General features: G+C 38.4%; 6 protein-coding genes across 11 annotated transcripts in view; 4 read left to right on the forward strand and 2 right to left on the reverse strand.

The window, feature by feature from the left end:
- Positions 1-441: 441 nt before the first annotated feature.
- Positions 442-10,871, reverse strand: LOC124262665 (nuclear envelope integral membrane protein 1-like). Its single transcript, XM_046697173.1, has 9 exons — positions 10,721-10,871; positions 9,082-9,212; positions 8,526-8,733; positions 7,590-7,662; positions 7,168-7,261; positions 3,707-4,053; positions 2,446-2,534; positions 2,085-2,247; positions 442-1,222 (listed from the first exon to the last, which is right to left on the reverse strand). Exons 1-9 carry the CDS (start codon positions 10,869-10,871, stop codon positions 1,081-1,083), a joined length of 1,398 nt encoding a protein of 465 aa, XP_046553129.1. The 3' UTR covers positions 442-1,080.
- A 213-nt stretch (positions 10,872-11,084) lies between these two features.
- Positions 11,085-34,383, forward strand: LOC124262658 (GTP-binding protein Rheb-like). Its single transcript, XM_046697159.1, has 8 exons — positions 11,085-11,236; positions 16,803-16,874; positions 21,979-22,046; positions 22,322-22,404; positions 22,937-22,993; positions 24,981-25,028; positions 27,390-27,471; positions 28,174-34,383. The coding sequence occupies exons 1-8, from the start codon at positions 11,188-11,190 to the stop codon at positions 28,261-28,263; spliced, it is 549 nt and encodes a 182-aa protein (XP_046553115.1). The 5' UTR covers positions 11,085-11,187; the 3' UTR covers positions 28,264-34,383.
- A 4,585-nt stretch (positions 34,384-38,968) lies between these two features.
- Positions 38,969-51,486, forward strand: LOC124262725. Of its 3 annotated transcripts, none has more exons than XM_046697267.1 (7): positions 38,969-39,405; positions 41,863-41,999; positions 43,436-43,508; positions 43,676-43,868; positions 46,114-46,380; positions 47,926-48,052; positions 50,679-51,486. In XM_046697267.1, exons 1-7 carry the CDS (start codon positions 39,400-39,402, stop codon positions 50,860-50,862), a joined length of 987 nt encoding a protein of 328 aa, XP_046553223.1. In that variant the 5' UTR covers positions 38,969-39,399; the 3' UTR covers positions 50,863-51,486. The 3 variants fall into 3 exon arrangements, with proteins under 3 accessions (XP_046553223.1, XP_046553222.1, XP_046553224.1); XM_046697266.1 differs by having other exon boundaries at positions 39,146-39,370; XM_046697268.1 differs by having other exon boundaries at positions 39,153-39,405; positions 41,868-41,999.
- Positions 51,487-51,793: 307 nt separating this feature from the next.
- On the reverse strand, positions 51,794-82,008 carry LOC124262719 (V-type proton ATPase 116 kDa subunit a1-like). Of its 4 annotated transcripts, none has more exons than XM_046697255.1 (22): positions 81,899-82,008; positions 75,270-75,413; positions 73,650-73,728; positions 72,562-72,659; positions 72,291-72,419; positions 68,493-68,578; positions 67,656-67,782; positions 66,927-67,009; positions 66,184-66,490; positions 65,571-65,721; positions 65,192-65,331; positions 64,639-64,775; positions 63,797-63,887; positions 62,813-62,931; positions 61,621-61,766; positions 60,839-60,900; positions 60,216-60,317; positions 57,957-58,061; positions 55,665-55,775; positions 54,256-54,376; positions 53,811-53,982; positions 51,794-53,083 (listed from the first exon to the last, which is right to left on the reverse strand). In XM_046697255.1, the coding sequence occupies exons 2-22, from the start codon at positions 75,384-75,386 to the stop codon at positions 52,990-52,992; spliced, it is 2,577 nt and encodes an 858-aa protein (XP_046553211.1). In that variant the 5' UTR covers positions 75,387-75,413; positions 81,899-82,008; the 3' UTR covers positions 51,794-52,989. The 4 variants fall into 4 exon arrangements, with proteins under 4 accessions (XP_046553211.1, XP_046553212.1, XP_046553210.1 ...); XM_046697256.1 differs by having other exon boundaries at positions 58,014-58,061; positions 68,493-68,599; XM_046697254.1 differs by having other exon boundaries at positions 68,493-68,599.
- Positions 82,009-83,648: 1,640 nt separating this feature from the next.
- LOC124262720 (probable ATP-dependent RNA helicase DDX23) lies at positions 83,649-86,407 on the forward strand. Its single transcript, XM_046697259.1, has one exon. It carries the CDS (start codon positions 83,781-83,783, stop codon positions 86,163-86,165), a length of 2,385 nt encoding a protein of 794 aa, XP_046553215.1. The 5' UTR covers positions 83,649-83,780; the 3' UTR covers positions 86,166-86,407.
- A 9,799-nt stretch (positions 86,408-96,206) lies between these two features.
- Positions 96,207-144,179, forward strand: part of LOC124262666 (G patch domain-containing protein 8-like) — a 52,703-nt gene continuing 4,730 nt past the window's right edge. Inside the window, 8 exon segments of the mRNA XM_046697174.1 lie at positions 96,207-96,313; positions 117,654-117,814; positions 121,792-122,046; positions 133,344-133,435; positions 134,416-134,604; positions 142,143-142,204; positions 142,522-143,672; positions 143,674-144,179. The exon segment at positions 143,674-144,179 is cut by the window's right edge and continues 969 nt beyond it. Coding sequence (XP_046553130.1) covers positions 121,803-122,046; positions 133,344-133,435; positions 134,416-134,604; positions 142,143-142,204; positions 142,522-143,672; positions 143,674-144,179 — 2,244 coding nt within the window. The 5' untranslated portion in view covers positions 96,207-96,313; positions 117,654-117,814; positions 121,792-121,802.

Consider the following 144,179-nt stretch of genomic DNA (forward strand, 5'->3'; position numbering starts at 1 on the left):
AAAAATATGGCCGCAACTGTCAGCCCAATGTAGCTATTAGTGAGCTATCCATTTCAAACATAAAGACGAATTAAACAGTGGTCACAACTATATCAACTGGGAGGTGATTGACACAAACAGTCATTTCACTGGCAGGATCATTCATCTGGGGGCATGTCTGATTCACCTAGTCTGTGGTGGATCATAGGTGAGGTGAGGTGAAATTGGGTTTAACATCGTTTAATAGTTAGCCCACCGCAGTGAAGCATGAATACCCCACTCAGACACATTATACTGACTCCGACGACCAGTCCTTGTTGTACCCATTAATGCCGGGCGCCAGGCAGGGACCAACAAGTACAGCATTTTTACGTCTTTTGGTATGACGCGGTCGGGGATCGAACCCGCGACCTTCCGCTCTCTGGGCAGACACTCTAACCACTACACCACGGAGGCGGTCTGGTGGATCATAAGCACCATACATATGTCCTCAAGGTAGCGTGTCTCTCACATACAGCTGAGATGAAAATGTGGTGATGATGATGATTTTGCTCGTGGAAGTAAAAGAAAACAAATTAATCTATCAAAACATTCGCATTTGTTTTTTAAAGCAAAAATAATCAATCCGTCAGAAACATTCAGAAGAAAGTAAGCAGCCAAGGAATCATTTAAGATCTGTGAAGAGAAGCTGTAGCAGAGTCAGTGGGAATTCATAGGCCACTATTTCTTTCATTCTCATTGCATCAAGTTAAATGTAAAATGAAGTGACTTATTTTTATCTCTTTTGTGTTAAAATAAAAAAAGTCATATTTAAAAAACTAAAACATTAGTTAGTGATCAGATTTGGTACTCATTGGGAAATGTATCTTGATGTTCACAGAAGACCTTGGGTCAAGCATCAGCCTCTGAGAACAACCAGATTAATCCCATTCCTTGGCAAGCATGACTACATAAGGTGCACTTGTCATGATATTTCAAAGAACAGAAATCATATGTAACATAGTAGTATGACCTCAGCCTGACTAAATGTGCTGACACTCAAAATGATAGATCACGTTGTTTGATACAGAAAATATTCCACACTCCTAACGATGGCAGTTGTTAAGGAGTGCTGAGACGGAAGTCTGTCTCTGATTCATTGTCAGAGATATCATCTGAGGGAGGTGAGAAGTAATCCACTGAATCATGGTCCAACAGTTCCGAGTCGGATATGTGAGAATCCCCTTCCACAAACTTGGCAAATCTGGAAACAGAATCAACAAGTATTCATTTAATGTATTCTTGGCATACACGTTTTGTTTTACCACAACAGCTGTCTCCTTTGTACAGAATCTTCAACACAATTAACAGTTGGCCATATTGATATGAGTTGGCCATATGCATTTCCCTTCATACATTTCACTCAAGACAATACCAGTGAGTTAAAACAATGGCTAAACCCTTAATCATGCTCACCAGTGTTACACAACAAAGCCTGAACTTTCAGCTAGATGTCAGATGCAATTACGTATAACAGTGATCCTTAGATGCTGTCATATGGTTCCATGTGACCTTCTCACATTTTCACCTATGACTGAACAACCAGTGACTACAAACCGGTTGTAAGGTGGTCAGCTTGGGGGAATATCAGTGTCATAGGTTATGAATGGAAATTACCTATGAGTGAGTGATTGAGTTTACTTTTACACCATTTATAGCAATATTCCAGTAATATCACGGCAAGGGACACCAGAAATAGTCTTCACACATTGTACCCGTGTGGGGAATCAGACTCGGCTGTTCAGCGTGACGAGCGGGCATTTAACCACCAGGCAACCCAAGCACCTCGAATTACCTATGAACTGCTCATGCATATTACCAATACCTATTTCCTATACTTTATAACACCAGTGAGGCTTCTCTTTATCTTGGAGTGTTACCAGATCTGAGTTGCTAGTAAAATATGTTTGTAAAATGGTGTCTATCAAGACCTTCACACATCTGAATCACTCAGACTTCATCTGCCAGTATTGAGGAGCTGATTCCACCTGAATCATAATCTACAAGGAACAAGCATCCTGGACTAACAAACTTTACTCGTCAGTCAGCACTGACACCATGGTTACCTGGATGGGTGTTTCAAGCGACTGATGACTCTCCAGGAATCACACTCAGGGCTCTGACAGAAGGACCGCAGTTCCTCCATGGCCTTCTCTGTTTCTACATGTCCCTGCATAATAAACTCTTCCTCTGTAAGCAGGCGAATCTTTGGCCCGGAAAATCCTGTACCTATAAAACAAACATGACATGTCAAGGAGTTTGACCACATAAGACTCTATTGAAACAACACAAAGATGCCCAACTAACTTAATCAAGAGAAACCAATCTTTCCACACAAATGTACAAGACCCCCATCCTGTGATTATTAATTGACCAAATACAATGACACTATTTATGACCACAACAAATGAATTATTTGATTCTCACCAGCCTGCCAAACTAGAAAACCCATATGGAATTGACAGTCTAGTGGTATGGAGTTGGTCTTAATAATCTCAGAAATTGTAAATCCAAGGCTGTAGTAAGAGCAAGGTCGATAGGTTCTAATCACAAAGGATGTGAAGTCTTGTAGTCAACCATATCACAAAACATTGGGAACATGCATGAACACAGTTTGATGTATGGATTAAGGCATGGTTTATACTTGATTAACTGATATCATTAGTCTGATTTGTAATGATATCCGAGGAATTATGGATGACATGTACTACACCAGGGGTGGAAATACCTTTAAAATTGCTAGTGTACTCCGGTACAGTGGCACATGTAAAATCACTTGCCCTGATAATTTGTCCACTATACCAACTGTTTTCTTGTTGATTTGTTCAATAAACAACATACTTAAAATTGGAAAGTCAACTGGACACCGGTTGAGTGTGCTATAAAAATTTGCTTGCCTGACAGAAAAAAACACTGGACTCGGACGTCAGGCAATGGGTTATTTCCACCCCTGTACACAATCTTCAGGATGTAACAGTTACAGAAGTGTTCACTGTACACAGCTCTCTTATAACAGAACAACCAAACATCGAACACATCCCTCATTGTTTCGAAAGGTTTCAAACATGCACATGATAAACCATAAACAAAACCAAAGCAGCCACGAAAACAAGTTTCCTTGTCATAAATATAGAAACTTACATCTGTTCATTGGTCATTGTGTGTTTGTTGTTTAACAATGCACTCAGCAATATTCCCGCTAAATGACAGCAGTCTGTAAATAATCAGGTCTGGACTAAGCAATCAATAGATTGACACTACAGCATTAATTCATGCAACTGGAAAGGATTAACTGAATCAACTATGTCAGTGAGTCTGACCAGCCAATACCGTCAATCATCTCTTACGACAAACATGGTTTCCTCATAAGACACATGCAGGGGTGGAAATAACTTTAAACTTGCTAGTGTACTCTGGTACAGTGGCACATGTAAAATCACTTGCCCTGATAATTTGTCCACTATACCAACTGTTTTCTTGTTGAATTTTTAAAATAAACAACATAATTAACATTGGAAAGTCAACTGGACGCCGGTACAGTGTGATATATGAATTTGCCTGCCCGACAGAAAAAAACACTGGAATCGGACGTCGGGCAATGGGTTATTTCCACCCCTGACATGAGTCACTAAAAACAACTCAGATGTTCATAGGTAAGGTGATTGTATGAAGCTGCTGGAACACCTACCTGAAGGATGTGAATTTTGTGACAACTTTCCTTGGGAAATTATACACCGAGAGCACAATAATGATGATTGCAATAGAAGCTTCTGGAATCTGTGTCCCAATGTAAATAAACAACAGTCCAACAAGTTGCAGTGTCCATCTCACTAAGTTAAGAGTTCGTTGATCTTTGACAGGGCCATATCTGTACACAACTGCAAAGCTTACAAGCCCTGTGACTAAGATGTAACCCAGCGCAAGATGCCAGTGATTCTGAAGAATGTCATTGAACTTGTGGGACACTGTTTGAAGGATGAACATGGATGCTGATCCACTCACTAGCATAAATGCATACCCAATGGTCTTCAGTCTCTGAAACAGGTACAAAAGCATTTCCACTGAATCCTTCAACATGTTCAAGCAGTTCTAAAGACATTAAAACATATTTTTGCAAAATCACAAATTGACTGGAAATGGAGATGCCATGAAGAAAACTGAAATTATATGAGCTCATCACTTATTAATAATTTCTTCTTTCTGGTCCTTTTGGTTTGCGAAAAAAACACATGAGCAAAAATAAATGTCAAAGATGTAAATCTAGATACATAATATGAAAAAAGAAATTCATTATGCTTTCAAGCTTTAATGAGTGGCAAGGCCAGTTTATAGCAGAATAGGGTCAATACCTAGTGCTATTTTGACAGGCAAGCTTGTACTATGCAGACTACAATCCTACATGAACAGTACTATGTGGACTACCATCCTGTATGGACAGTGCTATGTAGACAAAGCCTGCCTTGGCAGTACAATGTAGACTACCAACCTGTATGGACAGTATGTAGACTACCAGTCCTATCTGGAGAGTACTATGTGGACTACAATTCTTTCTGGACAGTACTATATAGACTACAATCCTGTCTGGACAGTACTATGTAGACTACAATCCTGTCTAGACAGTACTATGTAGACTGCAATCCTGTTGGGCCAGTACTATATAGACTACAATCCTGTCGGAACAGTTCTATGTAGACTACAATCCTGTCGGAACAGTTCTATGTAGACTACAATCCTGTATGGACAGTACTCAGTAGACTACAATCCTGTCTAGACAGAACTAAGTAGACTGCAATCCTGTTGGGCCAGTACTATATAGACTACAATCCTGTCGGAACAGTTCTATGTAGACTACAATCCTGTTGGGCCAGTACTATATAGACTACAATCCTGTCGGAACAGTTCTATGTAGACTACAATCCTGTCGGAACAGTTCTATGTAGACTACAATCCTGTATGGACAGTACTCAGTAGACTACAATCCTGTCTAGACAGAACTAAGTAGACTGCAATCCTGTCAGGACAGTACTATGTAGACTACAATCCTGTCGGGACAGTACTATGTAGACTACAATCCTGTCGGGACAGGACTATGTAGACTGCAATCCTGTCGGGACAGTACTATGTAGACTGCAATCCTGGCTTGACAGTACTATGTAGACTACAATCCTGTATGGACAGTACCATATAGGCTACAATCCTGTCGGGACAGTACTATGTAGACTGCAATCCTGTCGGGCCAGTACTATATAGACTACAATCCTGTCAGAACAGTACTATGTAGACTACAATCCTGTATGGACAGTGTAGACTACAATCCTGTCTAGACAGAACTAAGTAGACTACAATCCTGTCTAGACAGTACTATGTAGACTGCAATCCTGTCGGGACAGTACTATATAGACTACAATCCTGTCGGAACAGTACTATGTAGACTACAATCCTTTCTAGACAGTACTATGTAGACTACAATCCTGTCAGGACAGTACTATGTAGACTACAATCCTGTCTAGAAGTACTATATAGACTTCAGTCGTGTTTGGACAGTACTATGTAGACTGCAATCCTGTTTGGACAGTACTATGTAGACTACAATCCTGTCTTGACAGTACTATGTAGACTACAATCCTGTCAGGACAGTACTTTATAGACTACAATCCTGTCTTGACAGTACTATGTAGACTACAATCCTGTATGGACAGTACTATATAGACTGCAATCCTGTCTTGACAGTACTATGTAGGCTACAATCCTGGCTAGACAGTACTATATAGACTACAATCCTGTCTGGACAGTACTATGTAGACTACAATCCTGTCTTGACAGTACTATGTAGACTACAATCCTGTATGGACAGTACTATATAGACTGCAATCCTGTCTTGACAGTACTATGTAGGCTACAATCCTGGCTAGACAGTACTATATAGACTACAATCCTGTCTGGACAGTACTATATAGACTACAATCCTGTCTTGACAGTACTATGTAGACTACAATCCTGTATGGACAGTGCTATATAGACTGCAATCCTGTCTTGACAGTACTATGTAGGCTACAATCCTGGCTAGACAGTACTATGTAGGCTACAATCCTGGCTAGACAGTACTATATAGACTACAATCCTGTCTTGACAGTACTATGTAGACTACAATCCTGTATGGACAGTACTATATAGACTGCAATCCTGTCTTGACAGTACTATGTAGGCTACAATCCTGGCTAGACAGTACTATATAGACTACAATCCTGTCTTGACAGTACTATGTAGACTACAATCCTGTCTTGACAGTACTATGTAGACTACAATCCTGTATGGACAGTACTATATAGACTACAATCCTGTCTTGACAGTACAGTACAATCCTGTATGGACAGTACTATATAGACTGCAATCCTGTCTTGACAGTACTATGTAGGCTACAATCCTGGCTAGACAGTACTATATAGACTACAATCCTGTCTGGACAGTACTATGTAGACTACAATCCTGTCTTGACAGTACTATGTAGACTACAATCATGTCTTGACAGTACTATGTAGACTGCAATCCTGTCTTGACAGTACTATGTAGGCTACAATCCTGGCTAGACAGTACTATGTAGGCTACAAACCTGGCTATACAGTACTATGTAGACTACAATCCTGTCGGGACAGTACTATGTAGACTGCAATCCTGTCAGGACAGTACTATATAGACTACAATCCTGTCGGGACAGTACTATGTAGACTGCAATCCTGTCGGGACAGGACTATGTAGACTGCAATCCTGTCGGGACTTTACTATGTAGACTACAATCCTGTCTAGACAGTACTATGTAGACTGCAAAATGCAATCCTGTCTGGCCAGTACTATGTAGACTACAATCCTGTACAAACAGTACAATAAAGACTACCAATCCTGTATGGACAGTACTAAGTAGACTGCAATCCTGTCTGGACAGTACTATGTACACTACCAACCTGTATGGACAGTACTAATATAGACTACAATCCTGTCTGGAGAGTACTATGTACACTACCAACCTGTATGGACAAAACTAATATAGACTACAATCCTGTCTGGACAATACTATGTAGACAAACTCTATCTCGGCAGTACTATGCTGACTTAAAGGATGTCTGTACAGTACTGACTCTCTGGCAAACTTACCTGTGGCATAAGCTTGTTCAGGATGAAGACAACTATGAGAAGAGAAGCAAACACTCCCACCGATATACCTGTACCATAGTGAAGGGCAACATTTCTGGAAATTACAAAAAAGGATATCTCTAAATCTCTAAAATATTAAAAGAAGATATTCTAAAATAAGTTGGACAATGCAACAGTTTACAGTACTTACACAATACCTTTACAATAAATATATACTGATATATTTTTAACAAAACCAGTAGCATAATTAGGTATGACATGGCATTAGACCATACTACTATTTTCTTACAAATTGTTATTGTGTTAGAGGTATAATAGATAATCAAACTTTTGAATGGAACACATCCTACTATTGTCCTGTTGTAAAAGAGTTTTATTGCGTTAATAAAATGAAAAACAAATTTGGAAAAATTTCACAATACCTGCTCCAAGATTTAGCATAGAAGAAGATGACAATGCCCAGGACAACAAAGAAGACATACCATAATTCAGGATCTGGAGAGAATGAAAAGACAACTGAACTTAAAAACTTCTTTACCGGTAACTGACAAGTGAGTGACAGAATAGGTATCAACACGCTTTGAACAGTATTTCAGTTAGAATTCATCACTTCACGAGTTGAAGATGTCAGTTTGAAAACCGTAACCACAGGTATGGAGCTGACAAGAAATACAACCCACACCCAGTAGAGCCTGGCCTTGAGTACAATGAAGGGAGGCAACTCTGCATTGACTCCTTAAAGGACATTTTCAGTCATCTCTGGCTCCACAGTGAAACATACTAAATAAATCATAAATATAACTGTTTCAAAAATACTAAACTCAGAAAGCTTGTTAGATATAAGATAGTAAGAGAATCATATGAACAGTACCTAGACAAATGCACACAAAAACATGCAAGAGGAAAACCAAATATTAGTTCCATGATGACAACATAGCTAGAGAATACACAATGCCATTTAAAAACTGGTCAAATCTAATATGTTATATTTGGGACTACACTTTGTCAGTAAATAACAGAATCAAGTACTCTTGTTGGGTTAAGTCCCATCCAGTAATCGAACCAACACTCTCAATAGTCAGGCACCTAATCGCCAGCATACAAAGTCAGCCATCTTACCTACTCAATAACTCAGTAACTCAGCTACCGCAACTCCCACAAACATGAAAGTCAGACAACTGGTAGTTTAGATCACAGACTTGGTGTACAGCTGAGTCAAGTGTAAATCTGTGTGTGTTCCTGGGATGGGACTCAATCCAACAAAAGTACAATAATTTGTACTTTACTGAGGAAGTGTAATCCTAAATATAACATGTGTAACACAGCCGGTGATTATAAATGTATTAAAACATACTAACTCTTTATTTTGAACTCAACCGTGTAATTCTTGCTTGAGGCAATACCAAGACAGCTGGTATTGAAAGGTAAGAAAGAAAACTCTTCTTTCATTCTCCACCAGTTCCACAAGCTGATGTAGCTGGACTTATAGTGCTCCTTCACGTCAGTCAGGTTTTCACCATACACATAGTTAAAGTCCTGGTGCAGCTCAGATTCCAATACCCGGATCTGGAATCACAACCACAGTTATGAACAGACCTATTTTTTCAAAAGATCTTCATCCCCAACATGACTTTAAGATTCTTGTTTCAAGTCTATGCAAATATATAAATGAGTGCATTGAAATACACCTACTGAAATGATAAAAAGTCAACTTGACTATGTTGGTAGGTTGGCAATATATTATCCTTATTTTGCTCCCAATTCTTCATGGTTGAATGAAAGTCTATTAGCTGGGAAGTATGTTTCACTACATGTCTTCAACAGTCTACGGCAAAAATATGGATCTCATTTACCATCATACTACGATGTGATAACGCAATGTTTAATGTTAGTGTGGTCAATGATTCTGCTTACCTTAGGATTCAGCCATAATCTGTACCACTCCTTCTCATATCCTTGATGACAAAAGACAAACAGGCGATCTTCCAAAACATTCTTACTCTTCTCAACTTTGAATTTAGCATCTTGTTGTCCCAGTACGTAACCTGGAAAGATTGTACATCTTATGAGCATGAGAATCCTACATACACAATTTCATCAACTTCATTGCTATTTACATGATTTAACAAGTAACTTTTTAAACCTTTCAATTTTGAGGTGGCAAGAAATCGTTAACATAATATTTCTCTACAATTTGTGAATGTCCTGTTTGAATTACTGTGCTACGTTAATCAAGTACACATGGTAAAAGACCATATGAATCAGAAATGAGATTAGGTCAAGTGTTTTGAAAAAAGTCCTTCAGTTTCTAAAAATATTTTGGGTGGAACTTAAGATACAACCCCTGAAAGAAGATTTACAATTACACTCTACCATAACCAGTCTACATGAATAATAATAAACTGTCTCATAACCACTAGCACAGGAACAGATGGATTTTTTTAGAGTTTCTCAACCACATACTGAATAAAGGGATTGAACATATTTTCAGCTAAAATTTTGCTTTTTTTTGCACAGCTGGAGCCTTGCAACACATTTGTAGTCCTGTCACTGACCATATAAACTTCCCTTATCAACTTCCAAGCATACTTAGTCTAAATACTATAACATTAACAACAATATATGCCACCTTGGCCAGTTGAGCCTATACATGCTATATGGTAACTCAATCCTTTTTAATCCAAAATGGAAACAAGTGCATCATATTTACAAACAATGATACATGCATATATCATCACAACAGCAAACACGAAAAAAATAATACATATAAAATATATACTATTACGAACAAATCTGTAATTATTCAACATATTTTTAGGACACTCTCATATCAAGAAACATTGTTCAGATTCAGCGTGGTCACATGACTAGTCACAAGAATGAGGATGTAAACTTAGCAGATGAATCATTAATGGTATCTTTGGAGTAAAGATTTAGGATTTTTATGCATTTGAATATGAGGTAGATACTTCATTAATGATCCCTGTGATAAAATTCATCTCTTGTGTTATTTTTTTACTGTTTCATATGCATGGAAATTTGATTCATAGCATATTGATGTCCAACTAACAATCAGGCTGCTGCTCATGGACTTTCTCACATTCACCATGTTCACGCGCGATAAATAGGAATCGTAATGGCAGATTGAAAACATATACCAATTGGAAATGTAGGACGAAAAACTAATGAAGTGCTGACAATAAATTGTTATGTAATATGACACTGCTAAATAAAATTATTATTTTAATAATGACAAACTTTGGCTGTTTGTACAAAAAAGTAAATCAAATAAAGCGAAATTAATATTACAAATCGTCATAATTTTACCTTGCCACTTGAACATTAAAATCAACTCTTTCCAACTAGACATAGCATACGGTCATATGCTCAAGTCCAAAACACCAAGGACAAAAATGATAGCGTTTATGCGGTTTTATATAGCTACAACGGTTTCAAGCGATTTTATATGGTTTGGGTGTAGACTGGATTCTCTGAGCCTGATTTGTAAACACTGCAAGTTCACGTCCGTTATGCAAATCACGGTCATTCTTACATTCCTTTTGTCCATTGTACATCGCCCTTTGACACTCCTCAGAAACCTTTGACCATTCCTGACTTTGCACACCAACTGTAAAGGTAGTTAGCATGCAAAATAGAAATACAAGAAGGCCTTTCACGGCCTCTACACTCGAGTTGAGCGCCATTATTGATAATCTCGAAATCCAAACTTATGGGATTTTCAATCAAAAAGCCGCAAATGGAAGAATGCAGCATTGGCATGCGTTCCCTTGAAACATTAAATTGTATTTCTGTTTTATGACATCATAAATGGTTTTGACAAGCATGCACTATAAACAAAGAACACATTTTGACATTAATTTAGAGGCTAACAATAACTTGTCTTCCTCCAACGAAAGAGTTCGACTTCCGGCATCAAAAATCCAGTCACAGACAGTATTGGGTTATTTTCACTGCTTCCTTGACTTTGAACGGATGGTTTAGTACAAAAAGCCTGTCAAAATGCCCCCCAAGCAGAGACGAATAGCCATTATGGGCTACAGATCTGTTGGTAATTGTCATTTCTTAAAGCATTATTAATGTTGGCCACTTTGTTTACAAGTGCTATAAGATCATGCTGTTTTTCTGACCTGGATTCTGTAGTAGTAAATCTACTCATCACACTTTACATATCTGTTCAGGAAATGATTGGAATGAACCTGAGGAAAGAACGTAACATGCATTTATCGATAAGACATTTTGTTAAATCGGCACTGACAATTATTAGAACCATGGTACATGGTCATGGTCATGGTATTTGGGGTGAGATGTGCGACATGTGGGGGGAACGAGGTGGCAATGTTGGCATTCATCCAACATCATGGTTTACATGCCTGAAATATGAACAAGCAGTTTAATTTAGTTAGTCTTACAACATAAAGAATATTATTTATCACAATTACTGATAAACTAGCCAAGGTCATTTTCAAAAGTGTGTTTTTGAGAAAACAGACAACTTTATCTTTATGTTTATGGGGTGGATAACCAGCTGATAACAACCTTAGGTTTATTATATGTAGTGATGTTTTAATGTAGATTCTTTTGTCATTATCAAGCTGGAGTGTTTCATCAACTTCAAGAATGCCAGTCAACAATTATGTATCTTTGTTTTTGATGATAAGGTCTATCTTTAGAATAGACAAAGCTTTACCAGGGCTACAGATAAGGAGCGTACAGGCGTAATGTATGCCTCAAAATCAATTAAGTACGACAAGATTTCAAGCGTATCGTGTACGCACATAAATACCTTTGTACGTCTAACATTTAATTTCGTCGTACGTATCGTGCAATTGAAATCTATTTCGGATAAATACTTGTCAAGTTTCTTTTGCGAAACACGATTTGACACATGAGGAAACCCCGACAGTAGGAATCACTTGCATTGCCATGCAACGATATGCGTCACTATTTTTCGATTGGCTAAAAACTACACTGTTCCTATTTATATCCAGTCGGACCTGACATTTCGCACATCACACGGTCGCTCAGTTATTTCTCAAGCGTCTTCAAATACATGGTTGGAAAAAGTGATCGATGAATCCTCCAGACAAACCACATCACCAACTCGCTCACACAAAAACATGTCAGTACTCCTTCAAAATTCTCAGTACACCTCCACTTGCAATATGATGTGTAAGTACACTCACACCCCCAAAGGTTATCTGGAGCCCTGTTTACAAAGAAACATCACCATATCCCGTGATATATTTGGTGAAGGTTTGTTGTTTGGCAAAACAGTACCAGATGTCAACATATAGCAACAGGGTTGATGTGGTGTTCATCTCCACATGGAATGTCATTGAGATTTTGTAATATGTACTTATTTACTAAATATAATGTGTGGTTGTGCAAAGGTTTATGAAGAACTTTTTATTTTTAAAATGAAATTTCAGTTTCAAATTTATACATGGAGCTAAGGGGGTTATAATTATAAAGTATATGCATTATTCTTTTATTCCACATTGTTTTTCAGGAAAGGTTGTCTTTGGTACATATAATATATATGCATATTTTGCTGCTGAAAATGTCCTGTGACAGTAATAGCAGTTTAATAAAAATATTGTACAAATAAAAATAACTCATTTCTATCCATTATATGTACCCCTTGCCACCTGGGATTACCTTCTCTACCACACATGTGCGGGTAGCCAGGGGTAATGTGATACATATTGCAATGTACAGATGTTTCCACATCATAAATTTTATGTGTGCTTATTGTATATTGCATTTAGATTTGTTATTTCAACTTTGTTATACTGGTAATAGTTGGCTGTTTGCGTAATGCTTTTAAGGCATGCGCTGTCTGGAGGGGTGGGACCCAACCCTGAAGTATGTGAACTGTGGATCGATTTTGGCCCCAAGGTGCACAATCCGCATGCAGGCCCTGTTATGTTCTTTTGGGAATTCTGGGGTGCGGGAAGGTTCCCCCTTCTTAATCGAAAAAAAGTTTAATCGAAATCTAAGGGTGTTGAGGTTCCAAGTCCTAGTGCCATGGTTACCAGTGCATCTTCATTTGATATGTCAAAAATACACAATCTCTTCCAGCAACATATGGCATCAGTAACTCTTCATGATTTGATTGAAGGCCTATGTAAGGGGTTTCTTGCAAAGTAGGGAGAAGGGGAGTCGAGGTAGTATGTTTGGTACCCTGCTTTGGCTGGGTCCCTGAGCCTGAGTGCCGTCGTTGATCTGGCGATCTTGGCTCCGAACTCCCAGTCATCTCGATGTCTAAGCCCAAGTGCCACTGTTATCCATAGCTTGAGTCAGGCAACCTTGAGGTCGGGGAGCCCGCTGTTCTGTCAATTCAGGTTCCGATGTTCTGTTGCTGCTCGGTTTCAAGAGGTTAGCATCTCCCGGAGCCTTTCCTGCTCATGACGGCCTCAACTCAGTCTGTTACTAGGTCTGAAACATGGCTTGACACAGGCTCCAGCTGTGAGCATGAGTCAAATGGAGGTTGGGGAGATGGAGGGTGGAGGAGTTTTTTCAGCAGATTGCTTCGTGTTACTTTACATTCTACCTTGCTGGGGAGGCTTTCATCCCATGGCACTTCTCCCAGTCTCAGTGGTACATGACAAGGTCCAACCCCTGCTTTTAAGCAGCAGGAGCCACTTTGACTTGTCAAGCGGCCAGTGGGGTCGGGGATGGGTGCAGCTTCCTCTTTCGCAGTTCCAGCAGCTAAACAGGGCTGACAGATTCCATTGAGATCTGCTGCGTCTCAGGTTGTGTGTGCTGTCATGGGCATGCACCGACTGTGGCTTTTGACATCCTACGACTCGATGTTACACCATAGACCCTTCCTTTTTTGGTGGGGCATGACTTTCCTATGACTACCTCCTTCAAGGACTATAAGGCCTTGTTGGAACAGCAACTGCTCCAATGGCTTGCCTGCACCCTCACTTCCATGGCCAATTCTTCAGGGATGCAGTCTACATTCAGGCTGGTTACAACCTATGGTTAAGAGTAGGAGGAAAAGCCATGGGTAACCAAAACAAAGGGTAAGAGCAAAGGGCTGATGGGACCCAGCAGCCTTTAGGCAGCAGCGGTGGCATCGACTTTACTCGGGGTTTGTTACAGGGATACCAACTCGCTTTTGCCTGACATTCCCCATGGGTGGTCTGTTTATAGTGGAGTGGGAAAAGGCAACAACCAATATGTTGGGTGCCCTCCACCCTCACGGAAGGTCATTTACCACAGTGGAAGCGAGGCCCGCCTGTATTCTTGGGGATCAGGTGAACTCCAGTGCCACCCTGCCTGGACATGGCAAGGTGTTTTCAAGTCTCCTATAGAGCCTGTGCATGTACTTCATTATGCCCAAGAAAGATGGTGGCTTCCATGTCATACTCAACCTCAAGTTGTTGAATCACATGATAAAGTTTCCATCTGTAGGTACACCTACAGAATACCAGATACCTACCAGCCATATTGTTTAGTGTCACGTCACCCTAACCCTGAACTTGACCCTAACCCTAACCGTAAACCTTACCCTAACCCAAAGATGGCTGAAGGTATCCGGTATTCTGTAGTCTTACCTTCAAGATAGAGACACTAACGCTCAGTGATCTCATCGGTTCAGCCCAGCTATTGTCTCACATCAATCGACCTTAAGGATGCATATCTTCATATGCCAATACACCTCTGATTCCCTATTCTAACCCAGTCTTTCACAGCTCCTTCCAGTGCTCATCAGTTGGCATTCTCTTCCCACAGAGGTTACTTGTCATATCTTCCTACGAACCTCTGTTCTAATGCGGCCATATTTCCCGGTTCTCGTAAAATCCCCTAGTGGCAAAAAATCGCAACACTAATTATCTCCTTTCTTTCTATCCAATAGAACATATGTTACATCGACTTAGATCCAACTTGACTAACACAAGCAAATGTGGGGCCACAAATATCCCTCCTCTGCCAGGGACTTGTGTTGATGTGACACACAAAACATATAAAGGCTAGCACGTCTGTTGTCAACGAGGGCGATGGAGACGCCATTCATCCACCGTAACATGACTGAGTTCTGTCTAGAAGAAACGTTTGCGCATCGTGCAGGGGAAGAGGTTCCAGTTTTCCCGAAGCATACAGGAAATTACTGAGGCCTTGCGAATGATCAGTTTTGAAACAACGTCGCTGATTGCACAACTAAAAATGTTTGCAACCAATCACGAATCCTGAACACTCACACCATGAAAGGGCCGTATTAAAACAGAGGTTCGTAGGAAGATATGACAAGTAATCTCTGTGGGAAGAGAATGACCCGTTGGATGTCAATATAAAATGAATGAAAGGGATCCATAATGGTACCCAGTTATTTTGCTGTTATGGTGCCAAGAAGGTTGGGGAAACTGCTAGCGAGCAGACTATTTTTCAAAGGCTTGTTTCAGTAATTTATTTAACTTTCAATTTTAAAGGTAAGCCTCCCACTGAGGGGTTTAGGGCTCAATCAGTCAGGGCAGTTGCCACTTCTAAGGTGTACTAAGTGGCACTGCCCATTGAAGAGATCTTTTATTTCACTATTTATCCCCCTCAACGCGTTTTGCGGGGGTATTAAAATGGACTCCGTCCGTGCGTGTGTCCGTCCGTGCACATTCTTTTTTTCCGGAGCAGAACTTTAAAACCGTTCACTAGTTCTTCACCAAACTTAGCACATACATAGATCTGGTGGTGTACTGGTGCCTTTAGGTAGTTTTGGATTTCTGAAAAAAATATTTTTTGCATTTCCATGGCAACAAGTTTGACTTCTACTGAAATTTGTGGTAGTGTTCTTTTCCGGAGCAGAACTTATAAACCGTTCACTATTTCTGCACCAAACTTGGCACATACATAGGTCTAGTGGTGAACTGGTGCCTTTTGGTAGTTTTGGATTTCTGAATAAAACATTTTATTGCATTTCCATGGCAGCAAGTTTGACTTTGACTGAATTTGGTAGTAGGGCTCCTTCCTGAAGCAGAACTTAAAATCCTTTCAATACTCTCCTTCCACTTTGCTATATACATGCCAAAACATTTGACATAGTCATAACTAGTAGATATATTCATGAAGAGTATTTTGCCATTGCGGGGGTATTGATGACTTTGTCTTCTTGTTGGAACTGGCCAAGCCCCTTCATTCATTATTACCAACACATTCTAAGGATTGTTTTCTCTCCAGTGGGCAAGGGTTTTTATTTGTACTACTTTTTTTAAAACGATACAATATTTATATTAAACATTGTTACAACTCTCACAGGACATTTTCATGAACAGAATATGCATATATGTACCCAAAGGAAGACTCTCGTGTACAGCCCCAACAGGTTTGGCTAAATGTTCATTGTCATGCACAGGAATGCAGTTTATAGGTATTATTTATTTACTGACTCTGCGCACATCCAAAGGAGCCACTCCTGTAATGAATATTCATCTAACTTGAATATCTTTTGAAATAAATCAATTGTCATTGTAATAACTAAGAGACTTGATGCACCAGCATGTGATTGCATTATAGTCACCTATCAATGATCCAGGTAGGGTTAGTGTCTTTAACAATTCAGAGCAACTTCAAAATATCAAGTGAAATGTATATTTATCATTGATGGTTTGTTTCAGGTAAATCGTCTTTAACAATTCAGTTTGTGGAGAACCATTTTGTCGACTCTTATGACCCAACTATTGAAAACAGTAAGTAGAATTAGAAACTCATATTTGGATTACTTTTTGTATTACTCTATTAGCAATTCAGATTGTTTGTTATGCATGATTTCATACATACATTACATGTATAAGGAATATCGTGCTTGATAAGCATAGGGTCCTTCTTCATTAGTTGTGAAGACAGGCCAGAGTTACCGCCCTTTGATTATGACGTAATTGGTGCCACTTGATTTTAGACTGGTCTCCTGTCTAGTCCCAAATCAAAAGACGATAATACTGAAATTAATCACATGAGAAAATTTTGGGAAAATACGAAAGAAGCATAAGAACTGAAAATGTAAGCAGCAGGACAGATTGATCGTGTGTATTTTCATTCATAACCTCACATCAATGAAAATACCAAATATGTGTAACAATGTTGACGTCCGTATGACATCACTATCGGGAAGCTACATTCTCAAAATGGCGTGTTCACTGACACGAGTACGCCGGATTTTTCGACAGGAAATTTCATTGTTTCAATCAATGTATATACATAAATGTGACATGTAAGTAGTCCAAAACATTCTGACAATCTGCTGGTTCTTATTTTCTTTTTGTTTTCATTGTGACCAAGGGAAATAGTCTGAAATGAGGAGAACTTCCGTCGTCGGTGTGCGTGAATTTTTCATCAGTCATGGCGTCACGCTTTCAGAAACTATAATATGTTGTGATGAATCTCGGAAAACACTGGAATACACCTATTATATTTACCTATCGCTTGCTACAATACCTTTCCCATGCATGGTCTAAAACTAATGAGCAAGTGAACGCAACAAAAGTAGGCGAACAGATACACAGAGTGAAATCTGAATTCGACTTTGTTTACATTTCAAACAAGTGGTCCTTTCCCAGCGCGGCATCCGATATATTTCGTTAGATTTCACTGAAACACTTGGTATTGGTGACAAAGACTATTTGTCATTTTATTTTGACCTGTATGAGGAATTCAGGGATTCGTGTAATAGTACGTGTGACGTGAATTTATAAACACTCTGCAATATGGCTGAAAATTCACTTTGACGTTAACTGTGTGTATTTCGTAATGTGTCAAAACTGGCCAGATTTATGATGCATGTAATTTTCAGTATATTTGCCTTACAATGAGCGGATGATGTCATAGAAAACCAAATTTCAAACAGAATTGAAAACTGCCAATTGCGGTTTTCTTCGTGGTGTATTTGGATATGGTATCGATAGGTGGGAAAATTGGAAGAGGTGGGGCATATATTGTACGATTTATGTTGGAATTAAGTAACAAACGTGGAATGCTGACACATTCACCGATGGCTAGCTAGATGTAGTGCATATACATTTTAGTTTTTGTGAAACACGATACTTTTGATAGACCGACTCAGGTTGAATGTTGTACAATTTGGTTACGTGGTAACACTGTTTGTACAATGTGTTTTTCAAACTGCAACGTCATCACAGTGTGGAACTGACCACACAGCCAGCAGGCAACAGCTGGATTAAAACAGTAGCCTGCGCATCGAGACACAAGAACTAGTGGTGATTAATTGAAATAATTGAAGATTGGTCGTAGTGACTAAACTACCAAGCACTCGATCATAATTTCTCATAATCGAACACAAACAATTCTGGAACACTTGTTTTCATTAACCATGTTAACAATATTTTTCACATGGTTGGTTTTGTCTGTTACATTTTGTAAGAGCTGCAATCTTGTTTCAAGTCATGATTGAATTTATCTTAAAGATTCCAAGAAATTTCTGTTCCCAACATACTAGTCATCCTTTAAAGATGTGAAATTTTGCCAAAAAACCCCTAAAAGAACTACATGTTTTTTTCCTTATTTTTATGTGCATTAACAAATTTCATAAATGACGCTAACCAATTATTTTCGATGATTGATCGGTAGTAATGAACCAGTAATCAATTATGAGATTTGAACCAATTCCCAACACTAACGAGAACCACACCTATACCTGCACCATGTGAAATTGGTCTAACAACGTCATTCGTTTATCGGTCTGGCACCAATGACGTCATTTCCAAGGGACATAAGCCATGGTGTGTTTATTGTGGACATAACTCTCGGTTAATGTGGAAAATTTGAATCGATATAACGCAAAAAATAAATTAGTTACTTCTGATATCTGTACAGTTTTGGCTATAAAACAACTTGACAAACACTTTTTATGATGAGAAAGTGCAAGACAAAAAGGTTAATTTTTGTGTAAACTTGGCCCTTTAAAGTTGGAACACCGAAAGTTAGCTAATATTCTGCGTAGTTGAAGGGGAAGGTCAAGTGTCAGATATGCTTCAACGTTTAGCATGGATTTGAAATGTCTGTAGGTTGAACACTTATTGATTGAATATAAGGAGGAGAGCCAGTCTTGAGTTAAAAGTATCGTTTAATCGTTGTTTAAAAAAAGATATGAAGATGTCAGTATTTCTTATTTCCTGCTGAATCAAGACTATTCTGAAACCAAGTTTGTATAGAATTGATTTTGTGTCTGCAGCCCAAGTTTTTCTCCCCGCATCTGAGGCTCATTTAAGAGCAAGATGAGCTTGGTGTGGTAGCCTGGATGGATGTAGGTGAATGACACGGCACCAGTAACCGATGGCTCTAGGTCATATACACACTATGGAGATGGTTTCCCCACACTCTCCGAGAACCATATTTGTGGGAGTTGCCTTGGATAGACCAAGAAAACACTTACAGAATGATGTGTGAACGGTTTCTGTGATTTTACTGAATGCCGTTCCCCACACCTCGGCACCATAACACAATATTGGAACCACCATACTCTCATACAGCTTAAACATATCACTGTAGGCAAAATCACCAAACTGCCTTTGATATTGGTATATAGCCAACATAGCCTTTTGTGCTTGTGCAGCTAGGCTAGTTTGAGCCTTACTCCAAGACAGCTTCTGTGAAAACACAATTCCAAGATATCTGTACTGGTTCACCGTTTCAATTAGTTTGCCTTTAAAATGCCATTGCAGCTCCATAAACTGCACTGGAAACTTCCCTGTCATGAGCAGTGTGGCTGTGGGTTGGCATTGATGCCAATATAAGAATACAGTCTCGATGTGAATATGGCCCTCTTTATTATCCCCCGCAAAGCGTTTTGCAGGGGGTATTAAAATGGACTCCGTCCGTGTGTGCGTCCGTCCGTCCGTGCACATTTGTCTTTTCCGGAGCATAACTCTAGAACCCTTCAATGTTTCTTCACCAAACTTGGCACATAGTTTGGTAGTTTGGGATTTCTGAATAAAATATTTTTGGCGTTTCCATGGCAACAAGTTTGACTTAGACTGAGATTGGTGGTTGCGCTCTTTTCCGGAGCATAACTCTAGAACCGTTCAATGTTTCTTCACCAAACTTGGCACATAGATAGATCTGGTGGTGAACTGGTGCCTTTTGGTAGTTTGGGATTTCTGAATAAAATAATTTTGGCGTTTCCATGGCAACAAGTTTGACTTAGACTGAAATTGGTGGTTGAGCTCTTTTCCGGAGCATAACTCTAGAACCGTTCAATGTTTCTTCACCAAACTTGGCACATAGATTGATCTGGTGGTGAATTGCTGCCTTTTGGTAGTTTTGGATTTGTAAATAAAATACTTTTTGCATTTCCATGGCAACAAGGTTGACTTTGACTGAAATTGGTCAGTATTTACATATGTCCATTTGTCTATTAAAAGCACAATATCTCTCATTATCCCCCGCAACGCGTTTCGCGGGGGTATTAAAATGGACTCCGTCCGTCCGTGCACATTTGTCTTTTCCGGAGCAGAACTCTAAAACCGTTCAATATGTCTTCACCAAACTTGGCACATAGATAGATCTGGTGGTGTACTGGTGCCTTTTTGTAGTTTTGGAATTCTGAATAAAATATTTTTGGCGTTTCCATGGCAACAAGTTTGACTTAGCCTGAAATTGGTGATAGTGCTGCTTTCCGGAGCAGAACCTTAAAAACCTTTCAATACTCTCCTTCCACTTTTCTATATACACACCTAAATATTTGACATAATCATAACTCGTACACATAATCATGAAGAGTATTTTGCCATTGCGGGGGATATTGATGACTTTGTCTTCTTGTTGGTATTGTCTAAGGAAATGTACGCTCCAACTTCAATGTAAAAAGTATTTAAAATGTTTACAGAAAGAGTAAGCAACTATTCTCAATACAATGTGGAAGCTAGAAGACATATTCATAGCAAATGTCTGATGGAGAAAGCCCATATGTCTACGAGAGGCATGATATGGGAAACGTGAGCTGGGGATGCAGGTTCTAAAGATGATGGTGATGCATTTTCGGCTACAGTTTCTTTCCTCTGCCTTGAGTGTATCCAGTATTTTGACCTGTGATGATCTGGGTTAGAATTGGTCTTCGTAACCTCTGCTTGTTGTAAGAACTAGAACTCTGTTTAAATAGTGCGCCAATCTAAACATAGCAGACCACTTCCCCTTACTGAATCCATATGTACAATGTATAACAGCAGAGGTACAGATAAGCTGCGTATCTGCGTAAATTACGCAAACATTTATGTGAAAACCCAATTCCTATTAAGTCTATTGCGTACAAGTACGCTTGAAGTTTTGTAAATACTCAATAAATGTGATCTTACATGCGTACACACAAAAATGTCCAATCGTAGCTTGCGTACCGGTGGATAGATAAAATAACTGAGGTATATTGAGAGGCTCTATTTCAGGACATGAACTTGACAACTTGCAGTCTTTCTTATCATTTCTCATATTACAGATCAAAAGTCAATCACAAACACTAACATTTAAACTATATTATATTGTTTAAGTTAATGGAACATGGCAAAATACCCAAATGAGTTTGATTGAGGTGAGTACAATTTATTTCGTTACTCAAAGTAAATTAGGATACCCAATTGAGACGAAGACAAGGGAGTACATAACTCAGTGACCCAAAAAGTTATCTGTAGCTCTGTAACAGTTAAAACATTGTTGCACTACATATAACACTGCCTCATAATAATATACTCTTAGTTATGAGAAAGAAGAAAGGTGAAATCCAGTACCTTAAACATCTTTCAGTGGTACAAATCTTTGCTGAAATTTATGGCACACATTTTGTTTCAGCTTTTCAGAAAATGATAACTATTCGAGGCCAGGAGTTTGCCCTTCAGCTTGTGGACACTGCTGGCCAGGTACGTCATTGTGCTGGTGACAAATGGCATTACATTATGATTGGGATGTGACATGCATTATATCATTAACAGATTTGAATTCATGTCTGGATGGTTTGGATGACAATCTGTCTGTTTCCTAGAAATGAAATAACGTGTTGAAAAGTAATGAATGAAAAAGCATGTTCAGGCTGAAAGGATAAGTGCTGATAGCAATTCGTTTGAAACACCCACATTGTAAAAGCCTGAACTCAAGAGTTTTCGTGTTATTGGTATTTTTTGTCTTCTGTTTACAGGATGAATACTCTCTACCTCCACAGTCTTACTATGTCAACATTGATGGCTATGTTCTGGTTTACTCAACAAACTCACAGAAAAGGTCAGTGCTCCAAATGCCTGTGTTATAATACTTACACTGCCTGTATATCATATACAGGAATCAAGATCATTGGTGAAGAAGGGTCCTTGCTTTATCCACATCAACTTGTCTAAAGTCTTCTTAGCGTTTTACGGGGGGCAGTGGGGTAGCCTAGTGGTTAAAGCATCCACTCGTCACGCTGAAGACCCGGGTTCAATTCCCCATATGGGTACAATGTGTGAAGCCCTGGTGTCCCTTGCCATGATATTGCTGGAATATTGCTAAAAGCGGCATAAAACAAGATGCATTATTTAAACTTCTGTAAATAACTCACGGTTACATTTTGAATCCCAAGTCCTGCAAGGACTGCTATGAATGAGGTAGGGTGTTATGAATGTGAGGTCAGAGAACACTTTCTGTAGCTCACTTATCTCTAATTTCAAATCCAGAACCTTTAAGTATTTTGCCTGAATATGTTCAGGACTATATGCTGTGGCTGTGTTACTGTTGTAATTGTCCAGTTGTGTTTGACAGTATTGTTAATCATTTTCAGCTTTGAAGTGGTGAAGTTTGTGTACGACAGAATCCTGGACATGAAGGGAACAAACATGTATGTATACAATTGTGTGTGTGTGTGGTGTGTGCGTGTGTGGTGTCTGTGTGTGTGGTGTGTGTGTGTGTAACCTCTCCACATGCCCTATTTTAGTCCCCTTATCTTGGGGCGGTGGGGTAGCCTAGTGGTTAAAGCGTTGGCTCGTCATGCCGAAGACCTGGGTTCGATTCCCCACATGGGTACATACAATGTGTGAAGCCCATTTCTGGTGTCCCCTGCCGTGATATTTCTGGAATATTGCTAAAAGCGGCATAAAACCAAACTCAGTCAGTCAGTCAGTCATCCCCTTATCTGGTTGGTCCGCTGTTTCAACTGGGATTTTGTAGTACCCTGTATATAAAACATTGTAGAACAAAATATGTAAAACATTGTCGTACCCTCTATGTAAAACATTGTACTACTCTCTATGTAAAACTGCTTGCCATAAAAAGGCGACTATCTTGTCGTAAGAGGCGACTAACGGGATCGGGTGGTCAGTTTCGCTGACTTGGTTGACACATGTCATCGGTTCCCAATTGCGCAGATCGATGCTCATGCTGTTGATCACTGGATTGTCTGGTCCAGACTCGATTATTTACAGACCGCCGCCATATAGCTGGAATATTGCTGAGTGCGGCGTAAAACTAAACTCACTCACTCACTCTATGTAAAACACTGTGGTACCCTCTATGTAAAACATTGTAGTACCCTCTGTAAACCATTGTAGTACCCTCTATGTAAAACATTGTACTACCCTCTATGTAAAACATTGTTACCATCTATGTTACACATTGTAGTACCCTCTGTGTAAAACATTGTCATACCCTCTGTGTAAAACATTGTAGTACCCTCTATGTAAAACATTGAAGTACCCTCTATGTAAACATTGTAGTACCCTCTGTGTAAAACATTGTACTACCTCTATGTAAAACATTGTAGTACCCTCTATGTACAAAACATTGTACTACCCTGTATGTAAAACATTGTACTACCCTCTATGTAAAACATTGTACTACCCTCTGTGTAAAACATTGTATTACCCTCTATGTAAAACATTGTACTACCTTCTATGTAAAACATTGTAGTAGCCTCTGTGTAAAACATTGTACTACCCTCTATGTAAAACATTGTAGTACACTCTATGTGTACTGTAACAGCAGGAACATGTTTGTCAGGTAGCGTTGGCAACTAGTTAAAACTGAAGCTATCAATGATTGATTTATATGATTTGAAGAAAAAATATCATTCCTTTTTCTATGTTTTAAAATACATAACAGTATGAAAGCAAAACTCTTATTAATAATTGTTATTTTCTCTGAAGCAAAAAATTAGGTTGGTGAAGAAATCAACCTGCTAGTAAAATTAATTTTCTTGGGAGCTCTTGACAGTATCTTGCTCTTTGAGGAAAACACAGAATTCATTTTGTTCAAATACTACCAAAGATATATGGAGGATGAGCTAATCTCCATGTACAGTGAGACTATGGATACCCAGGCACATTCGTTTTGTGTAAATCGTCTGTATAACTTGAATGTTCGGATATCAGGATTTCTGTCATGCAGACTTTGGCGTTGAAACTGTAGCTAGCATACACTCCTGGTTTAAAATCACTTCCAAAACTGCGTGGTTGTTCTGATTTACCGTTTACAATTGACTCAGTGTCAGGTAGGCCTACTAATCACCACCAATACCCTGCTGATCGATCATTAATTCGTATTAGCAGACCTTGTCTCGTGTCCAGACGCATAGAAGATCAAGGCTTCTTGTGGATTTAGACAGTTGGTGTGTAAAATTTACCATCTGGTAATGGAAACCGCATATCTTTTATAACATAAGAAATTGTTTGTTTATGAAACTCACCAGAAGGTGAGGTTTCCGGATATCTGGGGTCCGGGTATCCGGGGTCTCACTGTATGTAGAATGGAGAAAAATCATCAAGAAGTAAATTACAAATTGATCTGGAGATTTTTATTGTTGATTTTCTATTGTGTTGTTGATGTTTCAGAGTACCAGTGGTTTTGGTTGGAAACAAAAGTGACCTTAGAATGGAAAGGTAGGTATTTAACAGAGCATTCCAGGACATCAGTCCAAACAATTGGAATCGCGTACAACTAGTGATTTCACTCTAATTAACATTCACCAACTATAATAGTCCTTAACAAATAGATGCACATTTGTTGCATATTCATTGCTATCATCTACGTGAGTGAGATGTGTTAATTTGTGCCACAGTCTGTACCAACACAGCTTCACCAAAACAGCAGGATCTCTGTACATATCCCAGTACTATGGTAGCAAAACAACAGCAGTGTTTCTGTACATATATACAACACAGATCTTCACGGTCTTCAGTAATCCATGTGTGATGTAAGAGGCGACTAATGGGATTGGATGGTCAGGCTTGATGACTTGGTTGACACATGTCATTGTATCCCGATTGCGTAGATTGATGCTCATGCTATAAAGAACAAACCTTTTGGAACTTCTTTTTATTCGTGAGTGCGACGTTTCGATACAGATTCTTGTACCGTTGTCAAGCATAATGATTGTTCTATATTGTACTTCCCAACTTCTCAAATGCCAGTCAAAGAAGATGCTCATGCTGTTGATCACTTGATTGTCTGGTCCAAACTCAATTATTTACAGACTGCCGCCATATACTGTAAACGTACTTATTTTCGCGCGGTGCAATTTTCGCGGAATTGACAGTTTAGACTACATCGCGCGGTCAATTATTCGCGCAATCAGTAATTGCCGGAACTGCCAGCTGTCTCTTTGGCCGCCACTAATAGCAGTGAAAACAAACAGAGTGGCTTAACCTGTCAGGCAGCGTTTATTGCTTACTCACAGGAAATCCCTATCTGTGCGATATACTAGTATACAGTAATCCGTTTACTCCCGGAAGAGATGAAAAACACATCAGTCTTATGTTCCGAATTCTGACGATTTGACGAGTTAACTTATACTGTATATGAAGCTCTTTGTTATTTCAAACAAGCCGGGTTGTTGTGAATGAGATGATTGAGTGTTAGTGACTATTCGCTTCATGATGTACTGGTGAATAAAATCTTAATGAATAAATAAAATACTGCTGTATTATTTCTTTCCGAGTCGTTTCACGGTAATCTGTTTTGTATCAAACCATCTGTCATGTGACCAATTTCCATGGTGGCCACAACACACATTGCTGTTTTCGCTAATTCGGCAATGGGATTTGGCTCATTATTTAATTATGTTTTGGGAAATCCATTACAGCGACAGTTAAGTATTATCAGTTGTCATTTTAAGATTCCCGTTGATTTCTGTCTTCAAACGTGATGTGTTATGGTAACTACTCAGGGTGGCGTGGCTAGACTGAATGAATGACAGGTTTATTCGCGATGTGTATAAATTTTGGCTAAAATGTTTTTGGCGCGAAAAGCGAAAATAAAACCTGCGAGAAATATAATACGTTTACAGTAGCTGGAATATTGCTGAGTGCGGCATTAAAAAACAAACCCACCAACTGTACATATCCAAATACTATGAGCATGATAAAATTAGCATCCCTATACAGCACATTTTTTCAGTTATATTTTCATAAATTGATATTTTCTTTTATATTTTTTGTGAGATGAACATAGTGAATCACAACTCTGAATGATATGTTTTGAAGTTTCTGAGATCAAGGTGGGATGTTGTAGAGCCGAAAACTATAGTAGGCTAGAGTGTGCTGTGAATGATACCTGTATGCTATTTATAAATTATAGCCAGTGGGAAATACTAGAAATTATGTGATGTTGAACAGTTTCTGTTATTATTGACATTTTTTTACACAAATATAACTTGTAATGATGCTTGTTCATTGTATTTAGTGAGTGAGTGAGTATGATTTTATGCCCCTTTTAGCAATATTCCAGCAATTTCACGGCGGGGGAACACCAGAAATGGGCTTCACACATTGTACCCATGTGGGGAATCGAACCCGGCTCATTGGCGTGATGAGCAAACACTTTAACCACCAGACTATCTCAACCCCCCTCATTGTATGGATTATACAGTGATTTTAAATCAATGCACTGCATCATGGGCATCAGGATACAATGCTCTAGTGCTGTATCATTAACCACTAACATGGGGTACTGGGGTCACACATGGCATATTGTCAACGTATATTGAATGGATCACACATTGCACCGGCTAAATCATAGTTATTAGTTTTTCTGCTGCAGACATTAATCACAAACATTATTTTCAAAGATGCACAATTGTTTCTTAACTGAAGACTTTTTAAAGAAACTAACATCACATTAATTTCAGTGAAATCAGCGTGATGCATTCTAAATGAAGAAATACCTGTAAGTGTAATGGTATTGGTGTAATGGTATCCAGGTATATGTGGAAAATGGAGAATATATGTATATTCTTGCTGCAGAGAGGTGTCCTTTGAAAAAGGTAAAGAATTAGCAGATTCCTGGAAGGCGCCATTTCTGGAATCTTCAGCAAAAGAAAATCAGGTGGGATATTTACACTATCCATAATCTCATCGTCATGATTAATCTTATTAACAGGAAAATGTGACAGTTATTGATGCTTTTTATCAAGAATAACAGTATTAGCTATGTGTCAACTCATGTTTATTCATTATGTTAAGGATGATGTCTTTTAGGCGAAATACACCAGTGCATCATGAGTTTTCATGAGACAATATGTTAAACGGTGTTATTAACTGTGTACAAGAGGCTACACTTGCTACACTTTAAATGACCGCAAGAAGTTTTGTAAGTTAAATATTGCAAAATATACTGCAATTAGCATTTTAATACCCCTACAAATATTGTGGTCAACTGACAAAGTTTTCAATGCCTGTCAAAGTATTTGAAGTAAGTTTTCAGTGCTATGTATTCATCATTGTAAGACAAGGTTGATTTTACAACAATCATAATTTATCATGTCTAGCACTAGAATTATAGATGGATTCATTGTAATTTAATGTATTGCATTGTTCCATGATGTGCCATGGTGTGACGATAGACCCCAGCATATCCAGATAAATATGCATCACTTAATCCAGGATTTCATTGCATTTTTTACACTAATTTCAAACTATTCATAGTTTTATACTCTATGTTTGCTTTGAATTACTCATACTGCTTTTGGTATTTTTAATGGATGATGTTGAACTTGTCGGAGAGGATATATTTTGCTTACCATTTCAGAGAGTGGAAGAAATATTCAAGTGCATCATTTCAAGAATGGAGCGTTCAGAAAACATAGGGCAACAGAAGAGTGGATGTGTGTTATCATAGACTCCTGGTAGTAATACATGTTACATCATATCACATGCTTCTGCAACAGACAAGGACGGTCAGAACCAAGGAGGGTCTACAGTTACCATGGCAACATATGTCTCATATACACTATCTTGTCATTTCTTGATGTCATATATATATAAAAGAGTATGTAATTTTCTCCCTTATATGTGTCTGATATGATATTACTCTCTTATTAAATATTTTGATGAAAATAATTGACTTTAAAATATGTCAAAATATAATGTATTTTAATGTAATTTTAGTGTGATTTTAATTGTGTTTCTTTCATTTTGTAATCAAAAGTGTATAAACATCATACAGAAAAGCTAGTCCTATCTTTCAGTGAATCCTAAATAATTATGCTAGCTGTGTATTGATTTGTGAATATGGTTGATTGTATATAACATTTTGTCATCGATTATGCACAGTGCTTCTATTGTTGCCTTAGTAATGACAAAATCTTTTTCGTTATTGGAAATCCAGTGTGACATTTTCAGATACTGTCTCTGAATTGATGAAGTGTGATGTAGGAAGGGTTTAATGCTTCAAACCTTCATCTTCCTACGTGTTCAGAGATCAAAACGTGCTTTATCAATATCATGAACAAATTCGGTGCAACTTTTTTGTTAGGTTTTTCTTAGTCACTGTCATTGACAGCTGGATCTCAATAGACCAGGTCGCTTATGCAAATGTGATGTATCTTATTCAGTATCTAGGGCAGTGGGGTAGCCTAGTAGTTAAAGCTTTCACTGGTCAAGCCGAAGCCCCGGGTTCGATTCCCCACAAGGGTACATTGTGTGAAACCCATTTCTGGTGTCCCCTGCCGTAAAACCATATTCACTCACTCTATTCACTATCTAAAGCGCCCAAGTAGGAGAGAACAGCAATTTTGGACTGCTTTTTTAATTAGGTTCATATTCTGTATACTATACTATGCCAGATGTAATTCTTGGTTTATACTTATATTATTGAAAGATTTTGATCAGTAAGCAGCTGGTAGTTTGGAAAAAAGGGAATTGAAATGAAAATGTCACTTTTGAAAATTATCATGAAAACAGAAACATTGTTTTGTATGAGATGGGGAGGAGGCGCTTATTCAAACAGGAGCTTAGTTAATTGAATAGAACCATTTCAAGTTAGTTGTTGTACTGTGGTTGCCATGTGAGAAATGTTTATCGTGTTTCGAGCCATTAGCAAGTCATAACTATGCAGAATGGAGGCCTACAGCCTGCTGAGTGTACTGCTGACTGAAGCATGATGGGACATTGGCAGAAGTTTCATCAAGGATGATTACTAAATATCATTGTGTATTCAAGGATAATAACATTTAAATTGTCTGTTGATCAGACTCAATACACAGTGTGGATTTGCTGCCCATGGGTGATGCCCCACATGGATATAATGTGTGACATTCCATTTCTGGTGAACACTACCAGGATATTGCTGGAATATTGCTAAAAGGGGTGCAAACCCACTCACTCACTCACTCAGTCTCCTAAAACACTGTTAATGTAACCTGAGCAGTAGTTGAGGTTACCATGACAGCTTATGACAGTGCCAGGTAGTGCTGAAGAGTGTGAGGTGTTGTGTTTCACCGTAACAGTCTAGAAATGCTACTTTTAAGATGGTATGTCTTTTTCACAATTTGAATATGAAATACTACGTGTTATTGAAGGTCCTTATTATCTGTTGGACAGTCACATTGTTTGACTTGTTATTGAAAAGCGTGCTTCCTTTGAATTTCTTCTTTCATATTCGCAGATGTGTACCGTTTTTTCTGATGTGTTCTTCAATGTGACATTAATAATGAATTCAGTTCATATCAACTGGATACCTTTAACCTAAGCAAAGGTTTGTTTATATTAGTAATAATGTAATCCAGATTCCTGTATTCAGTTTCAGAGTGTATACGCCTTCCTGAGGCAAGGGAAGTAACTGACTGTGACTATATTGAATGTCCAGTCTCCACCCTTGCCAAACAAGGCTGGAATTTCAGAGTTGTATTTTGTCTGTACAAGGCTTTGCACAGTCCAATCACAATCATGGCAATCAATAAACATCTTGTTTAGAAACAACATGGCAGCTGCTGTGCAGATTTTACAGCCAATTAACTCCCTTACCTCAGGATGATGATGATGATGATGATGATGATGATGATGATGATGATGATGATGATGATGATGATGTGGTTTACGGGACCTTTTTAGTCCTGGCATATATATATGGAAATGTATCATTATTTTCAGTGCACTTTGAAAAGTGTATCAGTAAATGGTTTATAATATAGAGCTACCCTAACATCGCAATATAACTCTTCCAGAAAAGATGATTAAATGTTTACTCAACAACATTTTAGAAATGTAAAGACACATGTTGATTTCATCATTTGTAGTGATACAGTTATACTTATAAGTATTCTTATGTTACATTGTTGCTCTGTCATGTGACATAGTTTTCCTTTGTTTAATCCAGTCTAAGGTATTGCAAATTGCTGCACTGAGTTGCATCCCTTGGGCCTGCCAGGAACCTGTGACCATGGGTTCATTGTTTCTTGGTTTAGTCAGCACCTCACACTGACAGTTTCACTAGAAGATAGAGGCCTGCATCACTGAGATTTGCTCCAACATTAAGCTGACGTGCCACAATATAACTGAAATACTCTGAAGGTGATGTTAAGATAATTTCACATCGTCACTTCTTTGTTAAGCGCCACATTTTTGCGCCTACATCTTTTCTGAGATGATCTGGTTTCTTGATATAAATAACCTACATATTATTCTCAATGGAGTTGAGCATGACAAGGGTACACTGTAGATGGATGTGGCTTAGATTGTACAGTGGTTGTGGAGCTGATGGTATAGGATTCCTTCATCTGCTGATATAGTTAGCTTCTTTCTTTCATAGATATACTGCAAAAACAAAGTTAAGGATCATCCGATTCTTTAATGACCCCATAGTAAATCTTATCTCCCTTGACAGATTCACTTCAGTGACATAGAAGAATTGGGTGTTCCTTTACTTATTTTCAGTAGTATATATCAGTGTGTAAATATTTATGTTACAGAATACGATCATAATACATCAGTTGTAGGCTTTGTCTCTACTAATCAAATATATAAACTAACTTTTCTCCAGTTTGGACAAAAATCTAATGATTAATTTACATTAATTAAGTTAACATGGCGTGAGGCATGAATAGAATTCTGTATTATCTTGAAACTTTAGCAAAAGAAATAGAACTGAATGAAAGTCTTTGATTAGGAACAGCATCTCAGTGTGCAAAATTGTGTCCCTTACATAAAACACTCAGGCTGCTGTAATGTTACTGGAATATTCCCAAGTGCGGCGCTACGCAAGAAACGGTGGGAAGTCAACCCTCAGGACATGATACATTGTTCATCAGGATTACAGATATTCCATTATACATTGCTGCGTGTGTTATACATGGGCGAGAATATCACCAGGTAACGGGTGGCAGCCATGTCTGTGGCTACTGATTGGTTGTCTGTTGGTCATGACCCCTTGTGTTTCATTTACTGATTTGTTTTTGCGGAATATCATTTCTAACATTTATATGATGCACATTACAGTTTGCCCACATTGATTAGGAGGTGGTCAACTTAAAGTCTATTAAGCTGCATTCTTGGTATCACAGTGCAGTACACCGTAGGCCAGGAAATGACAGATACCTGGATGCCAGTATTTCAGTGCTAGGATTTATTGTTCATCTGTTAATCTTTCAAAGAGTGATAGGGGCAGTGGGGTAGCCTAGTGGTTAAAGAGTTCGCTCATCACGGCGAAGACCCGGGTTCGAATCCCCACATGGGTACAATGTGTGAAGCCCATTTCTGGTGTCCCCTGCCATGATGCTGCTGGAATATTCCTGAAAGCGGCGTAAAACCAAACTCAGTCAGTCAGTCAGTCAAAGAGTAATACATCAGTGAAATATTTATCAATAAGCATAGGAGCCTGCTTAGTCATGTATTTTGTTTGAAATTCCCAGCCTAAATTGCTAGTACAAGCTTTCACTGATTTGACTGTAGTGCTTTTAGACTGGTTGCCAGACAACTTAAGTGGAATGCTAGATGCCGAAGGTTGGGGTTGGACCCCTTGAAAATATGTTCCAAATATACACTTCTAGGTGATGTGAATCATTGATGATGCATCACTGGCTTTTCCCAAACATCAATGTGTCACAGTAGAAAGACTGATCTCATCCAATGAATGCATTCAGTAAACATTACTCTTGACTCAAACAAATTATTCAGTAATAATCTATTGAGCAATGACAAATTTATATTAGAATTAATTGAAATAATACAATGTCAATATGTCATGAATAATTACTACCTAAATGTCACAAAATTGAAAATTTAGCCTCAATATTTCAGGCAATGATACTTACAGCCTTGACCTTAATGGTTCAAACGAGAGTAGCCTCCCCATAACCAAGATGGCTGCCACTATGCATTTTGTGATTTTATTGCTTCAGTGTTTTACAATTATATTAAGAAAAAGAAAAGAATGTTCCTATCTGAAAGATTTGCTGGTTCCATGAAAACAATTGGGTTACTGAGATGTAACTTGAAATGCAGAGACTGACTTTAAAATGCTGGTTTTATAAGGCCATTAGATGTTTTTGTAGCTGGAAATGTTTAAGTGCTTTGTTTTGTCGAATAGTTTTGAAATGGGAGATGAACATGCCATTCACTGATAAGAATACTACGCATTTATGTTTGAGATGTTCAGCAAGGGAGAACTGTTAAGTCACAAGTTCCTATTTTTTGTCATGAGTTAAAATGTATTTGATAGGCAACCATTGTTGCTTTTGTAAATAGAACACTGGAAAACAGGTAGGATATGCTTTGAGACAGTAATCAGCAAGTATGTTTAATCAACTACAGATATTTTGCCTTTATTTTTCCTATGTTAACCCAATGTCCTTGCTGCCATTTTAATGGACATTTTTCTAGTGTGCTTACATTTTAACTAAAACAAGATTTCCTAATCATTGATGGTTAATTGGGTGCCAGGTTATTAAAAATGAACAAATTCATATGTTTTATTTGAATGTAATCCTTTGAAACGTATATCACTTGATAGAATTTAGTTTTCAAAATTTGACTGCACAGATTGTGTTTTTGGTTAATTCTGTTTTCGTGTCATATTTGACAGGTATAATGATCATGATAAAAGGAGATTTGAAATTGTTTTATTTTCATGGAAATGCTTCTATCACTGAGTCAAGTGTTGGCATAACAGCTGTTGTCAGAATTTGTAAAAAAAAGAATAGATAAGAATTTATCAATTTTAATGTGTACCACCAACTGTGTAATAAAACCTTATTAACCTCCATATTACATACACATGCCACATGATAATGTATCAGAACTTCAGTACAACATTTGTGAATCATTTCGATTGCAGATGGATTTTTGCTGATACTAATTATAATATGATGTGTTACAATCAGTTTGTTGTAGTAAAGTCTTTGACTCTGCCATACTTGTGATGCAAGCCAACATATAGGTATCTGTGGTAGGCCAGGTAACTAGGATGTGTGACTCTACCCAGATGGTTTGATGTGATGCTCATGCTTTCGACCACTGGTTTGACTGGTCAGAAGTTGGTTAATTACAAGCTGCAGTGATATGTGGGAATATTGCTGTTTGTGGCTTCAAACAACACTCACTCACTAACGTTAAGTTAGGTAAGAGGGATTTTTGCTTGTTTTCATCAGGTTTGATTGGCAAAATATTGGTGCATGTAGATCTCATTATTTAGTGAAATTTTCATAAATATATATGATTAACAGCTTGTCTTATCTATTTATCATGTGTACAAGTAAATGTTTTGAAGATTTTAGCAGTTCTAAGAATGGTGTTGGTGGAATTCCTGAAAGACATACAATTATGTTATACCTTTCCTGTGATGAATCTAATATGTACCTATATCTGAGACTTTGATATATATCATAGTGGCTTTTATTGATTGAAGAGAAACCTTGCTCGTGTATCATACACTGATTCATCATAATCCTTGTAAAATTTCCTGTACATAAATTTGTGTAGAAGACTTTGTCTTTAGGATTAGTAATAAATGTTCTGAAAGGTGGTCTGCTGTGTTCGAGTTCCCTCTCTCAATGTACTGAATAAGGTGGCGCCAGGTGCTCTAAGTTTTAATGGCAATGACCCTGGCTCCATTCCTGCAATTAAGTGAAACCTTTGTGATATTACTGGATTATAAAACCATACTTCTTATACGACAAAAGCTATTGGCCCTTTGAAGAAGTTTGTCTACTTAATACAAAAATATGAACCTGACTGTACAACTGCAGAAAGAAAAGACAGATGTCACAAGTATACAAAGAAAGTAATAAGTCACTACTATATCCATTCCCTTAACTAAACCACTTTAATAAGTTGTTTAGTTAAGGGAATGGATATAGTAGTCTCTCACAAAGTGTTTTGGAAGGAAATGCTTTGAAATTACAAAAAGGCATTTCTCCCATCACCACACATGGTAATCCCCATTCAGGTCGACAGTCAAACCTGATACGTCAATGGACGAGGATGGAGTGTATCAGGTTGTGTAGATTGATGCATCATTAAGTGGAAGATGCTTCTTCACAACTGCCATTGGGGGTCTCAGTATCCGCATTTTACATCCACATAACATACTCCTCATTGTCCTTTGCACATATTGTGCTTGGACATCAGGTGTCGCTGATTTCAAAATCATTGTATCAGAGCCTATCAATCATTCTGATTTATGATGTTGGCTCGTCAACATCAGATTCAGGGTGTATGTTAGGCCAGCCTAGTTGAACGGTGACGATTCTTAACTGACAACGTGTTATTTACTTGTGAGAGCAGGTTCCAGTTTTTCAGAGCCGACAGCAGCACGGATTTACTAAGGTCTGGGAGGAACAACAACTGCTTTACCAAGATTTGGCGATGACGGCGTGATGGTGATATTTGTGGCCGACAGAGGGCATAGTCTGTTGTCATTGAGGAATACCAAGTTTTACACTGACTACATGTTTTTACTTGCACTGTATCGCCATTTTGCAAGACCCCACACAATCTGTTTCTTTAATTGCTATAAACAACGTTAATGTTTTGCCATGTCCAGCCCTTTTAACATACATGTCATCCATAGAACATCTCTGGGATCATGTAAGTCCCAAAAACTTTCAAAGTTAAATTTTGACGTACCAGGTTTTTAAATGTAGTATTTTTGTTCTTTAAATTTCGGCTAAATTAACCTACAATCTCCAGCGGCTGAAGGGATGGTGTAAATCCAGCTAGGCTCCATGCAGGTAGCAAAAGTAATGTAAGTCCCCATGGTTCCTAGTATGGTGATCTACCTTCAGTTGTTGGCGATCTATAGCCCGTGTTTTATATTGTATTGTCTTCTTTTATTGGAATGTTTTAGTTTTGCTCGCTAGTTTTATATTATATCTGTGATTATCTAGTATTTTTACTGTCCATCGTCGACAGGTTTTAATCTTCAAAATGTTTTCACTTTGTACTGTATAAATTGTTTTCGTCACGATATGGCTGAGATATTACCGATGTGACGTTAAATATTAACTCACTCACTCACTTTGGGATCATGTCCCCCCATCCGCCAATGAACAGAAATCAAATGGTACTAGCAATGAGAAAGGAATGGAGATCACTTCCTGATGCCAGTGGACCGCCTCCGTGGTGTAGTGGTTAGAGCGTCCGCCCGGAGAGCGGATCCCCGACCGCGTCATACCAAAAGACGTTAAAATATGGTACTTGCTGGTCCCTGCCAGGCGCTCGGCATTAATGGGTACAACAAGGACTGGTCGGCTCGGAGTCAGTATAATGTGTCTGAGTGGGGTATTCATTCTTCACTGCGGCATGGTATCTCTGTGGGCTAGCACTATAAAACCAGTTTCAGTCTGGGCTACTACAAGCAGCCGCACATACACATACACAAGCATACACGTCGTCATATGAGCGAAGTATTCTCATGAACAACGTTAAACCCAATATTTCACCTCACGCCCTGGTGCCAGTAGGACGTGTACAAACCCTTCCCGATGTCAAGCCTGTGAAGCCATACACATAATGATTAAGAGTGTCAAGGGACCCTACTTAGTTACCTTTGCAAATTACCGTTCCATGTCGTCATAGTCAACGCAAGTCATGAAACATTTAGATTTCCGGAGAGGATCGCTAGGTCAAAGAGTGAGGGGTTGACGATGAATCACCTGACGAGCGTGACTCCTGTCACACCCGTGAAGATCCGGGCTAGAATTGATCTTCAGCAACCCATGCTTGTCTCAGAGGCGACTAAAGGGATCTGATGGTCAGGCTCGCTGGCTTGGTTGACACGTCATCGGTTCCCAGATGTGCAGATCGATGCTCATGCTGTTGATCACTGGATTGTCTGGTCCAGACTCGATTATTTACAGACCGCCACCATATAACTGGAATATTTCTGACAGCGGCGTTAAACAACAACCAACCAACCAACTTAACTGTCAACATCACATTCATGTATCACCTCAAGTAAGATCCCACCAGCATATGGCCTCTAGTTTGGGGGATGCGATTTTCAGGTTATAACAACACAACGATCACATCGTCCTGAGTACTGCCTGTTTAGTCGCCATTTACCTTTCATGCTCCCTGGCATCTGTGGTCTTGGCACTTGATGGTCTATATGTGTTTATCAAATTTGATTATACCTTCAACTTTTGTAAAAAAACTTCATTTTGAAACATGATCAGTACAATTTCTCATTTCCGTCAGTTTGTTTCCATGCCAACAGTAAGCCAGGTAATGTCGATTTTAAACGTCTCCACTGATTATGATGCGTGGTTCGTCGACTGCATTCCGCACAATAGGTTCCCCAAAGAGGCAAGCATCCACTGTGGCACAGGACCTGTGTAAATCTTAGCTTCACTAATCCACAGCAACCTGTGTATATTCGTTAGAGACGACGGAATGGACACCTCGGTCACTTGGTCTATTGCGGGTCATCGTACACGTGAATAGTTGTTCACAATAGCAACCACTGGATTATCTGGTCGAGACTTTAGTTTTTAATGGGTCGCCGACATATAGCTGTAATGTTGCTGAGCCTGACGCTAAACTAACACACGAGCGCTAATGTACGTGTACACATGCACACTTTCCTCACATTGCACAGTCACTGACACGATGTGGTGTAACTGATATCACTATATATGATTATATTTATATATTCGGGGCTTCATCAAACAGTGATTGATATTATGAAAAACTACCCACGCAATGTAAGCCGTGCATCCAAGTACTCGAATCGAAGTACCCACTTGGCTCAGATACTGGTGAAAGTTGCGTACATCCCCAGGCACTCAAACACAAGCAACACCGTGGAAACCTTCATTTATAGTGGTCATTCGCCCATTTATTCTTATTTATACTTTTTTTGAAAAAAAATCTTTATAACATTTCACATGTTGTTGTTACCTTCGTGTAAGTTCACAGACTCATATCATCGGCATATTCAAATGAGACCAACCTTTTCACATTTTGGCATCAAGGACTTATCATTTTATTGTATTGTGCCATCTAAAATACCCTGCTGATCTGCAAAATAATATTGGTGTCTCACCCAAGTAAAATAACACTTTATATTTCTACATTCAGGCTACCTTAAATATCAGTAAGAACACAGATAATAAACAGTTATCATTAAACCCAAAGTTGAAATTCTAACTGCTACCCATGCTACTCATGAAAATGGGGCGGATGGGTAGCCTAGTGGTTAAAAAGTTTGCTCGCCACGCCGAAGACCCGTGTTCGATTCCCTACATGGGTACAATGTGTGAAGCTCATTCCTGGTGTCCCGTGGTATTGCTGGGATATTGCTACAAGCGACGTAAAACAATACTCACTCACTACTCATGACATCTTTTCCTGCTCAAAAGTACGCACACACATGAAAACCACCCAGGCACACAGCAGTGTAAGACATAGTAAGTATTGAAACCTCAGATATAAATAGATATAAAGTATATCACTACATTGAATTACAGTTACTTAGTTTTATCTCAACTTGCAGCAATAACATTACTTTCTTATCTAGGAATTCTGTAAGAGAGAAAGACTTTCCTATTCTTAATCAAACTTACCCTTCTGAAGGACTGGTCATGTGTTACAGACAGTGTGTGTGTGTGTGTGTGTGTGTGTGTGTGTGTGTGTGTGTGTGTGTGTGTGTGTGTGTGTGTGTGTGTGTGTGTGTGGTGTGTGTGTGTGTGTGTGTGTGTGTGTGTGTGTGTGTGTGTGTGTGTGTGTGTGTGTGTGTGTGTGTGACATTTCGCTGACACCCAACTCCCCCATCCCAACCCCGACACTAAATGATCAGGCCCTACGTAATGTTCAAATGTACCACATTTTTCACAAATCTGCCATTTTTGTCATGGTTCATTCAATGTGATAAATGTGGATATATAACTCTGTGTTATCATTTAAATTACATGTATAAACGGAGCGATACCCCGTATAAGGTAAAACACGTTAAATAAAAACAAATATTTTCTAGATAATAACCAGAACAGGTGACTGCATGTAGTAAGCAAGGATGGAGAAATTCTGAAGATGAATGTTATAAGTTATCTAAAAATTTTGAATGTTCTCTCTGGACTGTAACACAGGTTCAAAGTTCAGTGTCAAATGACTCAACACCACGAGAATATCACTGACAAAGTATGTTGTTTTCATATCACATGAATGGTCTCCTGTGAAAGTCCCAGAATTCTTTGAGGGTAATGCTATTATAGCAGGTTGAGATACAACTAAATCTCGGGTGTATAAAAACTATTCGTCTGGAAAATGTCATGAATTAAACAATCTCTGAATATAAGTGTAATTGCAAATCATTGGTTCAATAATAGCATCTTTAGTATTGGTAGATTGAAGCAAGTGGGCGGTTCTGTCATTCCTTTCAGCCAATAAACAGCCGCTATCCCATTAACCGCGGGAGTTTTGGTGCCTTGTGTGTTAAATACAATATCGCACCTCTGCGGAAGACTGGATAGTTCCATGTCCAGTGTGTCTTCTTTATGCAGCCGCTCCAGGTAGATAGTAATTTGGAGACACTCTCCCAATGATGGTGGGTAAGATGGGAAACAAATTACTTCATTTGTCTAAGAACGATGAAGAAGAGTGGAGATCTCACAAACGACCCGGCAAATATAATTGCCTACGTACTAGTTCCAATCGCGTGACTTGGTCTGCGGATGTTAGAGTGAATGTCTTTGTCACAGTCAATAATATTACAACATTAGGGTGGTCTGAGTATTATCAAGTCAGGATCCATGAAATAAATCAATGGTAAATATCGGCCCATGCTGTTAGGATTTGGTGAATCGGAATCGGAAAGATTTCCGCCCGTAACCCCCGGTTTTTTCTTTCCATTCTATGCCTAAGATTCATAGTAAGAATAGATGTTTTTTTTTTATAGAAAGCCTACCCTAACACTAACCCTAAACCTAATATAATGCTAAATCTAAACCCTAAACCTAAACCCTATGCCCTTGAAATAAACATAATAAATAGAATACATTTCAAGCAGGGGTTACGGACGGAACTCTTACCTCGGAATCAAAATGCGGACACATTGTAACCAAATAGCAGGGACTGAACAGATCCATGTTTCACTCATCAATGGCCAGGATTGAGAACTGCACCGTAACGATATCTGCCTTGAATCAACGAAGCGACATTTCAGAAGTATTGATGTCATGTATTTCATTTGTCTTCAGGTCCAGACTGTAATATTTAGTTAAAGAGCATAATATTGTTAGTGTTATGATAATATTAATCTAAGTTGCTTATAAGTAATTGGTCAGCACCTATCAGACCGGTGGCCAGCAATATGAATTTATCAGTAATGCCTAATCTAGTCCCAAGGTGCACCCTCGTCAAAGGTATGCCAGTCATACCCAGCAGCCATTGTGTTCATCTGATCCTCTTTTGACTGCCTAGCTTTGCTTACTGTAGAACGCTTCAGCAGAATGTACAGCATTCCAAAAGATACATTTTGGTTGCTATAAGGAGATGAGTAACTAGGTCAAAGCAAATCCAAAAACTGAACCTGGTCTATAGTGACCTACTTGTCTTGTCTGGCTAGAACAAAGATGGGTGGTGGGCCTCTCTGATCCATGTCATGTCATGGATGGTGTTAGCTGAGCAGCATATATGTCAGCTCCTTATTAAAGTTTAGAAATGGCCATTATTCCCACTCCTCTGTATATGCTGGTCCTAGTTACTTCAGGTTGGACCTTGGAAGATCATGCACTTTTTGGAAACATGAATCCCTTTGTCCACCCCAGTAAACAGTCGAGGGAATGGGATATCCATTTTTTATGTTCATTATATCCTTTAAACATGCACTACCAGCATCTAGAAAATCTTGTAACACTGCTATTTGAATACTCAGAGCCCTTTGGTAGGATTTCTTTTCATCTGCTGATATAAACTAACAATGGTAAGAAAGATAATGGTGTCATTTGGTGCTGCCAAAGTAAATGTTTCTGTTTGGGATCAAAAACAGTGAAGACTTCACTACTGCCCAACCAAATATATGTTCAAATTATCTGCTGACAAGTGGTAATAGTCCGATATGATTCAGATAATATTCTGAGACAGTTGGTGCATTTAGATATTGCATGGTTTCAGTATTGGCGCTCCCACTGTCGGGCATGTTAGTGCTTTGTGAAAAACCCTGTTTTCTCAGAAATTGGTCTGTGACCAAACAACATAATGGGTGCATGCATCTTTCTGATTGACATCAGGCATTACTTACTGGGCTACATGATACATGCTTCTTTCCTTGAACCTCTTATACTATTGCAAGTTTGCAACAAATGTTACAATAGGATTGCAACATTCCTTGTACTGTTGCAACACTACTGAAATAGTTACAATGCCTATACTTGAACATCCTGGATAGTCTCCAGGATATACATTCCGGTAAACCTCCACTATACCCTGGATGCATCTACAGCTCGAGCCGATGATTTTATTACCTCCCTTGGTTGGCTTTTTATCCAATCAGGTGTCTACGCTGGGAAGTTGAACAGTACCAATCACAACTCACTTTCGCTTTTTAAATTATCCGACCGATTAACTTGGCAACACAATAATATATTGTTGCAGATTTACTCTTGAAGAGGTGGAAGGAGTTCTTGCATATATTCTTTTTAAGGTTTTAGACCTGTCAGTTTGTATGTTTCCCCCCAAATCTGAGTTGCACTGTGAACAAACTTTGGCTATCTTTGTTGACACTGTCAAGCTCGGTTGTAACGGCGGCTTATCTGATTGGCTACTGTGAGAATGCGGAGCCAGCAAATGGAGGTAATAAAATCATCAGCTCGAGCCGTAGATGCATCCAGGGTATAGTGGAGGTTTATCAGAACATATATCCTGGAGTTAACGAGGAAGATACTTCCACTCATCACTGAACTTTTCAAAGCCAAATCTATTTTTACAATTTAATTGTTATGTATAAACTTTTGAATGCCCAATTTGAACACTTATTTCGTCATTTCCTTGGATTTGTTAAAAGAGCAGCTATTCGCCTCCAACGGTTTGTCGTTTCTACTGGACTCCTGGAGGCTGCTGGTATGGAGAAAGATGTCGATATTCCCACGCAGAGAACACTGTACAGGACACAGAGTCCAGGCCCTATTGTAGTTACTTCATGTGAGTAGACATGGATTAGTCTCATAGAATTTACTATTACCAATGCCATTGTTCTGACCAATCTTTCATGGACCAGACTTTTTGCCCTTTACAAATGGTGTTGATTATCAATATTATGTGTTGCTTGATACAAGCCCACAATCTGCTGTTTGATGACAACGCATGCGTGTATGTGTAAACTGTCTTTGAGCGTTTGGTTCCAAGATTAGTCTCTGCTCTGCTCGATGTGTCTACTCAAGACTACTTTATGACTGTAACAATGTTGTGTTTGGAAGCTTGAGTTCTCCTCATATGTTTTTGCCTAAGAAATCTCCTGCTTTCATTACCAAACGATGGTTTATGTTCCTGACTAGCTATAGTAAAATCTGAAGCCAAATATCCCCTAGTACTTTTGGTTGCAAAGTATATATCGATAACAGGTGTGTTTGTAGATTGCTATGGCAGAGTGAAATTTGATTCATATCTCAGATATACCTTCAATAGAGTGAAACATATCCTCGAAGTTACTCATCAGAATTAGTTGTCCTTCAACCACTTCTTCAGTGTAAAAGATAGTTTTTGTAAGATCTACCGTAATGTATCTAATTCTCTTTATTTTTGTGTTCATATTGTGTTCATCTTAAATTCCTATACTATGTCCACATGGGTACAATATGTATATTTGTGCTCTGGAATATTGTATGGTAAAACCATACTCACTCACTCACTCACTCACTAGTTTGTCCACATCACCACTGCAACAGTTTGTCCACATCCTTGGCATTCACCCTTGGTTCAGGGGGTTCGAAACCAAACACAAAGGCAATGAGCCAAACGTGTGGTTACAACTGTCCAAACTCATTTTCTGAATTACACCAGACTGGGGGATATGTCATTTCCTGATAAGTCTTGTTGACCTTGATATCACCTTTGCAAAAATCATGTTCCTATATCACCTTTGCAAAAAATCGTGTTCCTCACATTGTAAACAGCATCTCCTAACAGAACTCTTGTATTGACAACAGAGCTCAAAAATTCATGTACTTGATTTTAATGAATGTTCAAATCTGACATATTTCGAGAAGCTTGAATTCAGTTTTCAAATTGTCAAAGCCATTCATGGCCACTGTTCAGAATGTAATATAATGTTCCAACATTCTATCGATTTGTGTATTCCTTAGGCCTCAGTATATGAAAAGAAAATATTTTATGAGCAATTCAGACATCAACATTTGTTTTAAAGGTAGGTATGTATTTATTAACAATTTACACTGTGAGCCCAGGTGAGCTACAGTGGCATGTCATTGTTTAAAATCCTCTATTCATCTCTGTAGCTGATGAGGAATTTGAGCACTGACTCATTAATACACTCGCGTTACAATTTGAATAGTATAACCGCAGGTGCTTTATCTTCTATAGTAAAACTGCAGTATAACATGGTGTATTTTCTTCTCAAGGTCTGGTAACTGCAGATTTGGCACATCCTGCTTCAACAGACATGGCCCTATGGACTATCAAATGAAAACTCAGGTGAATGATAGTTTACTGGGTCTGGTTGTCATCGATGCCACCACTTAAATTTGGTCATAGTTATTTACATCACTAGTTTTACATATAATCTCAATCTGCAGTTTTAAATTTGGTGAATGTTTGTTGTCCTATCTTTGGAGTCTGGTTCCGTGCTATGATACTTTCAGGACCTTTCCGACCTGGATACTTCCTCATCGATTCCGACCACATCAGAGTCGGACCAATCCATGTTGTCCAATACAACGCCGTCAACTGATGTCACTGAAGCATCTTCAGATTTCAGCCTGTTGGATGCAGACTTGAGTCGCAGCAGTGAGGAATGTGTGAAGCCGAGGCGCAAACCCAAAGACATTACCTGTGGTGAGAGCATTGTCCTTGATATACCCAAAGACATTACATGTGGTGAGAACATTGTCCTTGATAGACCCAAAGACATGACATGTGGTGAGAGCATTGTCCTTGATATACCCAAAGACATGACATGTGGTGAGAACATTGTCCCTGATAGACCCAAAGACATTACATGTGGTGAGAACATTGTCCCTGATATACCCAAAGACATTACATGTGGTGAGTGTGTGAGAGCATTGTGATATACCCAAAGACATTACATGTGGTGAGAGCATTGTCATTGATATTTGATATACCCAAAGACATTACATGTGGTGAGAGCATTGTCCCTGATATACCCAAAGACATTACATGTGGTGAGAACATTGTCCCTGATATACCCAAAGACATTACATGTGGTGAGAACATTGTCCTTGATATACCCAAAGACATTACATGTGGTGAGAACATTGTCCCTGATACATTACATGTGGTGAGAGCATTGTCCTTGATATACCCAAAGACATTACATGTGGTGAGAACATTGTCCCTGATATACCCAAAGACATTACATGTGGTGAGCATTGTCCTTGATATACCCAAAGACATTACATGTGGTGAGAACACTGTCCCTGATATACCCAAAGACATTACATGTGGTGAGAGCATTGTCCTTGATATACCCAAAGACATTACATGTGGTGAGAGCATTGTCCCTGATAGACCCAAAGACATTACATGTGGTGAGAGCATTGTCCCTGATATACCCAAAGACATTACATGTGGTGAGAGCATTGTCCCTGATAGACCAAAAGACATTACATGTGGTGAGAGCATTGTCCCTGATATACCCAAAGACATTACATGTGGTGAGAGCATTGTCCCTGATATACCCAAAGACATTTCATGTGGTGAGAGCATTGTCCCTGATATACCCAAAGACATTACATGTGGTGAGAGCATTGTCCCTGATAGACCGAAAGACATTACATGTGGTGAGAACATTGTCCCTGATATACCCAAAGACATTACATGTGGTGAGAACATTGTCCCTGATAGACCCAAAGACATTTCATGTGGTGAGAGCATTGTCCCTGACCCAAAGACATTACATGTGGTGAGAGCATTGTCCCTGGTAGATCCAAAGACATTACATGTGGTGAGAGCATTGTCCCTGATAGACCAAAGACATTACAACATTGTCCCTGATATAGACCCAAAGACATACATGTGGTGAGAGCATTGTCCCTGATAGACCAAAGACATTACATGTGGTGAGAGCATTGTCCCTGATAGACCCAAAGACATTCCATGTGGTGAGAGCATTGTCCCTGATAGACCCAAAGACATTACATGTGGTGAGAGCATTGTCCCTGATATACCCAAAGACATTACATGTGGTGAGAGCATTGTCCCTGATAGACCCAAAGACATTACATGTGGTGAGAGCATTGTCCCTGATAGACCCAAAGACATTACATGTGGTGAGAGCATTGTCCCTGATAGACCCAAAGACATTACATGTGGTGAGAGCATTGTCCCTGATAGACCAAAGACATTACATGTGGTGAGAGCATTGTCCCTGATAGACCCAAAGACATTACATGTGGTGAGAGCATTGTCCCTGATAGACCCAAAGACATTAGTGGTGAGAGCATTGTCCCTGATAGACCCAAAGACATGACATGTGGTGAGAGCATTGTCCCTGTGAGAGCATTGTCCCTGATAGACCCAAAGACATTAGTGGTGAGAGCATTGTCCTGATAGACCCAAAGACATTCCATGTGATGAGAGCATTGTCCCTGAAACCCAAAGACATTACATGTGGTGAGAGCATTGTCCCTGATAGACCCAAAGACATTACATGTGGTGAGAGCATTGTCCCTGATAGACCCAAAGACATTACATGTGGTGAGAGCATTGTCCCTGATAGACCCAAAGACATTACCTGTGGTGAGAGCATTGTCCCTGATAGACCCAAAGACATTACAGTGGTGAGAGCATTGTCCCTGATAGACCCAAAGACATTACATGTGATTGTGCTGTAACCACTAGTCTACACCACCACCACACAGTATTTATGAAGCCAATATTTCAACATCATTAGGGTCAGCAATTAGGTTGAGTATTTGTTGACAATGTCCAAGTGAGTTGCATTGGTCATTATTTCTATGCTGCCTCTTCTGGCCTAGATTTATTTCCATTCATATTTCATGTGACCACTACTGCAGCCTACTTTGTACAGGTAATCATCTCCTCCATTTTGTGTTTTCAGGGCAGTGCAGTGTCTACTATGAGGGTTCTGATGCTTATGACAACTTGAAGGAGCATTACTTGGAGAACCTACGTCGTATGGATGGCAGACATACATCATTCCTTGCTAAGGGCATTTTTCGTAGGTTTGCCGTCTGCACGGAATGTGACCGCCATTTCAAAAATGCACACGCTTTTCTCCAGCATATTGTAGCCAAGGCAAAGGTGACAGGTTCTGCACAGAAGGAACATTCTAATGATTTGGATTGTGTGGCCCAGATGTTTGTTGGTAAGATTTGTCTCTTGTCAAAGTGTGTGATGGTATGGACATTCAGAAAGAGATTAGGGCTGAGACAATGTGTGACTGTCAATGTACCCTGACAGTGTAGCTCTTTCCTTGGTCCATTAACCACTGGATTGCCAGGCAAAACAAGGCTCAACATTTTGTTTTAGGTTGTCAGACCGTAACCACAATAAAAAGTACAATTTATGATTACATAATGATTATGAAGAGATTATTATATCAGACAAACTAATTGAAAATGGAATTCATTTTCTTGATTATCATTTGAGCAGATTCTGTTGTTTTTTGGAATTCCATCATATGTCTGAAAAGATTATGCAAAGTACACTGAAAACAATTAAAGGTTATGATTTCTAGAGTTCCCAGTGCTTGTTGTAAGAGCCAAATAACACATAGATGTGGTGGTCAAACTCAGTGATTGAGTCCATTGTTTGCTGATAACAATGACTGTCGGGGGCAGTCAAGCGTGGGTAGCCTAATGGTTAAAGCATCTGGAGGGTCATGCTGAAGACCAAGGTTGATTCCTACATAGGCTCAATGTGTGAAGGTACAATGTGTGAAGCCCATTTCTGGTGTCCCCTGCTGTGATAATGCTGGAATAGCCTTTGTTATTTTTAATAGTTGGTTATTACTAAACATCATCAGCTGCTATCTGATCGTCTTCAATGTATTGTGATGGTGCATTGACATGAGGCCATACCATGTTGAAAACACTGGTTCTCAACCGATGCATTGACATGAGGCCATACGAAGTTGAAAACCGTTTCTCATCCGTCCGGGCTTGATAGTCGGGCCTGGATAGAACTTGGCAGGGTTTTACACAGACTTTGAAAAAAGAGTCATGGTGACTCACAGTATTTATTTTGGGGAGTCATTTTCAATGTTTGGGAGTCGTGAACATTTAGCGTAATACTTGTGTGTATATCAAAAAGCAAGAGTTTTGCAGAGATTTTGTTGTTTTGTGTTGTATTGCCATTTAAATGTTACTGGAAATTAATAAATAGTTTATTTTTCACAGTTCAAATCAGTCATAACAAAATACAGTAAACTGAACAAATAATCATGCTTGTGATTTATTCACTTTAGCATACAGTTATTAACATGAATTGAAAGAAATATCTAAATTAATGAAGACCTCATGAAAACTATCATTGTTTGCTTATCAAATCAATTTTATTGAAACTGAATTCTAGGGTCACTCATAAAACTTGCATCAAGCTTGACTCGTATGATAATATTTTGAGAGTCTTTTACAAAATTGTTCCTTCAAATAAGCAGGAATCACGCATCATGTAAAACCCTGGTACTTGGATGGGTGACCGCCTGGAAACACTGGGTAAAGTAGACATTTGCCTGTAGAATATGGCTGAAATATTGCCATGGTGACATTAAATTTTAACTCAATCACTCACTGATATGACATTGATAAAGGGAATAAAAAAAATCAGCATGAAGCAGGAAGCAAAATGCCCAGTGATTATTACTGACACTAACTGCTCCACAGAAAACTAATTGTTGGTGTTTATGCAGATCGCGATGCTGGCAATGACACGGAGAAGGACTTCACCCAGTTTATGTGTGACTACCTGACTGCGGAGGGAGCTGACTCAACCGAGGGGGAGGTAGATCTGGAAGATGAAGATATGAAGTATCTGGGGTGAGTTACCTCCCTTCAATCAACCCGTCTTGTTAACATCGTCCCTGTTCAGCAGGAACATATCAGTTATATTCAGCATTCTGTATGTTTCAGGAAACTATGTCCAATCGCTTATCAAAACAATCTTCCTACAAACAATATTGAAAACACTTCCTCTTGCAAACATTGATTTGGTTTTGGTTTGGTTTGGTTTGGTTTGGTTGTTGTTTAACGCCGCACAGAACTGTATTCCAGCTATATGGTGGCTTGTCTGTAAATAATTGAGTCTGGACCAGACAATCCAGTGATCAACAGCATGAGCATCGATCTATGCAATTGGGATACAATGACATGCCTGATCACCCAATCCAGTTAGGAATACTCAACCAATATTATCTGTGAAATTGCCCATTAGGAATCTACTATAAACAGTTGTATGTGAATGCATCACTACTGTGATTCTATGTGATGAAAGGTAACTTAGTGGATTGTATAGTTCAGTGCCGACTTGATTCAACGTTTGATGTTGCTTCCTGGTTTGTCTAGTTCAGGCTGGAACAGTACATCATGTACATGTCCCACTGAGCCAATGACTGTGGGCCCTGTCTGTAGTTTACTCAACATGTATTATAAATTTATATAAATTTCTGTGTAGAAAACATTGTGCCAGTCAAATGTATTAACATATTTCCTAATAACAAGCCTTGGGTAACTAAAGAGTTCAAATCAGTTTTAAATGAAAAGAAAAGGGCTTTTTGTGCAGGGGACAAGGTCAAGGTTAAAGAGATTCAGAAAGAGATTGCTTGTTTAACATGGAAGTGTAAAGGTGAATACAAAACAAGGATTGAAAGAGTTTTCTGTAAACAATTTACGTAATGCATGGAGTGGCATAAAAACTATCATTGGATCAAATATTAGACCTCGACAATATTGGAATCCTGCGATGACTTATCTTTTTCAAATGAGTCCAACTCTTTCTACTCCCATTTTGATACTGGAGATTTTTCAGATGAAAGGAAACTTGTATTGGAATCGCTTCCACCTTGTGAAATGTTAAAGATATCGACTGATGATGTGATTAATTCATTCGCTAAGATAAATCCACATAAATGTTGTGGGACTGATAACTTGTTTGGGATTGTTCTTAAGGAATGTAGAGTGCAACTGGCTGTTATTTTTCAAAACCTTTTTCAGATATCAATTAATTCTCATAATGTTCCCATTCTTTGGAAAACCTCTAAAATTGTTCCATTGCCTAAAAAAAGAAAAATCCCTCTGTTAATAATGACTTCAGACCAGTGGCCCCAACCTCTGTTGCCGTGTAATGTTTAGAACGCATTGTTAAGACATTTATTGTTGAATGAAGTCAGCCATGTTCTTGACCCATTACAACTTGCATACAGAGCAAGGAGTATAGAAGATGCAACAATCAATGTTAAACAATGTCTATAAGCATTTAGAAAACAATGGTACTTATGTGAGAATAATGTTTGTTGATTTTTCATCTGCCTTTAATACTATTCAACCTCATTTGTTAATTGATAAACTTTTAATTCTAACATCATCAAATGGATTAATTCATTTCTAGTTAACAGACAACAATTTGTACAGGTTAATAATGTAAACACATCAACTAGCGCTCCACAAGGTTGCGTTATTTCACCGATTTTGTACACCAATGACTATGTATCCAACGCAGAAACATGTTTTACAATTAAATTCGCTGATGATGCTGCATTAGTAGGCCTGGTTAGGGAATCAGAACTTAGTTAGAGCTGAAATTTCAAAATTTGTAGAATGGTGTAAATCAACCTTTTTATTTTTGAATGTGCAAAAAAACAAAGAAATGATCATAGATTTTAGAAAAGCTAATTCAACAATAAATGCTGTAAGTATTGAAGATAATGAAATAGAAAGAGTAACTGAATACAAACATTTGGGTACTGTCTTAGATTAAAAACTCTCCTGGATCGATAACACTGAGAAAATATATAAGAAAGGACAACAACGCTTGCATTTTTTGTGGATGTTGAAACATTTCAAAATCGACCTAACTATCATGATGTTATTTTACAAAACATTTACTCAAAGTGTCATAACCTTTAATTGATTCAGGAACCTGTCTGTCCAGAATAAAAGCAAACTCTCAAAAATCTTCAACACTGCGTCTAAAATTATTGGGCTTCCTATCAAAAGTATCGGCAGTTGTTATGAGCAGCAAATTTCAAAAAAGGCAAACAAAATTTTAAGTTTTCCTACTCACTAATTTTTTCGGAATATTCATCATTACCTTCTGGATGCAGGCTGTGTATGCCGACATTTAGAACAAACAGGGTTCGCCACTCATTTGTTCCAGCTAGTATTACATGTATTAATAACAAATTCAATCAATGACTTGTCCTCCAACTGTCCAAATTCTAGTCAATATCAATGTTTGTGTACTAAATTGATGTATTTATATCCTGATTATTTTAAACAATAGTTTTATGATTATCATTGCAATGTTACATATGGCTGCCTTATGAAAGAAAAACTGGAGAACTTCATATGATGCAAAACAAATTTCCCTTGGGATAATACCGGTAAAGCAATTACCTTATCTTATGTATTCATCTGTACATTCACATCATAGTATGTTTCATTTCAGTCGGGAGTTGTCTCTCATGAATCCCTTTGATGTTGACGAGTGTGACGATTCGGATGACAATTATGGTGTGCTGGGATTTGATGAAGATGAGGTGTACGAGATGTTGTGTCAGGGCATCAAGCCGTGGGACCCTGAAGCTGGGGCTGCCTTAGCTGTGCTCAATGGATATGACGACTTCTATTGATTGACACCACCATCAACATGCATGTTTTGTGATATAATTTGAATAGAGAACATGGCCCCGTTTCACAAAGCTCTTTCAACAGTCGTAGGCCAGTTTTAGGGCATATAATTTACCACAGTCAGGTAGCATTACCACGCTTTGTGAAATGGGGCCCTGACCTTGTTTTGAAACTGTGATACCAGTTTTGTCAGTGCTAGTTCCATGATGTTTGCTGATACAGATTATATGTGTTGAATTGTAGTAATATGTGCATATTATCAGTGCTGCTAACTTTCAAGCCTCGCCTCTTTTCAATCCCCATGTCTGTTGATGAGCACTTTGGTCATTCAGCTTCTCTTACCTTTGAACAAATATCACCAACCTCCATGATGAAGAAATTTCACTTTCTGGCTTCCTGATGATTCGATAAGAATTTTGGCCTTGAATAAAACTTTGAGGTTTGAAAATTGGAATGTTTATCAACACTCTTGATAGAATTAATGAAATTAATAAAAAAAATTGTTCTGGTAATTAAGAACTTATACACAAAAAACTTATGTTTTGTTGTATATCTCTATATGAAGACCTCGGGACAGCACAAAGTTTGGGCAATTAACAAGTACCCATGATGAAACCAGTCAGGTGGTTAATGCGTTCGCTCGTCACTCTGAAGGTCTGGGTTCGATTCCCCACATGGGTACAATGTGTGAAGCCCATTTCTGGTGTCCCCCCCACCGTGATATTGCGAGAATATTGCTACAAGCAGTGTAAAACTCACTCATCGTTCTATTTGTAAGATTTGAATGATACATCTAATTATTCATACAAATGGTTTGCTATGAAAGGTGTGCTTTATGGGTTTGTTTTCGCCAGGTTCATCATTTGGAAGACTGCATCTTGAATGTTGGAATTTTTGCTGAACTGGCAGAAAGTGAAGGAAGAACACAACCACTGCTGCATCATATTTAATACAACACTGTACAACAGCAATAAATAACAACAGAAATTCTATTTACACACAAGGTGTAAGTTACAGGCTGTAAAAGTCTTACTGGGAGAAAGAAATTTAACAAAATAAGCTCAAACCATCCTTGAAAAACAATGATTCAAAGAAGAGGCCGATCCCAAAATATTTGTCAATAAGTATATGTTAGGCAATACAGCAGTCAGTAAATATTCAAGTTTAGATCTAGGGATTTGGAAATGGAGAGATGCATCAACTAGGTCTCAACATTCTTGGACAAATTTCAATTGAATTTGAACACACTGACTGTACATATAAAGAATATGCTGTACTGACAGATGTGAGATCATGTGCTCAGCAGTGTCAAAGTAAATTTTAACCACACAACAAAAAACCACCATTAAGAAATATCTGACAAAATATATAAATTCCTAAGAGATCCTCCAGTATCACATTAAATTGCCCTGCATAACACATGTTGAAGCCACCATATAGCTGGAATATTGCTAAGTGCAGCATCAAACAAAAAACACCCATAAGTTTTTTGATGCTTAATAAATTCTCGACATTTCACACAGTAACAAACAAAAGCAGTTTTAAACAAGACATGGTCATCAGTATCCCCTGCCACAGTGTTCTGTTCCTATTTTGACGATTCATTTTTCCTACACATAATGATACACAAGCTGTTAAAATGAGAAAATCTGTCCCCATTGCCTGAAGTCAAGAAACGCTTCAAGGGCCATAACTCTGTAACAAATTGTAACATGGTTTCCGTTTTTTAACTCATCAAGGCATTCTGAAAACACATACCAAATTTGGTTTCCCCGACCTCTATTTGTTTTTGAGAAAACCTGTCCCCTATCATCTTGGGCGAACGGACAGAACTCAGACTTACATCCCCTCACCTACTTCATGGCGGGGGATAATAATTTAGCTGAGTGAGATGAACACCTCGTGTTAGCATTTCTGTTTATCCACAAACCAATAGGCAGAAGACATTTACGAATATAAGTTTCTGATTATCACCGTCATGACAATTTTAGGTGTCAGATATCACACACACACAACCTAATAGTCTAAAGCTAATGAACATCCATTAGAACTGTTGTTCATTTGTCATCGTTAGCACTGACTCAAGCCACCATGGGTAAGGTGATGTAATTCAAACTGCCACTAGACAGCTACTCTTCGCCGCCATAGTCAAGGATGTGTTCGAAGGAGAAGGGTTGGAACTTGTAACCTTCACCTTTGTAGAACTTAGACTGGAACTCCACCCTGTGGAAGAAAAAGTAGGTTTGTAACTGTATCATGTCATCAATGTGTTAAACACATCATAATACGTGAATGAGTTTGGACTAAGGCTGCTTTGATCAGTAGTCCAGTTATATCAAAGTATGTCAGCCTAGTGGACAAGAAAGCCTAAAGTGTGCATCACTCTAAGAAATTTACCACAAAATTGGTGCTGACAAACCTAGAAACATAGTTGGGGCAAATTAGGATTTGAACCCCAAACCATAGGTTTCCCTAAGGAATCTCTGCACAACTGGGCCATCCATGCCCCACTGTGTACCTAAATGTGATAAATATGCAAATGAGGCCACCTTGCAAGAACTATTTTCTATAATGTCCATGGATCAATGCATGTCTAGTTGCTCAAAAAACTTTGCCTAATTGTCCCAGTAAGTTTCTACAAGTGTTTCTGGATGTGTGGGTGTTTCTACACACAAACAGGCTTTGTTTACGGTTGGTAGGAAGGGAAGTTCCTGATGTTGACGAGTAACACAAAATTGCTTAGATCACTGGCACATTATCTAAACCTTCATTTATCTATATAGTGATATGTGCCATTTAATATTTGTCACTGACAAATGACCGACTTTCTCAAGTGGAGACTTGTGTTAAAAGCATTGGTATGTGTGGACAAATGATTGATTCTTTACTGTGAAAACAGGGAGCATGTATTTACAATGTCTGTATATGTAAGCAAATTACTGATTCTTACCAGTGGAGACGTAGAGCATGCAGGAAGGCAGACAGACCCTCCATGACCACCAGCACTGCTACAGTCATGCTGGCCCAGGCCATGAACACGAAGAACATCATGACGCTGCCAAAGTAGCCATCGATAGACAGGGGGATTCGCAGAACCATGGTCCACAGCACTTCAGACAACTCTGTTCAGCAGTGAGGAGAAAGTAATATTACTTATGATGGTTGTTAGGTAGAAATAATAATATTTCAGCACTGATAAGACAAATATCCTACTGGGGCGCTGAATCAGTATAGTAACAAGATGGTTAGCATGGTTTGGAGCCTCGAATGTTGGAAGGCAAAGAGGATGTGACCTGTTTCCCAAAACTGCAATACCAGAAAGTTAACTTGACTTCCAGATCACAGTACCCTTAGAATAATTCTGAGCAGAAATAAGAACCTTTTGAAGGACTTACGAGCATGAGCCAGACTGAGAGCCCAGAGTCGCAGGTAGGATGCAGTGTGTGAGATACAGCCAAGGCAGTACTCGATGGTGTGGATGGCTTGGTTGATGAACACCTCGGGGAAGTCAAACACCTGTCAAATAAACACATCCCTTGTAAGTCAGTAGTCAAACATCATTCTTCAAAGTCAACAGACAAACACGTCCAGTGTAAGTCACAAGTCAAACACATCTCCCTTCTAGGTCAACACATCTCCCTTCTAGGTCACTAGTCAAATACATCTCCCTTCTAGGTCACTAGTCAAACACATCTCCCTTCTAGGTCACTAGTCAAACACATCTCCCTTCTAGGTCACTAGTCAAACACATCTCCCTTCTAGGTCACTAGTCAAACACATCTCCCTTCTAGGTCACTAGTCAAACTACTCAAACATCTAGGTCACTAAAAACATTTCCTTAAAAGACATTTCCCTTAAATGACACTTGTCAAAGACATCCCCGTTTCAATTCACAAAACAAACAGCAGCCCTTTATACGTCACTAGTCAAGCACCTTCCCTATATAAGTCACAAGTCCCTGTATATCATTTGAAACAGTATATGTCATTAGAGATTGTGTATTTTAATCTTTGCACTGATAGATACAAACCTTACCCATATAATGTGGAAGCTCACATACATTTTCACATAAACATACACATTATTTTACTGGGCATTATAAGCATATATACAAATGGAAATTGAAACTTACAGAAACAGAAGCTGATTGGCTCCTTACAGAAGTATAACCATGCTTGACAGAGTAGTATACAATATATGACTAGGACTAAAGGACATGCATATAAACAGCAAGATATCATGCACATATATATATCTATATATTTATGTCACACTCAAGGCTTATTTCTCTGGTACACCAAGAAACTATAACACAAGTGGCTCTCACAGTCATATTCTAAGAAATATTTAAATATATCTTTAGGAACCATTATGGCCAATTGTTTTGTATTGCTTGAGAACTGACATGAATAAACAGAATAATCCCAATAGTTTGTTTCTTGGCAGAGTACACCGTACTCCTGACCCTTTTTTTAAGCCAACATTGTTGTAAGATTTGAAAGTCCTGGTCCTGTTTCGCAAAGCTATCGTAGCGCTACAACTGTTGTAAGTCTATGTTGCAGGAGGTACAACAGTCGTAGCGCTACGATAGCTTTGTGAAATTGGGCCTGGGTAGGCAAATCACAAGCACAGACCATCTGTATGGGCAAAAGAATAAGGAAGCAATTTATATGTTTTTCCATTCAATGATGGCCTAACAGACTTTTCCTATCATCTTGTAGAAAATTTGCTAGTTAATATTCCCCTGGAGAGTACCACCTTGTTGGCCCTCTAGCTCAGTAATTCATTGAGCGAGCCTATTCACCTTTTCTTCCTCCTCCTCATGATGAAGTCCAGAACCCACTTCATTATGTACGACTTCCTGGTCATGGTTGAGAAGGTCGCCGCTGTTGACGGAGAGCTGCTGATGTTTGAACTGGAAGCAAGACACGACTAAGTCAGCCACAGGACATGCACCAGACACAGGACAGAGAATGGATGCTAGATTTCTGCAAACTACAACCTCAGAATCAGTTTCAGAGAAACAATCTTGAACGATCGATGAAAAGAATGACAATTCATATCTGCAAATCCACTCACGCCCATGCTTTGTCACCACACGGGAGAGAACTCTCCACCATGTCAATGTGTGAGAAAATATTGTTTATACTTTACTTTTGTCTATTCTGTTCAAAATCTAAAGGGATTAGATTGGAAAATTAAGAAATGAACGCAATAATATTCCTGTGCCCAGATTACAAACTAAAATATCACATACAAATCTCAATAATGGATAATTCAAACCTATCAAATTTCACAAATCAACCAAAACCATTACCAAAGTGCAATTAATATGGTTAGAATTTGTTCAGTTGACAGAATGATTAAGGAAATAATCATAAAAATGCAAGAATGGAAAAACATACACTTGAGTAAATCTTGTGTAGCAACATGCCCAAAACAACAGTGAGTGAAAGATGAGTATCAGTCATCCCTAACCCCATGCAAAAACACTGTCAAAGTTTGCAGAAACCTCCAAATGCTTAATGCCAATGCAAATCAACATACACTGATCGAATCTAACACATACAGTAACTGCTATGAGATAACTCTCGATCGTGCCACAAAATTCACTTGACAAGAAGCAATTAGCAAAGGATTAAATATTTCATGACCTAAGTTGTGGAAAACGGTAGCAGGGGAGCACACAACATCCAGAATGACATCATGCTGTTCAGGGAACTATCACAGCTGATTCTTCGAGTTAATCCTCAGTGACAATCAATTCTCAAAACATAACTCAAGCCAACAAGATTTGAAAGAGGTAGATGCAGGCGCACAATTGTGTGTTGCATGACATGGCTTTAAGTACAGCAATGGAAACTTTTGTGAGAGAATATATTCTTATTTTAACTCATCTTTATGTTGCTTTTTGTTTGATGTCATGAAAAAATATTTACAAGCGAATTATTAAATTATCAAATATTGTCAGAAATCATACAGTGATGTTGATTTGCAGTCATTAAACACATCTTGATAGTCTTCAATCATAAACATTAACAATATTCCTGGTCCAGAATTAAAACACCCTCTCAGTTTAACACATGGTTACCAGTTCTCATGTATAATCTTAAAGCTGAAACACATCAAACCTTCAACAAACAGGGGTTGCCTTGAAATGCACATAAAACAGGGTTTTAATAACCATCTTCAAACTAAAAACAGAAAGGGTATACCTTGAAGGTCCCACACACTACCATAATCTGGTCTGGGTACATCTTTTCAAATACATGATTTTAAATAGTTTTTCTGCAGAAATATTGTGAGAAGCAAAACATGGAAATACATGTATCATAACACCTTGTGTGTGGATTTCTACATAGCTGGCTCTTAGCGTTAGGGCTTACAGGTTAGGCAGCTGTGTTTGTTAACAATACAGGCAACATCCTACATACTGCAGTATAAAGTTTGCATATGATTGCTCCAGGCAGTTAGGCAGCTGTGTTTGTTAAGCACACAGACCCAAATCCTACATATTGCAGTATAAAGTTTGCATATGATTGCTCCAGGCAGTTAGGCAGCTGTGTTTGTTAAGCACACAGACCCAAATCCTACATACTGCAGTATAAAGTTTGCATATGATTGCTCCAGGCTCCCATCCCACATTAAACAGACCTGTGTAAATGTTACATGGGGTGGAAAATAGAGAACTCATCTCCATGAGATAAAGCTTTAGTTAGCAGTAGAGTACAGTGTTGTTAGGTTGACTTAACTGAGCTAGTCTAGTATCTTTTAAATTTCATTAGCTATTTCACCAAAAACAAATGTGACCATGTGTTTTATAACATCTCAAATACATTCATTTCTTTGAAAACAAAAATCACTTTCATTCTTAAAACCATCCTTGACAGAAATTGTAAAAAAATACAAATATGATAGAATAGTAAAACCTAAAGAAAATATCTGTCAGCTTTTGAAGAGAAGAAAGGAGAGAGGAACCTACACCTAGAATAGGTAGAGAAGGCCTCCAGGCATTACTCCAGCTGCATCCACAAGCTCAGTCAAGCTATCCACCCTCACCAAGTCAGAAAGGACCAAGGATTAACTCGAGAATCACCTGTACGCTAGGGTTAGTACTTTCCCCTGGTGAATTAGGAAATGACACAAACGCTACCTCGGAGTCATCAGTCTGGCTGCCATTCAGGAATGTTAAACTCTTCAACTGAAATGGGCATAGAAAGCTTGTGCCGAACGTTGACTAATGGGATCATGTTTATTGTCCATGGAACATTGTAGAAGATCAGCAGTTTCTCTTTAAATAATTTCTAACTGACGCTTAAGAGCAGGTAAGTCCAACAGAACATGTACAATTCATGATCAGTAGTGTCTAAACATACTGCTACTTAAGCTGTTACAAAGTGGGACATCACAACTATACATGGACAAAATGTGTGAGTGAGCCTAGTTTTACGCCGCTTTTAGCAATATTCCAGCAATATCACGGCTGAAATGGGCTTCACACACTATACCCATGTTGGGAATCCAGGTCTTCGGAGTGACGAGTGAATGCTAGAATGACTAGGCTACCCCACTGCCCTTTATATGAACAAAAGGACCACTTACAAAGTTTCAAAAACAAGAAAAGAATTTCCTGATACACTGAGAATGTCCTTGACGTTTTTATGGCATTAACAAGAGCATAGTATAAATAAGGACATGCAGAAACTACTGTTTGAGTTGCTGCTCCAACTACTCTCGATAGAACGCTAGAAGAGAACATTACTTATTAAGTATAAGCAAAGCCATACTGAAAGAGGAAGTAAATTAAGAAAACACATGGGTGAGTGAGTGAGTGAGAGAGTGAGTTTGTTCATAAGTAACTATTACAGCCATATCGCATTAGCTAACAAGAAAAGAGTTCGCAAGTGAAGCCATGTAGGGAATCCAACCCAAGACTTTGGTCAGACAATACTTTACACCAATACTTTACACCCCGAGGCTGTCCCACCATTCTTCAATGGAAAACAACATCACCAGAAAGTTCACACTTACAAGCTTAGTATCCTCATGCCAGCTACTGTTCACTGCTACTTATTAAGAGACTGCACGACAAGGCGACCCCATTGTACAAAGCTTCAGAATCAATGTTAATTCATATCCCCGGTGTATAATCCTGAACAAAGTACATCATTCATGGGCGGATCCAGGAATTTTGAAAGGAGGGGCTTCAAACCCCCTGAACCCCCCTTTGGCTCCGTCAGCGCAAAAAAATCTTCCATGTGATCTTAAATCAATTTCTCTGGATCCGCCACTGTCATCAGAGAACATGCAATCCCTACATTTGTAAAAAAATCGTGTCTGTGTCCAAATATTTTTTACATGCATCTTCCTAGTCAAGGTCATACTGACTGAGTTTGGTTTTACCCCGCTTTTAGCAATATTCCAGCAATATCACGGCGGGGGACACCAGAAATGGGCTTCACACATTGTACCCATGTGGGGAATCGAACTCGGGTCTTCGGCGTGACGAGCGGATGCTGTAACCACTAGGCTACCCCACCGCCCCCTCCAGGTCATAAGGTGAGCACAATGTACTGATACTGGTCCAGACGTTTTGGTAATCCTGTTTCTTTACTGCCGACTCATTGGTTCACAATCTCTGGAATAAGGGTACAGTGGGCTGTCAGTGGTCACCATGACTACAGGCGTGTAAAGGAAGGAAGCACCAGGACACTCTCAGGACAGATATGAGGACTTAACCTCATCACCTTCTATCTAAAACCATGTTGACAGCAGCAGTTTTCAAAGACATACACCTCTTATGCAGTTACACTCAATGCTGTATTTCAGACTGGACACTTTCAAGGTGGGCATTCCATACCACCTAGACACAGACTAAGACTGCCTCAGACTGTGTAGACCTAAGATCACTAAGAGAATGGCATGGACAGCCATGATGACAATACCTACTGGTACCATCAAAACATGGTACACATCACCCATGGCATGGACCACAGGAGAATATTTCAGTCTGACCAAAGATGTGATACACATTGACAAACATTACAGTTGGCATGGACCACACGACAGTGATACCATCTGTTCTATGATGTGGTATCATTGATGAACTAGAACGTCACCGACAGGATGGATCATGTGATCGTGATACCATGTGGTTTATGATGTGGAACACATTGACGAACTAACACATCACCAATGGCATGGATCACGTGACAGTGATACCATAAAGGCATAGTACACACTGTAGTACTTACTTCTGTAAGAAGAACACATGAGAGAAATAGGTTATTGTGTAGTGTCCATGAGTTATCGCATGTTCTAGGCTATTCACATCAATTGACAAAGAGTTCCATACCTGTCCGTATCGATGCTGGTATCGGAGGAAGAATGGTTTGACCAACAGCATCCAGGGGATGCACAGCACTGCAACCACAACCAGGAACCCTTGGAATCCTTGCTGTAAACAAATAATATTCTCTAGTGACAGCTGTGTGCGTTTTCTTTGAAAAGAAATACAGGTATGCTCGTTGAAATGTGTTGTTACACTAATTTGTTCATCTTAACTTTTTCAAGTGCTGCAGCCATAACATTTCTGAGTACCATGATGGGATCTGAACCACAGACTCTGATCTGAGGTTCGATGCCCTGTCCCCATGCCTGAAGAAGTTAACACCATCGGCAATGTGACAAGGTATGTCATCTGTGGGATGACTCCACTCTCTCCATTTATGTTTGTATGCCAGTAAATCAAAATAATTAGAGAAATGTTGATATATTTTGCATATTTAATCCAAATAAGCAGCTCTGATAATCCAACTTCTTACAACCAGTACAGGGACAGGGGGAGGGATTTATAATCATATGTTAGTACTTGGAGGCAGTTGTGAGGCAAATGTGATGTTGATTAAGGTATGTCAATGTACCATGTTAACATGTAAGTGTATGTTCAAACATATATGCATAAAGATAATATGGTACCTGTCCTTTGTACAGTGCTATTGTGCCTTCAGGGTAGTTGAACAGAAACATGTTGATTGCTCCTGCAAAACAAACAAAATTTCAGTGAAGACAACATTTGGACACAGAATACATACCAGCATGTGCAAGTTGACATGTGAAATAACTCACAAATGTGAATGTTACCAAGTTCCAACTAGTGTTGGGAATTGGTTTATTTCTGATAATTGACGATTGGTTCATTACAACCGATCAATCATCGAAAATAATTGGTTAACGTCATTTATCAAAATGTCCTGTTTATGTTTTTTAATCCACAAAAAATAAAAAAAGACGTGTAGTTCTTTCGCTTGTTTTTTTTCAAATTTCACATTTTAAAAGGATGTCTAGTAAGTTAGGAACATAAATTTCCTGGAGTATTTAAGATAAATTCAATTATGACTTGGAACGAGCCTGTAGTGTTTATGACATGTAACAGACAAAACCAACCTTGTGAAAAATATTGTTAATGCAAGCAAGTGTTCCAAAATTGTTTGTGTCTGACTATGAGAAAACATGATGATTGCTTGGTTGTTTAGTCATTGCGACCAAGCTTCGATTATTTCAATTAATCGGACCACCCCTAGTTCCGACACATGTTTTCTATGAACAACAGCAAAGTAGTCCAATCAATGTAAGGCTGAATATAGGCCAAACTCAAACAAATTGCAAAAGAAATGGTTTTAAGTCTTTTAATTAGAGAAATGTATCCTCTATCACATATCAAAAGTCTAACTTTCACAGAGGTGGGGAACACGACTGACCAATGAGCAGACTTGGTGCTGGGATGGTGGAGTCGTAGTGAATCCACTTGTAGAAGATGAGGATGATGAGATAGCCAAACATACAGAAGAGGAACACAACTTGGGGGATGAACTCACAGAAGATGTTCAGAGGTCGTTGAAAGTACCTGAGAAGAGAACACGTTTATGATGACTTCACATACTAACTTGATGCTATCAAGATTCTGTCCACAAAAATGTGAGGTGTGAAGCAAATGTTTCGAGGATGAAATTCTTTACTTCCTGTGTGCATTTCCGAAGGTGTTCCACAGTGAGTGAATCTTTTGCCAAAGTCAATGCAATCACACTTCTTTTCTTTCTTTTAACGCCACACTCAGATATATTCCAGCTATATGGCAGTGGTCTGTAAATGATCGAGTCAGGACCAGATAATCTAGTGATTGACATCATGAGCATCGATCTACGCAAGTGGGATACAATGCCATGTATCAACCAAGTCAGCGAACCTGACCACCCAATCCTGTAAGTGGCCTCTTACAACAAGCATGGGTTGCTGAAGACCAATTCTAACCCAGACCTTCACAGGTCTCCCACTTTGGTGAAAGGCCAACCAGTGGTTGACAGCATGAGCAGTGGTCTAAGTGTTTGTTGTTTAACAACACACTCCACAATATTTCAATTATGTGGTGGGATCGAGTGGTCAGGCTCGCTGACTTGGTTGCCATATGGCATTGTATCCCAACTGCATAGATCAATGCTACTGCTGTAGATCACTGGATTGTCTGGTCCAGACTCGATTATTTACAGACTGCTGCCATATAGCTGGAGTGAGTGAGTGAGTGGGTTTAGTTTTACACCGCTTTTAGAAATATTCTAGCAATATCACGGCAGGGGACACCAGAATGGGCTTCACACATTGTACCCATGTGGGAATCGAACCCGGGTCTTCGGCGTGACGAGCGAACGCTTTAACCTCTAGGCTACCCCGACGCCCCCATATAGCTGGAATATTGCTGAGTGCAGCATAAAACTAAACACTCACTCACTATGTAGTGGTCCCTAAATATTTGAGTATGGAAACATTTCAAGACTACTTGGAGGAAAATCGGATTTCTTGTGTCCTAACAAAACAGGTGTTACATTTAGTATGCCTCAACTTATGTATGACTACATTTGTAGCTGACAGGAAGTGAGATATTTCAGTCATACATACCTGTGGTTGAACAGACTGAGGGTCACCCCAAAGAACATCTGTGACACTCCTAAAATCACAGAGGTTTTCATCTTGAAGGAGTTGGTAAATGCAATCTTATTTGAGGCCAACTGCCATATCTGAAAAAGACAAAAATCAGGACTCGGTAAGTTACCAAATAACAAATGAAATCTACCAATCTCGACTTCCCAAGAACTACAGTCCGTTTGCCTCAAAATTGGACCGATGAATTGCAATCTAACTCGAAAACTACTAAACATATAATACTCAATGAAACACTGATCATAATCAAAACATCAGACCAACTCTGTGATTTTTTGCAGAATTTATGTCCTAAAAATATACAAATTGTTTAACAAACTATCATTAAAATTTTGACAAAGTTCACTATTTGTTACGAGGCAGGGGTGCAAAGAGAGGAACAGCCAGGTGTGCGAGAAAGGATGGAAACATCACAGCACATGTAAATGATTCAATAACTTGTCAGCAAGTGCTCCGCGCACACCTGGCTGTTCCTCTCTTTGCAGTCCTGCCTCGTAACAAATAGTGAACTTTGTCAAAATTTTAATGATAGTTTGTTAAACAACTTTTTTATTTTTAGGACATAAATTCTGCAAAAAATCACAGAGTTGGTCTGATGTTTTGATTATGATCAGTGTTTCATTGAGTATTATATGTTTAGTAGTTTTTGAGTTAGATTCCAATCATCGGTCAGCTTTTGAGGCCAACGGACTATAGCAAGAAGGAAAACACAACCTTTTGGGGATCAGGAGATTCTAACAACACTTTGCAAATACAGATGGATATTATGTCAGAACAAACTGTTACATACATTAAATCTGAGTTCAGGTGAGCAAAACATATACTATTATACCAGTCACTTCAATATCAATGAACAGTTATAGGAGAATTCACTGTTCATCAGAATGTCGTCCTATAATGCATCATGTCCTATACATGTAGAGTAGACTGACAGCAACTTACAGGATCTATTCCAATGGCATATGGGTCTCCATTGACGGTTGTGTTTACTGGGTTTAACTGTAGTGTAATTTCAGGTTTGGCTGTGTAGGGGCTGGAACAAAACAACATTGAATTAGTTATCCAGCTGTCTGATTCTTTAGGATGTGGAAAGGAGCTATGGAACTTAACGTGCAATATTACTTCTCTTTATAGTAAATGCACATGCTTCGTACTTGCTTGTACTAGTCTGGGCCCCGTTCCTGAAAGCCATAGTAGCGCTAAGGTGATCGTAACTCCCATACTTTAACATAGACTTACGACTGTCGTAGCGCTACGATCACTTTGAGGAACGGGACCCTGGACTTTTGCTGCATGTTAGTGCTAGCCCACCGAGTTACCATGCCACAGTTCGACATGGATATCCCAGTCTGGGTTTTATGCCTTAAATGCCAAGCACTGTTTGTACGAAATGACAGGGGAATAGAACCACCAAATAATTACTCTCTGAGCTCCAACCACTTGATCATGGGGGCAGTCCCTGGTTCTTTGGCAGTCACAGAAATGCCATGCAATCATTATCTTGTGACCGGCTTGGGTTTAACAATGCTTTGAATATGTTGATGAATATGATCTCATGACATGTCAGCTATATATCACTTGGTGAAACCAACAAGTAGGGTAAAGGAGGTAGTAAAACAAGCATCATGATCAGGATCAATCTGGGAATCAGATGCCACAGATCCCTGCACAGATAAGGGAAACAACTCTTATTAACAAATTGCTGCAATTATGCAACCCACATGCAATATTCAAACTGATTTGACTTTAAACTGATATCTGGTAAAACTATCAAAGCATCTCACTGTTTATGTGGATGCCACTTGGATCCAAACAGGTTGAGTGACTTGGAGAAGACATCATTGTAGATAAACCCAGTGTAGATGGAGAAGGCACCCATCAGCAATATTATATACCGACCTCCAAACATTGTGGTCCAAATCTGGAAGAAATTGTAAAATTCATAAACGGTTTTGTTTGTTGCTTAATGCAGCACTCAGCAATATGCCAGCAGTCTGTAAATAATTGAGTCTGAACCAGACAATCCAGTGATGAACAGTATGAGCATCAATCTACACAATTGGGATACAATGACATGTGTCAACCACGTCAGCAAACCTGACCATCTGATCCCACCTTTTACCACAAGTATGGGTTGCTGAAGACAATTCTAACTCCGATCTTCATGGGTTTCATAAAGGTATAAATTTGTAGAGACATGTGATGTAGGCACATAGTGACACCGCTAGCCTTACTATTTCAAAAAGAGGCAGGGAGTGATCAGTAAAACAAGAGATCTGTGAACAGTGATCCATGACTGACAAATTCATTGACCATATCACACACTGTGAGACATACCTCATTGTCAATCTTCCTGGCCATCAGCTGTTTCTCTTTGAGCACCAGCCACAGAGCAAAGGAGAACATTATCACTCCGTGACCCATGTCCCCAAACATCACAGCAAACAAGAACGGGAAGGTGATGATGGTGAACGGAGCTGAAAAGAAACACACAATGCACTTCAGCAACACAGTAGGTTCGCAAATCCTTGTGTGTCATCATGATGGGATACCTGAACTATTCTGGGGCCTACAAGGTTACTTACTGACAAAAATATAATGTAGATACTTATATTGTGCGAGTCTCCACAAGCTAACATCAGAGCATCATCTCTTTCTCTTAAAGACAGCAATGGAAACCTTCACAACAAAACCCAATGGCAGCAACGTCACTGACCTGGGTTGATTTCCCGGTAGCTGGCAACACCGTAGGCATCGACGATGGCCTGGAAGCCAGAGGTGAACTTGTTGGTGCGGTTGTATGTGGGTGGTTCTTGTTTGGTGGTCATACGGTTCAGGATGGACGGCACACTGCTTCCACTCCTCTCCTGTCAATCGACATTGTAAACACAAAAGTAAAACCAAAAGGTCCACACACGTTTTTGTGTCTGCACTCATTGACATCGAGTACGGGTACAGCAGAGAAATATCATCAGCCGGCCGTTTCAGCTGTCTCCAATGGTAGCATCTTGAACTGCTCATTTGTGACGTCATTCAGACTTTACGTCACAATATGATTTTAATGACGTCATCACAGCTGACGATGTAACAATACAATAGCGTGAGCAATGTTTGTTTGTATTAATACGTAGCGAATTTCCGGGAATCGAATACCATTTGATCACGTTTTTCAACCAATCAGATTAAAGAACACATTGACTTTTGGTTTACAATCCCCTATAAAACCACTATGAACTGTAGTTCAGAGCTCTGAAAATATGAGATCAGCCCCAAACCCCTCCACCTTTTGAATTCGTAACCAGTCGGAAGGCAATTCCACACAATCTTACCGTGCCTCTCCTGAGTGCCTGCTGGATTCGGTCCAGGTCGACGACCGGACACCAACACTCCGCAATCAGACACTTCTGTGTGACATCCAGATTGAACATGTTGAGAGTGTGGTATATGGCCTTGATCTTCCTGACCTTGATGAACCACACCTTGATGTTCTTGGCGGCCGCCACCAGGACCCGATGCCGGTGGTCCTGGGTCTGACCCAGCACAGTGTTGAGATCCTCGATCCTGGTCATCACGCCGATGGCCATCTCTCTCCTCTCTGCCTGGGTCTCGGGACAGGGATACAAGGTAGCTCGGAATCTGTGTATCAACATTCAATATAACTGACATACTATTCAGGACATCATATTTACCATAAAGGCATAAGAATTAAAACTGAAAATAGGCCAGGGCCTGCCAGAAAGTATTCTGCCTGAAACCCTATATTGAAATATGTCTCACTTCCTTTAACTAAGTTGAGCTTGACATACAAATGTCACTATGACCGTAGCCAACACTGCTTTTGGGATCCCCTAACCTGAAATTCCTTACAGATGGTTAAGGCATTTTTGTGAACTATCCTTAAAAACTTGACTATCAACTAACTTGCATTTACATTCAATCTAAGGAACCAGTAAACATTGGACTTTTGATATTTCCACAAACATCTTTTCTTGAGTTCAGAAACATTCATTTATCAAAACAAAACAATATTTTAACTTAAAAACACTGCCAAGTAAGAATAGCAGGATCTTACCCTTCACAAATCTTCTTTACACGACTCTTGAGTTGGTCTCCTTGGAAAAAGATGATGAAGACGGACTTGTACACCTGGTCACCCTGGCAATGCAATGTGACACTGTTATCCTACATGGACCAAGCTGATACACTCAAGGGATGACAAGCTGTCCTATATTGCACGTACTTGTACAGCAAAACATTTAAAACCTTTTCACACAGACAATGATAAGGACTAATATGTCTGTAACACCTAATATCAAAGACAATCCAAACAGGACTGATCCTGCAGAATAATGAACAAATTTCACACCATTTATATGTTCACACTCTAGTGCTAATAGAAATGTACTTTGATGATTTCTGCTTCCTGATAGATATCAGGTAATACTTATGTGTATTTGAATGCCTGGCGCATCAGATGATGGGAAAGGCAATAATGGGATCTGAGTCATAATGAAATAATCATGAAACACAAAACCTCAGTCATAATATCGGTATTTGTTTAACGCCAACAACTCTGGAACAGACAATCCTGTGATTCACTTCACCTACATCAATCTATGTAATTAGGAAATCATGACAAGCATAAAACAAACCCATAAATCCGACCAACCAATCCTTTAGTCACCTCTAACATTAAGTATGGTTAGACCAATTCTAACTTGTTTCTCAAGGTCTGTAAACTAACATGTGGTTCAAATATATGTATTTGAAAATTTACATATATATGTGTGATAGTACATACTGTGACAGGGTCCTCGAGAGGGGCCTCTATCTCAGCCTGTCGTAGGAAGACATTACCGCGGCACGCTCGCCACAGCATCCTCTCAAATGCAGGAATTCTCTCCCGCAGAATCACACCAGCAACAAACCTGTAAAAGTTCAGTCGGAGAGTCAGTGTGGAATGCTGACATTTTACCAGAGAATACCATATTGTTGTAGAACAGGGTTGGCCTCAAGAATTTGAAATATCCCCATGGCTCCCTAAAGCTCCCTAGTCATCAGTGTCATAAGAAATAAACTAAGTTGGCCCTGCTTGTTGAATATCATATAAGCCAATTATTTTGACCTAAAAGTAATGTAAAATGTGGTCTGGTGACTAAGCCTTTTGAAAATATTATGAGAATATTCCCACCTTAAAGGTGCATGATTATCAAATAACACGACTTCTGCAGTAGATGATCAAAAATAGACCATGTATCACTATGAAGTGATCCAAGGAAAACGTCTTCAATGCTGTGCTGAATGGTATACATTGTATACACTAGTTAACATGACCCTGACTAAAGCTGGTTGATGGGTTAGACTGAAAATGTAAACATTCTAATGACAGACATACATATCTCTCAGCATAAAACACATGTCCTTGTTTCTACCTATGCCTTCAATGTTAAATCAAAATAACAGCTACAACAGCACAGTACAGTCTGATGCACACATCAGTAGCTGAACTAAATACATGCAGTGATTAGCGTGAAGTAAATTTGAAATTCCTGAAGTTTGAAGAGCTTAAGAAGTGAAGATTTCAATTTCAGTTTGAGAAGATAAAAGCCACAATGAACATCATGTTCTGCCGTCTCACCCAAGTCGAAGTGCCTGTCCAGCACGATGCGCCTCCTCGCCAAGCAGACCCATGTTTTCTTCCGCCAAGTAGGGATCATGCATTGCCTGATGGTGATGAGATTCAGCCTAGTACAAGATGAGTACAAAACAATATAATGACCCCTCCCTGCTACTGTAGCACAACACAACACACAGGCACAAACAACAGGCAGCTGGCAAAAAGAAAGTTTTCTGTGGCACTTGAATAAATTTCCATATTTCCACAATTTATTGATATACAGATTAACGGTAGTCTGACTCCACAGAAAACTTTGCTGAAAAGATTGCATATACTTGCAAGACTCTGTAGATCAAATACCTGAAATAGCACTTACAACATTTGATGAAAAACATCAGTCCTTAATAATGCCCACTTTTCTACTTGTGTATTGTTGTACACGTTCAGTTAGTTGTTATGTGGTTGCTTTAGCTAATATTCAGAGAATATAAAAAGTCTTTTGAATTTTGCAGTAACATCCCAGACAAGAACAAAGGAGGCACCAGATGGCAGTTTAGTTTTTACTTATTCTGTTGTTATAGTATTGCTGAAAGATAGTGAGTTCTGAATTGTGTACAACATATTTGCATGGTCAGATTTCTGGATATATATAATTTGGAATCGTACAAAAAATAGAGAATTATTAACATTTGAAACCTAACATTTGATGCAACTTCAACATTTGAAATCAGTATTTTATTCAGTTGCAATATTATTCATGTAGAAGCTCCCTATATAATTATAACTGAGAAGAATTTGAAATTATATCACATGAATCAAGATATGTCAGAGCAAGCATAATTTCGAGAAAATTGTAGTAAAGGCTATAACCACTTCACTGATCTTAACTTCGTCATAAAACTATATGATATAGTAGGTAAGTATTTTTTCTCAAGTAACTGAACTCATGAGCTTGGACAGCCCGTACAGTTGATGCACAACTTCCTGTATCGCTACATATACACCTATTATACTATGTCCTATACAACACAAATAACTCACATATAAACGACAACGAGTAAACTATGGATATTATCATGCAATAACAACTCATGATCTAAGAATTCAAAAAACAAATCAACTCAACACACATCAACTAGGAACACAGCAACGCCTCAAAACTCAAATGGCCAAACATTCCTTCAAAGTGCAACATGCTATATTTGATATATACACTCACTAAATATATTGTGGCATTAGATTGGGTAACCATGCTAACCAAGTGATTTCTTTTTACCTTTTAATCAACTCAAAAATTCTTGTGCCACACCCACTAAGATACTTGTTTCCTGGTTAACCGAGAACACTGTACAGGCTTGTGTTACATTTTTGAGCTGAATGATGACTCTTACTTTGTGTAGTTGATTAAGTAAGTAACCTGTGCATTCTTACTCTTAAAGTGTATTTTCATAAGCTTTAACATTTTTCCAAGGTTTCAGATTCAGAAATTTCACAAACTGAGTGCACACTATGTAAATCTGTGTCTACTATGGGTTAAATTAAACGCACTTCTATGTGACTGCACATAGTGGGAACGTCCCTGAGTTACACAAGGTGAGAAGTGTCAGTACTGGGTGGAATCACATGTTACAGCAGTTTTCACAGCAACCAAAACAAAAATACTCATAATTTTGAGACAAAATCTCAGTGGTAAGAGGATAGACAATGTGTCCCCAAAACAGCTCTCGACTGATAAACATTTAAATGCAAAGCATATGTCCTATCACTGGTTGAATCCCTAGACCTTATGAGGAATTTCTCACATTTCAACTGAATGTTTAATACACTCTGACAATCAGCGGCACAGATATATGACTGTTTTACCGTCATCTATACTACCTTTAAAATGACATGAAACACTGCAGCATTCATACGGATTCTCATTCTCATGAATATTGATGAGAATAGAATTTCTAAACAGCGAATATATGTTGTTTACTGTCAGTCAGCCTTATTCTAGCTATATCATGGCACATAAATAATTAAACTCTGGTTCAAACAAACTATAGTTTGAAACAATGAGCTTCCCAGAAGTGTATAACGCAATGCGATCAGCCAAGTATCAGAGTCTAACTACCATCTTCCCATTAGTCAGCTCTTGGTACAAGCATGAGGCACATGGGACCTGTCTCCCATAATGGCAGAGCCTTGAAGTTGCACAAAGCTGCAAAACTCAGATGTTGCCATTCTATTCATAAAAGCTGCTATTCACAAGCTCTAAGCATGGAATCTGATTTGGAATGGTTCAGAACAACAGAAACAGTCAGGTATGTCAAATCACAATATTTAGGTAAACAACAGCCATGCAGGAAAGGAACTCATTCAAATAAAAAAAACACCCATCCCTCTAATCCCCTTTGCCCATTGCAATCATAGAAAAGACATCAGTAAAAGATAGTATTCATGTTATCATTTAAAACATCATAGTATAAGTTTACTGAAAACCTTTAGATATGAGGAAACCTTATGATAATGTACAGATATGTAAAGTTGTCACATAATGCAATATACATTACAATTATTTGGACTGGAGATGTTCCATGCAGAAACCATTGTCGTTACTACTAACAATAATTGCAAAACCTTTTACAAAACAACTGACAAAAAGGTGCCCAGTCATAGATGATTGTCCACTAACTTTATGGAGCATTGAAAATACTGTAAATGAGGAAATTCACATGTTGCCAAATTAAAGGGAGAGTCCCCTCAAAGTTTAAAATTGCTTTTAAATGTATGTCATTAGCCCTAAACTTACTAACTAATGAATACTATGGGGTGAGAAAAGTCTGAATTATGTCACCACTAACCTTACTTCAACTCAGTGTTCGAAACAGTAACTGGCTCACTAGCTCGTGGCTAGTAAAAATCCAGTCAGGCCAGTAAATCTCCACAGTCACTGGCCCGAATGGCTGGTGAAATTTATGGGGTCATTTTGTAAATACATGTATATCACTCTCTCTGACTTGTTAAGTTATGATATACTTTTAAATCATGCAAGACTATGGCCTGATAAAATGTTCATCATATTAGCAGCTTAATGATGAAACCCGTGTCTACATTAGAATTTCAGGCCAGTGAATAATTTTGTGGACTAGTAACTTTCAGGCATAGCTAGCCCGCCTGGCTAGCAAAATTTGGAAACTATTTTGCACACTACTTTAACTGCTTGTGATCTAACTGCCATGAATGAAATCAGGTTCTAACTGTTGTTACCTGAGTTAGATAAATCTTTTGAACATATAAGAACAGAGTTATGTATTCACCACAACTGTTACTCTACTGGAGTATATATTCACAACACAGGTGAGTAGTGTTCTGCTGGTAATTATGAAACTATCTCACAAAGTTACCAGGAACTATTAGTGTCTCAACAGGGGCCAGGTGGAATGGAATGGAACCAGACCAAAGATGCTGTATATGGTTGCCAACTGTAATAACTGTTTGATGCACTTGTGTCAACAAACTGACTGACCACTGTTTATTGGGAGATGTGCTATGGTTGTCTTTGACTCCTTCAATGTGGAGTGAACATGGCATTACAATTAAGTCTTAGTATATTAACAGGAAAATACATCACCTTATCAATGTACGCAAGGAACGCTCACATTGTTCACAGTAATTTCACGATTTACAGTGTTTAGTCACTGAAATAGATAACGTTCTTCTGGGTTTTTTCTTTCAACTAAATAAAGACAGTTTGAGAAGCAGGTATGATATAATTGTGTTTCTTAACCAACTTTGTGTCATGACTGGGACCACCTTACTTCCCTGACAACTTACCTCTTCAAAGAAAGTCTGTGTTTTACGGAGGATGTGCTTCAGCTCGGTCAGCTCCAGGAAATTTCTCTTCAGAGCTTCAGAGTTGGCATTGACTTCCTTCATCTCATTCTCCAACTTCTCAAACGTGGCCTGGAAACACAATTATTAATTATATTTTGGTATTTATATACATTTTGAATATTTAAAAACATTCAAGATAGGATTTCAAACTCAGGGGCCAAATATGTATTGACAATGCACTGCACTTTGTAAGAAGGGGGGTAACTCTCACCTCCAGGTCTATCATCTCTCTGGGAGCTGGCGCATCTGGGTTGTCTCCAGTGTCCAACATCGGAATCCCATCTTTCTTGATCTCCTTCTCCAAGAAACCTAAAACAAGATGTGCATGTATAATAGCCATTATGTTTGGCCTGATTACATTATTGGATATCTCAGTAAACATGAGATAATGTGTACTGGACAAAAATATAACATATTCCTCGTAAACTTTTTGCTCAGCTTTTGAAGGAAATTAAGCATAAGTGTTTTCTAAATTTGCTTATTGCCAAAAACGAATTTGTTTGATTGATAAACCCTATAATATCCTATCTGTTTTGGATTTTAACAGAATATATTCAATGTTCCATGTGGACAAGCTATACTTACTTCAAATATAAAACACAAGGTCCTTACTGCTAACATCTATTCATGCCGTTAAATGTGTTGTTACAGAACAGTGTTCATGTTAACATTTTTACTGCTGTGTTTCAACTATCTGAGCAACAATATGTGAACTATCATACACTAAACTATGCCAAGCACAGGGCCTATGGTAAACATGGTTCCAACAACAGCACTGAAGATCTATTTCTTCCCTGGACTTCTCAGGTAGACAGGCATGTGACACACAGCTGACTTACAATACTGACACTTCTGAACACTAGTGTTGGGAATTGGAAACAAAATCCACTATCGATTATCAGAGGACTTGTGGTGAACGATTATAGATTATAATAAAAATATATAAATTTTTAATGTAGTCACCAATTTTAAGGGTTTTCCCCAGTTTTTTCTAAATAATGTTTTTTATAACTAATACTGTCAAGCTATTTAATGCATGCATGCAAAAAAGACACTGGAATTGTAATTAAACAATAAAAGTGGTTGAAATTTTACAATGCGCATAACTTTACGCTGTTTGTTCGTGAATATTCATCAAATTGAATGGTTAGTTTACTTCATTCAAGTGTGTTATACTAACACAACAACATTCCGATTAATTGAAAATATGTGTTTTACAATCGATAATAATTTTTAATCCTTCTTTTGATCAAGTTTTTATTAAGTTCGATCATCGGAACACCACTACTGTACACTTACGTAGTTTCCTTTCCATTTCTTCACATCTTCTTATTTCATTGACAAACTTTCTCTGGAAAGCATTCACATCTGGATTCAGCTGTAAACAAGAACATTATAGGAATAACAATCTGCTGCAGGAAACACCTCACCATAATGACTCAAGCTGGCAGAGTATCTAGACATGGATTTACATGGGTCCATCGATTAGAGGTGTGACGATACAGAAATTTCACGATACGATACATATCGCTATATCTTGGAACGATACGATTCGATTCGATGCATATCACAATATGCTTTCTTTAGTTATTTTCTTTAAAAAAATCATATTTCAATAGCAAGAAATATTGACATAACCGTCAATATCTAATGAAAATTAACAATTTTAAGGTCAACGATACATATCACAACACGAAAAAACGTATCGATATATTTATCATCAGATAAAGTATCACGATTATCGATACTACGATATATCGTCACAGCTCTACCATCGATGTTGGTGTTCATCTATTTCAGGGTGATTTTCAGTGGTACATTATATATTTAATATTTGATTAATATTGCTTTTTACTGATACAGTCAAATCCCGATGAGTCGAATACCGTGTCTCGAATATTATGCATAACTCGAAGTACCTGTCGGTCCCGACCATTCCCTGTTATAGTTGTCATCATTTGAATACCAGGTTACACGAATTCGTCTCATAAATACACACGATGACTCGAGAAGGAAATTTGGTCCCATGAGATTCAAACAACAGCAATCTTGTATACATAAGCCGAAGTCAGTCAATGAGAAGTTGATTGGTGTAGCAAACTGATCCAATTAACAAACCAGCGCGGTTCACACCTTTCCACCATTGACGGGTGAGTTCAAAAGGCAGATTAGTGATTTTACGGAAATCACTGTCTGTGCTAATCAGACTGGAACTGATAAGGTGCCCCTATTAGTGATATGGAAATCATTAGGTAAACAAATGCTTAGGTGGAGGAATTAGGACTGGATCATCTTTTTTTCTACCCTCATAGACATACCTATGTCTCGAATACATCGATAAGTCGAATGTATTACTTGGTCCCCAGCGATTCGACTCATCGGGATTTGACTGTATATTGATTCTAACATTTTCAATCGATGAGACCTGTAAATGACGGCCCTAGGAACAGAAGTGGAACAAACTGGGAGAATTACATACGAGTGGCAGGGGTAGACAACTCTGTTTGAACAGTAGCACAGAGCCATGCATACAAAGCTATCAGCATGATGAGAGCTGTGATGTTGGGACGTAGATACCGCTTTGTTTCTTTCTTTCTTTTAAGACTGCACTCATCCATAGCACAGCTATACTATGGCAGTCTGTAAATAACCAAGTCTGGACCAGACAATCCCGGACTTAACATGAGATTTGGTCACTGCAGTTGGGATGTGATGACATGTGTCCATTAAGTCTGACAGCCTAAAAATCTGACAGTTGATCACCTCTCAAGTGTAGACTAATTCTACCTTGCACCATCATGCCCTTATAAAAGAGATCGAACACCGGGCACAACAGATCACACCCTCTATTGTGATGCCATTAGCATATTATATTACAACATAACCAGGAATGTTCACAAGACTGATACAGGTACTTACATCTCTGAACTGTACAAGACCCAGCTCTCCGAGTTCTGACACACAAGCGTAAGCAGCCTCCGACTGCAGAAACAGCTGACATAGTGTCATTTCCTCGCTCCGCAGTAGCGATCCCATTGTGGCTGCGGTTAGGTGACTTCAAATCTGAAATACAGAGTGTTCCATTAAACCAAGTAGGTAAATAACGGATGAAATACTGGATAAATGGCAATAATGACCAACATAACATATTAGTAATTCAAAGGTTTAACAATGAATGAGTTTCCAGAGAACAAACATAGTCTCATACTCCTTAGCAAGTGGACCTGTACAAGAGCATAAACATTACATAAGCATAAATTAAAAATATTTATTACAGTTCTGTTTTGATCTTAAACCTCAAACATGTGCAAGAGGAAGACAATTGGTCCCGAGGTCCCAAGGCCCCAATCCATACAAGTATAATAGTGTAACTTCAATACCTGAACTGAACATTGACTTATAACAGTAGCCACACTACAGATCAATATAATTATTGTCACAACTATCAGTAATGTTTTCCTGTTTACTGACAACCAACAACAACATAATCAATAGAGATAAACAGGCGTCTTACATAACCTTGCATTGTTACGTGCATATATACATGAATATGATATGAATCGATGAAATGCTAAAATAACTACAAATAATGAAAGGAAATCTCAACAAAGCTCCAATCTCTCACAAAATAATTTCCTATCCACTGTTTCAGTGCCATTTATTAAACCCTGAAACACCCTACGACCATGCACTGTATGTGAGAGACCCTGGCACCTGTGTGTTGCTGCCACCCTTAACCTACAAATGTGCTCCTTCACACAGAATCAATCAGTTCTTCAAAGGTGTTGCTCCATATATCATACCATATGCAGCATATATAACATCATGTTATTTACCCTTGTCAAACAGGTCCACTTACTATCAACTGTAAATTCATCATCATATTCTATACAGAGAGAATGAATCATTTATATTTATTATTTTATTATAGGATATTTATATAGCGCACATATCCACGCACTAGTGCATGCTCAAGGGGCTGGTATTTTTTCCCTCGATCATTGGATGTCAATCTAAACTCCCTGGGGAGTATACAACTCTTGCAGCCACTAGGCACACCGAGTTATTGTGGCTTTCTCATCCTAACGAGGTACCCATTCACAGCTGGGTGGACTTGACACATAGTCACAGTACTTTGTCCATGTTGCTGTACCTGCAACTAGGTGTTTGCACGTATTCATGTGGCCACCATCTGGTCAAATACCAACGGATTCGTGGGTTCTTTTAAGTGCACAGGGTTGTGTACTGTACACTAGGGGTTTTGACAACTCTGAAAGAGTCTGCACACAAAGTTGACTCCAAGGTTTTTACACCCAGTCACAGGTGGGCTTGATCCCGACACCTCAGCCTCGCTGGATCACTAGCCTGGCGCCTTAGCCAGCTCACCCACCGCGCCCCATATAACTCATGTTCATCATGTTCATGTTTAAGTTTACATTACTTGAATGAGCTGTTATGGAAATTAATTCTCAAAATAGAAAACATCAATACCAGAGACAAATGTGATTTGATTATCCGCCAAAACAGATTCCATTTGGCGTAAATGGCATAATAGTGGAAAAAATCAGAGAAATGGCTGACTGAAAATCAGTGATGATCCAGCTTTGTGCAAGTTGGGCAGCATGACCTTAAGTACCACAAGCAAGTACATTTATTACAGGTGATGGGTATTGACCTGACTATCCATGCAGATCCTGTGACCCAGAAGGAGCCCTTAATTATCATACATTGTCCTTCAACTGTCCCTCAGAACAAGGCAAACTAATCTGGGTGAACAAAGACACTTAATGATACAGTAAAGCCAATTGTAGATTTGGTTACATCATCTTTGCTAAACTTCCATTACAGTTTAGAATGTTCTCATGATGCATATAATGTCTATAGAGTACCAAACCTATAAGAATTATCTCAATAATTGATCATAAGGCCACAATTAGAACCTATCCATCCTCATCAGGCGTGATGCTTTTGAGTTAATTACATTGAATTTCAGTAGATTCTAAGCTCAGATCTCTGCATAGATAAGCTGAGCTTATAACAGGATTAAACAGAGATACATTTGGACTTCAGTAAAAGCATAGATGACACGCCCTGTTTCTGTACATCATGATCAGTACTATGGATTTATGACTTCACTTTTTAATCTGGATTTCATGTGACACAGAAATCTGCTTACAGTATGTACAAATGTACAGAATAGAGGCAGAAAATACATTGAGTGCCATGGGATGCACAATAACATTCATTGTACCAAAGTTCCTGTCAAAAACTTTATAACTACATCTTAATGTACACTGTTTCATTCCTTTGAAGGACTCTCAGATTTCCAACAAGAACCCCTGGAATTAGTAAACAGGGGTGCTCCAAGTTTTGTAGGGCGAGGTAAAATCCTGTCTATATTATATAGATTCATCACTCAAAGTTACAATAAATCTTATCATCTGGCTTTGTAAACCCATAACACTCCAACATGAAACACGGACCCTAAACCTGTCAAGTATATATTTTAAATCACTTCACAGCATGACATATCTTTCAACTTGTATCATACTCCTAGTGATGTACTTCCTTGTCAAGCTGCCTAGTGAAGACACATCTACATCAGCAACACACTACAATCACACCTTTTTATATAACAACAAACGAAACAATATACATATGCAAATGACTTTCCAAAAACACTTCCAGTTCAAATAGCCTAAACCTGTCTTCTTGAATACTTTTCATTGATCACAAGTTTAAAAGGGTCATTATTCATTTTCTTAAGCATTTTAAGTCCTCAAATCAGTTATGTAAGTCCATTTCAAATGTCTTGAATATGTTAACAAATTTGAAGTTAAAACTCTATGATCTTTAATATCACATCGGCCACAAAATGTGTTGCTATGAGGTATTACAAGACATAACAAAGACTCAAGAGGTCTTTTCTGGATGAAATTCATATTTGGATCCTCTTCAATTCTCATTGTATGCTGACATGAGGTAAGGTTGTGACAGTAAGGTCAAGAACCTACCTGTTGTCCTGTTTCTATCAACACAGTGTTCCCGAGTAGCTGACAAGTGGGATGGAGTCACTCCATACAACAACATGTGACAGTAAGGTCAAGAACCTACCTGTTGTCCTCTTTCTATCAACACAGTGTTCCCCAGTAGCTGACTAGTGGGATGGAGTCACTCCATATAACAACATGTGACAGTAAGGTCAAGAACCTACCTGTTGTCCTGCTTGTATCAACACAGTGTTCCCTAGTAGCTGACAAGTGGGATGGAGTCACTCCATACAACAACATGTGACAGTAAGGTCAAGAACCTACCTGTTGTCCTGCTTGTATCAACACAGTGTTCCCTAGTAGCTGACTAGTGGGATGGAGTCACTCCATATAACAACATGTGACAGTAAGGTCAAGAACCTACCTGTTGTCCTGCTTGTATCAACACAGTTCCCTAGTAGCTGACAAGTGGGATGGAGTCACTCCATACAACAACATGTGACAGTAAGGTCAAGAACCTACCTGTTGTCCTGCTTGTATCAACACAGTGTTCCCTAGTAGCTGACTAGTGGGATGGAGTCACTCCATACAACAACATGTGACAGTAAGGTCAAGAACCTACCTGTTGTCCTGCTTGTATCAACACAGTGTTCCCTAGTAGCTGACTAGTGTCATGGAGTCACTCCATACAACAACATGTGACAGTATAGTCAAGAACCTACCTGTTATCCTGTTTGTATCAACACAGTGTTCCCTAGTAGCTGACTAGTGGGATTGAGTCACTTCATACAACAACATGTGACAGTAAGGTCAAGAACCTACCTGTTATCCTGTTTGTATCAACACAGTGTTCCCTAGTAGCTGACTAGTGGGATGGAGTCACTCCATACAACAACATGTGACAGTATAGTCAAGAACCTACCTGTTATCCTGTTTGTATCAACACAGTGTTCCCTAGTAGCTGACTAGTGTCATGGAGTCACTCCATACAACAACATGTGACAGTATAGTCAAGAACCTACCTGTTATCCTGTTTGTATCAACACAGTGTTCCCTAGTAGCTGACAAGTGGGATGGAGTCACTCCATACAACAACATGTGACAGTATAGTCAAGAACCTACCTGTTATCCTGCTTGTATCAACACAGTGTTCCCTAGTAGCTGACTAGTGTCATGGAGTCACTCCATACAACAACATGTGACAGTATAGTCAAGAACCTACCTGTTATCCTGTTTGTATCAACACAGTGTTCCCTAGTAGCTGACTAGTGTCATGGAGTCACTCCATACAACAACATGTGACAGTATAGTCAAGAACCTACCTGTTGTCCTGTTTGTATCAACACAGTGTTCCCGAGTAGCTGACTAGTGGGATGGAGTCACTTCATACAACAACATGTGACAGTATAGTCAAGAACCTACCTGTTATCCTGTTTGTATCAACACACAGTAGCTGACAAGTGGGATGGAGTCACTTCATATAACAACATGTGACAGTATAGTCAAGAACCTACCTGTTGTCCTGTTTGTATCAACACAGTGTTCCCTAGTAGCTGACTAGTGGGATTCAGTCACTTCATACAACAACATGTGACAGTAAGGTCAAGAACCTACCTGTTATCCTGTTTGTATCAACACAGTGTTCCCTAGTAGCTGACTAGTGGGATGGAGTCACTTCATACAACAACATGTGACAGTAAGGTCAAGAACCTACCTGTTATCCTGTTTGTATCAACACAGTGTTCCCTAGTAGCTGACTAGTGGGATTGAGTCACTTCATACAACAACATGTGACAGTAAGGTCAAGAACCTACCTGTTATCCTGTTTGTATCAACACAGTGTTCCCTAGTAGCTGACTAGTGGGATGGAGTCACTTCATACAACAACATGTGACAGTATAGTCAAGAACCTACCTGTTATCCTGTTTGTATCAACACAGTGTTCCCTAGTAGCTGACAAGTGGGATGGAGTCACTTCATACAACAACATGTGAAACAGTTGAGGATTCTCAGTCTCCTACACCTATTGCCTCAACACTAGCTCTGACTCATAACTGGCCAGTGACACCAATTACTTTCAACAAAGACAGCTAATTAGTCTAAATGATCATTCAATTCTTGATTGACACCTGTTAGGTTCAAATTACAATGAATGACAGGTTATTCAAGACAACAGTTTGACACTCACCATAGAAGTCACAAACCCATACATGAAGAAAACAATATGCCCCATGGCAAGTACTGTATTCTTCAGTGGATCAATGACAGCGAGCTACATCATAGATGTATACTAAATGATAGTGATTGGTAAACTGGAAAATACCCTTAGGGCACATAACTGTACTGCTCTACAGATACACATTATTATCAGATATGAACGTTCAACCTGAAGAGAATATAGGGTAATTTAGAAAATCAACACATGAATATGTAAACACAGGTTGTCTATTAATGCCTATCTAGTGAGATAGAGAAAAAACATGGTCGCAAACATATCCTTCCATAATCAATACTTACAAAGCCCCTGACCCTTGACCCCCTTCCCCTTCACTCAATTACTACATCACCCAATCATTTAAGATTGGTCATCTCCATGTCCTTTACCATGTCAACATGTGATACATATTTCTTAATAAACATACATATTCACAGTAAACAAAATCCAACCATGCTAGCCAGAAATAGGCTCTGTAGTGTGATAAGTGTCAACAGACTTGCCAAAAAGGGACTGTTAACATACATTGGGAAGAAAGAAACAGTGCATGATCTACATATGAGATTGGACTGTTATCAGTGCAACACTTCCCTATGTGTATGTCAGTGGAAATACTATTATACATTTGCCCCAAGCCTCCTAGACCATAATGGAATTAATTCTATTAAAACACTTTCCCTACAGCAGTATACATGGTACCACGTATTACTATTTAGGAGAGAACATATGAAATTAAAATTAAGTTGTTTTCCTTGGGACATGATGTAGCTAAGCAGGCTAATTTATTTCCAATGCCTTGTTTACTGTAGGTCATCTGCGACATGAAAGAGAATGACAGTGAATCATTCCAAAAATAGTATGTCACATGTCTGTCCATATATAAAAATATCAGGGGAAAACTAACATTTCATCCCTCAAATAACATAAAGGCTACATGTCCACGTCTGAAAATGTTTTCGAGGGGAACAATTCAGCCCGCATTTGTGTTTATCATAATTTACCTACAAACGCCAGCATGAAAATCGATCAATTATGCCATCTTTGCTTGACTAAGCTGTCGTCTTTTGAGTCGCAACCTCACGTCCAAAACGTTTTATAGTCATTACTGTAAATAGCGAACTGCCAAAGTACAACATGACGGACCTGGCGCATACACGACATAGATCTATATGTCAGTAATGATCAATTATGTTGATGAATTCAAGACTTATGTTGCATGTGTCAAATCAGAACATTCTACTACACACAAGTCACCAACGATCGCATTGTCTGCACCACTAGAATTATGATGGCTCCGAAAAGCGAACAAATATATCAGTAAATGAAGAGTAGCAATGACATACCGTTGGAAGTTGATACTGTTGTCCACAAACTCTAAACGACCGAGTTCAAGCGGTAGCTAATAATGTAGGTCTTACGATATGTGAGTGGCAATCATGTGACGTGACATCACATCCAAAGGGAGGTAAATGATAATTTAACTTCCGTGTATACTACATTCGTGACTACTATTAACACTACTCAGAATATTTGAAGCATCTGCTGAAAAATTAAAGATAATGAGCTCTAAGTCAAAACATTTTCATAAAATAAATAGTTTATATCATACCTAACCATTGATGCAGTCCCATCATATGAACAGATCCCTGACTAGCAGTAAGGAAAATCGAGATCATTCATCACGAATATTTATGTATGGTACATATCTGAAACAAGAAAAGTATGATTAATTTCTTATTATAAATAACCTTTACTATTGGCTATTTTTAAAGCGCCTGTCTCAATGCATTGTGCATGCCCAATGCGCTGACACATTATTACCCCGCATAACCCAAGCTGCCCGTGAGGCGTTAGAAGGTTAACGGTCACCGGGTACCCATTCACTGCTGGGTAAACAGAGGCAATTTACAAACTCACTTGCCTAGGGTGAGACCACATGTGCTTCATTGTGGGGACAGGACTGACGTCCTAGAAAGTACCAGGAGTCAAGCTGGTAGACACGGTCACCCATCCAAGGACTATCCGCTAGAATATGTACTTTACTGACACAATGAGGTGAGGTGAGGTGAAATTGGGTTTAACGTCGTGCTTGAGAATATTTCGCTCATATGACGACGTGCATGCGTGTGTATGTGTATGTGCGGCTGCTTGTATTAGCCCAGACTTAAGCTGGTTTTATAGTGCTAGCCCACTGAGATACCATGCCGCAGTGAAGCATGAATACCCCACTCAGACACATTATACTGACTCCGAGCCGACCAGTCCTTGATGTACCCATTAATGCCGAGCGCCAGACAGGGACCAACAAGTACCACGCGACCTTCCGCTCTCCGGGCGGACGCTCTAACCACTACACCACGGATGCGGTCCTACTGACACAATGAAATCCCAAATATATCGTATGATACATTTGTATCCGTTTACCTCATTTATGGCCTACATACAGTCACATAGTATGCATATTACTATACTAAGGGACATTTAAAAACAAGTCTTGCCATTTTGTCATGACCTCTTCGCATAAACGTATACAGGTATGCACTCAGATGTGCGCACGTCTTCTGTTCATTACAATAACGGATCTGTAAATTATCAATCATTTGTACTTTTATATTAATGGGAGTCTCAAACAAATAAAATAAAATTCATGCGTATCTAAAATATATACATAGATACAACATAGGGGTGCTCAGAACAGTGAAGCTTCTGGCATACCACAACATAAATTGTCCAAGATAAGAGTACATTATATTTGAAATGTTACACGATTTAAAAAACGGATTTTCAGTAATGGTTCTAAAATATTAAAACATGACAAATCATATTGTTTCTGCGTATATATTTTAGTTGGCAAAAATTTGATTGACATAACACGAATATCAAAGTACATATCTAATATGATTATGAGCCGCTTGAGGATATTTTCCCATCTTCTTTTGTATATTATTAATACGTTTGAACATCTTCGAAACTGCTAATATGGATTGCTTTGTCTTTGACCACGCTAGCACTTATGTGTTTGGTTGCTCTCTCTGACCCTCGGTGTTCTCACCAGTAATGTGATAATTATTCGTCTTGCAAGTAGTACTACAGCACCTGTCCAATACTTCCGGTGTAGTTTGGAAACGTGCTGGTATCGTAAATGTTGAACGAAAACACTGCGTAAGCTTTCCAAAGAAAGCACCGTTAAGTGATAGTTTATTTGCTGCTTTGTACACTGTGACAATGGACATAAGTGAGCAGATTGATAGAGAACTTGCACGGGCCGATAAAGATGGCGAAAAGCGAAAAGAGAAGGACCCAAAGGAGAAGAAAAGAGACCGGGAACGGTCAAAGTCGCGAGAAAGGAAACCTAAGTCTCGTCATAGATCTAGAAGTAAGGAGAGGCGCAGGAGTAGATCTCGGAGCAAAGAACGCCCAAAGCACCGAAGCAGAAGCCGCGAAAGACGTCGTAGCCGAGAACGCCACAAGAAGAAGTCGCGCTCTCGATCTCGAGAAAAGGACAGTAAGAGAAGTTCTAAGAGTAAAAGAGATGATGACAAGTACAAGAGAGAGGTGCCATCAAAAGATAAAGTTGTACCTCTGTCACTTGAAGAGCTGCTTGCTAAAAAGAAGGCAGAGGAAGAAGCACTAAGCAAACCTAAGTTTTTGACAAAGGAGGAAAGGGCAGCAGAAGCTTTGAAGAAAAGACAGTTGGAAGTAGCAGAACAGAGGAAAAAGGCAGATGAAGAAAGAAAGAAGCAAATAGAATTTATCAAGACTGGTAAAATGGCACAGGAGAGTGCTTATGAGAGAGAAAGAAGAGAGCGCCGTGAGAGAAGAGAAAGGGAGATGGATGGGGAAGATCGGAATAATGTAAGAGAGAATAAAGATAAGGAAAAAGAAGTACTGGCAATTAAGGAAAGGTATTTGGGACTTATAAAGAAGAAGAAGCGTGTGAGGAGATTAAATGATCGTAAGTTTGTATTTGATTGGGATGCTGGAGATGACACATCTACAGACTACAATGCTTTGTACAAGGAACGTCATGCTGTTCAATTTTTTGGCAGAGGAAACATTGCTGGTATTGACATCAAGGCCCAGAAGAAAGATCAGTCTAAATTTTATGGTGATCTTTTGGAAAGGAGACGAACAGAAGCAGAAAAAGATCAGGAAAAGAGAAGACTGAAAAATGTTGCCAAGAAAGAGGCAAAGCAGAAATGGGATGACCGTCATTGGTCTGAAAAGTCATTGGATGAGATGACAGAGAGAGATTGGCGTATCTTTAAAGAGGACTATAACATCAGTTGCAAAGGTGGAAGAATTCCTCCTCCTCTGAGATCTTGGGCTGATCCAAGAATGCCCAAATCAATCATTGAAGTTATTGATAAGGTTGGATACAAAGAACCCACTCCAATCCAGATGCAAGCAATTCCTATTGGTCTACAGAACAGGGACATTATTGGTGTTGCTGAAACTGGTAGCGGTAAGACTGCTGCTTTCCTCATTCCACTGTTGGTATGGATTCAAGGTTTGCCCAAGTTGGAGAGAATGGAAGATGCCGACCAAGGACCATATGCTATTATTCTTGCTCCTACACGTGAGTTGGCCCAACAGATTGAAGAAGAATGTGTCAAATTTGGAGAATCCCTAGGAATCAGAACTGTCACAGTCATTGGAGGTATATCCCGTGAGGAGCAAGGTTTCAAGCTACGTTTGGGTTGTGAGATTGTCATTGCTACCCCAGGTCGTCTCATTGATGTTCTAGAAAACCGTTATCTTGTTCTCAACCAGTGCACCTATGTTGTGATGGATGAAGCTGATCGTATGATAGATATGGGTTTTGAACCTGAAGTACGTAAAATCCTTGACTTCCTGCCAGTGACGAATGAAAAACCAGACACAGAGGATGCTGAAGATGATGAGAAGATGTTGATGAATTTCCACTCTAAAAAGAAATACCGTCAAACAGTCATGTTTACAGCTACCATGCCTCCCACAGTGGAGCGTCTTGCACGTACCTTCTTGCGTCGCCCAACTGTGGTGTACATCGGTACAGTTGGTAAACCTGTCGAGCGTGTGGAACAGATCACATACATGGTGACTGAACAACAGAAGAGGAAGAAGTTGCTGGAGATTCTCTCAGCAGGAATTGAGCCACCAATCATCATCTTTGTCAATCAAAAGAAGGGCGCTGATGTTCTGGCCAAATCCTTGGAAAAAATGGGCTTCAATGCTGCCACACTTCATGGAGGCAAAGGGCAAGAACAGCGAGAGTTTGCTTTGGCAAGTTTGAAAGGGGGATCCAAAGACATTCTGGTTGCAACTGACGTGGCTGGCAGAGGTATTGACATTAAAGATGTGTCGCTGGTTCTCAATTATGACATGGCGAAGAATATTGAGGACTATACACATCGTATTGGTCGAACAGGCCGAGCTGGTAAGAATGGTATTGCGATTTCCTTCCTCACCAAAGACGACTCCAACCTCTTCTATGACCTGAAGCAGGTCATTCTGAGCAGCCCTGTGTCGACCTGTTCCCCTGAGCTGGCCAATCATCCTGAATCGCAGCACAAGCCTGGACACATTGTACAGAAGAAAAGGAAAGATGAAACACTATTTATCAAATAAACAGTTAAAATATTGATGAAGACCTTGGTCAAAAGATGCTACTGAAGTTCAGATGGTGTATTTCTCAATAACAGATAGAAAAGCTGAAACATACATGTTGTGTGAGCTTCTAAATGTTGTACAATACATCTGAATTGACTTCATGAAAATGCTAACTTGATTGCTGAAAAGTGACCAATAAGTACATTAAATTGTGGACAAACTTTGTCAGATAAGATTTCATTGTCATGAAAAAAAGTAATTATCACAAAACTTGGAGATCATTTATAACAATGTTTGAAGATAAAAACAAGTTTGGGCCAAGCATTTTTACAAAGATCATTTCCAATTTACCAAGTTAGTTTCATTTTCAAAAGAAATTGAGCTTTGAATCCACAATTCTTGTTCTCTCTTCATGTCTTATAACAGACAATCTACTTGCATTACATTGAGGCCCAAAAATAAATGTTATGGTTCCGATTTCCTACATTTCAGAACTAGGGTAGGTAGGTAGGGTTTTTGGGTTTTTTGCAAAATATTTTTACATGAGTCATGTGTCAGAAAATAAATTTAATTTATTATGTGGTGAGTAAAATTGTTAGGCTTGGCGGGAATATTTAGGGTCGGTCGGGAAATCGGAACCACAAGCTTTTTTTTAGGCCTGATCATGTATATTGTTTTTGACAAGGTTTCCATGATTGTCCATTATGGGATTGACCTAGGATTCCATACCAAGTGTCTTCGGTGGCAAAATCAGCATCTGAGCTGGCCAAGATATATCCCTGCAGTTCCATAATTTATTGTTGATAAATGTAATAATTGTATCACAAGATGATCAATAGTGTATCAATGATTTCCTGCTGATGTTAGTTAGCTCATTGAACAAGCCACTTGTAAATTGAAATCTGAAATTGAAATATGTTTGTTACAGGCATGAGGCAGTGTTATACTTGGTCTCCTCCATTTTATCTGTCCCTGGATTTGAACCACAAATATTATCACTTGTTTTGGCAAGAGCAGTCTTATAAGTAGTGGTCACACAAATGAAAGTTTATTTTGTTATGTTTAGTGCTGTTAAGGCAGTTTATGAATTCAAGTTACTTACACTCTTGTTTTTGTGAGGTCTGTTAGTGCTGTTACTGATACAGAAATACCAACAGGCAAGACACTAAGCTGTTGTGGTTTTGCATGATTCTACATATGATGACAGTGCTACCTGTAACCAATATCTGAATTGTTTACATCATGTTTCTCTGTATATATGCTTACTTAGAACAGTCTTACCATAGGTTTACTGTTTCCTTGAGGCCAACTTAAGATAGCCTCACCATAGGTTCACTGTGCTCAATACGTTCTCGGCTTGAGAACAGTACTTCAGTGTAAGTGCTACTGGCATCTTGAGTAAAATAAAGCCTTGTAGAAAATGTTTGATTTGTCGTTACTTGTGACGTGATGTGAAATAAGTCCTATCTTGTAATGTAGTGGGGATTTCTGACTCTACTATCACTGTCAGAAATTCTTTACAAAGATTTATACTGTATACTGTCACTGGAAATGTATCACAAATATATCAACAATAGCAGTGTGAAGTAATTAAGTGGTGATGAGCTTTGACAGGGCTTCTTATTGAGAAGTTTAGAAGTCTGGATTTGCAGTGCTTATCCAAAACACCAAGCTACAATTTGACATGAATACCACACTGACTCCAAGGCAAATTGTTCTGTTTGCTGGCCCTATTTCATTTGGAATACTGCTCACTTGGGCATTAGGAACTAGAGAAACATTGCTGATAAAGTGTCGATAGGTGTCATGATATGAGGGGATGCTCATGCTGTCAGTCATTGGTTTGCCTGGTCATGTAGTCATTTGCAGGCTGATGTCTGACAAAAACAGCATTCACTCTCTCACCCTAAGTAAACTGCCCCAATCGATGCTTGGGAGAAAAACAGGTTTCTCTTGTTGTATCACCTTATGATGATCCCACTTATGAAGATCGGGGTTAGAATTGATCTTCAGTAACCTATGCTTGTCGTAAGAGGCGAATAACGGTATCGGGTGGTTAGGCTCTGACTTGGTTGACACGTCATCGTATCCCATTTGCGTAGATCGATGCTCATGTTGTTGATCACTTGATTGTCTGGTCCAGAATCGATATACACCGCCATAGACCTGGAATATTGCTGAACAACAAACAAAGAAACCAATCCAGAGGTCAGAATAACCTAGGAACTTTTGGACTTTGTGTTCCCTCCTGGTTACCCAGTGAACTGTAGTTCTGTCTTACACGGAATCAACCAGATAGGGCTGAAATCTTTGAAGAGCATTTAGAAGTGGAATGCATAAGATGGGATTGGTTTGAATCGGCCCCAGCCCCAAGTCCCCATTCTTACTGATGACATAACAGCTCTTGGTTGGAGAGTTCCCAGGCCCTGACACTCCAAGTGTACTGCTTGTATTAAGCAGAATAAGAAAATTTGATCAAGTCGTCTGACTCGCTGATTGGTTGTCATCATTCTCATACTGGGATATTGCTCACGTGGTGATATAACAAAGATGGCTTCGTGCATTAAATGTGTTTCAGTAATTTACTGTTGTGCACAGTACAGAAAGTGTGGCTGTGCCATTCATGTGATATGCAGCAACGTTTTAGTTAAAGTTACCTCCCCTGTACTGTCGCTGCTTTAGAACGGGGCACAGTTGTAGTTGAGCTTAAATACTACAGCTCCTACTATTTGTTTGTCTAGCCCAGACTTGATTCTTCACTAGTCTCCTAAAGTAAATAATAACGCATACATGTTGGTAATATACATAATTTTCATGGAAATAATTGCTTGCAATTGTTCATGCACTTGAACAAGACACTACATGTGATCATTCCCTATATGTACTTGAGTACCATACAAACAACGTCACGGGTACGATGCTGCACGATCAACCATGTTATTGAGTCTGTCGAACCGGCATCTCGACATTGGAGGTGGATATCAGGTGCAGGGCTAATCTCGAATATTCCATACCTTGTACGGAATAAATTCTTTGGGTTATTTATATAAAGCTACAGCTATACCAAAACAGCCTTTAAATACTCGCAGCACCAGACAACCCAGTGATTGACAGTATTTGGGAAAGACCAACACAATGGTTGGAAGTATCACACCGACTCGTTATCAATGTACACGTTCAGATTCAGGTTATAGAACTCGTATCATCTCATTCCTGGTTAGTGAACTCGGGACTTGTGTACACATAGATTATCTCGTATTGATCTGGGTGCTTGGCCTGGTACACGTAGTGCACCGCTGTTGCAATAGAGATGCAGGTCAAACGGTTTATTTCGGACCACGGTGGATCAGACTAGTGAATATCAGACTGAAACAAACAAACTAAAGAACATATTTTGGTCATGTACAATATAAGTGCGAATGTAGATTTGTGTAATTCGTGACAATGTGCTTAATTCGTTTATATTTCATACTCATTTTAATGTGAGAGTTGTGAGTGTATATCACTACAGAATGATACAAAATTGAACTTATGAAATTAGTGAGTAAATGGATAAAACTAATAAAATTGTCCGTTCTGACTGACAACTGTTCAACCAGAAAATCGAGGGTTATTGATCCGATTTTCTCATCCGTACTAACACTTGTTCGTTTTGACTGATATCGACTGTTGAGTCGACCATAGCAGACGCCACTGACTAGACACAGTCACCCATGACTACGGGAAAATCGAATGCGGAAACGTATGCTGTTAACATTATGCTAGCATATATATCGAGTCAGAACGACGAGGCGCCATTGTGCTATGTATAGAAGCTCTTCATCACCAGGGTTTAACTCGGGCATTAGACCTGTTGTGCGATATGAGTGAATGAGTTATGTTTTACGCCGCTTTTAGCAATATTCCAGCAATATCACGTCGGGGGACACCAGAAATGGACTTCACACATTGTACCCATGTGGGGAATCGAACCCGGGTTTTCGGTGTGACGAGCGAACGCCTTAACCACTAGGCTACCCCTACGCCTCGTGTGTGATATGATGTATGATGAAGGCAGCTCTTGGCGATACAGCACGGACGAAGCAGGGACGAGTTCGGCATCTAAAGAATCCAGAGAAGAGACATTGACTGACAATACAAACAGTAGTCAGTCTCACAGTCCTTGAACCACATCATTTCCCCTTCTTCCCAACCCTTTCTGTGCAGTGCTAAAGCCCTTAAAGAAGCAAATCTAGATATCCTCAGGTTCTGAATGTCCCATCTCACTGGGGCTCCTTTTCAATATAAACGGGGCTGTTTGTTACCATCAAAAGTATGTATATTCAGAGACTAAATAATCGTCTACACAAACAGAGGTCTCGCTGAGAACAAACACAATACCTGTAAGATATTTCATTCTGCAGCCATGGACGGTTCAATGAATGTAATTACGCGAGACGAAACCACGAAACCCGAACCAATTAGTCGATGAATTACTTGCTGAGTCTCTGCAGGCGCCATTGGGCCGAACTGACTCTGGATGAGATGACTGAATAAGATAGATCTATCTTTAAAGAGGAGTACATAGTCTGCTGTAAGGGTGAAGGAATTCTTCGTCGAGTGAGTTTTCTCAGGGTTCCCAAATCAATAAGGAAGGAAGAAAAACACCCACTACCATCCAGATAAAGTTAATCCTCGTTTCAATCCTCGCAGGGCACCTTGTAATTGATGCTACAACTGCACGGGCAAGACAACAATAAGTTTACAAGGACCCGAATTCGATCGAATTCTGGTACAATGTGCGAAAACCATTTGTGGTGTGTGTCCCTCGCAGGAATATTGCTGGAATAGAACTACAAGCGGCGTAAAACTACACTCTAACAGAAAATCTTTTCACCGCAATAAGATCTGTTTATTGTTGAGGTGCTGTTCCCATACATATCATACCACTTAGCTCTGGCTTTATGGCGGGTTTCATGAAACCGTATTATTATAAGCCACGTGAAGATCCTGGTTAGAACCCATCTTCATCACCCCTGTTATCCCAAGAAGCGACATACTGGATCGGGACTGTCAACGTATCACTACGGCGTGGACTGCTCATGGCATCAGTCACTAGATGGTCTGGTATCACTGGATTTACTGACTGCCTGACTGAGTTTGGTTTTACGCCGCTTTTAGCAATATTCCAGCAACATCACGGCGGGGGACACCAGAAATGGGCTTCACACATTGTGCCCATGTGGGGATTCGAACCCGGGTCATCGGCGTGACGAGCCAACGCTTTAACCATTAGGCTACCCCACCGCCCCTGGATTTACTAGCCACCGACCTACAGCTGTAATAATTACACAGCATGACGTTGAACACCAAGCACATACATTCTCGTCATCTGCGATGCTTGAAACGCCTACTGTGATACCCGTAGTGGTGCTGTAACATTCTACAAGGTGGTCTAAACGTGACCTGAGTGAGTAAAGTAGTGTTCTACGACGAAGTGTTATGAGACAATTTTCCGCAATACGCAAGAAGACAAGTTGCATGTTTGAACCATGCGTCTCACTACTGTAACTACAACAACTAAATCGACTACTACTGTACCGTATCGAACTTTGAATTTGCTGAGACCCTGAACGCCTGGGTTTGGCCATTATCTTATCCCAAGCAGGAAGAATTTCTGTACCGCATATAGTGTATTAGAATTGTCATTTCTTGGTATAGTTAATAATACGTGAATGTTGTTGCAAGACACCATCCATGTATCTATATCACGGCGGTCTGTGAATAACGTCAGACAAATGTGGTTAATACCATGAGCACCAGGCAGTCCACCTATAACGGCAAGATGACTTCCATTGAGGTCAGACATTGAAAGAACCCAGTTCCTAAGTCACATCTTACAAAAGGTACGCTGGGGATCTTTGCACTCAGCCGTAATCCATACAAGAATATTGTGGTGGGAGACTGGAGGAAAGCCAGACTGGGTTAATTTTTGCAGAATCAGGAGTATGTAGCAGTACAATAGTACTGCAAGTTACATCTTGGACCAAAAGGAATACAGTAGAAGCACTTGGATTTAGGGCAATCTTGTGCTATTTGCCCCAAGACGGGATATTGACACGCCGGTAATGAAGTTATCTCCCTTGCATCGGACACGCGATACAGAACACATTTAAACCCCTCCTTTCTGGTGGTGTTTTGGTGTCCCTTTGCAGTAGATGTCTAAACCGGATTCTTACTAAAGCGGATCTCAAATTTATCATATAAACTAAATAAAACGAATGTTAAATTTAGATACATTTTTAATGACACTATGTCTTTAAAGTGAAATGTGTCTTATATATGTGGGTTTCGACTGAACGTGTGTCAAAAGGACCAGTCTGTCATCGTTATCCAGATTGCTAGCTATTCTATTGTAATGCATACTGTCAGTGCCAACTGAGAAAACATACACTCAGCCGCGTCTGGTAGATCGGTGTTGTCGTATATAATACAACAGGTGTCAATTACTCCAGATTACTTGTCACTCTATACAGGTTACAGTTGTTGCCACGTGTAAACCGAGACACTGTCGCTGATCAGCGCAAAATATACAATTACTGCTGGATTGAAAGTGACAATGCATATGACTTGAATTAGCGCACAATGTAGACTGGCCTATAATTCACTGTTGTAGTTAGTATGTAGATTTCACTCTATTCAACCCCCACCCACCCACCACCACCACCACCCACCCCACCCCCCTCTGTAATCCAGGTTATTATCTAAATCCACCACCACCCCACCCCACCCCTCTGTAATCAGGTTATTATCTAAATTCATCCTCGTATAACTCCATGATACAAAGGAGATATAATTGGCTCGATAATTAAAGGTGATTATGAGTCAGGTGTGACGGGATTTAGACTGTCTTCGGGTAAACGGGGTCCAAACTAACGAGTTTTTCTTTTTGAACATAATAATTTCAATAATAATAATTAGTCCATTTATAGTGCGCTAAATCCACACCGACGACATGCTCATAGCGCAGACAGTTCATTAAATTATTACCACGGATCCCCAAGCTGCCTGTGAGGTGCTAGAAGGTTATAGTCACATGACTTATTCCGCCGGGTACCCATTTTCTGCTCGGTGTACAGAGGCAATTTTGAACAAACTCACTTGCCTAAGGTGAGATCACATGTATCACACGTGCTTCGTTGTGGGACAGGACTGATGTCGTAGAAACTAATCACGCTGCCAAACAGGGTCACCTATACAAGAACTCTCCGCGTCCAACGTTGTTTAACTTTAACTGATTCGTGACCTGAGCTCTATGCACAGCACCACACAACATCCCATACAAATATTTCTAACGTTGAATTTAAAATATTGCTTGTAACTTCATTTCTTGGAGCAAATATAGAGGTACCAGTTTCAACTCTGAGAACGCCCTGACGTGGGAACCAGTAGTTTTATATGACCGCTTGGTCAGCACATATGTGCCTAGTTCATTACGTATTCAGTACAAACATCCTAACAGGGATCATTTGATAAGGCATAATTGCATCTTTGTTAACAGATATTCATGTGAAACTGTTCCCACACCACATGTAATTATAACCTATATATAACTTCCTCCCCGGATCGCAATGCTCACAGACACTTAATTATAACTATGGATCTCGGGATTAACAACACAAGATTAGTGTACTTGTCCGCTCGAATGTACACGCTCGCCTTCCTTCAACCGATAGGATTACAGCTGACAATAGATCTAATAACAATAAGACTAATACATCATCATCTTTAAACGTATCTGTCTACATTACACCCTTTTGTATTTAGAACGCGTTAAGGACCTACAAGAATGACATGTGTTACTTAATGAAGAGTATTGAATTACATTAGCGATACGTCATAAACCTCACAAATGAAAGCCAAAAAGAACATGCGACGTTAATGGGTCTCAAGTAGCACATGGCCCTCCTGTAATATCGACCTGGCATGGACGACGTAGTTCCTGTACACGATGTGTCCTGGTGTGAAAAATTATATGCATAAATCGCATTACCCTGAAATAAAGGTAAGATATCTTCCGTCAACCGTCAAGGACAACAGCTGTTCACACCACGAATGGTATGGCGTATAGAAAGTGAATCAGCCTTGTAGACAATGGTCATAAAATATTTCATTCTCATGTATCCGCACATATGGCGCGCTTAGGGGGTGGGGTGGCCGAAGGGGGGTTCATTGTAACACATGTCCAAGCAATCTGCATCATTACATTAAACATTCATCCTTGTGCATTATAGAATAGCTGAACGCATACAGCCCTCGTAGTATGTATGTATGTATGTATGTATGTATGTATGTAGGTAGGTAGGAACAGAAACATAAGTTGCAATTCGTTATCTTTCATTTAATGCTTCGTTGTATTTATGACTGACACATGTTCACAAAGAGTTAATAACATAAAATAACATCGATAACGTATGTATACAACATCTGTGTGTCTTTTAATATTTGCAAGGTTAGACGTGTCTTTCACATTAACTTTTCATATATTCGATTCTAAAATTTGTACATGAATAAATGCGATCGATGCTCATGCTGTTGATCACTGGATTGTCTGGTCCAGACTCGATTATTTACAGACCGCCGCCATATAACTGGAATATTGCTGCGTGCGGCGTAAAACTAAACTCACTCACTCATGAATAAATGCTTAGATAATAAGGAAATTGGAGTTTGGGCAATTAAGAATTCTATCACTAAGCTTTCGCCATTAAAAAACAACCTCATAAAAAATATGTCAGATAACCGCATGTAGCAACCAATGTGATTCTTAAAATATCGGCGGAATAACTGTGTTATTATTCTTCATTCACATTCGACTACCTGACTGTAGACCGCCTCCGTGGTGTAGTGGTTAGAGCGTCTGCCCGGAGCGGAAAGTCGCGGGTTCGACCGCGTCATACCAAAAGACGTTAAAATATGGTACTTGTTGGTCCCAGCATGGCGCTCGGCATTAATGGGTACAACAAGGACTGGTCGGCTCGGAGTCACTATAATGTGTCTGAGTGGGGTATTCATGCTTCACTGCGGCATGGTATCTCAGTGGGCTAGCACTATAAAACCAGCTTCAGTCTGGGCTAGTACAAGCAGCCGCACATACACATACACGAGCATGCACGTCGTCATATGAGCGAAATATTCTCAAGCACGACGTTAAACCCAATTTCACCTCACCTCACCTCACCTGACTGTATTTGAGTAATAAAGCCAGTGAGCAGGACACCCTGTAGCTAGCTTGAGGGACACATAACTAACTACGACAAAAGCAGAGACCATTTCTCACTTATGAATACATTCATGTATACAAAGTTTCATTGTGTAAACGCATTTTGATTGTTGATAACCTAACAAAGAAGTGTCGAAAGCAGGACCTTTTTGCTTTGTGTGAATACTTGTCGCAAATAAACCAAACCAACTTGATAAAGCGAATATGTGCAGGTCCAGACGTGTGAATGTAGACAACGGGGATATCAGGAAACCGCGTGTTGTTGTAAACCCGTAATATAATGTTTCAATGTGGCTATAAATGGCGTGGTTAGACCTATTGATCAGGAAAAACGAAAAAGGCTTATCCTCAGAACTTGTTGTAAACATATCTTCTCGTTTGAGATGGAACTTGATTATTTACTTGAAATTAACTTAATGATTTGATTATTTAACAATGAATACCACTCCCAGACAATGTTTTACTCAAAGGATATTTCTTTTATCAAAGAACTTCCCCTTGAAGGCTGTTTGACTGCCTATCATGATGTCCGATTTAGAACTTCAAACAGGCGAGTGCCTCAAATTATTTGCCCCCTGACGCCGGAAAGAAAATGTCTGAAGTAAAATCAATATTTTGGCACAGGCATCTTTCCTGGCAAACAGGTCTAGTATCTAAACTTATCAATATATGTTTGTTTACACTACGCGTTAGGATAACAATCCGCTTAGAGTAACTGTAATGCTTGTCCCGGAAAGGCACGAGAAGTGCCGAGCATTATTACAGCCAATCAAGTGGAAGAACGAGTCAAGTCTTGATCTATCATGGCGACCATTTTGTGTAATGATGGTGTGCGGTGATAGGATGTTTTCTCCAATTTGCACAGGAAGATCGGACAAAGATATCATAATAAGTTCCCTCTGAGGTAGGTAAAGATCTGTAAAGCTGTCCAGTGACATACAGTGATTAATAAAAGAAGTGTTAGGATTATATATATCGAGGTTGCAGACAGCTGTGCGTGCTTCAGACTAAATGTGTTGTCCGCTTACCAACAACGCTGCCCTACATTTCACATGGGGTATACTTAGCGGTTAAAGGTCAGCATGGATGTCAAGATATCAAATATGGGGTGTTCATTAACATACAGATGAACCTGTGTGTCAGACCTGTTGTGCAAATAATTCATAAACATCATCCAGAAAGTATGTTACCATTGGTGGTTCACCTCAGTAATTTTGCCTTGCATGTTACCTATTTTTGAGTCTATTCTGAGATGTTTTTATTTATCTAGCATGTCTAGGGGCCCATGTCTGAATAGCTCCAAAGATATATGTGTGCATAGGGTCATTAGATATTCCTCAATCAATCCCCTATTATCCCTGCATCATCTCATATTTGGTTGGTAGTAGTTGGGAATATTGCCAATATTGGTTGAAATCTCATAATTGATGATTGCTTCATTACCAACGAACAATCATCGATAAAAATTGGTTAGCGTCGATTTTCAGATTTTCCTATTCAGGTTGTTATTGCAGATATGTATAACATGATGCACCTTGCTACTTTAAAGTGAAGTTGATATATCATGAACATACACCTTCTGGGGTCTTCAAGATATATTCAGTCATGACTTTTCAGTTAGTGAAGTGAGTTTTCTAAGAATTAAACAAGTTTTCAGGTCCTGACATCTTCGAAGATATGTTCCATCGTCAAGTGTTTCAAAGACTAAAACAGCAGTTCCAAAATCGTTTGTGTTCGATTATGAGAAAAATGTGATCGATTGCTTGGTCGTTTGGTCACTTCGACCAATCTTCGATTATTTCAATAATCAGAACACCACTAGTTGGTAGTATCAGAAGTAAATTCTTGGACATTGGTTAGTTCCATTTTGGACTTTAAATTGATTATTTTTATGGGATTGCGGATGCTAAGAAACATTTGATGTAAAATCGCAAAGCACATAAATATGTATTCCATCTCACTAAGTTATTAAAGACCAATTCTTTGTGGTGCAGCAAACCTTGTTATTGAGCGAGTAAAAACTGCCATCCCAAAACATATATTCTGAGGATACAGTTACTTGGCATTTGTACAAATGTTTCTACTGGCTCCACAGACCAATGTGCAAAGTGGTAGGAGAAATTCCCATTAATATGTAGGCTTGTGATCAGTGTATAAGTCTGTAGTTTACCTTCATGTATGAACTAATCTGGTAATAGATCGTGATAATGTTTCGTGGTGTTTAGCATATTGCACAGAGATATACTTGGAACAGTGTGTAATGAGGCATAATTAAGAAACATGCAGACATGCAGCTTTACTGCCTTTAGGGAGTTGAGATTTGTGAAGCTAGGACTAGTTTGAACCAAATTTACTTCTATCGTTAAAGATATCTATCTGTTGCTGAAACCACTGTGATAAGTGCAAAATGTGTGAGGAAATGTTTGACCATGTCACACCCAGTGTGAGGAAAACAGCCTATTCCACTTGCTAGGTCAATAGGGTTACTGCAGGGTATGTTGTTCGGTAGTTGGTACCTGAAAACTGATGAAATCATTTCGATAATGATTATCAAAATTGAATTAATAGTTCCATTTCAAACAATGAATCTCCCAACAATATGATAAGGGCAAATCTTGGGAAAAGTGAATTTTGACTGGGCCCCTCATTTCAGGCATGGGATCACAACAGTAAAACCTTACAGAACATTTCAAAGTATATATCCTTTAGTATGGTACTGGTCATCTTTTTAATGGCACATTATGACTCATTGACAATACAATGCAAGAAGAGGTAATGGACAAATGAACCTTTTAAATGCCAACTTGTGATTATTTCAGGATGTCGCAGTAGTGTCTATGACTGTTGAAATACCTTGTGGTTCTGATAGTATAAACATCAGCAATGTCAGTGAATTGGAATGCTGTGTACAGACATCAAGAATGTTGGTTTTTGGAGACCATGTATGATGTTGCTGTGGCCATTTTGACAGTTTGCTGGGTCAGGCTGTGACTTTGTGTAAACACAGAAATTTTGTATGTTACACATGTTAACAGGCATATTGTTTGTAAAAAAAACCCAACCATTCACCCATTTGCTTGCTTTATGGTCACAAACTATCTGTTTTTTGATGGAGACACAAATAAAGCAGATTATCAGTGTGTGAAATAAACCAAAACCTCAGCCAGACATCATGGCTGGTAACTTCAAAATGTTACCAGTCCAAAATGGATTTAACCAGACCAGACACCAAGATAGGACTCAGATGTATATAACATCTCAATTTTTACCAGACCATCGGGCTGGCTAGCTGTAAATCTAGACCGTCCGTCTGAATTCTAACCCATCTTCGGGAGGTGGGACGGGCCTTATTTCATACACTGAGATTATAGTAAAATATTCTTCTCAACTGAAGTAGCAATGTGTCAGTTGACTAGAAATATCAGGAAATCTGTGGAATCCGTTTCTCTCCATGCCTTTTTTATCATGTGAGCTGACAAAAGTTTAGACCGATTGCAGCAGGGCAATGATTTACTCCATGTTGGGTTTATAGCGATACTATGTATGTGTATGTATATGAAAGTAAACCAGTAGGAATGAGTTTCTAATCACCCGTTAGGTATCACAGATCAGGGAAATCTCTTGTTATTATTCATTGTTTTTGTCGACTTTGAAGTTTTATTTTAATTTATCTCTGTAATTATTTTACATTGAGGGAACAATGGAAAGCCTGTGATAATTAACATGAATGTATATTGATAACAAAATTATTCCAAGCGTGTACCAGCAAATTTGAGATGATCTTGCATCAAATGATGGTGCCATATATCGATATAGGAAATATGATACCATTGATTTTTGTATGAACAAGTCATTCTAGAATTGTTATTAGGACAAAACATAGTTTCACTTCAATAAACTGGAATTATGTTAAAAGAGGTTTTGGACTTTGTTTTGACCTTGATGACACATTGCTCATCATGCTTTTAACCACTGGTATTGGTTCCATGTTTTAAGTGCAGGTGGTGTTGACTACAGCATAGGAAATTCAATTCAAAGCTTAGAAAAAAACTTTCCAGGGTGACGTGCATTGACTCCTTGGAAGATATAACTTGTAGAGGGTATGGCGGATTAGCCGAGTGGTTAAAGGGTTTGCTTGTCACACTGAATGCCTGGGTTCACTTTCCCACGTTGGTACAAACAATGTGTGAAGCCCAATTCAAGTGTCCTGTGTCTTGATATTACTGGAATATTGCTAAAAGTGCATAAAACCCAATACTCTCACTATAACTTGTAGGAGGTAGACATGGTTGGTCATATCCAGCTTGTCCAAAGCTCCTTTTTGGACTAGCAGTTATAACTAGATGACCACCATACCGTCTTCAAACTAAGTGATTTTTACTGTGCAAAAATGAATAGCTTCTGAAGCGTTGGGTAAGCTTATTTCCTCAGTAATTATGAACTGTCAGCAAATGTCCCCAAGAGACGAGTGCATAGCACTTACATGTCAAGCATATTAATACTGAAAATTGATTTCCCACAACCATGGTGCTATTCGAGTATGCCAGTTAAGTCTATCAAGGTCATGTTGATCCAGATGAACAAGGTTCAAGTAATTACATTAGCATAAGACGGGACGAACTGGATCAACAGCTTACCATTGGGTATTATGTTGATTACTGATGTACATTTATTGTAATGAGCGGTAATAGGAACCAGATTGAGTTAAATTGATTTAGTGATTAATTTGTCAATAGGACGTGAGATTATCTTTGTAAGTGTGTGTGAATCAGACAGAATGATCATTGTTTCAAAATGCTGAGATTGAATGGATAGGTCAACTTAGTGTGAAAAATGGATCAGCGAGCATGAAACTGGCAGTTGCTGTGATCAGTTTTGATGAAAAGTCTTAGCCCAGGTCATTGTGTGTTAGACAGCACTTTACCAGTTTTGCATAGTTGTGTTTATATGCCAAATGCGGAAACAGTAGCCATATCATCTAGCTCATACATGAAGGTCAATAAATGGCATACTTTTGAAGGTCAATAGTTGGAACCTGAATGTCACATCCAAGTTGATTTATCTTGATCAGTAGCCAAGGTTCATCATGTCTCTATAGCTAGGCCCACTGATTTGCTCTTGTCGTTTTTCTCATTTTGTACCTCCAACATTCCAGTTTCAAGGTTGACTGATCAGATCTTCCTGTTCTATGCTTCTCTGTAATTCATTAGTGTGCAGCTCTTTCTTCCTTCTCTACAGATGTCTTTGGTTGCTCCACTTGATCATGTTCATCCAGGGAAGATTATGAGTCTAGATTATGGGTCATATTTATGCGATTTTGGCACTAATAACCACAGTCAGGGGGCATTTGAAGAAAGGGACACCATCAATATGAGAAAAGATGGAAAAGGAAAATATCTTATGTTGCTCTTAGTCTTAGTATGGAGTGAATGTCATAATTGTTATGCCATTTCTTATGGCTAGTTTGTAGATTGACCATGGTGCATCAGGTTCCCCTTGTAACATATAAATGTAAGTATCCCTGTACTCCTGTTTGTAATATTGCTATGTCAGTGTTGAAACATTCATGCCCATGGCCCATGCTGTACACACTCACTGTGTGAGTCATACATACATATTGTATTTTCTAATAATAGTGTAGCTATATTCATGATGACCTTGCATGGGATCTCTTTTTAGTCTCATTTTTAGATGGCCTTGCGATGTATTTTGTAAATTCAATTACTGAATATCATACTTAAATGTTACTATGGCTACGGCTTTAACCCTAATCCAGGATATAGGTACAAATCCAGTGTGTTATAAAATTAATTCAATTTAGTATTATTTTGTAAGCTTCATTGATAATAATTGAAAAGGCTTATTAAATGCACAGAAAATACTGATGCAGCTAAGTGATAAGTCAACATGGTAGACTCAGTTAGTTTTAGCAAAGACTAGTTTTTCACCAGGACCTCTAAGTCTAACCATGGAATTGGGAACAGGCATCAGACATGTGGAAAGAAGATCTTATGTGTCTTGAAAACACATCTGTCGGGAACTGAGTATGTGATGTACATGTACATGTTCCTGAGAATGAGCCCTCAAAAGCAACACTCACAGCTACATGGGGTAACATTTTGGTCTGATGGCTTAACCGGTATGCCTCTGCTAAGTCATTTGACATTTACTCTTGAGCAGTTGAGAAGGGATAAAACTCCCATCATGCTGATTAGCTAGAGTTAAATTAAGCATCTGAAAACATAACCTTTTCGACATGGATGTGATTAGTGATAAATGAAATGTTATTTTGGGCAGTTGCATAACTTGCCCTGTTGGAAGTTGATTCCTTCAAAGTTTCTAGACAGCAACTTGCACAGCTTGTTAACTGAAGTTTATGTCAGACAGGCACAATGATGTAGAGTGTTTTCGACAGATATTAATGCCACTATAGAAGGTGATTTTCAAATTGAACTTGTGGCAATCCTGTAAGGCACATTCCATGGTTGATGTAAGAGTGGCCTAAAGATGATGTACAGCTCTGATATATGGCTGGAATATAGCTGACTGTTGCGTTAAACAACACCCATTTGTTCTGATCACAGATTTATATTTTCCTGTGTAGGGTGATTAGGGCAAATACAGTTAGATTGACTTTGGCAAACCAAATATATCACTTTCTATTTGCAGTCACAGTCAGGGGTTATCTCACTGACTCCTTGAAGCTTTTGTTTTGCATATTTCAATGTAACACAAATACTAGGGTTGGCTACCAAACACCTCTAGTATTGGTAATGCTCTCTTTCCATTTATGGCCCACAGTGAAAACTGTGTGACTTTTGAAATACCTCAGCATCGTTAACGATAAGAAGTTATTTTTGATATGCCACATTTGCATATTAATATGACTTCGATTATCCAGTTTGGGATGCCAACAATCTACCCTGTATCATGGATCATTTTGGACTGGAAACAATATAGGTGCCCTAGTGGCGCATATTAATCCCATGTGACGTAATAAAATTATGTCACCATTTCATTTAACAAATTCCACAATTTCCGGAGCTCCCCAAACCTGCACAAATGGCAGGTTGCTATCTCCCATACCCTCCCAAGACAACACTGTGTTTGGTTGGTTGGTACCAAGTTAGGCCACCAGTGCTGTTCAGATCAATTCCAAAATGGTCCCTCCTGGATCATATTCCTTCTTCAGTGATTGCAACCTCATTTGGTAATTGCCCTTCTCTCATACATGTCACATGGGGGGAAATGTTTCTTATTAAGGATTACTGGCTGCAGAACGTAAGTTAATGCATTAGGACACATAAGAAGGAAATATCATGCATGATTTAGGTTTGTAGATATGTGTATTGTACAGTGGCTAATGCAGTAATCATACTAATGTAGAACAGAGTTTCATAAATGCTGGAGATCTAATTTGCAAGTAGAAGGGTTTCAGGAACTTGGACCAAGGAAAAACAGTTAATTTGCTTAAGATAATGAGATTTTGTGTGTGTGTCAGATTTTACTTTTGTGTGTACATTTGAGGTTCTTCATAAAAGAATCAAGGGAATTTTGCCATGTTGCATCCACTGATAATTGCTTATTTTGACGTCTGTATAGATGTATGTATGGTTTTGCACTTTGAACATGATGAGCATTCAGCATATGAACAACTGACAGACAGACAATTTATTTCGAGTATTCAAGGCCATGGCCCATATTACAAAAGGGTTTTAACAGGTGTATTCATGCTGGTCATATTACAGGTATATTGTCACCGGACGAGACAAAAAAAAAAGCTCTCGTAAATAACAACAGAGATGCTACACTAAACTATCACACAATATTTCAGCATATATACTGAAGATCTAATTATAATTTGTTGTATTTTTTATTCTAAAGACTTTATATAAAAACCTTGCCAAACTTAATATTACAATTTTCATCAGTGCTTGACATAATTCTAACAAGATTGTCCATAGAAGGGCTATTTCTTATACTATTATGAAGACATTCTCTTGTTTTGGCTTCATAACGCTGACGCTGACAGATCATGAAGACATGAAATTCATCTTCAACAAGAAATAAATCTTTACTATGAGTATGACAATATAGTATGACTATAAACTAAACATTTGGTCTGCACTCTTTATGGGACATGATTTATATGATGAACGGTAGCTTGAACAATAATTTTTGATTATTTCATATATTTTAAAGAAGTCAAAGAAGAGCTGTTGATATTTCTGTAGTTATTTGTCATGTAACCTTATTCCTACACATTACTGTACAGTTTGTGTCATGGTTTGTCCTGCCGGTTCTTTCATTTATTACTGCAGTTGATGTGTCAGGACATGAATGGGCAATTAATTAGTATTGAATGTTTATCATGCTAACGTGGGATGTTGGAATGGAAGTGATTAGCCTGTGGTAATTCAATAGTAGAAATAGATTGTTCTGTTACTTGATTCAGAAGTCCATTTTTCATTTGACTGACATATGATATATTAATCTTTCAGGGGAATTTGTTCCATCGTGTGACTAAGTTGTAATTAACTGGAACTCAAGGTAGCAAGATCCAGTAATAACTAAATAAATGTTGCAAGATTCACATTTTGACTCTGAATAATTAATAACACCAATTGGACCACAATTGCCATGGGATTAACTTAGCATATAGGTCTATGGAGAGTTCACCTTGTAAATTAGTAAATGATTTCCATGGTAGCTTGTATCATGTTGCCATGACAATGTACAGAATAGTGCTGATTGATTGGCTGATAACACAACATCTGTGACAGGGTCCTTCCCTCCTAACTCTTAAAACCTCAGTACACTGCAATGGTTCAATTGATTTTAATTTCTATATTCATCCAGACAGTGGTAAATTGATTCATTTAATTGATTACAACAATACAAGATAATTGCTATGGGAGTTATTCTGTGCATGGGCAGTGTGGTTGTGTAGTTCAGTGTTGATTGTGTTTGAAAGCCGCAGATGTATGTGTATATGTTTATGAACGAGGAAGTGTATATTTATACATTATTTATCCACAAGATCATTACATCTGGATTTTAAAATAATGTATTTTTGCATGCAAAGAGCTGTGCTTGCTGCAGTCATGTAGGTACAGGAGTGAAATGGAAAAGGAAATCAAATTTATGCTTTAGTTGTTATTTCCAGTTGATGAAATACTGCTGCAGCCTTTTGGGAACCTGTCCAATAACCATGATAATGTATCCAAGGAATTTCTTTTCAGAGAAAATATCGGCTGTGACTGACAGTTTCTCTGAAATATTGGTGTTCTTGTGCAGCTGATCAACATATCTGAATTGTCATGGTTACAAGTTACACCCNAAATCCCTGGTGTAGAAACACACCCATACCCAAACAAATCCCTGGTTTCCATTAAGCTACATGAGTGAAATGTGAAGCATGTCAGCCATATTTGCTGTATGACTGACATCTCACTGTAACAATTATATACAGATCACAGTAATCGTTCACCATCGGTCACATTAGTTTGCCCTATGCTTTATCTTTTCACTCAATACAGATTGCTATGATGTATAGTCAAATCTGGCTAAACATTCTTTCAGGTGCTTTTAATATTTCTTTCTTATGAACTGGAATTTTATGAGAATCCTACATGGAGATAAGTCAGATCATGAATGATTTAAATGTTTTGTATTGACATGTTGAAGAAATAGAAAACTGTATTACTGAAGATGTATTAATTTCCCTTTGTAATTGATCAGCATACAGACATAAGATTTGTTTGAGCTTCTGAGTTGGTTGCAAGTTTAAAGAACTGTTTGTGGTGATGAATTTGTGTTTTATTTTTTTCCTGAAACTCAGCTAGTGTCAACCATTCGTGTACATTTGGATGTAATTGGAAAAAGATTTGGATTTGAAGCTGGCTCAAAATAAAATCCCAAAGTTCCATGCAGGATATTTGATAGCGATTCTAAAGCCTATGAATTCTACCTCATCCCTTTTCCCATTATCATGATTATCTGCCATTTTGTGAATTGAACGTGGCAGCCACATTTTTAGGAAACAGTATTAGAACTTTTAATGAGAAAGAGAATGTTATCCAGTTTTATTCCAGGTTAAGAGTTTATTTTGGCTTGCAAATTTTCCACTCTTTAGATCCAATTTATTTTTATTTTTGAAGCAACGACCAGCAATTTCCATCAAGGTGGTTTTCGTTATGCAAGCTCTCAAGGACTACACAGATCTTATAGTGTGATTGAAATCATTGATGGGACTAGATGATAATTGCCACAGTGATAATATAAGCTGCCATTCCATTACAAGCCAGTGAAGCGGTGGATGAACTGCAGAGGTCACCCGGAATGATGGTTCAATCTCCATGGCTTCATTGACTCCAAGGATAACACTGACCTTGACTGGTCTCATGTTTAAAATTATTCACACAACCTTAGATCATGCTCACCACTTTCTTCTCAGCCTGTCTTATAAATTGGTTGTTAGACCATGAACGTTTTTCACCCGGTTGAATCCCACTGGGTACAATGAAGCCCATTTCTTTCGGTCATGTTGCTGGTTAGCGGCGAAACTACTCAGTCAGTCAGTCAGTCCTAGACCATGATTTCTAATGTGTCATGAAACATTATGATGGTGCATATGACAATCCTTTTTTTTTAAGCTGAATAACACGACACTACACCCCCCAGACTACAACACACCTGCTATCAGTTGACATCTAAGGCTGGTGACATAGCTATGGTTGGAAGTCTAAGTATATTCATTAGCAATGCCCATGTGACATGTTCAGACAAATAATCACAGAAGGGAAAACTCAATATCGACCCCAGGGAGGTTATTGCAATTCAGCCTGTCCATGAGTCCATTTTCGCAAATGGCATTTGATGTGTCTTGAATAGCGTTATGCCACAGTTGTCCTTGCTACTCATGTTGGTCAGAAAATGGCTGAGTGAATCACTTACCAGGGATATCAGATAATAGTTATCCCCGCCGCGCGTTTAGCGCAAAGCGGGGAATTTAGTATTAGGCTCTGTCCGTGCGTCCGCATGTACGTACGTACGTACGAATTGAAATATCTTAAGAAGAGTTGGCTGGATTCTTTTCATATTTGGTAGCTAGGTTCATCACAGTAAAAGAAAGGTCCCAGTCAGGTTTGGTGAGCTTGACCTTCATTTCAAGGTCACAAAAGACTTTAACGTTTTACCCTTGTCAGCGAGATATCTCATGAACCGTTTACTGGATTTTCTTCATATTCAACACCAAGCTTTACCTGGGGAAGGCGCAGGGCCCAGTCAAGTTTGGTGACCTTCACCTAATTTTCAAGGTCATGGTGACAGTTTGAAGATTTCAGCATGTTAAGCTGCATGTGAAGCTGCATGTTAAGCTTGTCAGCGAGATATCTCAAGAACCATTCACTGGACTTTCTTCATATTTGACACCAAGCTTCATCTTGGGAAGGTGCAAGGCCCAGTAGATTTTGGTGACCTTCACATCATTTTCAAGGTCACGGCAACACTTTGAAGACTTCAGCATGTTAACCTGCATGTAAAGATTGTCAGCGAGATATCTCAAGAACAGTTCACTTGATTTTCTTCATAGATTTTCAAGACTTCCCTTGAATGTTTTTCAATAAGCAATTTCTTTATAATTATTTTTGCATATTTCATACACTTAAGACATTCATGTCAAGGTCAAAGTGAGTCTTGAAAATATTTGTGCATTTGAACAACTACACAGCAAGATATCAAGAGAGGTTGACTGGTCATGTTTTTGTTGACATTTAACTTCATCTTAAATTTGGACCTTCACTTTCATTACTTTTTAAGTTTGATTTGATGATATGTGGCGGGGGATTATGTCACCTTAGTGACAATGCTTGTTTTGACATGAGTTGACCTACATCAGTCAGGAAAACCTTTGTGATACTGGATTTTTGAAAAAAGGATATATACACCACAAATCCATCTGTGTCTAGATAGATTTCCCTGCTCATCATTGCTAGTTTCCAGTACTTATTTAGCAATTTAATCAGTCATTTTAGGAAAACAAACCATTTATAACTCAACATCATAACTGCAAATTAAGCTTCCATAATAGCTACTGAGCATGAACAGTGTTAAGTGATGTAAGTATTGATTTTTTTACAATTAACCATATCAACATGGTATAGGAATGGTTGTCATTCTACAAATATTAAGATGTAAATATAGTAACAGTTTAGACAAATATTCTACTTCTATCCCTGTCTCAAAATTTGATATATATCCTAACCCATAACCCTTGGTTAGGAGTCTTCAAAGAAATGGCACAGTTGCCCTAACCCAGGCTTAATGTGAGGCAAGGGTTCCATTTGGAATCATTCCAATTGTTCCATGCCCTGGCCTCTCCAAAATACTTTAGAAAGAACTTGAACTCAATTAATTTCAAAATTTGTAAATTTAATCTTTCTTTTCAAAGTGGGTGTGTTGAATTCTAGCAAAAATTAAACTGTATTTGATTAGAAATTGAGTATTAGTATCTGTCTTTCAGTGGCATTTAGAAGTTGTACATTGATGTCCAAGATATTTTTATGGATTAAACTTCTTTTTAATTTCTCTCATGATGTTTCGAGACCATTCCAGGTCCAGGTCACCTGATGAAGGGACCTGAAATGGTCTCGAAACGTCGTGAGAGAAATTAAAAAGAAGTTTAATCCATAAAAATATCTTGGATATTAGTATCTGGTTGTATGCACTCTGGTTTGTGGAATGTGTATGATCTGTAGTCTAAACCAAATACATTTATGGAAGAAACCAACTTTGTAAAGATGAGACAATAATCAGTATGTATCGTCTTTGATTCAGGCAAAGTTCCTATTAAGTTAGATTTGTATTACAACCAGATTTGTAACTTTGTATGCCTGCATCACATTCCTTTAAACATCAGTCAGTCTGCAGACGAAGAATCTTGACTTTCAGATTTTCGAAGTATTTTTGGAAGGTTATTGATTTTTGTCTCTCCTGGGAAGACTGTTCCTTTAGTTACAAGTATCATGTGGCTACAAGACTGCGACATTTACCAAGAAGTACTTCAGATTAGCTTTCTGATATGGAAGGGTAGTTTGAAGTAACTTCATGGTTTGACATTTCAGCAAGAGAAGCCTGGTTAAATTTCCAATATCAATTCATTTGAAGGCATTGGATTCTTAAATCTATGTATACTAATTATATTATTTTTGAACTTATCCTATCTCACGACTTGCACCTCTCTCTCTTGCTTCGACTTTTAGTGGAACGACTGTAAACTTTTTTCCATAGGCCTCCTTGCCCATTCGCCAATGCACTCCATGCTGCTCTCCTTAATTAGCTTCCTAGTTCCTAATAAAGCTTGCAGCATGCTCCACTAATTGCCCACGTGACTACCTTGAATGATCATTCTCTTTCTTGTTGCACGACTGTGTGGACATGCTGTATATTAGGGACATTATTTCACCCTAACATCATTGGGAAAACTGATAATCAGTCAAGGAAAAGGAAAGTTTGTGCTCAATGCAAGACGAATTATTCGTCCCTCGACCCTCACTCGTTTTGCAGTGACTGTATTGGACAATGTAACTGGAACAAACGATTTGGCAAGTGTAATTCACTAAAAGATGAGGATTTTAAGGCCTACCTTCGTGTTTGCTCCCGGAGAATCGCCGATAGGGACAGGAAATCAACAGAATCTGATCCCACTCCCGCCAAGCGTATCAAGTTACAGCGACAGAAAATCGTACCTTCACGCAAGAGAGCGACGTCTGTGGTTCAAGAGGATTTTATGGACGCTTCATCAGATTCTTACTTATCTGAGGACGTTCGGCACCTATTACGTACGCATCAGTCACCTCTTTCCATAGCGTCAGATCACTCGCGGGTGGTTGTGATCGGTAATTCTTTGTTGCCTGTCCCATCTACACTACCAGGGGACCTTAGATTGACACTATCCTCATCCAGATCATTGGTACATATCCCCCTCGACTGTCTCAGTTTGTTTGGAGCCTGGCCAACCGCGTTCAACCAGCCAACTGTCTCCCCACAGTTCATTGAACCAGATGGAGCTGGCTACAACAGCGTTGCCGGGGGACGTTCATCATGAATCAACAATTCAGGTTTTGTCACCTAATCGCCGATCCAGATCGCCACATCATTCTAGATTACCACAACGATCTAGATCACCTTCACGATCCAGATCACAATCACAATCCCAATCTAGATCACCGTGCCGATCAAGATCACCGAATGGATCCAGATCACAACTTCGAATCAGATCACCGGACCGATCAAGATCACCGAATGGATCCAGATCACAACCTCGAATCAGATCTCTGGACCGATCTAGGTCACCTAACCGATCCTGATCACAACCATCGAAGTAGATCGCCAGACCAATCCAGATCACCTAACCGATCCAGATCACCAAATCAAGCCAGATTGCAAATGCAAACCAGATCACCTGTTCTATCCAGATCACCTTATAGATCCAGATCAAGATCACAGTTTCCAGTTAGTGCATCGAATTGATCCAGATCACTTTATAAATCCAGATTATCTTACCAACCCAGGTCACCTATACGATCTAGATGACCTTACAGAGCCATTGACCAATCGGGATCACAGTACATATCCACATCTCATGGCCGATCCTATTCAGATGGTCGAACCAGAGCTCCAATCAGAACCAGATCACCAACTAGAACTACAGCGACCCGGACTAGTTCTTCATATCATACCAGATCACCTAGCCATACTAGGGAATCCAGATCACCGGCTTACCAACCTACTCCGGTACTTACCACGTCGAGATCTCGATACAGTTCTTCTGACCGACGTTCGGGTGATCATTGCTCTGATACCACTTATAGGCCTACAGTCTCTTATGATGTTCTGTCTACACGCTCTGGGAATCCTTTGACTCACTCTAGGATCATCACTGAGTCATGGGAACCTGATAACAATCCCACTCCTACAGCGACTCCAGATCTAAATATGATGATCAGGGCCATAACCTCAGCCTGGAACCAAATACAGACTTCTACTCCAGCTGATCCGGCTTCAGTAGCTCCTGGCTCTTCATCTGGTCCACTTCCTGTGATTGATCCAGTCCAAATAGCCATGCCTGCATCTCCCGCTCACTCTGAGTTATCTACCCCTGGGGGTAGCACTGCAGCAGTTGAGACACCTCAGGTACTCCTTTGGATTGTTGAGAAGCTCCAACTTCCCTTGAGTACTTCAGCAGATGACCTGGATCACTCTTATACTCTTAGGAACAGGGATTGGTCTACCATCATCCTACCACCTCGACCTTGTATTCTGAAATTATCCAGTACACTAAATGATGGTTTCGAGAGCCCGAAACGAATTAAGGACGGATTCTCTGCTCCCAGATATAATCCTTCTACCTCTCATGTCCACGGCCTAACAAAAATCTCTACAGCTCCAACAGTTAATGAGGATATTGGAACCCTGTGTGGCAAACGAGCTGCTTCGCCCTACCTTATTGAGGACCGAGAGTTGGCTCACATGGATTCAGCCGTGAGAAAGACGTTGCCATCTATTAGTTGCGTGATTGCAGCAGTCGACGCTGTAGTGTTAACACTGCTCTGGAGCATACTTACTCTGATCAAGATGCTTACATCCGAGGATGCATGACTTTAGCTCTGGACCAGTTCCAAATTATCCTGGATCATTTTTTGGGCTACACTCTTGCTGTTCGCCGACGTGGACCCCTTAACATCTCTTTATGGGAGGAGCGATTTAAAACAGAACTGTTTCGCCAGCCTTGTTTTATTGACTCCCTCTTCAATGGTAGCATCCAAGAAGTATCTAATAAAGTTGATAAAGAAACCCACTTTCAAGTCTCGATTGAACTGTTAAAGATACAGAAGTCACAGCTCCAGGACTCATTAAAACAGCGTCGAACTGCACAGTTCACCCCTACCAGTCCGGATTTACGAAAGCTTTTTCGTGGCACATCCTTGGCAGAGGAAACAGATCTGGCCGTGGTGGTTCCTCCCGTCGGCCCGCTCAGGGACCAGCGCCGGGAAGCTGTGATTGGGACCTCCCGTCCCCAGTCATTCCGATTTACAACACTCCGGTGGGCGTGAGATTGCAGATCTTCACCCGGAATTGAACCATCCTCAAAGATCCGTATGTGACCAACCTGCTACTTCACGGCTATCAGCTACCCGTTATTGGCAGTCCACGTCTGACGTCACATCCACCTCACCTCACCTCATATCCTGTGGACCAGCTTCAGACTCTGCTATCCACAATAGGTACGCTATTAGACAAACTCGCGATAGAGCTCCTAGGTCCAACGCCTGTCACTCCAGGATTCTAATCCCCCATCTTCTTGGTTCCAAAGAAAAATTCCAACAAACTCTGGCTCATCTTCAATATGAAGTTATTCAATGCCCGATTCCTGCTTCTACTGTTTCACTTCAGGATGGTGTCGATCAACCTTTTACGCACCATCTTGAAGAAGGGAGACTTCCTCATCAGCCTAGATCTTCAGGATGCTTATCTTCACATTCCGATACATCCAGAACACCGGAAGTTCCTTCGCTTCGTGTTCAACTAAGGAATCACTACCAATGGAAAGTCCTACCATTTGGAATTTCCACGGCCCCGTGGCTTTTTACCCGAATTACCAATCCCATAACGAGCTTCCTCCACTTTCAAGGGATCACCTTCGAAAGCTACATAGACGATTGCATCCAGGCTCAACAGGATCCGATCGTATTGCTTCGCCAGCTACAGTTCGCCACCACGCTGCTCAGACAGTTAGGGTGGCTGTTGAACATCGCGAAATCGGAATTAATACCTACTCAGAAACTCCAATTCATCGGAGCACTGTTCGGCACTCGTCAGGGGATGATGTTCGTACTTCACGACAGGTGGATAAAGATTCAGCAATGCATTCCTCCAGCACTGTCTCAGGCAAGAACCTTACGACAGTGGCAGGAGCTACTGGGCCTTCTGACGTCAGCTCAAGCCTTAACGTACAGAGGCCAGCTCCAACTTCGGCCGATACAGCGATTTCTACGCCCGTCCCTTCAGGCTGACAACCCCAAGGAACCAATTTGCCTTCCAGAACCGCTTCGTCCAGTCCTTCAATGGTGGCCCGACGAACAGAATGTTTGCGCCGGAGTCTCTATGATACCCTTTGTACCGACTCATCACCTATTCATCGATGCATCTCTCATGGGTTGGGGAGCTCACTTCCTCGACCACCAAGTGGCCGGGCTGTGGTCATCCGATGAACGGGTACTTCATATAAAAGAGCTGAAATTCAAGGCGGTAATTCAAGCCATCTAACATTGGGCAACAGAGCTTCAATCAACCAGTCTGTTGATTCAATCAGACAATTCGACAGTGGTTTGGGATATAAATCATCTAGGCTCGACAGGCTCGGCGAATCTGCTACAATGGGCGATCAGGTTCTTCCATCTCATCGACTCACTCAACATCGTAGCCAGAGCCAGACACATTCCCGGGGTAAAAAATGTGATCGCCGATGCCTTGTCCCGATCCAACCGACCGTCCCCGACAGAGTGGAAGTTACTGCCCCAGATCTTTCAGTCGATGATCTACCTGTTATCACAGCCTCAAATAGGCCTTCCAAAGTTTGTATCACCAATCCCAGACTCCTTGGCGTGTGACCTCGATGCGTTGGCAATATCATGGGAGGGTCTCAATGCCTACGCGTTCCCCCCCTCCAGCTCTGCTACCAAAAATAATACAGAAACTATTGGCCACCAGCAACATACTACTGCTTTTGGTCGCACCCTTCTGGCCAGCGAGAAGTTGGTTCGTCAACCTAAGAAGCCTGGCAGAGCTAAACCCAGTACCACCTCCAAACCGGGACGACCTACTTCTTCACCCTCACTCGGAACTACGCCACGGGTCACCTCAGACCCTCAATCTACACATTTGGCACATCTTCAGAGGTCTCTCATAGCTAAGGGCTACTCTTGCCGAGTACCCACAGCTATCACTTCAGCATCGTACTTCGACCCGTTCCTTGTACAACAACAAGTGGAAGAAGTTTGAAGACTATTGCCCCTGCTTCAAGAAGGCCCCACAGACACCGACCGCGGCGGGTGAAAGAGAAACACAACTCGGCATCTCCAAGGTTTAACGTTCCAGGCTGCATCAAATTGACCCTCACTCCTTTGCCCAAGCTTAGTCAAAGGATGTCCACACAGCTGCAAGACCAGCTGTTTGCACTGTCCAGACAGAAGGGTAATCTGTCCAACCGTGGGATAAGTGCAAGTCGTGAGATAGGATAAGTTTAAAAATTTGGAAATTTTAATATAAATTGTATATTTATATACTTATCCTATCTCACGCGATGGATGCCCGCCCGGCCTCCCCACTACTCAGATTTTAACGTTGGCTTCAAGATGAGAATGATCATTCAAGGTAGTCACGTGGGCAATTAATGGAGCATGCTGCAAGCTTTATTAGGAACTAGGAATCTAATTAAGGAGAGCAGCATGGAGTGCACGGGCGAATGGACAAGGAGGCCTATGGAAAAAAGTTTACAGTCGTTCCACTAAAAGTCGAAGCAAGAGAGAGAGGTGCAAGTTGTGAGATAGGATAAGTATATAAATATACAATTTATATTAAAAATTCCAAATTGATGCAAAGATTTATTTGTTTCAGCAGTCAGATTTATGAAAATGGGTGTATGGTTATGAAACACCTAAACTGTCAAATGATTAGATTAGGTCTGGGCTTCATTTCAGTGTTTATGACAAATATTGGCATCTCAAGAATAAAGAAAAGAGTTGAGATTAATTTGTAACTGCCTTTGTCCAATTTCACAAACCAAAGCAATCAAATTTGGTCATAAGAGGGACAAGGACCTGAATGCAGCCATGGTAGCTATACCTTCCATATTGAAAAAAGGAAAATTAATTTGTTTTATTTCCAAAGAATCGATTTTTGAAAAAAATATATTTCGCTTAACCATGAAGAGTAAATTGCTTCATGAAATCTGCATGCTTGCAGCAATATCAATGATTGGAAAGTCTGTTTTTCACTTTATGGCCACATAGTCTGGGGGTACAGTAAATCATTTAGGACTTGCATACCTTCATAAAGAAATCTTCTTATGATATGCCACCATAAGCCTAAAGTATGTCTCATTCTACTGTACATATACTATTCACACTTTGCTAAGGATCAAATCATGGATTCAACAGAAAACTATGATGTGGTGTCAAATTTGGTTTAAATATCAAAGCTAATTGTTAGCATGGATCCTAGGTTTCAGTATGTCATTGCATCTTGTAGATCCCATACCTGCTATTGACAGGTGTTGTTTATTTGTCAATGACTTATTCCATGATTTGCAAAATGGTTGATTGGTGCCATGAAAACCATTTTTATGGTTACTCATGTATCAAGTGCATAAGGTTAGATTAAAGTTTCTGTTTGCCTAAAGAGGGGTTACCATATCATTATTTATCAGTTTTAAATGGATACAATTTCAAATTATAAATCTGCGTTTAAGGAAAGTTGTGAATTTTTGTGAACCTTATCGAAGTGTGAGTAGTATATAATATTGTGTCTAGGAATTGTATATCACTTGCTCCTGAACTTGTTGAAGACAAGAGACATTTGGACTCATGCAAGCTTCTATTTGATGCAAACTTGTGCCATACCATTACTTTTCTACTCAAAAGAAGTTTTCTTTAATTTCTATTTAGTAGTGTGTATTTGGTTTTCAGTCAGTGTCCTGGCGAATGAAGGAAATATGGAAGCCGGCTTGCACATTAATGAGTACATGCTAGCAACTCTATCTTCCTTTGCTGCAGCTGTAGGTTTAGTGAGAACCCTTCCCAGATTGAAATGTCATGAAAGGATGGGTAGTCTTAGCGATACAGTATAAATAACACTAGGTTTTGCTCAAGTTACTTCTCACTTACCCGGATAGCTAAGTAGGTATGCTTGAAATGTATCAATGCACATGGATGGATGTATACATTACATCATTTGAAATTTTAGTGTGGCTGATAATCATGTCTTGATTTGAAACCAGTCTCTCTGCAAGCTTCACTATGACATGGTCATTTTACTCAAGCCCTGATTCAAACCAGGTGCTCATTCTGGTGGCATGTTTTTTGTTACTTTGCCACTTAAGGGATTCCAGTACACATTTGACTGGTTGAGAGGTATGATTTAATTCTGCTTCAGATGCTGCTGTGAGATACTGAATCCAGATGGCATGTGAGGCAGTCTGAGACTGAGCTTGATTATGTGTGAATGGTAGTTGCATCAGAGCAGGAAGCGGGGCGGGAGACCCTTTTAGAACACTGTTTAGAAATGTTTCAAGATGAGATGATTTGCTTAAATTTGTTTCATATTATCTTAATATTTCCAGAGTAATTAGGTATACTGGGATGTACATGATATCTCATTTTTCTGATTTGAATATGAGCATTGGTAATGGTATAAAGCTTCAGCTTGAACAAGTTTCACAATATTTAGTGTATAAGTTTAGCATGTACAGATTCATTATAAAGTTGACAGGCCATAATGTACATGTATGAAGGTGATTGGGCTTAAATGCTGTCTGTAACGTTACTGAATGAACATAGTCTGGCATTGTTGGCAGCTAGACTACAATCATACCTTCCTGAAGTCTGTACTACTGTAATCTTATTTGGTCATGCAAACTCAGGCCATTCGGTGTAACGTTTGAGAAGTTTGTGGGGCTTTGGTGTCTTGATCTTAGTCAACTTTCTTATGATGAATTATGCCAGAAGTAAAATATTGCATCCCAAAATGTACAGGTTAATAATGGATGGACAGAGCTGCAGATAACTTTTTGGGTCATTGAGTTATGTACTGGCTTGTGTTCATCTTAATTGGGTATCCTAATTTTACATTGAGTATTACTCATATAACCAAATAAATTGTACCCTCCTCACTCGAAGTCAATAGGGTATTTTGCCATTTTTTCATTAATTGTAAAAATATATTAAAGTTTAAATGTTAGTGTTTGTTATTTATATATGTGGAATGATAAGAAAGACTGCAAGTTGCCAAGTTTATGTGCTGAAATAGAACCTCTCAGTATATCTCAGTTATTTTATCTATCCACCGGTACCTAGATAAGATTTGACATTTTTGTGTGTATGCATGTAAGATCACATTTATTGAGTACATTGTACTTACAAAAATTCAAGCGTACTTAAGTTGTACGCAATATACTTAATAAGAATTGAGTTTTCACATAAACAATTACGTAATTTACGCAGATACGCAGCTTATCTGTACCTCTGGATGGAGATACTAATTACCATTTTTCCAGGTGGACAGAAGACTGAATGTTGGAATGATTGACACTGATTACATTGATACACACGTGTTAGATGTATCTTATATTTCTGTTCTCATTAGACATACAGTCAGTGTTCAGACAGTGCATGTCAGATTTTCTTTTTCTCATCGCAACATAGTGTTAGATATAGCTGATATTTCTGTTCTGATGAGACATGCAATCAATGATTAGACATACAACTAATGTCCAGACAATCTATTTGATAGTAAAATGGAAGTCCCCTATCTATAGAAAGCATAAGGTGTTAATAAAAGTGCCGCTCTGGCCTCTCCATTTAAATACATTTGGCCCCTCAAAATTTAGAACCAAGATTCTGCAGGAATTTTGAAAGTGTAGATCAGGGTTAGTAATTGGTTAAATACTGTAAGCATGAAGTGATGGCTATTTTGTTTTGAATTAATTAAAGAAAACTTTGAAAGATGTATATTTTTTGTGTTAAACAGCTGTGTGCTAATTGAGTCTGTTCCACTTAAATGTTTTTTGTTGATAGCTGTATGTGTAAACATTCTTACACATGTCAACCATAAGTCAACTATTTTTAAACAGGAACCATCTGATGTTCATCAGCTGTCATTTCACTGTAGCATTAAAACAATAGTGTATAGAATTACAAAGTCTCTTTGGATGGTATATAGTGTAGTGCTGTTCTCTTTTTCCTAATTAGCACCTCAACAAACCTTCCAGCATGTAGTGTTAAACAGTGGAGTCAACAACTTAATGGAGCATATGCAGCATGAAGGGGTGTAATAAACATTCTTGTTCCAGTGCCTGTTTATGGACACCAGAGAGTACTTAATGAAGACTATATTATGAATTATTCAAAGACGAAGGAGAGGCAGTCCGTTATATAGTAATTACATTGATTTTTCTCTTGATGTAGATCAACAGCCACAGCAGACGAACCAAAGTGTCAAGACTACAACTTCACTAAAACAGTTGTCAGGAAGGCAGCATTGGGAGACCGCCAGTTGTCAGGATAATACTTTCTAGTCAAGTCAGCAGTTGCCTATGGGTTGGAGAATAGCACTCGGCTCATTTTCTGTAAGTTGATTTAACACACTCACAATGATTTAATGCCATGTTGAGTCTTTGGTTTTATATAATGATGCATGTAAAGATGCTTTTTGGTTTAATATGACATTTTTGTTCAGATAAAAAGCTGTTTTATTTTCAGGCACTGCCTCTATTGACAATAGGAATTGGATTATCACAAAACATGGATGTTCTGTACTAATGATATTTAATCTTGAAGTATTTAAAGAAAGGTCATTTAATTATTATGGACAATTTTAAACTTCGTTTTGATAGCATGTTTTCGCTTTTAATATTTCATTATCAAGTTTGGATGAATGTGTTAAACCTATTCCTTTTCTTTGTTGGAAGGAATAATCAGATTTGTTGGAACACTACTGAACATACAAAGCTGAAAATGACAATCTATGGTTCTGGTTCATTACTTAATCATGTTGTTATCTGATTTCTAAATCATTGTAAAGGGAAAATTGTCTGTCTCAGCTAATCAATATTTTGATAAGTTGAGTCAGTGTAAGTAGCTTGAAGCCAATTAGCTGTGTAAAGATCTATTGCTTGCCATGCAAAGAATATGCCGTTTGAGACAAACATAATCTATCATTGTATCGCAGTAGCTCAAGTATATCTGATGTTGTTTTTTTGTGTGTGTCTTTTTGGCTCTGGTACATGATTTCTCACCTGCAGTTGAAATATGTGTACTTGATGTTACATTTTTTAGCAAAGAAAATGAAAAATAGAAACTGAAGAATTCACTGAAAGTCTGCTTCCAGATTATAATGATCACTGGTTAACTGTTATGTCATCCAGAACAGATTAATTCTAAGAACATTGTTTGACACTGACCAAGATTTGTCTGTGGTCCACAGGTGAAGTACACTGAAATATCTACTGGTAGTGTTGGATCAAAACTTTGTCAATACAATTATGTTAGATAATGTGACCACCATTTGTTTGATCTTACTTGTACTTCAAAAAAAATAACACAGACCAGCTGACCAGTGCAGAAGATGAAAACTTTTCCTGCAGACAATTTTTGAAAAATGATTTTTATGATAAATATTGTAAAAGTATCACATGAGGGGTACATGTGATTTACAGCACTTGTTTTTGGCTCATGGTATAAAATCCAACAAGGACACATAAAACCACTTATACAGCACAAAATATACCTCAGAACAAATTTATGTTGCCAACATGTGTCAATTTGCCATTGTAAAAGAATTCAAACATAGAAAACAACAGCTATTTGATAGAGCTGAGGTTAACTTGTGTTGTGTCTCATGACTATTGACTTAAATAGAACATGCATTTTTTGTTTCGTACTGGTAGAAATTCTCTGTGAGAAATCCATGTGCAGCCTGTTCTGTTTGTAAAGGGGTATAAGGTATTTATTCTCCCACACAGAAATGCAGAAATGTCTTTCCCTAACAGGCAGGATACATAGTATTTTAAAGATTACATCAACCAGTCATTTCTCACTATTCTGACTTGGAAGTAAGATAATTAATTACATGATTAAACATTTAGAAATTCAGTTTATTCCTCTGATTTTTAGTTTTACATCATTTTAAGGTGTGTATACCTCACTATAACACTGCAGCTCTCTGGGCAGAGTGCTGATTTTGTAGGGGGAAGAATGTATAGTGAAAATCTTCCATGTTTATGCAAGGGTTAGGCTAGGAATTTTCTTTGTAATGAAGTGTCTTCAGTTTTGGCACTTGTTGGTCACTAGGGATATGTCATATGAATTTCTGCAAACCTTCTTCTCGTTCTCAGCAAATGGGAAGCCTTCTTAGAAATGGCATGAGAGGAAAAATAGGAATTTGAGGTCTATCCTTTCCTTTAGACTGTTCTCTTGAGGGGCTGTTATTTGTGCTTGGTCTGGGTTTCATTATATTAATTTGCAATTGTTAGCCTCATTCAATAAAACAAATGGCCAATAAGGCTGGGAAGGCTCAAACAAGTAGTATTGCCTATACCAGATATTGATCCGGGGGAGTAGCATTGAGACTTGCGTCAGTCAGTGCTGGTGGTGCTCAGAGTGGCTGCCTTTCACTTGCCACCAGATTACATCTCACTGGGCTCAGTTTAATAGTATTGCTTCTCTTGTGTTGCTGTAAGTATCAACCATTTTACCATAGCTTCTCCACAGAAATCCATAATCTAGGTGTCATTCTTAGTAGGAAAGGCGCTTAGAACCAATGCTTAATGGCTTCGGCGCCATTTTTTGTAAAGGACGGTGATGTTCTTTCAAGGTTTTACACAGATTACAGTCTTGTTATATTTGAACATGATCAATGACATGGCAAAGCTTTTAATAGAGTATCCTTAGCTAGAGTTGTGAATATCAATAGCGATACCATGTTGTTGGAATTCACAAAAAGCTGGAATCAATGGACTTTTACTGATGCATGCTGCTGCATTCCATAGTGTGTTTTACCAGGTAGAGTCATGTGTAATTGCATGCATACGTAAAGTAAGTTGGATGTAGTTTACTGAATGGAATCAGAACCTTGATATTAGATTCTGCTGAAGGGAGTGATCATGAATTTTGTGGAAACGTAGTCGAAGTGTTTATGGTTATGTAAATACGACTCCACGTATGCATAATGGTAGCTGTGCACTGGGATCTTCATGGCGGTGCATATTGAACTTGAGTACTATGGTTGTTACAACTGTATTGGGAAATGTCATATGGATGCATTGTATGTAGGAAAGGATTTTATTGCAGCAACCAATCGACCTTCGAATATGTTCAGCGATTTTGCAGACTGGGGTGACATTTGTTTTGTTTATGTAGATTTTATGCAGATTAGGGTATTGTCCATAAAATCTTGTTGGTCGTTGTGGATCTGAGTTGTTGGATTCACACAGGTAGATCAATAGTGTTGAAGCATCTCTGCTCAGTAGTGTGTCATAGCAGTGCTAGATGTTGGGTAAGATTTGAGGTTTTCTTGAAAATTTGACTTACAATCCCTTATTAAATCCAGCTGTTGCAGCAACCACTGAACATGACTTGGTTTATGTTTGTGTAGTGTAGATGAAAACGCTAAATGATATGGAAATGACACAAGTATTGTCAAATTTGAATAACACTGATGACACATTCTAACAAACAACCACTGTAGTTTCAAATGGTTCACACAAGGTAGGCCAAGAAGATACTGACAGTAACTATTCAGCACTAACTGCTTATGTCGCTCACCTGGGACTGGCTGAAGTTTCTGTTTGAATATATTTGAAATCTTTCAGTAACAACGGAGTAGTTTAGTAAGTATTGTGTAATATCTAGAGTGTATTGCAGAGCATCGTGTGAGGTTTCATGTAGCGATACATTACTGTGTTTACTCCTGTTTTGGCACCACTGACTGATAACCCTGTAACCTTTACCATAGTCATGAACAGAAAGTAACATTCAGCCTTCACAAACCAGCCAAACTGTCTTAATCACGTTCAGTCATCAGTGGTAAAAGTCAAGAGTTTTGGTTGTCTTTGGTGGGGTATTTCGATCTATGGACCCATAATCTTTTAATTAATAATAGTAGGATTAAATGAAGGATACCTTGACTTTCACTGGCAATTTCAAACACTGAAACATTACATTAGATGTTTAACTAAGTCAAATGTAAATATTTGCTTCAATGTTTGATTTGGGCTAGTTGTGCAGACATGTATTCACACATGCTCTGTTATTGAATTTGCTCATGTTTAGTCATTAATACACTGTTCATGATTTTCAGACAGGTTATTGACATATTCATTCCCTACATTGAACAGCAGCTGCATCTGTGCAGGAAACAACTCAGTGTTACTTTCACTACAATTGAGTCAAGAATTTCTGCTTTAGGCTGGCATATTTGTAATGTCTAAGGAAAGATTATTATATAGGGAGTGGCATTATGCATTATGTTAAATTATTTTAGCCCTGATATGTTTTATTTTTTACAATCTTAATATGTTCTGAGAATAAATATATGTCTTTACAGAGCAATCAGCAATGAGACGAGGTATGCCACCAGGGCCTCGACCACGTCACATGGGACCCCGCCTACCTCCACATGGAATGCCACGAATGATGGGACCTCGCGGACCAGGCCCAAGACCCATGGGACCAAGACCTATGGGGCCCCGTCCATTTGGTCCATGTCCTCCAGGGATGGGTCCAAGGCCAATGATGAGACCCCCACTTAAACCTGCAATCACTAAACTTGGTGGAAAGCCACCCGCATCTAAGCATGAAGGTAAAGTGAAAATTCAAAACTTACTTACTTTGTCTGAAGGGAGGAATATTATCATCCCTTTTTGTGAGATGTTTATTACATACTTGTATTATGGTATGTAGGCCAAGTATATGCTTTTGCACCAAATGGACACCTATTGGTGTTCAGAGCGAGAGGCATTACTTCTTTTGAGATGAAACAAGGTTGATTTCATCAGTTATGTTAAAATAAATCTGCTAATTATGGAACTGGCAATTTAGTGTGTTTTTGATATGTTGCACATATGGTGGTTCATAAGTGTCACAGTGAGTGGAATCTGGATGTTTGTATAATAGAATTTTCAACTGTTTGCTTTGAAGCCAGTCATATTGGTTGTCCAGATTCCTATCATAGTGACCTTCTGATCTTACTTTATGACCTTGACCCAGTTTGTTGGCTTGTGACATACTGGTGTCAGTGATCAATGCTGGAATAATAAAGTAACAAGACTCAATTTGGAAATATGGACTTGCATCCCTTCAAGGAGTACTCAATATCAAAGGCATCTTTACATTTGGGTCTGTAAGGAATTTGAAAATAGCTTTTCAATGCTCACCCGTCTGAATTTGAAAGTGTCTCCAAAGTGTCTTATGGTATCAAATCAGTGGCAATAGGGATGTCATATTTCGGACATAGTCTTGATACTTGTTAAACAGTTTCGGTGCTGACCCGAGTGTGGCCATTAATCCCTATAGTCTTATCTGCACTGGTAATGCTGCTATGTCGCACCTTCTTTATGATGCATTTCACCTAGTCTTACAGGGAAAGTCAACCTCAATAACCAGTCTTGTTTATTTCTTTATAGAAGTATTTTTGGTATCGATGGACTATTTATCCAACAAGGGTACTATCCACTAAGGACTCGAAAATACCATGAATGAAGATCTGTTTGGTATCGTTTCACACACTATTACTATTTGAGGATATTTCCAGTCAGGTATTGGTATATCAAGGAATATGGTTAGCTGTAACCCAGTAACTTGTAAATACATCATGCAAAAAAATCTAGTTAACACGGTTTCATCGATCAGTTCCGCCCAATATTTGTTTAAGGAAATGAACTTTGGATATTGGTGTAGTTATTTAAATTTAGTCGTTTCCTCCATTAGCGATAATGGTAGAACTGACTCAAATGATTTTTATGTTGTAACATTAAAACGTTGTTAGAATCAATAAATCACTAGATCGGGCATCAGACATAACACATTGTGCATTGTTCAAATGCAATGCTATTTGATGATTGGCTTTTGCTTTTTTGTAACATTTTCGGAATTTACATTTTATCTCTCAGTGTAATTACTTTAATCTATTTGATGAATAAATATTGAAAAATATCCAAATTTTTAGAATATAAATATTTTAAGTTTACATATTTGAAAAATGTGAAGGATATTTTATGTTTTTTTTCTCCTAGGTTCACATTTAATAGCAATGGAATCAATGGGTAAGAATGCTCCTCATAAATGTTCAGCTCCTTTGCTGTATATATTCCTATAGACAGCCGTGGATGTTACACTTTGTATCAGACCCGAGTAATAGCGGTGCGTGAATATCGGTCATAACTTATCCCTTTGTATGTTAAAGGTATTGAACTGGATGCACCAACATAAGGTAAAGTATAGTTATTTGTATGGTGCAAACTGTGTGTGCCATTTATATTCTATAGCTGTGCATTTATTACTAAGGACTGGATGGACTCTCCATGTCTCTACCACAGTAAATGCTTCCTATATGGGCCACTGGCCTTGTCCTCCCCTGATATATCAAACAGACAGTCTAATTACTACTAATACCAATTTCTAGTTCTTGCACTTTGATGCAATATAGAAATCTGCCCTTTAGCTCAGTGCTGAAAATAACATGAATTTATGAAAATGATGAAATATTCCATATTGAGTGAAACTGTATCATTATTCCTACGACATGGTGTAACGAGTAAAGAAAACCCTTTAAGTCAGACTTAATGCTATGTAATAAAGTTATACTATGGTAAAGGTATAACAAGTCTGCAAGAACGTTTGTTAGTTGGTCATTTGTTTAAGGCCGTATTTGTTGTGTATGGTGGTCACAATTGGCGACAATTTTAACCCATTTTAAGCATATTGGTAGCGTACAATGATGCTTGCATGGGTTTGGGGTCAATATATTACATGATGCATGCTGTGTTTACTTGATAAAGATTAGAAAGATTTTCAACATTGTTGACAAACTGGGTCACATGCTGTTCCAACTTCATTACAAATGCAGAAAGAGTTAATGATGTGATGTATAATTCATTTTGAACTATTTTCAGGTTTTCGATTTCACAAGTGATTAAATTTCAAACCCTAATGGTTGGGGAGGGCATGTGAAATGTTTTTTAGTTTTTATTCGGTTGATGCCATCAGTAACAATTTCTGCAGTTTAACATGTTTGTGTTTCATGTTAGGCTTGATAATCAAGCAAATAGCACAATATTTTGCCAGTTTCATTCTTGCAGATGTGCAATTTCTGACATGTTTTTTCTTAGAAAATGTGAAATAAATTGTATGTTTAGTTGTGTAGAATCCATTGTTAATCATATTCATATCAACTATGGAGCAACATACTTCTTTGTGTTTGAATGTCTGAATGTTACAAAGTTAATTAAGCTTTAAGCTGTACGCTCATAAAGCGTAGCAGAGCTGGTGCTGAGAATTCTGATGAAGTGTGTAAAGCTTCATGAGAATCAATATCTCTTTACGAGGTTGATGTGAAACTTCAACAGAACTTAATTTTGAAGTATTCAGACAAATATGACGACTCAATGAGGTGGTGCACCATGTTTCTGTAAAGAAAATCAATTGAATTATCTTTTATGGGAATGTGTGATATCATTCTGTCTTTAGTGTGGCTTCTATCAGTACCCTTAAGTATTTTCAGTATCAGACTGGATTTAAAAACTAATACAAATGGGAGTCTGAAACCCAATCGTATTTTTTTAAAGTTTAACATGTGTTTTCATAGTCCGGTGTCTGTATTGTGATAAGACTGGTTGAAGATGTGTTTTATCACATTGTTTAAAACCTACATGCTGTCCATTCTTTCAGAAATTGTCAATAATAGCATTTCTTTGAGGTAAGCACTGTATGGGTTGAGTTTAAGTTACATTTGGGGATTAGTTTATACCTTGGTGTGTACAAGCTTGAGTTATACACATTCCAAATAGACTGGCCATCAACTCGAGTATGCACTAACTCAGTTGCTTAAAGGATATCTTAAAAGGTTAATATTAAAGGTTTACCATTTAAAAGTATTTCTATTATATACATGTATATGTAAGGAAATAATAACCAACTGGATTGAGTAATGACTTAAGGCAGACTCAGTCTCTCTGATTATTGCTACTCTAAACCTCTTATAAGGCTTTGTTCTAGTTCATCTAAAATGCATCCCACAAATAAATGTTTAGATATTTAATAATTAAGCTTTCATATATGTGGTTTGTCATGTTGTGCTGATAGTTGCATGTGTGTTAACAATTTAGATCACAAAATCAGTTGTTAGATTGGGTTTGGCTGTAATTGTCAATTGTTGAAGAACCACTTTGAATTCATTCACTTTCCTCTTTCTTCTGTATAGTCCAAACTTTGCAATAATTGAGAATGTCTAAATGGAAAGGTTTATGTCTACCGAATGGATGGACCTTCCAGAAACCCCTAAGAGTCACACTGTACATATAAACCATGATAACTGAGTACAAGTTATGGAACTGAGAAATTGCCTAAGACTTTTTCGTCATATACTAATAAACAGGATATAATTTCAAAACATGCTCTACATCAGTTGTAAATTAAGTACATGAAACTATATCAGTGAAGCTTTAAACATGCAACCTAGGATATTAGTTCTACTTTGAAAATACCTTCACTTAATTCTTGTTTTGTAATTTTAATACTAGAGGAATTTTTGTTTATTTTAAAATCATTCAAGACTAAACGTCGGCTTCAAACATATAAAAGAATCAGTATATATGTATTTCTGCCCATCATCTTGACACCTGAATTTTATGCTAATTCTTGAAATGAATTCGAAGATTTTACCGATCTCAAGCTTTCACATATGATAATAGTAGAAAACTATCCAGGACTTGGTTCACTCTAACCATGTGGATAGTGGGATATGAAGCAACATGTTGGTTTGTTTACTGGAAACCTTCCGATGACACATCTTTGCTTATATCCTCTTCTGAACCAGGTTGAACGTTTGTACATCTGTCAGCTGATCTGCAGTCCCTAACACCAGGTTTTGGCCTTGTTTATCTTTGTTTATGTTGGAGACAGATTGTTAACCCTCTCTCTATCAGTCCGTATGTCCATATCTCATACGTACCTACGTATGCTGCTCGCTCGCTAGCTATCTCGCCACTAACCTGCGCCACCAAGTGCAGACACGGCACAGCTTTATGTGTATTGCCATGCTCAGTCCAGCATTGTACACAAACACATATTGACAAGTATTTTGAATCATTTTTCAAATAATTGCAAAGTTGATTTAGACCAAGATTTTAAGCCATATCTGTATGTTTAGTATGTTAGAAGTATTCCCATGAACTTAATCAAGTAAATTCTACTTCATACATGTGTATGGATCTGTTAAGCTCTAAAGACCTTTGGCAAAGCAACAAAATGGCAAATTGTACATGATTACATGAGGATCTTGTCACTCATTCAGTGTAAATAAATCGTGATTGGTGGGGGATTATACAAATGTAAATTTTCAGCTCTTGTTCAGAAAAATATATTTTGGCTTCTCTCTTCCAATGAAATGGTCACAAATAAAGTTGAAAAACTGATATATTCCCCAAGGCATGCCATGAAATGCAAAAATATTGAATTAAATTGTATTAGCACATATTGGCTTTAACAAACTTATCACTCTTTCAGGCAAAGTTGACTAACAACTGTTACCCTATGTTTTTAGTCTGATAGATATCCCAAACGGTGAAGTTGGAGATAGTGAAGCTAGTATTACCAAACATGTTACCAACAGCCACTGTATATGGTCTGGGACTGTGGGGTAGGCCTGTTACTGGGTTTGTTCATCACACTGACACCCTGGGTTCAATTCTCCTCTTAGGTTCAGCGTGTGAAGCCTTGTTGTCCCTTAACATGATATGGCTGAAGCTGCCTTAAACCAATTTGTGCAGTCACACACATCAATGTAAACTAAGTATTTTTGCAAAATGACAAGATCACTTGTAATGAGGTACTTAATTCAACTGTTATGGTGTCCTGTTAGAGTGCTATGCTGGACTGAGAGTGGAACATCCTCAAAGGAGTTCTGTGCAATGTCCAGAATGTAGTGGAATAGTCAATATGAATGCATATATCCATTGTGTGTAACTTCATGGCTGTGTATACAGTTTGCAACAAGATATGATGTCCCATCAATCAATCTGATTGTGGTGATTATTCTGAAATATTATATATTCACTTATTTTGTTATTTTCTTATCCTGTCATGGAGTCCTGCTTTCTGTATTATTGATCCATCCCTTCCCCCACACACAGTGCATTTATCTACACGATGTAACCTGGTCACTTTGTTTCACTGTTTATGTTGTCGGCATTAATTCATTCCTAGATTTGTATGAGAGGCTGTGATACTAACAAGTTTCTTGCATGATAGTTTATTATAGTCTACTAAAAATACAAGATTGATATTTTCACTTCATCGTGTTTGCTGAAGGGATGTATAAAGTATTGTCTCCATTTTCATGTCATATTAAGAAAACTGAAATTTACATTTACATTTGATAAAAATCCAGTGTAGTGTTACTTTTTTCATGATAAAATATATATTATCTTTACTTTCACATAAAAAACGTTAGAAGCACTAAAAGTTTTACTAAAGAGTTTTTAGAAGCACTTTAATAAACAGTAGATGTCAGTGTATCATAATCTTTACTCATTTTATATGTTATATAAGAGTTATATAGCTCTTTTAATATGCAGTCATAGACTGATAATGCAAGTCAACAAACACTTCGCACATTTGACGTGCAAAGCTTATTCTTGCATGTAAATAGATAGGGTTTGTCTCATATTGTCCATTAGTTAATATTATATTGTTGGTATTTACATGATCAAAGATAATAAAAGAACTTTTGATTGCTGATAAGTAGATGCTATTCTGTGGCATCACTTGGAATTATAATTGGCTCTATATATGTTGTGGAAATGCCAATGTCTTCAAGCTACATTGGACTCCAAACACACTATGATGCATGAAGTTTGTTTGGTTTCAGTTTTATTTCCCCTTTGCATCAGCACAAATAGTGATACTGTAAATCACGTGTTCCTACACACCATGTTTTTCTCTTATGAATTTGAAGTTTACCCAACATTTCTTTTGATTATTTGATAATATTAACACTAGTTGTTGCTGCAGTATGATGCTAAGTTCATAGAGACCAAAGTGAATTGGATTGCAGTGTGATCAATACATGTAGGAGTGTTGTCCCTATTTTTGTATTGATTAAGGAAACTGTTCTCAGCATTTTGTCAGTTGCCAGAAAATGTATGTACATGTATTTTCTTTTTTATCCGAATACCATTAACCCTTTCAAAGACATCATCTCCTTTCAGCTCTGGTGAGGTGATTTGGAGATGTTTATGTTTTGTTTTGCGTGTTCCTATTTTGCTTATTTGATTCATACAGACTCTACTTTGTTTGTTTGCATGTCATCATAATCATTGTACGATGGTCGCATCATTGTCATTGTGTATCATACCATTGTCATTCTGATGTCTGTTTTACGAAATACTGGTATTATTAGTGGTAGGAAAATTGAACTTGCATACAGTTTCAAGACAAAACTTGAAACATTTTGGTAACCTCAACAACTTCCTCTTTGAATAATCCTATAACTGTATTTGGGGTAAGAATGTTTGTAAAACAGACGTGACTTCATGACCTAAAATCTCATCTTTTTTGCAGTTGATTTGTTTTATGCACATTTATACCTTTTGAAAATACATCTCTCAGTGGTGATTCTCCACCCTATGGGTTTGAGTGAAAGCTTGTTTTGTTGACCTATTCACACTAGTGCAGTTTCCTCATCCTTTGTCTAACATACCCACCTACATCAACCATGAGGTCATATGTATACATATATATTTACTTCCATGTGGCACACTAGCCTAGGTGCTTGTTTGCATGACGTAGTGTTGTTGGGTATCTAGACGGTTTCAAGCTGCTATTCTTGCTATGTAGATGTAATCTGCCTAAGATAAAAGTGACAGTATTATGAAAACAAATCATGGTGTTACTAATTGTATTAGCTATTCATAAATATAATTCTTCCTTGTGTTTTTTTCTTTTATTGGCACTCTTCAGTCGCAATATATTGTTGTTGATGTGAGAGCTCTGCAAATTTTGTTTAAACCATTTGGGTGGTTTTTTTTCCCCATTAAACAAAAGTTCCAACATTGTTTTAAACATGAATTTTCCCCCCTTTGTTTTGATTTAATACTTACTAACACTTTTCATCTTATATCTACCACAGATGTGCCTAAGTATTGAATATTATTGGTATAGTCTGTTTGATGGTGGTTCAGATAATTCTCTCATGAGGAAAAAGTATTGAAAATTACATAATTATATTGGTCTATGATAACTCAAGTTTTGTTATTATTTCTTGCTGTTATTTTAATTGCTGAATAAAAGCATCAGTTTACTGTCATTGCTTTATTTTGAGGGACATTTTCGATGTGATGATGGCACTGACAATAGATTCATTATTCTCACAATTACCTCAAAAGATTCTGAATAAACTTGGGAAACGACATGTATTGCTTTTCCTGAACCTGAGTTTACGTTATAATATTTCTTATAAGAGAGGGTATGGTAGATACATTTATTGAAGATTTGGAGTCATATTTGATGCACTGCAAGGTGATTGCAGATGGCTTTACCTTCGTTGGTAATTCCAGGTATTGAGAATTGGATTGTTGTCAATCAAAGTGTTTGAAGTGTGGCTTTTAACCTGAAACCCAAGTAATGAAAACAGTGTGCAATTCAGGATTAGATAATGATGGATATGTCATCTTGAATAAGATTGCATGAAAGGTTTAAGACTATGGCAGAATTTGACATGAGTATGTATCAAATCATAACACATTATCTTATTCTGAGCGGGATAAATAGTTTTTGCTGTCAGTTTTGAATTCACTGAGATCAAGTAATGAAATCATGAAAAAACAAACACTTAGGAATTAGAAATATACGAATTATGCATGTATTAAAGTGTTTGGTTACATGTTTTGTCAAATGTGCTGCTTATTTAATTCACCTTTGCACTGTGAATTTATGAGTGGGATTAAACATCGTATTGATGTTTGCAATGGTTGGCATTTATCATGCTTGGTTAAATTGATCTCCTTCTACTGGCTAACCCTGTACATAGCAAGTGTATTAACACTGACACAGCTTTCTTGTATGATAGCAAACTCTGCTGTTACTTGCATGGTTTCATTCAGTAAATGTTGTCATAGTTGGTCATGTTTATGGAACAGGTGTAAAAGTTCTCGTAATTTTGTCACATACTAATCAGGAAGCTACAAGTATTAATCCTGTTGATTAATGAGTTTTAAAATATTGAAAGAATTTATGCTCATTGACACCTGAAGATGATTTGAGTAGTGAAACCTTATTCAACTATGATGACATTGTTACTAGAACAAGAGTTGAAGTTTGTCATAACTGTTTGATTAATACCATAACATCTGTAAGAACTTGATCTGTTTTGTGGATTGGAGTTATGGAATACTTTCATCTCCAGTAGAAATGGAAAGTCTTTGTAATCAACCTCTGTCTTGTGAAGGTAACCTGCTTTTTGCTGTAATGAAGTCCTGATGGTGTAGTTGCCAAATACTCAACTATAGGTTGTCACTGCACTCTTGTACCCCTCAGTATGACATTCACACGTTCACTCAATATCTCTTGTTCCGCTATGGTTTTGTCATATACTGATTTTGTGGTGAATGGGATTCTTTTCTATTAAAGTATCACAGATATTTCATATTGAGAGATATAGTTCACACTTGCAAGTAATGAGTCGTTAAATCAATTATTTCCATAAACACTGGGTTTATGTCTAAAAAATCATCAGTATATCATGAACAAGTTACATATATCTTCAGTGTTTCAACTTTCTTGATAAACCCTAGTTGTCTACATGATTTTGGAATGTAATGCTTTCAGCTTTTGCATTTATGATGTCTTTAAGTGATAGACTATTGTATGAGTAAGACGTGTTAGCTCCTCATCTGTTGTATGTATGTTGTTGGCTTGTGTACTGTGCCAAACAATTGGTATTATCATACACATTTAGTTACACTTACCAGGAAGTTAACTTCAAAATGAACTTTGTTTTCACTCGAAATCAGTGGCAGTAATCATGTTTAGTTATATCATGTATTTGTCAAAGATGAATCAAAAGAAATTATTAAATAGATCCATGCCATTATCCTTCAGTAGGATTTTTATTCGAAGACCATGCATGATATCTATTATAGTTGTATCATACATGAACAGTTGACAGAGATCATTACTATGTAATGGATGGATTCCAGCACCTGCATTGGAAACATATTAATTATTGAAAACCTGTATGATCACAATAACATGCTACTTGTTAACAGAAATAATGTGGCTCCTTTCATTGTTCGTGAAAGAATATGATCTTTAAACATGTGTCCTTTCAACCCAGATGTTACGTTTGAATTCTGTTGGGTATGTCTGAATAGCTGTGGGTGTCTATGAGGACAGCTGAAAGGGTTTTACCCTGTCCAGTGCATGTTCTGCTTTCCTTCAAGTGATGATGGTTTACTTACAGAGTTTCACCACCTTTCAGATCAGACGAGACCTATGTGAGTTAGCTTGGAAATACCTACCTCCGAGTTTATATACATATCACTGACCTCTTGTAGAGCAGGTTCTCTGAAGCCACTGCCGACTAGCTCTCTGGCATGTTTTACATGATCACAGCACTGCTCCCAGCTCCCATGCACTGTCACTAGGAACGTTTTTCATGTTGATGAATAGCCAAATATTGTGGATCTTCTAGAGAGGGTTCCTTCTATTGGCTCCTTAAACTTTTTGTTCAGAAATTAAGTATTAATAATTGTTTTAAATGTGACACAATCCTCCTAAATTTGTTAGTGATACATGAGAGTTTTTTAAGAAGGAAATGACAAGAACTAGTCGCTTGTATGCAGAGGCTAGTCAGCAACCATTCAGAGTGATCTGTGACAGCGTCCATTGTTCGTCTGTCTGCCTATGCATCCCTTATTTGTATAAAGGTGATACTGACAGTAGCGAGTGACCTTTGTTCACTTTGCATGACCTTGCCCTTCAAGCTGCATCAGAGCATTTGTTCTTCTGATGAATGTCTTGATTTCTTTCTACCTGCATCTGTCAATAATGTTAACATCATCAGCTTGCCCCAGATACACAGGGATTTGACATAGCAGTGTTCATGTCAGATCCTGTTCTGTCACACATTTTAGTGTTCTCACCAACCACTTCCATGGCAACAAATGTAGTATTTGTTGAGGAAATAGATCTGAAATATGTTATTTGATTAATCTGTGGTGCGGTTACAATTTCTCTCTCTTCCTGTATGTTCTAGGTTGAAAAATGTAAAAACCTGTGGAAAAATTTAATGTACTTTGTTTGGACTTAATCACACATTAGAATGGTCTTTACAATTTCATAATCCTGGGCATTTTTATCAAAAGAAAAGGAAATGAATGTTTGAGATGGAACATTCAGTCTGAAAAAAATCAATTTCCTTTATTATGAAATAACATTCGGCTTCAGATGTTTTACCTCTTGTCAGTCTTTCGACTAAACAGTCTTTTTGAAATTGCCTGGAACATACAACCCCCTCTCCCACCTGATGTCCTACTGTACCTACTCTAACTGCATGTGTTGGCTTCTTTGCTTCCTCATCTGTGTGAGTAGATTGGGTTGTTTTTACAGAACATTGCTACTGGCGGTTTGTGAGTGTTTGACTGCTGTAGATAGTCTTGTGACCTACTAAATGGGGACAGCACCGTGAGGGATGGGCGATGAGGGGGTGGGGTGGGTGTGAACAGGACAAGCATGTGCTCCTTCACTTGGCCTCTGCAGATGTGTGTCAGCCTGCCTGTACGTGTTTGGTGGCTGTCAGATAGGTATGGTACATCTCAGGGGCAAACTTGCCCCTACCAGGTAGAGATGGACGACAAACTTACTTCTTTTACAATGTTTCAGATTCTAAACCTGAGCTGCCAAAGGGAGCTGTTAAAAAGTCTGAAGATGGAGCTCTGCCGCCTGCCACTGAGAAAACAGAACAAGAGAACAAGGTAAGGGTCTCATGCATTAAAGCCATTTTTATTCTTCAGATGAGTACTGTATGTGCAGCCCAAGCTTAAGTGTCCCCAACTAGACTTGAATAGAATAATGCCAAATGGGGTTCTAGGCTCACTGAATAAAACATGCTTGCATAAAGCACATGTGTTTTGGTCCAAAGTTAGGTTAAAGTATAACACAAATCTTATATTGAATCCCACATGTATCCTGATAATGATGATTGTACAATAATCAATAACCTATTTCACCATTCCAGGGTTGAATACTGAACCCTCCAAAAATTGATTGACAACCTTGAAGGCACATTTTCACACATTTTCGACAATATTTTGGCCTATATTATATACTTTGAGGCATATGCACTCACTTTAGCTTCCTATTGATGCAATAAAAGACTTATTATCCCGACTTGCCTGAAAGAGATAATTGAAACTTCAAGGCGAACAGCTTCCAAATAGAGAATACTTGCCATGTATGGAATGTAAACAATTGCTCCATACATCAAAAACTATTGCACAGTGTGTTGTCAGTGTTTGCCGAACTGGTTTCAACCACAGGTTGAGTTATAGGATATTCGTAAAGAGTGCTCCAAGGGACATAACTCTATAATATGTTCGGCTGATAGAGGGCGCGAGAGTCGATTGAATTTAACATTGTATTAATTGGAATAGATTATATGGTAGCTTCCCTTAGGGCTGATAGTATTATTGAGAGAAATGCATGATTTATTTTTAGAGAAGTGTGGTGTGAAATAGTGCCTGTCAAATAGCCATAAAGTTGGTGACTAATGTTTTTCTTGAACCATGTAATATAGATGGATAGTATTCTGAAGAAATGTTTTGAACCCATACAGACAATCTTTTGCAGTCTATGAGATATTCCCCCTACAGGATACGTATATGTACATAGTCAAATTTGATGGTCTTACACTGGAGACTGGCACCATTCTTAATAGTTGACATGTTATTGACAGGCTCCTGGAATTAAGGAAGATGCTGGTGATGATAAGGCAGGTGCTGGTGATGCAGGAGCAGCTGTAGATGCAGCCCAAAAGGATGGGAAGGGAAGCACACCAGGAAAGACTGCAGCTCTCGGCAAGGTCAAGAAGGTGGCTGCCAAGCCCCCCAAACTACGAACTGGACCAGTAACTAGATCTGCTAAGGTGAGTTAGTAGATTGATCTTATGGAGTATGTATATGCCCACAATAAACACAGAGTTCACAGTTACTTAGGTGTAGGTTCCAATCATCCATAATCTGGATAAAAGTGCAAATTCTCAATGTGAAAATCATAGTTTTTAAAGGAAAAAAGTCTTGGTGGTATTTTTCTGTGCAAATTTGGGTTTTGGAAAAACTGAAAAATTGAAAGAAGATGGACATTATTAGATTTTTTCTCTGTATATATATAAACCTGCGGCATATGTGTCTAAAACGTTTTGGCTTGAGTTTGTAAAACTTGGAAAGGAATACAGTTTTCAGTAATAAAGTGACCCTTACTTCTAGGTAAGTATTTTTGAAATGTTTGATTTGTTACTGTTTAACAGACGATTATGCAGATGACTGACAAGCATAAACAGTTCTTTTCAGACTGAGATTACTTAAGAAATGACTGCTAACAAGGATGTGAAATACTCCCTTGATAATGAACATGAAAGGAATCAGAATAATTTATACAAAATTCATAAGAATATAACAAATTTGTTGTTCTCCAAAGTGTCCTTAAAAGTCACATTTTACCACTCCATTTCTCAGTAAAAGGAAATGAAAGCGTTACAACACCTATTTTTAGTAAATGTCAACAGCTAATTTGTACTTTAAGTGAATGTCCTGTTTGAAATTATTACCAAATATGAAATGATTTAATCTCTCCCCAAATTAATGTAATTGTCAGCAGTCATTCAAAGGTATATGAATGACCATCACAATATCGTATGACACACTTCTGCTGACTCCTGGTCATGCAACATTTTATTTTCCTTTCCTTTCTTTCAGCGTAAGTCAGCCTGTCAAATGTAATGTTACGATTCAAACCTTGATTTCTATCAGTTTATGTAGTCTGTCTTTGTGTGTGTTCAGACAGTAATAGGGTATTCCATTTTACCCATCACATTTGATATTACATTCAGCGCCTAGTAACCATGGTAACCAGATATATTCCAGTATGACTCCTCATCTGCACTTGCAACGTTAATACATGATCATAATCAGTTTGTAAGCTAAATATCAGTACTTTTTATCCAAGAAGAAAGCAATCTTTCAGTATTTTCGCTGGCATTAGGACTGCAGTTCACTTTCAATATGCATACTTTGGGGGATGTGCAACATGCACAGAACAGTATTTTGTCCATTATGTATATCATTGTGGTCTTTCTTCACATATTAAAAACAAATACTGCTTTCCTAACTATTGTGTATGCTTATAAAAACTTTCACTCTTTTCTACATTTGGACCTGTATTATAATGCAATCTTCTGTGATATTCAGTATTAGTAATACATGGAAATGTGAGATTTTTGTGATTTAATAGAACAATGGTATTAACCCTTCACATTCTGAAATGGATTGTTCAGTTAAATGTTTCACACGGAAACTTTAGAAGAAGAAACAGAACAAAAACTAACTGGAAGATATTGTGCATTCCCTAAAGTGTGTATATGTTTGGCTTATATTGGTATGCCTGGGTTTGCTATGTTGTATTGTTGGATTATGCCCATTCTAATGTGCACTCTAACTTGTAGTTAGCTCTCTCCCGTTCTATACTAGCGTAGTGTAGACTACACACTGATTTGCCCCGTCACAGGTTTACCCATAGCACTTGTGTTACAAATATTGGCTATTTTCTACTATGAAGGGTTGGTCGCATGGGTCACTCACTTGTGACGTATCTGTGGCAGAGTGAATGTGTGCATCCGGCGCAAGCTGTTTAGACAAGATCTATATGATAATATTTGTAGGGATGTGGTTGCATGTCATATTATTGTCATTATTTATAGGGATTTGAAGAAAGTCCAAAGAGCATTGTGATTTTGACTGCTAATTTTCTAGTGGAATCAATATCTGTAGAAAGTTTGAAATTTCACTGTACAAGACTAACGGTACATGGTCATTTTCTTGTATGACCAGAATAGTTTGATGCATGAAAACATCAGTTTTGGGTTTTTGTTTATTGAAGAAATTGGGACATAATTGATCATATTGATCTCACTTTAGCTTACTGATCAGAGATCAACTGAGCTATAAAGTGATATGCCTACTGTCTCCTGTCTTAACATGCATGGTTCTTGATGGTAAGTGCAACTGAATTTGATGCATTTTCACTTGGAAACAGATAGGCACTGGACAAGACATGGCATTCAGTCTCAGTATGAAAGATACTGCTCGATATGAACTCAGTTCAGTTAGATGATCTTTTTATTAATTTCTTCAAGGTCAAGGTCAAATGATCATTGGCAAAACAAGGTCTATGACAGTGACTATTGTTCATCAATTTGATCAGCCAACTGGAATAGATTTAACAGGTTACAAAGCATCACATGATTGGTCAGATTGAGTATTACGATAAGTCACATTGCTTTGCTTTGCTGAGAAAATCATGTACCCAGCTGTAACTTAGATATCTAGTTCACATGCTGGAAACGCAATCATTCTCTTCAGGTTAATGCACTCCTTTCTAATGATGATTATCATAAAGACACATTTACGATCTGTTGGGATTTAGGTCAAGAAGAGAATTAGAAGTTGTAGAATGTTTCTGCTTGTATTACCCAAATGATGTAGCTTGTTGAACTTGGAGAAGTAGGCATGTGTTGGTCGAAAACAAGGATGGAGGACTAGAAACATCAGCATCATCTTGATGTTTGTTGCATCGTGTCTGGTATCATTTGCACGGCTCTTCATAAGGTATTTTTATTCACATGAACTGTGTATTTTTTTAAATAAATATCATTCAAATGTGCAAAAGTAGAAATCGTAAAATACCTACCTCACTTTTCAATTTGTCTGTAAGAGGAAATTATTTCAAAGGAATCAAGGATGTCGGGTTGTATAGTAGATGGAGGATATTTAGCTCATTACTCAATATACCCTAGCTCTTCACCTATACAATGTATGAAACTCTTCTGATCACCTGCGCTGTGCTATAGCTGGAATGTCTCCAGCATCAAACCAATTTCATTTCTGTAGCATCTCACAGGATGTGTTCCTTGTTTGTGAATAAGCTTTGAACACTGGTTGAAGTGATGCCTCTCGCTGTTTAGGGATAAAGATAGATTATCAATATAAATTTTATTTATTCTTATTGTAGAACCAGAAAAGACGCAACTGATGTTCATTTTCTTGATCTCAGAATTCAATCATGCTTTCTCTTAGAGAGGCAAGTCAGTGGATTGGTTGGTCAGTGACGTGTATGCCATCCTACCTGGATGTTGCTCATCAATCACTGGTTGTCTAATCTTGATCATTGTTTATAGGCTGCCATCATAAAGCTGGAATATTGCTGATTGAGGCACTAAAACATTCTAAATACTCGTTAATGTTTCTTGCAAATTATTTGAATACATATTAGCACAGTTATGGGCTGTTGCTATTCTCACTTCATGGAAACTAGTACCTAGTGTCTGTTACTCTAGCTTTTCTAAAGACCATTCAGTACTTCTTCATGAATCTGCAGAAAATGTTCCAAGAGGCAAGATAAAGCAAAGAAAGTGTTACCAATGACAATGGTGTGTGTACCTCAATCCTCAATATTTCCCCTTGCTGATGCTTTCATTCATTAAATTCAGAGTAACGTCAGTTTTCTTTGATTTGTTTTTTTTTTATTAGTTTATTTAATCCAGTTACCCTGTTTATATATGATTTGTTCCGTTAATGTGAACTTGGGTATTTTTCCTCAGTAAAAATAGCCTTGAATTGAATTGAATGGGCTAAAAATAATTTATTGATTTCATGGAACAAAACCTCTTTTGTAGACATGTTCTAAGCAATGCAAAACTTTCCATGCTTAGCTTTCACCATCTGATAATAAGAGTGTTTGAGTTTACTAAACTTCTTGTGCTCCAATATCTTCAGTGAAAAACTTGCAGATAGGGAGTGATACTGTTATTGACAAAATTTGTGCTCTCCAAGGATAACACTTGCACCCCCCAAGATCCCCTAAACTGCATTACTTTCTTATGCTGATTCCTGTTCTTGACTTGTTATATGTCAATCCATTTTGATGCTGGTATTCATTGTAACGGTAACTAAACATGCTTTCTACTTGATAAGTTTGGAATATGTGATCTGTATTCCATTATGTATTGATAACAAAAGTTGGAACTGCTGTTACATGTTTGCAATGTTCTATTGATCCAGTGAATTAATAACTGCTGTTCCTGTGTAGCCTCTCGGGCATTAATTTTGTCGATTATGGTACTCTCTTGGATGTGCAGCTGTTCTGTTTGTGTATTTTGAGGTTGCCAAAAGCATTCATATTAGGGATAGCTTATTTATGCTTAGATCTGTAAACTAAGAATGTGTGATGATTTGAGCAAAATCAAAGTAGTAACATGATACAGTTTGAGAGAGAACAACAACATGGCATGATGTGTCCTCCCATATATATGTATATATGCAAGCTGTGCTGTAAAAGATTTAAACTGTGTGGTTCAGGTCAACACTGTCAGTGTGGCTTGTTATTGGGCTGGGCTTGGGAAAACATATTGTTTGCATGGTTTTTGTATCATTTGGTTGGTACCCCCTCTGCATGAATGTATTTTAATTGAAAATTATTCTTTTTATTAATATGTACCTGTTTAACCATTTAACCCATGGGGGGAAATGCCCTTTTTCTACTGTACTAACACTGGTTCATTCTTAAGAATTCACCTTCAGCTGTGTGTTTATAGAAATGAAACATTTAGCGTTTGTGGTGATCAAATCAAAATTGAACAGTGGACTCAGCAACACAATGAGCTTTCATTTCAAACTTTCCACAATAACAATATTAATAGTTCTGTTGAAATTGCTTGCTTTATATTGTTTGAAAATTTTAATATGTTAAAAAGCTGATATGCAAATGAGCTGTAAAAACATATTCTAGTTGCAATTATTTGAACCAAATTAGTGACTGCACACTGAGATTGTACTGTGTTATGGTATGTATTATGTGTTTTTTTGTCAGAATAACCACTTTCCTTACCTTGCTTAATCTTTTAATGTGTGTTAAATAGAAAGCTACAAGTAAAAGCTTAATTAAAGTATGAGCTTTTAACAAATTCTCATAAGTTGCAGTCTGTATATATAATGCTGATATTTTCTTTTCAAAACAACAGTAAGAAATTTCACATTTTAACCAGTTAATTAATGTTGCCTTGACAATATTGTGGTGTGGACATTTTTTTCTATTTTAATCTTGAAGACTTGCTCAGTGCTCCGTATTTTAGCATGGATGTTCGATCTTCAGATTTGCTTTCAGTATAGATCTGAATACACATTTTACCAGTGTGATCAATCTCAGGACTTTTCAAATAGTTTTGACCAAAATATGACTTCCTCACCGTGGGCAGATAATTGTCAATAACAAATTACATACATTTGTGGTTAACTTTTAAAATCATTGCCCAGTGACAGTGGAAATACCATAATAGATACTGTTTAAGAAGTCCTGTACTCTCACCCCTTGTGTAAGGCTAACACATAGTTGTATGAGTGCTGACATATCAACATTGCACTTCACGATAGTTGTCATTATATCAAATTTTGGATGATCCAGAACTACATTAATCTGCACTTTCAAGGTTACATTACCTTATAAAGTAACTGTTTCACCATGAAAAAAAAAATCAGGTATCATAGATCCTTTTCAAAGATTCTATGGAGAAGTGATTTTGATGAGAAAAGCTTTGAGAAACATGAAATGGTCATCCAAGGTTTTGTATAATGGCAGCATTATTCCAGATTAATCTTGCAGTTAAAAGCAGTTCATCTCATATCACCAGATCAAAAAGTAGAATATATATGTTGATTGTCATTTCTAGGAAATGTGACAATCACCATTCTGGTTAATACTAAGATATGATAATGAGAGTGTTGTACATTTTTGTTCAAGAATTCTTGTGGATCAACATAGCATGTTCATTTAACACACACAGTAGGATACATGAAAGAATGTACAACACTGTAGACTCTGGTCCATTTGATAAAGTATACCTATTGTTTATTCTCTCAATTAATTGCAAAGACTGTTAGTGGTTTGACTATGAATTTTATAAGTAAAATATTTAGTGTACTTTCATTGATACATATACTTATATAGTAACAGTACTGTTTCCCCTTCAATTGCTTGTGTTTACTGTCAGTAGTACAAAGAACACAATCGACACCTTATGATGATATTATTTGCAAATTACTAGATCTTTTAAGAGAAAGGAAAACAACTCTTTCAAATTCTTATTGTGCAACATCACCTGAATTATCAACTTATCATCAGTGAACCAATCAATGACAGTCTGTAAATTTGGTTCTCATTTGTGTCTTTGATTGGTATTTTGTGGTGATAAGAACCTCAGTTCCACCAGTTTTTTTTTCTTCTTCACAAAACAAAGTTTCAAACAGCGTATTCAGCGTTTTGTTTTTAGCCACAGTGATCTCACATTTCAGATAAAGAAAAATATTTTAGACCACAGACCTAATATTATTTAACCTGATTATTGAAATACATTGTTAGCATCATACATTTTGTTCATATATAGGTGTCAACTGTGTTCTCCCTGTAACTTTATGAGATGATAAGACAGAAGATCAATCTATAACAGAAGATTGTAAGATCTATTGGCTTTGGGGTTGCATGTCTTCTAGTTACAAGCTTGCTGTAATGAGTTGGTTACCCTCACTCATAACAAATATCTAAAGCACATTGTACTCTGTCGACAACTACATACTGGATACAGTTCTGGTTAAACCAATGTCTCATTCATCTCTCCCAATTGTGGATTGTATTACACTGTTGTCATACTCAGTTTGAAAGTCATGTAGACAAAGTCACATTGACTTGAAAATAATCTCAAGAAGTTTTTGAAAGGGTTGCTTGGATTTTACATAAGTATTTAAAAATATTGGAATTGTTAAATGCAATTATCAACATTCTTAAATGATTTCTAATTGAGTATGACAGTGTGTGCTATTGGTTTACAGGGATTTATCTAGACCTACACAGAGGCCAATATTCACCCTTATGCCTGTAGTAAATGTCTCTTACAGTTCCCAGTATGAATGAAAATTTTAAATATCTTAAAATTCCCAAAAATAATAATTCATATTGAATATTATCACAATATTTTCAAAATTTGTCTACTAAGGGAACTTAGTTTTGAATCCTAGATAAATCTCTGGGTTTGTTTGTATTAATTTTCATTTCTTCATTCATATAATTCCAACTGTTGTATCACGATGATCGATTTCTGTAGAAAATATTCTGTGATGTAGTAAATTTATGCTTTTATCTGTTTTGATTGTACTTTCCTGTAATATAAGAGACTTAAACCTAAAAGGATAAAGAACATGGCCTAACAGATATAATTATTTTCATGAATTGATTTATGCAGGAATGTTTTTATCCCCTATCAGTAGGGTTGGGGAGATTAGCTTTATGTTATAAGTGGATGTGCAATGAGGATACTGATGTTTTCTGACATTGCAGTGATGGTATGTTTTTATCTTACAGGCATCTGGTGCACACGCGGGCAAAGAGGACCCTAGTGAAAAGAATGATGTTAACTCGAATAAGTAAGTGCATGATTATTTCAGAGTTTTTACTTATTTTCACATTATATTTGAAACCATTTGATTTCATGCATTGGTACAGTATGGCGTGCCAATTGATGTTAGTACTGTTATATTACTGAAACATGCAATGCCCATAAACATCATTTGCTGCACAGATGACCACTATGGGACAGCCATATAAAACAACCTTCAGTCACTCAATTTACCCTTTGTTGTATTAAAAAGTAAATGGGTATTCACTTAAGAGGTTGCATTCATACCTTTGATCATATTCTGAATGTACCATCACATGTTGATGTAAGATATGTCTGTTGCAGGTCTACTGCATCTGCAGAGGATGATCAGAAAGGAAGCATCAGCTTTTCTTTCACAAAGACAGCTCCAGCCAGGATTGAGACATCAGCTGCCTTTGCACCAGAACCAGATGAGGAGCAGAAAGAAAATGATGAGAATAGCAATACTGAAGCTGTTCCTGTGAGTAGTGGAAAAACTCCAGATTCCAAAAAAGAGTTTTCCTTTATGAAGATCCTCAGCAAGGATGACAAAGAACTGGACTGGCCTCAGGATATGATTCAGTACACCAAGTGTGAACCAAGTTTGAGCTTCAGTTGCAACCCTCTCTATTTTGACTTTAGTCAGTTGTTGAAATCCAAGCCTAAAGCTGTAGATCCCTTACCAGAAGTGAAAGCATTACCAGAGGAGGTTCAGGAGAGTAATAAAGAAGTGAAGGATTCTGAGGTTAAAGTGGAAAATAGTAAAACTGAGCCCAAGCCTGTTGAAGTTGAGAAAACAGAGAACACTGAAAAAGTAGAGGTAGAAAAGGAAGAGATATCCGATAAACAAGAAGGGAAAAATGACAAAAAGGTATTTGAATTCACAGCTGAACAGGTGAAGAGTGAAAAGTCATCAAAGAGAAAGAAACGAAAGCATAAGAAGAAGAAAAAGCATAACAATGAAGCTGTTGGAGAGGATAATGCCAAGCCAGCCGATGGAGATGGTGAGGACAAAGATAATGTCAAACATAAAAAGAAGAAGAAAAAGCGGAAAAAACATAAACATAAGACAGCTGATGGTGAAGAAACTGTTGAGAAGAAATCGAAAAAGAAGAAGAAGAAATCAAAGAAAAAACATTCTAAAGAAACTGGAGAGAACCATGAGGGTGGTGAAACTGAGCATGGGCCATCTGATGAAGAGAAGGCATCAAAGAAATCTTCACGGAAGAAATCAAGGAGAAGAAAACGCAAACATAAAACAAATGAACCTGACACTGAAGCTGTCAAAACTGAAGGAGCCACTTTAGAGGGTGATGCAGATGTTCCACCCAAAAAGAAGAGGAAGAAAGCGAAGAAGAATAAACTTGTGTTAGAGTATAAGGACACTGCTTCATCTGAGTCAGCAAGTGAGAAGACAGATGTGAAGCAGGAAAGTAAGCTTTTGGTTGCTAACGAAGGGGAAGCTGATAAGACGCCCTAAAAAGTCACTTACTCCAAGAAAATCTGCAAATAATGTCAACAAGACCTCTGGAGATTTAAGGTCAACTTCAGGACAGGGTGAAATGAAATCCCCACTGAATAAGGTGTGTGGAAAAGGAACACCACAGAAATCACCACAGGATGCTAAAAGTGGAAAGAAGATAAAGACTCCTGATGTACAAGATGGTAAAACTGGATCTTTGAGAAAGAGAAATGCAAGTGAGTCTACGACTGAAGACTTGACACCTGCAAAGTTACAGAAATCAGAATTAAAAGATAAAAGTCAGAAAAGTGAAGACACATGGAGCAAGATTGAAGGAATCTATGAAAGCAAACCTGCAGATGATACCAGCAAATCTAAATGGGATACCAGTGAAAGTGAAGGTGAGGAGATTGAAAAGGATTCCAGGAAAGAGGAGAAAATTCCAAAGTGTCCAAATGGAGGATGTAATGAAACCGATAATAAATCTGGAAATTCTAGAAGTGAAAACAGGGACAATGAT

This window comes from Haliotis rubra, unplaced genomic scaffold (assembly GCF_003918875.1).
Source record: "Haliotis rubra isolate DU_JTF1 unplaced genomic scaffold, ASM391887v1 Scf85, whole genome shotgun sequence".
NCBI classification, from domain to species: Eukaryota; Metazoa; Mollusca; class Gastropoda; order Lepetellida; family Haliotidae; genus Haliotis; species Haliotis rubra.

Bases quoted from the DNA above. Each gene is read 5' to 3' on its own strand.
- LOC124262720 (XM_046697259.1), top strand. From the start codon at position 83,781: ATGGACATAAGTGAGCAGATTGATAGAGAACTTGCACGGGCCGATAAA.
- LOC124262719 (XM_046697254.1), bottom strand. From the start codon at position 75,386: ATGGGATCGCTACTGCGGAGCGAGGAAATGACACTATGTCAGCTGTTT. The intron at 68,600-72,290 runs GTAAGTTGTCAG...ATCTTGTACTAG, and splicing joins CACAGACTTTCTTTGAAGAG to GCTGAATCTCATCACCATCA. The intron at 61,767-62,812 runs GTATGTATGACT...TTCTCTTCTCAG, and splicing joins CTCAGTCTGTTCAACCACAG to GTACTTTCAACGACCTCTGA.
- LOC124262725 (XM_046697266.1), top strand. The intron at 43,869-46,113 runs GTGAGAGCATTG...TTGTGTTTTCAG, and splicing joins ACCCAAAGACATTACCTGTG to GGCAGTGCAGTGTCTACTAT. The intron at 48,053-50,678 runs GTGAGTTACCTC...GTTTCATTTCAG, and splicing joins GAAGATATGAAGTATCTGGG to TCGGGAGTTGTCTCTCATGA.
- LOC124262665 (XM_046697173.1), bottom strand. From the start codon at position 10,871: ATGGCGCTCAACTCGAGTGTAGAGGCCGTGAAAGGCCTTCTTGTATTT. The intron at 8,734-9,081 runs GTAAGCAGAATC...TTGTGATTCCAG, and splicing joins GATTATGGCTGAATCCTAAG to ATCCGGGTATTGGAATCTGA. The intron at 1,223-2,084 runs GTAACCATGGTG...TTCTGTTTCCAG, and splicing joins CGCTTGAAACACCCATCCAG to ATTTGCCAAGTTTGTGGAAG.
- LOC124262658 (XM_046697159.1), top strand. From the start codon at position 11,188: ATGCCCCCCAAGCAGAGACGAATAGCCATTATGGGCTACAGATCTGTT. The intron at 22,047-22,321 runs GTACGTCATTGT...TTCTGTTTACAG, and splicing joins TTGTGGACACTGCTGGCCAG to GATGAATACTCTCTACCTCC. The intron at 27,472-28,173 runs GTGGGATATTTA...TTACCATTTCAG, and splicing joins CTTCAGCAAAAGAAAATCAG to AGAGTGGAAGAAATATTCAA.